Consider the following 140,000-nt stretch of genomic DNA (forward strand, 5'->3'; position numbering starts at 1 on the left):
TGGAGGAGCTAGCCCGTTCAACACCTTAAAAATGAGACAGACATCAAGAAACAACTGGTCCAGTAGTTGATAGCCTATTTCTTGACAATGTTGCAGTAGTGGTGACATATGGGCTTTTTATCAAGAACTTTAAGTGATCTCTTGAAGAGAGACTTAATTGGTTTTAGAGTGCTCTCTGATGTGTGTGCGCGTTAGACCTGTTCAAAAAAAACTTTTTTTTGTAATTTTGAAGCCAATTGCTGTGATTCCCATTCTCCAAGGTGTGAAATGGCCAGACATAAAATTATTTTGATTTTGGACCATGGGAAGACCTGCCTCAAGAGCCATAAAGTTTCAATGTTTATTTTAATCAAAAACGCCTGACATTTGGGCCCATTTTGCCTAATAACTTCACATCCATTTGTCATAGAGCATTGTGGGTGGTGTCACCTGAAAGCTGACAATATTCCCTTTCAGATGATGCCCGATATGCCAGTATCATGCACAGTTATAGCTGAGTTTAAAGCAGAAATGTGTTGAATTTAGGCGAATTTTGGTGGTTTGAGCTCAAACAATACTCAATTGGACCCCAGAAAGGTTTATTCATTCACCAAAGTATAGCGCCAAATTGAAGTCTGAAAGAAAATATATTTCCATTTCATGTATTGTCAGTGACACATCCGGAACTGTCAAAAAACAAAATATAAAGTTATGATCTCTTGCTTACTCTTCCTGTTCTGTCTGAACACAATATTGGCCTAATTGAACCTGATTTTGTTGGTTTGCCCACAAAGAAATGATCAGTCTATAATTTTAATAGTAGGTGTATGGAAACATGGAAACATGGAAACATAGAATATCAAAAATCAAAGTAAAAAGTAACTTAAAAAATATGTATTGATTTCTATTACATTGAGGGAGAACGGCATTTGATCCCCAGACCAGTTGGGCACTTCCAAACAACTCATCATCTGAATTCAAGACACCAGAAAATAGATGATATTTGATAGAAACAGTTAATGAATCAGACACCAAATTCTCCCAGGAGAAGGTACAGGACAAAAGGGTCAGACACTATGAAAATAAAGTTCAATGTCTGCACACTTTGTATACTTAGCACACTTATTATACATGATAATGAAGTTTAAGGTGTGTGTGTGTGTGTGTGTGTGTGTGTGTGTGTGTGTGTGTGTGTGTGTGTGTGTGTGTGTGTGTGTGTGTGTGTGTGTGTGTGTGTGTGTGTGCGCGCGCACACGCGCGCGCGTGCGTGTGTTCTGCTGATCTTCTCTTGAGTTAATCTGTCTTATTATCTGGTAAAAAATAGCTGTTTTGACTGCCATGGCTTCTATCCAGATAGTGGCAGCTGAAACAGTCCATGACTACAATGGCTGAGATCCATTCATCCATGGTTTATTGACAATGCCACACACACACACACACACACACACACACACGCTCACACACACACACACACACACACACACACACACACACACACACACACACACACACACACACACACACACACACACACACACACACACACACACCTTCGGGACATAAGAAAAGACATAAGACAACAGCATACATTTACTGTTACCAGAATGGCAATGACCAAGTCGTAATGTATCACTATAGGCTCTGTGTAATGTAATAGTAGTGTAGTACTATGGTAGTCTTTGGTAAGTAGTAAGGTAATAGTATGGTATGTCTTTTCAACAACTATTACAGCATTCCACTGTGGAAGTGTGGGCATTATGAGGCTACAATAGTCTGGCTTTATGTTTTATGCTTAGTATAAGCCTGATATTTTGACTGTGTTTTGATTGCACCCTAAGACTGAGGTAGATCAGCAGTCGTTTTTATATTTCTTAAGGACACAGCTGTTGGTGCTGTTTACTGAAACACTCTTACTTGTGTTTTTGTCCATTCCAGCCATGTTCAGGTCCACAATCTAACATCACAAACATCTTTTTACAGCCTCTGGCTCTTTACCATGTTTGGACAGTTTTGTGTTTGATTCGTTCACCATTTCTATCAACGGGAGACTTTTTCATTCAGCTGACTATTTTCAGGTGTCTTGAAATCAGATGACAAGTTGATTGGAAGTGCCCAACTGGTCTGTGGAACCAGAACTATTAATGGTTAGGAGGGGATCAAATACCTATCTCCCTCAATGTAATAGAAATAAATTCCTAATATATATTCTTTTAAGCTACTTTCTGGATTTGCTTTTTGATATTCTATCTTTCCATGTTAGAATACACCTACTATTAAAATTATAGACTGATAATTTCTTTGTGGGCAAACCAACAAAATCAGGATCCATTAGGCCAATATTGTGTTCCGACAGCACAGGAAGAGTAAGCAAGAGATCACAACTTTATATATTGTGTTCTGACAGTTCAGGATGTGTCACTGGCAATATATGAAATGTTAGGAAATATATTTTCTTTCAGACTTCAATTTGGCACTATACTTAGGTGAATTAATAAACCTTTCTGGGGTCCAATTGAGTATTTTCAGTTTGTGGAGTATGGCGTGCTCTTATCCAGATAGTTTGTTGGCTTCTTGGGTTTGGGTGCTCTTTAGTCCAAGGTATAGTACTTCCAGGATCAAAAAATGAGAATAAATTCTCTGACTAAGGCACTCCAAATTAAAATGTCTTTATTGATACGACAGGTCCTACATGGACATATTAAAAACAAGGCCCACGCGTAGCGGCATGAGTGCCTTCTTCAGGGCAGTAACACAAAAGAACAGAGTAGTGCATTTGTTAGGGGTGTAGGTAAGGACAGGTGCAGACAACTAGATGATTAGTGCTGAGCTTCTCCAACTGCTGAGCCCGCCTCTCACACAGCTCCCAGCAGTAGAGATCTGTCAATCAAACTGTCAAAACAAACTTTGGGCCCGCCTCTCACTCGGTTCCCAGATAGTAAACATTCACAAAATCAACAAAAGGATACATATTTTACATGTTTACACAATCTACATACATGTACATGAAGTAGCCTATAAATAGATATAAGCTCCATATTTTCTTAAAAGACCATAGAATGCTGAATAAAAAGTTACAGGAAAGGTACATAATCTATTTCTTCATTCAAGCCTGGAAATTCCATTGCTTTTAATTTCCAAATCCAAAATGTTTCTCGTTGCAATAATAACTTGAGTCTATCACCACCACGTATTGATGTTTTTACAATTTCAACCCCTTGAATTTTCAGGCTTGAAGGATCACTGTGGTGTACATCCTTGTAGTGTTTGGCCATAGGGTAATCTTCATTCTGGACTCTAATTGCATACTTGTGTTCATAAAAACGCTCTTTAAGTTTTCTTTTCGTCCTGCCAACATAAAAACATCCACACGGGCATTTCAGACAGTACACCACATATTCAGAATTGCAATTAATAAACCCATTCGTCTTGTATTCTCCCTGTGTTCTCGGGTCATGCAAACTCTTGCTTTGGATAACTCCTCCACAGAGGTTGCAAGAACCACATCTATAAGTTCCTTTTAACTCTGTCTGTAGCCATGTTTTTTGTTTGGGGGCTGGTAGGTAGCTCCTTACAAGTGTATCCTTTATAGATGGTGCTCTCTGGAATACAGTAATGGGTGGATCTGGAAAGACATTTCTTAAAAGTGGATCACTCTGCATCATCTTCCAATTAGATTTGATAATTTGTTTCATTCTTTGGGCACAACTGCTGTATTGTGTGACGAAACAAGGTCTAGAGTTGGTCTTGGCTCGGTCAGTTTTCTTATTTTTCTTTTTTAATAAATCAGACCGAGGTATTGAGCGAGCCTTCACTATGGCATTGTCAATTAACTCGGGAGAATAGCCTCTTGTGCAGAACCTTGATTTCATGTCTTGAGCTTGCTCTTCAAAGTCAGCATCTCTGTCACAAATGCGTCTGAGACGCTGAAACTGGCCAAAGGGAATATTATTTTTGAGACTTTTTGTGTGAAAGCTATCAGCCCTCAGTAGTGTATTTCTGTCACTGCTCTTTCTATATATAGAAGTGTGCAAAACATTGTCATCATCTATGGAAATCAACAAATCCAAGAAACTGATTGATGTTCTTGAGTATTCAATGGACAATTTTATGTTTGGATTCGTAAGATTTAAGTACTGTAACTGTAATAGCTCACTCTCAGTCCCTGACCAAAGCAACAGGATGTCATCGATAAAGCGAGACCAGAACACCAGCTTATCACAGAAAAGATTTTTAGATTGATTAAATATGTATTTTTCTTCCCAATAACCCAAAAACAAATTGGCATAATTTGGCGCAAAACATGCACCCATGGCTGTGCCCTTGAGTTGCCTGTACAAGGAGTCTTGGAAAAGAAACACATTATTGTGTAAAGTCCATTCTGTGAGAAGGAGTAAAAATTGATTAGGTGGCAGAACATCAGACCTGTATGACAAGTAATGTTGGAGAGCTTCAAGCCCCTCCTGGTGGTCAATATTGGTATATAAGGCAGCTACATCAAGAGTCACCATATAGCAATTTGTAACATCTGCAATGTCTCTGAGTTTGCACAGCACATCAGTTGTGTCTTCAATGAAAGACGGCAGATCTCGCACCAAAGGTTTAATGAAATGATCCACAAATTGTGAGCAAGGCTCAGTTAAAGACCCATTGCCTGAAATGATAGGCCTCCCTTCAGGATTCTTCAAATTCTTATGAACCTTTGGGAGCATATAAAAACATGGAAGCTGAGGATTTTCATTCAACAAGAAAGCAAATTCATTTTCTGATATCCAATTCTGGTCTTTAGCTTGGAGCAAAATGTCCTTCAGTTCCTTTTTCATATTTTCAATAGGGTTCCTTCGTAATTGTTCATAATAAGCATTGTTCCCTAGTTGTCTCAAGGCTTCAGTAATGTAGTAACCCTTGTCCAAAACAACAACGGCGCCACCTTTGTCGGCCGGTTTCACAACAATGTCATCATTTTTTGCCAAATCATTGAGTGCATTTCTCTCACTTTTTGAAAGGTTGTTTTTTCGTCTGTTTTGTTTATTTTCCAACATTTTGTCCATATCATGTGAGACCTTTTTAGTGAAGGCAATCAAGGTGGGGTTGGAACACATTGGCATAAATTTGGACTTGGGCTTAAAAAGTCTCTTGGCATCGTGAGTGGAGTCAGAAGTCAAGGGGGGTGTGCTATTCAGGTGTGCATTGTTCTGATGGTACCAAACTTTTAGGTGGAGATTCCTATAGAATCTAAAAAGGTCCACCTTGGTTTTAAAAGCATCAGAGTCACATGTAGGGGCAAAAGTCAAGCCTTTAGATAGTACACTGACTGAGTCTTTTGTTAATGCACATTGAGAGATGTTAATTACCGTGCACTCCTCTGGTTTCTCAGATTCCATGGCCTTGTAGTTTGATCGTCGTCTGCCCCTTCTGGTCTTCTTGTTTCTCCTGATTGTTTTATCCACTGCTTGCCACGGCCACGCCCGCGGCCGCGGCCGCGACCACGCCCCCGGCCACGAGCTGTTGAAAGTGGACGTTCCTCTAAAAAATCCTCGGACAGGGCCCCTTGGGTTGCATCAGATTCTTCTCCACTCGTGCTCAAGTTAAAGGAAACCTTTCGCTGCCGACGTTGTGATGAAGGTTCCCTCCATTTGTAGACGGCCCCTTGGGTTGCATCGGATTCTTCCCCACTCGTGCTCAGGTTAAAGGAAACCTTTCGCTGCCGACGTTGTGATGCATGTTCCCTCCATTTGTAGACGGTGCCTGTCTTGTAGTCTCGTTCATCCCTCTTGAATTTCTTCAACTTGTATTGTTTCAGCTCTTGGGTGAATTTTTCCAGGTTTTCTTTCAGTTGGTTTTCAATGGAGGCAGTTTGTGAAGCATCATTGGCTTGGGACAGTTGCTGTCTCAAATCAGAGATTTCTTCTTGAATGTTCTCTTTTTCTTTTTTTGTTTGTTCAATAATTAGAAGAATGAGGTCGAGGGAGCACTTATTTAAAATGCCCTCCCACTTCTCTTTAAATGCAATATCATCCGTGCCAAAAGATGGAAACTTCTTGATCCGCAGACCCCTAGGGATGCGCCGTTCTCTATAGTAGTCCGACAAGGTGATAATATGCCAATGAAGTCGAATATCCTTCTCCAAGACTATTCTCAAGTCAGTATATAGAGAGTGTAAGTCTTCACTGGATACTTCATGGGAAGAGGGTTCATTTAACAGAGAGTCAGCTACCAAAATGTTACCACTGTCCTCTGTAGAGTATGAAAAAAGGTTTGCTCTCATGGAAGTCATATCTTGTGACGTACCGTTGGTCATCACGAAAAAAGGACACTCACTGTCTTGAGTGGAGCAACTAGCCAAAAAAATGGTCAACCTTGCAATGACCCAGGATACTTTCAGTTTGTGGAGTATGGCGTGCTCTTATCCAGATAGTTTGTTGGCTTCTTGGGTTTGGGTGCTCTTTAGTCCAAGGTATAGTACTTCCAGGATCAAAAAATGAGAATAAATTCTCTGACTAAGGCACTCCAAATTAAAATGTCTTTATTGATACGACAGGTCCTACATGGACATATTAAAAACAAGGCCCACGCGTAGCGGCATGAGTGCCTTCTTCAGGGCAGTAACACAAAAGAACAGAGTAGTGCATTTGTTAGGGGTGTAGGTAAGGACAGGTGCAGACAACTAGATGATTAGTGCTGAGCTTCTCCAACTGCTGAGCCCGCCTCTCACACAGCTCCCAGCAGTAGAGATCTGTCAATCAAACTGTCAAAACAAACTTTGGGCCCGCCTCTCACTCGGTTCCCAGATAGTAAACATTCACAAAATCAACAAAAGGATACATATTTTACATGTTTACACAATCTACATACATGTACATGAAGTAGCCTATAAATAGATATAAGCTCCATACAATTAGAGTCCAGAATGAAGATTACCCTATGGCCAAACACTACAAGGATGTACACCACAGTGATCCTTCAAGCCTGAAAATTCAAGGGGTTGAAATTGTAAAAACATCAATACGTGGTGGTGATAGACTCAAGTTATTATTGCAACGAGAAACATTTTGGATTTGGAAATTAAAAGCAATGGAATTTCCAGGCTTGAATGAAGAAATAGATTATGTACCTTTCCTGTAACTTTTTATTCAGCATTCTATGGTCTTTTAAGAAAATATGGAGCTTATATCTATTTATAGGCTACTTCATGTACATGTATGTAGATTGTGTAAACATGTAAAATATGTATCCTTTTGTTGATTTTGTGAATGTTTACTATCTGGGAACCGAGTGAGAGGCGGGCCCAAAGTTTGTTTTGACAGTTTGATTGACAGATCTCTACTGCTGGGAGCTGTGTGAGAGGCGGGCTCAGCAGTTGGAGAAGCTCAGCACTAATCATCTAGTTGTCTGCACCTGTCCTTACCTACACCCCTAACAAATGCACTACTCTGTTCTTTTGTGTTACTGCCCTGAAGAAGGCACTCATGCCGCTACGCGTGGGCCTTGTTTTTAATATGTCCATGTAGGACCTGTCGTATCAATAAAGACATTTTAATTTGGAGTGCCTTAGTCAGAGAATTTATTCTCATTTTTTGATCCTGGAAGTACTATACCTTGGACTAAAGAGCACCCAAACCCAAGAAGCCAACAAACTATCTGGATAAGAGCACGCCATACTCCACAAACTGAAAGTATCCTGGGTCATTGCAAGGTTGACCATTTTTTTGGCTAGTTGCTCCACTCAAGACAGTGAGTGTCCTTTTTTCGTGATGACCAACGGTACGTCACAAGATATGACTTCCATGAGAGCAAACCTTTTTTCATACTCTACAGAGGACAGTGGTAACATTTTGGTAGCTGACTCTCTGTTAAATGAACCCTCTTCCCATGAAGTATCCAGTGAAGACTTACACTCTCTATATACTGACTTGAGAATAGTCTTGGAGAAGGATATTCGACTTCATTGGCATATTATCACCTTGTCGGACTACTATAGAGAACGGCGCATCCCTAGGGGTCTGCGGATCAAGAAGTTTCCATCTTTTGGCACGGATGATATTGCATTTAAAGAGAAGTGGGAGGGCATTTTAAATAAGTGCTCCCTCGACCTCATTCTTCTAATTATTGAACAAACAAAAAAAGAAAAAGAGAACATTCAAGAAGAAATCTCTGATTTGAGACAGCAACTGTCCCAAGCCAATGATGCTTCACAAACTGCCTCCATTGAAAACCAACTGAAAGAAAACCTGGAAAAATTCACCCAAGAGCTGAAACAATACAAGTTGAAGAAATTCAAGAGGGATGAACGAGACTACAAGACAGGCACCGTCTACAAATGGAGGGAACATGCATCACAACGTCGGCAGCGAAAGGTTTCCTTTAACCTGAGCACGAGTGGGGAAGAATCCGATGCAACCCAAGGGGCCGTCTACAAATGGAGGGAACCTTCATCACAACGTCGGCAGCGAAAGGTTTCCTTTAACTTGAGCACGAGTGGAGAAGAATCTGATGCAACCCAAGGGGCCCTGTCCGAGGATTTTTTAGAGGAACGTCCACTTTCAACAGCTCGTGGCCGGGGGCGTGGTCGCGGCCGCGGCCGCGGGCGTGGCCGTGGCAAGCAGTGGATAAAACAATCAGGAGAAACAAGAAGACCAGAAGGGGCAGACGACGATCAAACTACAAGGCCATGGAATCTGAGAAACCAGAGGAGTGCACGGTAATTAACATCTCTCAATGTGCATTAACAAAAGACTCAGTCAGTGTACTATCTAAAGGCTTGACTTTTGCCCCTACATGTGACTCTGATGCTTTTAAAACCAAGGTGGACCTTTTTAGATTCTATAGGAATCTCCACCTAAAAGTTTGGTACCATCAGAACAATGCACACCTGAATAGCACACCCCCCTTGACTTCTGACTCCACTCACGATGCCAAGAGACTTTTTAAGCCCAAGTCCAAATTTATGCCAATGTGTTCCAACCCCACCTTGATTGCCTTCACTAAAAAGGTCTCACATGATATGGACAAAATGTTGGAAAATAAACAAAACAGACGAAAAAACAACCTTTCAAAAAGTGAGAGAAATGCACTCAATGATTTGGCAAAAAATGATGACATTGTTGTGAAACCGGCCGACAAAGGTGGCGCCGTTGTTGTTTTGGACAAGGGTTACTACATTACTGAAGCCTTGAGACAACTAGGGAACAATGCTTATTATGAACAATTAAGAAGGAACCCTATTGAAAATATGAAAAATGAACTGAAGGACATTTTGCTCCAAGCTAAAGACCAGAATTGGATATCAGAAAATGAATTTGCTTTCTTGTTGAATGAAAATCCTCAGCTTCCATGTTTTTATATGCTCCCAAAGGTTCATAAGAATTTGAAGAATCCTGAAGGGAGGCCTATCATTTCAGGCAATGGGTCTTTAACTGAGCCTTGCTCACAATTTGTGGATCATTTCATTAAACCTTTGGTGCGAGATCTGCCGTCTTTCATTGAAGACACAACTGATGTGCTGTGCAAACTCAGAGACATTGCAGATGTTACAAATTGCTATGGTGACTCTTGATGTAGCTGCCTTATATACCAATATTGACCACCAGGAGGGGCTTGAAGCTCTCCAGCATTACTTGTCATACAGGTCTGATGTTCTGCCACCTAATCAATTTTTACTCCATCTCACAGAATGGACTTTACACAATAATGTGTTTCTTTTCCAAGACTCCTTGTACAGGCAAATCAAGGGCACAGCCATGGGTGCATGTTTTGCGCCAAATTATGCCAATTTGTTTTTGGGTTATTGGGAAGAAAAATACATATTTAATCAATCTAAAAATCTTTTCTGTGATAAGCTGGTGTTCTGGTCTCGCTTTATCGATGACATCCTGTTGCTTTGGTCAGGGACTGAGAGTGAGCTATTACAGTTACAGTACTTAAATCTTACGAATCCAAACATAAAATTGTCCATTGAATACTCAAGAACATCAATCAGTTTCTTGGATTTGTTGATTTCCATAGATGATGACAATGTTTTGCACACTTCTATATATAGAAAGAGCAGTGACAGAAATACACTACTGAGGGCTGATAGCTTTCACACAAAAAGTCTCAAAAATAACATTCCTTTTGGCCAGTTCCAGCGTCTCAGACGCATTTGTGACAGAGATGCTGACTTTGAAGAGCAAGCTCAAGACATGAAATCAAGGTTCTGCACAAGAGGCTATTCTCCCGAGTTAATTGACAATGCCATAGTGAAGGCTCGCTCAATACCTCGGTCTGATTTATTAAAAAAGAAAAATAAGAAAACTGACCGAGCCAAGACCAACTCTAGACCTTGTTTCGTCACACAATACAGCAGTTGTGCCCAAAGAATGAAACAAATTATCAAATCTAATTGGAAGATGATGCAGAGTGATCCACTTTTAAGAAATGTCTTTCCAGATCCACCCATTACTGTATTCCAGAGAGCACCATCTATAAAGGATACACTTGTAAGGAGCTACCTACCAGCCCCCAAACAAAAAACATGGCTACAGACAGAGTTAAAAGGAACTTATAGATGTAGTTCTTGCAACCACTCTGGAGGAGTTATCCAAAGCAAGAGTTTGCATGACCCGAGAACACAGAGAGAATACAAGACGAATGGGTTTATTAATTGCAATTCTGAATATGTGGTGTACTGTCTGAAATGCCCGTGTGGATGTTTTTATGTTGGCAGGACGAAAAGAAAACTTAAAGAGCGTTTTTATGAACACAAGTATGCAATTAGAGTCCAGAATGAAGATTACCCTATGGCCAAACACTACAAGGATGTACACCACAGTGATCCTTCAAGCCTGAAAATTCAAGGGGTTGAAATTGTAAAAACATCAATACGTGGTGGTGATAGACTCAAGTTATTATTGCAACGAGAAACATTTTGGATTTGGAAATTAAAAGCAATGGAATTTCCAGGCTTGAATGAAGAAATAGATTATGTACCTTTCCTGTAACTTTTTATTCAGCATTCTATGGTCTTTTAAGAAAATATGGAGCTTATATCTATTTATAGGCTACTTCATGTACATGTATGTAGATTGTGTAAACATGTAAAATATGTATCCTTTTGTTGATTTTGTGAATGTTTACTATCTGGGAACCGAGTGAGAGGCGGGCCCAAAGTTTGTTTTGACAGTTTGATTGACAGATCTCTACTGCTGGGAGCTGTGTGAGAGGCGGGCTCAGCAGTTGGAGAAGCTCAGCACTAATCATCTAGTTGTCTGCACCTGTCCTTACCTACACCCCTAACAAATGCACTACTCTGTTCTTTTGTGTTACTGCCCTGAAGAAGGCACTCATGCCGCTACGCGTGGGCCTTGTTTTTAATATGTCCATGTAGGACCTGTCGTATCAATAAAGACATTTTAATTTGGAGTGCCTTAGTCAGAGAATTTATTCTCATTTTTTGATCCAATTGTGTATTGTTTGAGCTGAAACCACCAAAATTCGCCTAAATTCAACACATTTCTGCTTTAAAGGCAACTATAACTGCATATTGGGTATCATCTGAAATGAAATTTTGTCAGCTTTCAGGTGACACCACCCACAATGCTCTATGACAAATGGCTGTAAAGTTATTAGGCAAAATGGGGCCAAATGTCAGGCGTTTTAGTTTAAAATAAACATTGAAACTTTATGGCTCTTGAGGCAGGTCTTCCCATGGTCCAAAATCAAAATAATTTTATATCTGGCCATTTCACACCTTGGAGAATGGGAATCACAGCAATTGGCTTCAAAATTTCAAAAAAAGTTTTTTTTGAACAGGTCTAGTGACCATGTTGTGTAGCAGTAAGAAATATGACTAAATAATAGTATATCATTGCATGCATAAAAAGCTTTGCAGTCTCCATGGGTAGAATTCTGATGCCTCCATATAGAAAACTGTGGCCTCCGAACGTTTATCAGGTCATGTGCCCTGTATTGCATGGGTGGGAAACCTATGGCCCTGGGGCCATTTACGGCCCCTGAGGCCTTCTTATCCGGCCCCGATATAATTCGAATGTTATGCAGTTTCTCATGAAATAGCCTACATTTGCAATACAATTCAGTAATATTTTCTGGGGACCTAATGAAGGTGGGGTCTGTTGTGAAGGTGGCCGCCCTCAATATAGGCCTAAAGTGTAGGGGAAAATCCTGGTTTGTGTTCATAGTACGGCCCTTGGAGGACTTCGAAGTGGCTCTTCGAATGAAAAAAGTTCCTCACCCCTGCTCTGTAGAGTATTGGCACAGGCACAAGATTTGCTGAAAATCCATCCACCTGTTCAAAGGTTCTCACACAAAACAATTATCTGTAACAGACAGAGAGACAGACAGACAGACAGACAGACAGACAGACAGACAGATGGATGGATGGATGGATGGATGAACTCATGTACAGCCAGATGACTGTAGAACAATATGCCTCTGCCATGTTCTAAACTTTATGCACCAAGTACAGCTTTTCACACCGAAAAAAAAACAAAAAAAACGCTGATACTACTGCACATCACCATGGAGATCATGTACTGTAATAGTTTATCCAACTCTTCACTGCAGCCCTAAAAAGCCCAGTAATCTCTAACAGGTGCTCTTTCATCTCGACCATGCAGGACAGCACCGTGCCTCTGCCTACACGTTTTACACCTCAGTCTGCTTTCAAGTGCGGTGCTAAAAGGGCCTGTGGCCAGTTCACTGCGATGCGATGCGATGTGAATGACTGCAGCGGGAGTGAAAACGCCGGGTCACGGCCGGCCAGAGTTTCGCTAAGTCACGGCGCAGCTCACCTCAGCAGTTGGCTGCCCGGTCAAACAGTCAGGAGGCCAGGCTGCTGTGTCAGAGTCACGCTGCCAGTGCCAACTCTGTGGCTGAGTGCCAGCCCTGAAGGAGAAGAAGTGCAGGGGCAGGGGCAGGGGCACGGTCGCAGAGAGAAGGAGATTGGGGGAAGTGGTTGAGCTGAGGACATAAATATGAGTCGTTCATAACATCAACTATATGACTTGGGATGCTCACACTAATACTTACACATAGAATTTTATCAAGACCCAATGCTGGGGCAGGGGCATGGCAGCACCAGAGAGAGAGACTGAGAGAAGTAGAAGTGGTTTAGCTGAGAGCAGGGATGGAGTAGTAATGTGCGCTGCTCCACTAGTGGAACACAGTAATAGACACTGAAAAACCTTTACCACCATATACTACACCACTATGACTGTACACAGGGCCTTTAGTAATACATTTTGCCTTGGTCATTGACGAGATTACAAGACTATGAAATTACGAAATTATGATAACATTGTTTTTAACGTGAAACTTTGTTTTTAGTAGACATACTATTCTGGTTGCGTTTCTCAAGTGTCATTGCTCTACAGTTAGCAAGTTAACTATTTGGCAATGGGATAATTGCATTGCAACTAGTGTTGCATCGATACCATTTTTTGTCCCATATGCCGATACCCGATACCTGGCCATGCAGTATCGTCCGATACCGATACCACTCTGTTTGAAATTGTATATATGTACTGTATGAAGAGCTGCATCCTATTTGGATGTAAAATCCTTGTCATCATGGCTTTATCAGGCTGCTGCCTACCTTTGTGAAACAGGAAAAAGACTAATACTGTACAAAGTGAACCCAGTAGAACTTTTTCTACTTTTTAAATACCTCTGACATAAAATAACTAAGTTCAAGGCTGCGTTCAAGTGTCATACAAGTATCGGTAAATGGTATCAGTGCCCTATTTGTTGGTACTTGCCGATACCGATACCACCATTTTAGTGCCGATCTGGGCCTTGGCCGATACTGGTATCGGTATGGGAGCAACACTAATTGCAACCACCAAAGTAGCTAACCTAGTTAGCGTCTACACTTTCCAGAAACACAACCCTGCTTAGCCTGAAAAAAAAATCTATTGCTACTTTCATCTCTGTCCAAATGGCAACTGGCTGATGGCTATATTCTTCTGAATGAAAGCACGAAAGAGACCAGGGCACCAGATAAACAGAGTGAACATGAATCATGAAGCCTATCGGGAGCTACAAGGGGTTGTGATTGTTATTGAACTGTGGTCTGAAGTCATCTGCCTCAAATGTGATCTTATTAGTCATAGGGTGTCCCATATCTGGCAGTGGAATGCGTTTCTATTTGTTAAAAAACAGATTTACTACTATAGCGCTACACTACTGCAAGATTACACACGTGTTATGACTTAGTCATTGGTATTTTAAAAACATATAGGCTAGCAGGGGGATTGAAGAGGTTCAACTAAGACAGATATACAGCTAAGAAAGTAGTGTGGGAATAGAGATGAGTCATTCATAACATCAATTGCGCATGACTTGGGGTCTCACACGTCTCTCTCTCTCTCACACACACACACACACACACACACACACACACACACACACACACACACACACACACACACACACACACACACACACACACACACACACACACACACACACGCCAACTTAAAGGTTCTCATCACATCACGTCAGGCCCCTCCATTGTTCAAATGTACCAGTTCTATAGCAATGGCTGGTTGACTGCTTTTAATCATCACCAGTTTTGAAATATGCAGTATTGGATGTTCAGCTTTGCAGTACAGCTGCTTTGGCCCAGGTGTGTGTGTGTGTGTGTGTGTGTGTGTGTGTGTGTGTGTGTGTGTGTGTGTGTGTGTGTGTGTGTGAAAGTCGCTCTGTTGCCCAATTTTAGTTCTTTACTGCCCTCTATGTGTCAAATGTGAAACTGTGGGATCAGGCGGCAAAACTGAAAAACACACACACACACACACACACACACACACACACACACACACACACACACACACACACACACACACACACACACACACACACACCCTCACCCTCAACCTCACACACACGCGCCCGCATGCACATGCACACACCTGTGGGCCAGCTTGGGGTGTGTGTGTGCGTGCGTGAGCGTGTGCGTGCGTGCGAGCGTGCGTGCGTAGGGGGGGCTCTCCAGCCCTCGAAAATGTCAGCAGTGTCCTGTTCTGGTGGTGCTCTCATCCAACCAGCAATGTAGTACGGATTTAGAGGGGACAAAGCACAGAACAGAATAATCCGCTTCTTAGATGTGTCAAATTGTGAGCTGAGTTTACTGTTGCTCTGACATATTATACTTTGCCACCACTATAGGCCTACATAATGCAGAGACAGTCTCTGGGTAGTTGGGCAAGGAAATAGCAGTGTCGAAATCCATCTGTCTTCTAAACCCTTAACACATGTCAGACTAAAAGTTTACTGACAAGCTACCAAACCAGTTCCTAATTAAATCGACTGTCAGCTGTTGACAGGATAAGTAAACAGGAGCAGCCGCAGCCTTGATCAAGTCCCATTACTACTCTGGCTATGCAAATGCAGTAGTAGACGTTGGTTCATGAACTGCTGTTTCTTTCATCATGGCACAGGCTCTCTTGCAAAAGAAATGGTGTGTCTAAGAAGGCACTGCACTTCACGTCAAGATACATCTTCAGAGAAACTATATTCTGAGATTGAATACGTATTACAACAGCCAATGCAACATGTATGAATCTATATTACTTTCATAAGTATCACTGCGTTTAATCTTTTATGGTTTCACTGATTGAATTTCATGCCCAGGTTTCACTGTGCAAGCAAGCAGGGGCGCCAAAAAAGGGGATGGGGGGGGGGGGGTACAAGCGGGTCATTTGCCCCAGGAAGGGGAGGGGGGAGCAGAATTGGAACCCCTTTACATTGTATATATTGAGAGGGGGAGCCCATTGAGAAAATTTGGGCCCGGACCCAATCACAGCTGTCATCGACCCTGCATGGAAAAATGAATTTTCTGGTCAGGTTTCTGGTAACTTAAAATTATTATACTCTCCAAAATTAAAGCAGGCTACTATTTTCTATTCAGCCCGTATTATCCTCTCCTGACTGCTGACTTAATCGATGTTCATTATCAAGCAGCATAGTGCATGCCCATTTCTCACCATGAATGAAAATAATTGAGGCCAGATGAAAGCAAAGAGACATGTCTCATTTGAGAATGTTATTAAATTCATGAACAGGCTTGTTATAGTAACACCTAATCTTCGTCTGAATCATGCAGACCCTAAGAAGAAAGGACTGCTGCAATGACTTCGCAGTTCGCACTCATTTCGCTGCCATTGCTGCATAGTAAAAAAAAAATGCAGTGTTAATTCAACACGTAGAGAGTTGATTTAATATCTTCTAGAGTGTAACCAGAGTGAAATGTTGAGTTAATACTGCATTTTTTTATTGTGTGGGTGCTACTGCTAATTTTGAGACGACCTTGTCTCCATTTGTTTTTGACATGCCACCCACGTAATATGTTGCATGTATGATGTAAATCTGGCCGTGTGGTGGGTAAATAGAGTCTGTTCCCTCTGGCACAGTCCCTTGAAGCAACACAACCTGGTGGGAAATCAACCCTTACTAATGGTATTACAATCAAATCAACTAGTGGCATTACAATCAGGGCCACTGACAGCATTTACTGGGCTCAGGACAAAGTAATCTAAAAGGGTCCCCCCACTCAATACTTACAATGTAATGAAGACCCAATTACGGGCCCCTTGTCTACCTGGGCCCGGGACAACTGACCCCTTTGTTCCCCCCTGTCGGCTTCCGTGATTACAATAAATAATGTTGTGTTGATTGATTACTTGGAGAGTTTATTTAGCACATTCTGGAGTGTATTTTGTCCCAGAGTATTTCTAAGAGTTGAACTAATATTGCATTTTTACTGTCTGTCTAATTCGCTATGGAGATTGCTCGTCTTGTGAAAACATTACACAGTTGTCCTTTTCATGGTTATCGTGACCTGTAAATGAGTGTGAGTGAATGTATGAACTTGCTCAGAATCTACTTCAAACTGGAGACTAAAGAGTGACAGTTTGCTGTGAGCCCACAGAACACAGCCCCCTAAAGTCAGACCGCCTTGAAACTCAATGTACTGTTGGTTATTTCATTATGTTGCGTTCTTGTTTCATTCTGCTGAGAAAGAATCCTCACACCGTGCCCCCCATGCCTTCAGAAAGTCAAGATTGGAGATGGAGCAGAAGGAGGCTGCTATGGTGCATTGCTGAAAAAAATGCTTGCCAACAAGGCCAGTCTGCAAAACTTACTTAAAGGACCACTTAAGTCAATTTCAATATGCTGTTGTATTGCTCACGCTATCCTAGACTTGTCAGTATCTCGGTTCAGCCCTCGGTTCAGTACCACTGTTTGCTGATGTTGCATAACTTTTTGGATGTCTTTGGGAATAAATAAAAAATGTTTTTTTTGAAATGGAAACAAACAGCTGCCCCCAATACAATCTTGGAAAAGGCTGAAGAAGGAGGGGGAAAAAACTCAGGTACTGACAAGTTCAGGGTAGTGTGAGCATTACAACTGCATGTTGAAATTGACTGAAGTTATCATTTAAGTTTATGTCCTAAAACCTTTCTAAACGAATAAGCCCTTTGGCTCATTTTGTCATAGACATTACTTGCCTGGCTCTCTGGGAGTGTCCATGGCCAACATAGCAGCAGGCCCAGGTTCTGATTGGTTGTTTCCAAGTGATAGGCACCTGCTGTGGACCCGAAGCATGACTGCCAGTCAGGAAACTCTCAGTCTGACATGATCTAAAAACAATGTTATTACAACACTTATAGAGTCAATCTTATACAGTGTATTTTGTCCCAGAGTACCCTTTAAGTGTTGAATTAAAACAGCATTTTTGTGACACAGCCTGATTTATTTCCAAAGAACTGGTCATGTGTGCTCCTGTCTATGCGGGCACAAGTATTCTGTGTCTTAATCTTTCAGTACCTGTGCTAGAAACTGGAGGGCATTGAGCCTGTATAACATTCTGAAACAAATAATGAAATAAACATTTGGAACCTGCGATATCAAACAAGCCTATTGTTCATCACACATACTGTGCATTACAGTAATTAACATTGTTGGCAGACAAAGTTGCTTGAGTAGTTCTGTCCGAGCTCTCTCTCTCCCTCCCTCTCCCTCTCTCTCTCCCTCTCTCTCTCTCTCTCTGTGTGTGTGTGTGTGTGTGTGTGTGTGTGTGTGTGTGTGTGTGTGTGTGTGTGTGTGTGTGTGTGTGTGTGTGTGTGTGTGTGTGTGTGTGTGTGTGTGTGTGAGTGTGTTGGGCTGCGGGCCTATATAAATACAAAAAGAGCTGTGACATTGGGGACATTGCAAATCCACCTCAGCGTAGCGCCAAACCTCTTCCTGGTGTGTAGAAATAAGAGGCCATGTGCGTCTCTTCCTCCTCTCAGTGCAGCCCTCTCCTGTGACCGGACAGACGTGGGTGACACACACACACACACACCCACAAGAGGGCAGAGGGACAAGGGACAAGGGAGAGGCTTCCAGTAACCCTACTGCTGCTGCTGCTGCTACTGCTACTGCCATCTCTTCAGCTACTCCTGCCTCAGCTGCATACAGAGACTGCCTCAACGATTCCATCTTTGTATGGTAAGAGCTAGAACATATTTTCCAAATCAGTGACAGTTTCTATGACATGTATGTCTTTGATGGTGTAGGAAAGGGGTTGTCAGTGTTGGCACCTGGAGTGCTAGATGTTTTTTTAACAGTGACTGAAGAGTAGTAATTGAATCTCTGGTTGTGTAGACTAAAAGTTATGTTTTTGAATAGATAGGCGTACAGTATGCGTGAAGTTTGTGTACAGTACCGTATGTGTGAGGACTGGTGCCTGTAATGCTGTGGAAGGTGTAGAGTCAAACACATGACAGCTTTAATTTACAATGATATGAGGGGAAGCCCAACAGAATAACCAAGAGAGATGGTGTTGAATGTTTTACAACTGTGCACTCAACAGCAAACTTTAGAGAAGGTTGGAGAAGGTTTTCTGAAGAAGTTGTTAAACTATCTTCCAGATCGCCAAAAAGTTCCTTATAGACTTTTTAGTTGTCAAATATTCAGATTCTAAAAGTCCACTCATGATGTCTTTTTTGCTGGCCAATACAAAGAGGATCCTTCAAAAACAGACTGGGTCACACGACTTTTATTTGCACTGGGAATCTTCAGCTCCCTTGCCTCTTCGTTGCCTCCAATTTAGATTCTGCTTAATTCAATAAGCATCCAGCTCGCCCACTAGCATGACTCCCTAGGTCATGTGGCTTTTGGCGACATCTTGGAAAACACAGCCATTCTTTCAGAAGAAGCTAAAATGGATAACGCCTGTGACTTTTGGTTATCCTGATCCCAAGAAACATTAAACCCTACAGTATGTCTGGTCCATGTTGCAGAAATCTATGGGCCATGGTTGCCATTAAGGGTACATTAGGTACAATAAAACTGTAGCTCACAAAGTGTTGTAAAAGTCACAATGGCAAAGTCAGACATATTTATGGCACCTAGACTGGTGCATGAAAATGACTTTTCACCCATCTATGTGCAGGTTTCTACCTCAGTAATCTTGTATTTACCCAGTGCATTATGGAGATTTTATCTCATAAAATCAACTGGTCCAACAAGACTATTTGGCGCTGTAAAAGAAATCGTTTGAACAACACATGTAATCAGGGGAACACTAGCGCTTTTGGCTGCTCAGTTCAGACTGAAACTCTTTCAACAACAGTCACAGTTCCGCCACTAAGACTTGGGGCAATTCAGGGCTTTCCACCAAATTCAATTTCACTTCTATCAAGTCTGACCATCTCACCGTCAGCAAACACATGTTGAAATTCATTACATTCCTTGCATGAACTGGAAGACTAAGAATGGGGAAGTCATTCTACTCATGGCAGAACTACACAAAGGTTGCGGGTTATGGGAGTTGTTTAGGGAGAAGTAAAGCACAATTAGTTGACTTTGTGCAAAGAGGAACTGAAAGCCTACTTAAATGGGCTTCATCATTGTCACTTGTTACTTTCTCACCACATGCTGATGCCCTGTATCAGATCTCTTTGAGGTAAATATTACTCTACATTCTGTGAAGTGATTCTTCCAGCTTTATGTATCAATTGAACATTCAACCTGCTAAATATCGAATTCAGTAATGTATGCAAAATAAAAACACTAAGACACTCATCTCATCTTAGTTTTGCACAACTTTGCACCTTTGCACAACCTTGCATCTTCCTCAAAGAAACTTGAATTGGGTTGTGGGGGACCTGACAGTTCTCTGATGAATGCTAAATGGTCCACGAAGAACCCAACAGTTCTGGGAGGAACCCCAAGTTTCCTTAGAGAACCTTTATCCCCTAGCGACCATCTCTGTCTTTATGGGTTGTTCCACAGGGACAATCAAAGGTTCCTCAAAGAACCTTTGGATTTCTGTGTGATCTGAGGAGCTTTCAAGAGAACCTTGGGTTCTTCCAAGAACCACTTTCTCACATACAGGTTCCTTGGGGAACTTTGAGGCTTCTCCAAGAACTTCAAGGGGTTCCTCTTCAGTGGAAAGCTCAAGATTCTTTCATTTGTGTGTGTGGTGCTTACCTCAGACCTCTGCCATCTTTTCCACTTACAGGTGACTTTGGGCAGGATGTCCCCATGGTGGCTGCTGACCCTGTTGTCCCTGGTCCCCTACACCCTGAGTACAAATGCAGGAGTCAAGGTCAAACTCACACAGAAGGGCCTGGAGTATGGTACGTACCCTACATCAAGGACAAAGGTCAAGGTCATGATTTCTCAGAGGGGGAAATTCACAGATGTGTCCAAGATCAGGTGCTGAAGTAAAAACCCTGTCAGTTTATTTCCAACACAGGTGACTTCCCTTAGTAACTCTATCTGCCCTGAGTACTCATTACAATCAGCCATTCAGATCTGGTGCACAGGAAATTTGCCTGAGTAAAATTTACTCAAATTGAAGAAAATTTTACTCTGCCACAGATAGTATTTGGTCCCTATCTAAAAAGAGTAAAAAATACTCTTTTGAAAGAGTATTTTTTCTAGAGTAAATTCTCCTCCATTTAGAGTAAATATTTTACTCTGCGTGATGCGATTAGACTCAAATTAGAGTGTTTTGAAATTTACTCTTCATACGATATACTCAGTTCAGAGTTAACGTGACTCTATTATGAGTCATTTTAATTTACTCTGACATTTTTTTAACTCTATTGTGAGTTGTTTAATTTAACTCTGACTCTTTTTTTACTCTACATCAAGAGATGTTTATGATCAATTAAAGAGTTAAAAACTAACTCTCTCCAGAGAAACCAATAAAAATCAACAAATTGTACTCCCATGACTTAGTTTATTTTCAGTTTCACATCATTACAAATTCCAAAAAAACTTGTAAAAAATAATAAAATAGTACATTAGTAATATACAATAGTAGCAAAATAGTAGTACAGTAAAATAACAAATAAATGAAAAAAATCTCATTCACAATGGACAAATATACATATATAAATAAAAAATAAACAGTGCAATTACATAAAATAAAGACAAACATTTGAAATAGAGAGAGACAGAGAGAGAGAGAGAGAGAGAGAGAGAGAGAGAGAGAAGGTGTGTGTGTGTGTTCGAGAGCGAGAGAGAGAGAGAAGGTGTGTGTGTATGCTCGAGAGAGAGAGAGAGAGAGAGAGAGAGAGAGAGAGAGAGAAGGTGTGTGTGTGCATGCGTGTGTGTGTGTGTGTGTGTGTGTGTGTGTGGAGTGAGAGAGAGAGAGAGAGAGAGAGAGAGAGAGAGAGAGAGAGAGAGAGAAGAGAGAGATAATAGAGAGAGAGAGAGAGAGAGCGGAGAGAGAGAGAGAGAGAGAGAGAGAGAGATGAAATCAGGATTACATAAAACAATGAGGTACAATAAACAAATCGTCATCAGTACCATATGATGTCAGTACATCAAAATTCCTGTACATTAGAGTCTCAATGTCTAACACAAAAGGGTCTCCAGTGGTATGTGAAACCTTGTATGCATGGGTATGTTCATCTAAACAACGTGTTTTAAGAGCATCATAACCTGCTCATCTTTGATGAGAACATTCTTGATTACATGGAAAACCAGCATGTCATTATCATCAGTTCTCAACACAAACAGCCAACTCTGGTCTGAACATTCTTCCATTGACCTTGGCCCATTTAACTTTCAGAACCGCTGGCCCTAACTGGTACTTCAAGTTTTTCTGCCACCTTACCACCAAACTTCATTTCATTCAAGAGAGACCATTTTTGCCAGGACCCCCCATTTTCAACTCGTTTGGATCAAATGTTTGCCACAAGTAAGCCATCTGGCACTGGTGTTTTTTGGCTAAAGTTTTAGTGATGTTTTTAAAACTTTTCAGCTGTTTTTTAAAAACATTGTGTTTGGCCTCGCATCTCATGCACCATGTATGTAACATGGGCCCAATTTTACGTATACACATGGGATAATGCACCATGAGATGATGCTTAGTAACAACCTTTTGTTAGGATATAAGTCCTTGAACAAACCATGGTGCTCTGAAATCAGGTGCTTCAAATATATGGTGATGCCTTGGGATATAACTGAAGAAAAAGCAATGTTGACTATCTGAAGCAACAAAATAAAAAGGTACCAGTGCTGATCATTGGGATTCACAAGATCTCCAAACATAATTGGAAAGTGACGCAAAAGACACCAGCTCTGACTGGCGTTTAAACCCAAGTCATTGGCATCAGAGATTCTTAGCCCAGGAGGTTTGTTTTTTTGCTCTGTGAAACCATAGTTGAAACTTTGAATTCTTCGTTGTACTTCTGCTAATGTGGTGTAATTATGAATGAGATGCTCAATGAGCAATTTCATCTCATACTGTGCAACGCCCTCTAATATGTCGTGCATAATATCAACCGAGAAGTTTGCACTGGTGTGAAAAATATTGCAAAGAATTCAAAGGGCAAGACCTTTAACTCCCATCACATAAGTTAGCGTGGGGTTGGTCTGCATTTTCTGGCAATGTTCAACATGAAGCTGTTTAGTTCGAAATGATATTTTGGGGATCATCTTCACTGAATACTGTCTGAAAGTCCTCCTTTCCAGTAAGCAAAAACGGCAACAGTACCTAGCACTAAACGTTCCACAAACCCAAATAAAGAATGAAGACCTAGGTTATCACCAGTCACTTGGATAATGGTCCCATAGATGGGATGATCAAATTGAGGAAGCTGAATTCCCTGTGTTTTCAAGTGTTGAGATATCCTTCACAAGGGGTGCTAGTATCTTATCAAACCCGTATGTTTTGATATCTTGGGCATGGAATAACGAAACCAAATGAATATTCAGTAAACTCGAGTTGTACTTGGGCGACACATTTCTCAGGGTAAAATAGATGGCACCAAGTTTGTGAATTCCCCGCTTACTTCCAATTGGATTGGCACATTCCATTTCATCAAAGAATAATTGCAACTGTACAGTGTGCACTTGTTTGGAGAAGAGATCATGTTCCTTAAAGAATGCTCCATCTTGTATGTCATACAGCAAGTTTTCCATTTGTTTGGGGTCTCTAGCCATCATATCATTTATAGCAGGATGCTGGTAAATAGACTTCACCGTCTCGAGAATTGGTATGTACATGAATTTATCCTTGACAATGGTTTGGCCATAGCCTCCACTTGTTCTGATAAAACGTGTAGCAAATCGTGTCCCTAGAACATATTCAACTGGATCAATTTTTCCCCATTTCTCAGAAAAGTATTTCATTCTCTTACTCTCAGTGTTTAAAGGAAGGAAAGGATCCAATGCATTCTCAAAACACTGATCAATTTTAGACTCAACCACACTTTTCATTGGCTCTTGTAAGTCAAGGCTATTTTTTCAACTGCACTTGTTTTAGACGGTCAAGGTCTCCAATTACTTTCTTGTACAGGTACTCACAGTTAAATCAATAGTAGTAACTGGATTGCCAACACGCTTAAGTTCTGCTACAATATTTGCACAATTTTTGGCTATGTGCCTTTCTAGTAGTACAGGCTCAGAAGGTGAACTCTGATCTGGCAAGTCTGTCTCCTCGGATGAAATGAAGTTTGTGAAGGTGAACATTCCCACACCATCAACATTCAAGTTGTCATTTGTACAACACTTACTGAGATGCTTTCCGCAAACCTGAAAAACTATGATATACATGGGAACAGCCTCTATGGCCACATTTTAACTTCAGGCTTTTGCCCCGAACAAAGACCATGAACAAGTTTAAAGTGCCGTATGAGGCTATTAGCATCAGCATGACTCTTCTGACAAATGAAAACAAATCATTTCTGTCTACTGCAGCATTCGTGCTCTAAGCTCAGCTACTCTTGGATTGACTTTGGTAATTTCAACATCTATGTCATAGATGGTTGTTTGCAAGAAAGTGAACACATTTGTGAGCTCATGGCAGTAAGTGGTACCGAAAACATAATGAGCTTTAAAAAAAAAGCTCATCGAATGCAGCCAGTGAATTTGGAGGACTTGCATGGCAAGGCCTGTTTGTCAACAACAATGAAGTAAGATTGGATCATACTTTTCTTTGGTCCAACTGCAAGTAGATATGGCTGGACACTCTGTGTGATGCCCTCCAAATGGCCCTGAATGCTGGCACCAGTCTGTGAAAGGAAACACACAAGAGACCTAATGTCAAGAAAAAACCTGTATAAAGAGGTTTTACACATTACAAAACTAGCCATCATCATTGTATGTGACAAAATAAACTATGGCTTTGGTGAAAGTTGGAAAATAAAAGGTATTATACAAATCAAGTTAGAATTACTACATTCATTAATCCTTTTTCACACAAAGTAAAGACAAAAAGGTACCCTTCAGAAACGGCTTTGAGAAATATAATTGTACTGCATGTATATATTAAAGAAACATGTATGTTTTTTTAATACAGTTTTGCTATTCCTTCATCTATGTCTTGTCAAAAGAAGAACAAGACATTTTGGAGCAGTTTCAATCTAACCATCAGCTTTTATTTGGAATGGGCAGTGTGCATTTTTTGTAGGTTATTTCCAGAATCCATGCTGCCCATTCACAAATGGTACCTTTTTCATGTATACTTACCACCACCATCACTTTTCATGCATGAACTGTCTGCCCTTTTGAATTTCTAGAAACAGATATTTTAGCTGCACATTAAGCAGCACAGTTTCAATGAGCAGCTTAGTTGCAATACCAACTCTCAGCCACACATCCTACACAGTTCACCTTTTAAGGACCCAGTGGTTCTAAACCTTTTTTAGAACAAATGCCCCCAGCCTGCCACACCCCCTTGACCACATCATAAGCCTGCCAATGCGCCCTTTAGTATTAACAAATAAAATATACCAATTGCAACTGAGATTTCCCCCTCCCCCAGCTGTCTCCTTCTCAACACCCTCCGAGGGCTCCAAGGCAAAACTATTTTAGACTGAAAACTCACCTTGATGAATTTCACCACATGATCACAGGCTCGATGAGCGGAAATCTTTCCTGGCCTTTTGCGCCCTGGATTGGAGGGTGGTAGAAGGTGGACCAGCAACAGTATGGACGACATGTCACTGTCCCAACCTGGATTACACAAGACAGACAACATGCACATATAAAACGAATGAAGACCCCAGTTGTCTAAAATGCAATTAGGAAATAACAGTAACTGTGTGTGAACACCAAAAGTGACCTACGAGACATATGCGATGGAAGTCATTATTTCTTGTTTACATGCACATTAAGGAGGACAAGAATAAAAGTAAAAGGATAGTGTGGAGTGGTGGACTTTATCCATTCACCACCAACACATTGACTTGGGTTATTTGTTTGGTAATATTTTTTGACAATTATTTTTTCTGCTGTCATTACGGTTACCTTCTTCAACTTCATACAAGAGCATTCTGGATGAGGTCTTGGAGATCCGCAGTCTGTGTCAGGCCACGGCTCTGTGCAATGACTTTTGGTTTTATGTTGGTGGACCATTTCTCCATCAGCTTTGCAGAGGTTGGGTCACCAAAGAGAAGTGCAAAATCCTGCTCAATCTACAAAACAGAGAGTGGAGAAATCAGTGATGTATAAAATGCAGCTGAAGTATCACTCTGGAATTCACATTTTTAAGAATACTTAAAGACTAACCAGGCCTGGTATGTCCATGAATCTTGGAAAAATGGATAGGATATCAGTGGATTTGTCAGTGTCACGCAGAATCTTCTGGCGATAGACTAGGGTCAACCTCATCTTTTCCTTCACCACCGATTCATCAGCTGTGTGCTTCATCAGAGCAATTGCTTCCTGACACTGGCGTTCATCGCTCAACCAATTGCCTTCCTTGCAAGGATCTCTATCAACAGATGGCCCACCTGAAATAACAGAAAATATACATACAAAATGCACTTACTTATTATTTTCCCAGACATCAAAGTATTCTCAAAACTACAGACGGTGTTTGATTTAAACTACAAGTCCCTGCACTTGATGGCCATATTAGCTATGAGAGATAATCAAATATAACCATAAACTGTGTGCTATTATGTGTTTCAACAATAACTTAAATAAGTCACCTGCTTGTGAAGGTCGTGGACGTTTAACTCGTCCCTCTGATGCTTCTTTTTTAGTTTTCTTCTAGTTTTAATTCTCCAAGCCAAATAGCCACTTCCATCTTCTGCGTTGTAATAATGTTCCTATGACAAATATAACAAATAGACAAAGAGTTCTTACTGTATGTTTTACAAGAGCAAAATAGTTATAAATTCATTGATATTTACACTTCATTAACTCAGGGTTTATACAACCAAATTCTAAAAAAAGACTACAGAGTAAAGCTAATTACATAGCCAAGCTTGCTCCTTGGGTCAGCCAAATAGGGGAAGAGGGAGATGATACCCAGTGCGTAGTCTTCCTTCACATGCCGAGGTGGGCTTGTTCTACAAACACACACACACACACACACACACACACACACACACACACACACACACACACACACACACACACACACACACGATACATATTAGGAGTCATAGCATCATAACCAACCATTTATAATTACTGTACTGTCCTAATCATCAGGGCTCTAAATTAATACCTACCAGACAGCCAAATGCTGGTGAAATTTGGCAGTTTGGCTGACAGAACAGACCAACTTAAAGTCACTTTGACCCATTAGTGAGTGTACGTTCTTGGCTAGTGCAATTAACGCTACCAGACATTTTACCTTTTGAAAAAAGTTAATTTAGGGCCCGGATAATCATCATAATCATCATCAACATTATTATTATTATTTCTTGAAAACCTACCCATGTTCATTTGTCATATGAGCAACCAATATCTTCACCAGGTCACGCCTTCTGCTATCTGACAGGTACTTTGTCCGAGCATATTCATTCATGATCTTGTCCCCTCCTGGGCTTCCTTTTAAGATGTCTTCAACCATCTATTAATGATTGATGTTAAACATAAAACAAATATGAGAAACCGACAAATGACTTTAAAATACACCTGTAGGCCTACATGCAAAACAAAATTAATGAATCTTACTTGGGCAAGACGACGTTCCTCTCCTTGTTTTAATTGTCTTGGGCTAGGGGTCAGTATCACAGTGTCATCAGATCCAGAACTAGCCTCAGCATCAGCAAGGGAGCCTGAGCTAACGGAATCTGTGACACACAATTCAAAAAAAAAAATCACAGTTGTCCTTCAATACAATACAACCTGTATTTATATAGCGCAATATATACATCTAAACTTGTCTCAAAGCGCTTTCAAAATACACATACACTTGTCCACATTTACACACCAGCTCTGGAGGCTGCAGCACAGCACCTGTTGTCTGGGGTTCATGTGAGAAGGTGCATACATACACAAGCAGACACGCACACGCAGACACACGCACACACACACTCTCTGTCTCTCTCTTTCCCACATTCACACACCAGCTGAATACTGCAGCTAGAGGGCAAGAATCAACAGGAAGTACAGACAATTGTGTTGGCGTAAAGTGTAAAACTAAGTTGCATTTACCTTCAGATGTTCCTTCCTCTGGGGTATCAATTTCCAGGACATGAACATCTGGCTGCTTCATCAAGTATGCAAAAGCTTCCTGATCAACCTCGGTCCTTGACTCATCAAAGACTTTAATGTCCATTGTCGGAAGGTCAAATTTCCTGGCAACTTAAGAGGAGAAAGATTCAACGTTTTATTGTCATTATCAAAAAAGGCAACGGAATTGTGTTTGGGGTAGGCTGCAATACTTAAGGTTTTCAAGTTAAAGTGCTCAAGAGGTTAAAAAAAACAAAAACAGGCCCTGATATGAAAGGCAGTAATGTAATAGCCAAATTTAGTCCTAATAAATAAGGCAGTAATGTAGTAATTTAGGCAGAAGGGCCTACTGTTTCTCAACAGTCCTGTAAATTCAAAGTTTACACATGATTTAAACATTACAAGTGTTTATTTCGGTTTTAAACCCTTACCACATTCCAAAAATGACTCGAATGTAAATGTTGTTGGAGAAAACACATATTTCTTCTGATCTTTATATTTCACTCTGACAACGGTGGTGTTTTCCATCCTGTTGGTGGAAAAAAAAACAATGTGTTATAATCTTTCCGCTTTGAGTATCCTTCTGAACACAATGAACTATCGCCAGACTACCTCACAAGTGTAGGGCCTACGGTCGATCAGAACGGGCGCAACGCAAAGCTGAACAGCACCAGAGATTTTTTTGGGACAGCACCACGTGTGCGTCACTCTACTCAGAGTCAAGTACATGTGACCGAAGTGGCCACGCAGCGACAGGTTGAAAAATAGTTCGTGCCTTCTGCAAAACTGCGACAGCCTTCACACAACTTTAGGAATAATCGGTCAGACGGTCACATCAAATGGCACTGCAGGAATATGATTTTTCATCCACTTTTCATCCATTTTTCATTACCACAACAAACCACTTTACTCTCACCAGAGCTACATACATGTGGTCTCCAAACACGGCAACACTAACCTTTTCGAGCTCACAACCAGTTATTTCACATCCAGGGCTTAATTCCACAATTTGATAGACTAGGTCGGACTGCATAAATTGCATTCATGCGATTTTCATCCAGACTAGCCTACTGTGGTTTTCCTAACTTAGCCTTACCACAACGAACCACTTTTTACTCTAACGAGAGTTACATACATGTGGTTTCCAAACACGGCAACGCTAACCGTATCCAGCTCACAGCCAGTTGTTATTTCACACCCAGTGCTAATTCCACAACTTGCTAGGAACCACAGCTCTACAATTCGCCTACATTTAGTCACAATGACGAGCAGATCATTTCGGAGGCGCAATATGTTGTGCCAACGGAAAGCTAGAATTACCAATGTTAGCCGAACACTCACTGCATTGCCTACGGTTTGTTGCGATGCATTTGTACGGTCCATTAAAGGCATAACTTGTTTGTTGTACGTTGTACCGGCAAATTAACTACAACACGACATAAAAACTAAACAGTTTCACGTTCAACACAACTGACAGCTCAATAACATTGGTTCAGTCTCATGTTTTAAAAGAAACAACACCCACTATTCCTAATGGGAAATGGAAAGGGTAGCCTATGCTATGGGGTTTTGTAATAGCCTACATTTTAACGCATATAGATTATGAAAGATTATAAACACACTCACTTTCAAATCCAGCGAATTTCTCCCTCCAGAGAGCTGTTCCGTGACTTCAGCAGCAGTGGTGATAGAAAATGCAATATGGCTGGAAAACGAAACTTAACTTTGCAAGAAGCTCCGCCTATTTCTCATTTACTCTGAAAATTTGCTCCTACTCTTACTCGAAATTTTACTCTATGAACTCGATTCAGAGATAAATATACTCGTTAAGAGGAAATTTGTTGTGACTCTGGGAAAATTACTCAGCTGTTTTTCCTGTGTGGGGTCAAATTTGTGACAATGTTTTTATTTTCTGAACCTGCGATTGTTATTGGGTTTTATTGATGGTAGTGTTGAACCTGACTGATACTCAGTGTTTAAATTGGCTTTTGGGAGGTGGGGGAGCCCTTCACTCGCGGTCAAAATAGCTTTTAAAAAAAAAAAAACAATTTTAACATCGCCCCATCAGGCAAATACATGTATTCTATGAAGTTATTGCCCATAATTAATATCATACATAAATAAATGTATTACTCAGTTATGAGAAAAACAGCAAGGTACCCTCATTCCCTCTTCACTGTATTGGGTTGCTAAAAAATAGGAACAGTTAGACCAGTATCACACCTGATGCATTTATGTAGCCTACTTTTTAATATTCTCTCCTGTCAGTTGGCAACAGTATGCTATTGGACTGTCAGTACAGGGGCAAAAAAGTTTTAATTCTGACCACCATCACTGCACCATCAAGCTACAAAGGTGTAACTTAGACCTGAGACTATTAAGAACTCATATTATTTGATGTGAATAACAATTTGTTTTAAAAGATCATATGCTTGATTTAAATTCTCCTATAATGTCATGGGTTTAGCATGCATTTATTAGCACGTTTTATGCCTAATAAGTAACAAAGGTAAAAGAATAAAAATGCATGCTCAGGCTATGCTGTTCTATTACAGTGCGTGAAAGTGTGCACTGTCACTTTAAATCAGGCGGAGTCTGCAGAGAGTCTTCTCACTCGGACACGTCTTTAATTTACAGATTGCCCCTTTGGCTGACTGATTATATGGGACGTTCTTATTTCAGTAGTATAGTTAGTTCAGCTATCTCGCTCCGTGCATATGTTTTAATTACACTTCAGTCGCATTAAGTAAATGCTTTTTTTGCAAAGCAATAACTTTGGCAAAAGGCGGCAATAGATTGGAACTTGCTGCAGCAATTCTAGCGCGAGAGAGACGGTGCACTGCTCTACACGCAACGCTAGGATGGACACGCAGGAATCCCGTCATTTGCTTACTGTCTAAAAACTTTGAATACGTTCCTGGCATGTTTAAGCCCACATAAAAGTAACCTGCAACCAAATGGCTACACATTCTGAAAGAACAATGGACGGAAATCCCAAACTTGATGTTGATTTTCTCACATTAACAAACTGCTGTTAAAGTAGGCAGACGCCACGCTATTCTGCATGACTGTTTGGTTAACTTTGCCTGAAAGCTAGCCGATATCAAATGAAATGACAGCTTACCTCCGTTTTGTAAAAGGCATTGTATCTAGCCTACTAACTTTGCACATTGAACATGAAAGCATGGAGGACAGGCTTGAAGTAGTGACATACTCGAAGCGGAGTAGTTCTAGCTGTGAGAAAGAGCAAGCGCTCCGGACCGCTCAACTGTTGCAAAGTTGCAACGTTGCTACAAACTGAAATTGTGGTCTCGCAGCGCATGTGCAGAATGCAGATGCATAATAACTGAAATAATGCGGGAGTCCCTTAATCTTATTTCATGTTGCTATCATTGGAAAACTTTCATAAAAATATGATATTTCAAGAAGAGGTGAAAATATATGAACTGTGAATACACTGAGGGTGGGGCAGCAGGAGCGCAGCTCCGTTTGGCTGTCCCTCCGAGGTGAGGAGGCGGAGCTGCGCTCCGAAGGGCTCCGCCCCAATTTAAACCCTGACTGATACTATAAAAATATAACTTTCCACTGATTCTGGTTCTGGGTATCAAAATGTCACTGTAGGCCTACTGCTGTGGCGCTATGATGTTCCTCCCAAAAGGGTCAATTAAAACAAACACTAAAAATAGACACTAAAGCAAGACAGCGTGGCTTGCGAAGTCTTTTGTCAGGCATTTGTCTAAAAAAACTGAAGTAGATAATAAATGTCCGCGACACTGTTAATGCTCCCAGTTGTTTAATGGCACAACATTTCAGACCTCAGTCCTTTTTCAAGCGCAACTTCACGTCGTGCCATTAAACAACTGGGAGTATTAACAGTGTTGCAGACATTTATCATCTACTTCAGTTATTTCATTTCGTCCAGCACCTGTGCCACTGATTCTCTGCCCACTTGTCTAAAAAGCCTGGTGTGGTGTTTCGTTGACAGCTCGACTAGTTGGGATGTCGAAGCTGCAGCAGAAGTTAAAGACCATTAAGGTGCCCGACATCAGTGGGACGGAGAAGGTGGCCCCCATCGGCAAGGTCAAGTACAGCCTCACAGGGTGAGAACCAGTCACTGGCTATTCACTTCATCACATTATTACACCAACACAACTCACACTGTCTCCACAGATACTGTAGGTACAAATGAAGAGCTCTTTTCCAAAATGAGATATATCCATTTTATAGAATGTTGGGAAATTTACATTTTTGTATTGGGCTTTCCATTGAATTGCATTGCAAAATGCATTTTATAGGTTTAAAAAGTATGTTCTGAAAATGCACACATAGATTATAGGACTTCTTAACAGTCAATTCCAATATTAAAATGCAAAAAGTAAAAAAAGGTGGATATAGCATTTTGGAAAAGAACTCTTCATATATCGCTTTACGTTACATTATATTTAGCTGATGCTTTTATCCAGAGCGGCTTGTACTGTAGTTATTTAGGTACAGGGTGTTGGTTGCACTCCCTGGAGCTACTATATGGGGTTGTGTGTGTTTTGCTCAAAGGCACTTCACTTCAGCCATGCATAAAGGTGTGGAGAGACAACACACTTTCTTCTTACTGGTAAGGGATGGGATTTGAACGTGCAACCAGCTGATCCCAAAACCAACTGCATAACTATTGGACCATGGTTACTACTCAAACTTATACAATGTGAACTGTATACTGTATTAGGCCATGGTTGCCAAAATTCGTACACATACTGGCCCTCATTTATCAAACTTGCGTAGAAACCATCGCAGAAATGAGCGCAGATCTTGTCGTACGACGAAGCTCACGTGAGATTTACTAAACATGTGTACCTCTCCAATCTCATCGTAAGAGCGAGCGGCTGTTGATAAATCCAGCGTCTGAACACCGTCGTAATTAGAATAATCACACCTTCTCTAAACTGGCGGGAAGGAGACCGCACCCCTGAGTTTGCGACATGGAGAGACGCAAACCGGCTAAAACATCCACGTTTCTGGTTGATTGACAGCTTGAAATTAGGCTTTACGCGAGGTAGACAACAAAATAACACGTGGAAATAATCAACAGCAGTAGTCAACACTGTTTCGGTTCTCAATATGGAAGGGGTAGAGATTGATTTCCAAATAATGATGGTTAGCCCACAATGAAATGTTTGATTGACTACAGTAGACATAATGAAGATATTTTTTAATGAATATTATTTAAATATATGACAATTAAATATGATTAGGCCTATCTTTTGTAAACGAGACCAAGAAAAGGGTCCTACGTGAAACTGGCCAACAAACAGTGCCCAAACAATTGGTTGGGGAAGGAGAGTTGTACATGTCCAGTGCGCTACATCCTTCTCGCGCTCATGTGCGCCCTGCTTCTCTCCAGCGCTCCAGTCCTTCGACCGGATAGCCCTTTTACCATCTATGGAGTGGACGACTATAAAATGTTATAGGACACACACGTGGTGTAGCCTATATTCGGATAGTAGTTGTGTGCGATCAAACGTTGAAACTCAACCGGGAGATTATTAGGATACTATCTGTAGGTTATTGATTGATGTGCGCATGAACTCCCAGCTGTTAAAAAGAACAGACGTCGGTCATTCATCCCACGACTGAAGGCACATTCCGCGGCTGTAGGCCTATATTGCACAAATATTCACACATCACGTCAAATCACAAATTAGAACTCTCTTGTTCCTATGCCAAATTAACGCAGCGCTCTCAGGAAGGGTGCGCCAATTCAAACAGGTAGACGTTGGCTTATAGCCAAAATATACCATGTAAAAACATTTTGTAATTATGTAAGCCACATATTTATGATAATGAGTTGTTGCGCTACAACTGCTGCTCAAGTTGGTGATCATAGTCATCTCAAGTCCAACTTGAAAACGGCGTACACCGTCTGAGAGCAGTCGTAGGATTTCATCTTTCCTGCGCTTACGATGAGATTTGATAAATACCAACTGGTCGTAGAAAAAGAACGTACGCACGACGTACGTATGATTCTCGTCGTACGCTGCTTTGATAAATGAGGGCCACTGTGTCAACAACTTGGTAAAAAAATCCTAGTTTCATATTCTATTCTTGAATGCTGTCTGTTTCTTTCACAGAATGCAGATCACAAACCTCGGTCTTCCCAAGTCAACGCTGGGGATGGTCCCGGGCACCGGCCTCAGTCTGGCCATTTCAAATGCCTTCATTAGCCTTCACGGCAACTGGAGGGTCCGATACTTACATTTCATGTGAGTGTAAATTACATTTACTAAAATAATTTAACACCGCCAAAACTTGTTAAGGACTTCCCTCCAGCAATCCGATAATTATTTCTATCAATGTGGCATGTGGTGATATCACACGAGACTCACATTTGCTTAAAACGGCAGATCTGAGGGATAAGAAATATGGTTCTTATCAAAAAGACACCGCAGATAATTCCAATTCCACAGAGTTAATGACACGACTTCAAAGGGAAGATAGCCTATAGAAATGCATTCTTATTTGATTGCCCTTAAAAGCTGATTTTACACAGCTGAAGTCTTTGGAGACATATTCCTGGGTTAGGGTTGGTACATGCTGGAATAGTGTAATAGGTCTACTATGTGAAATGATGTGTTATAGAAGGTAACAACATCTTTCACTGCTGTAAATTGTGTTTGAGCTGAGAGACTTAAAGAACAATATATCACCTTAATGCTTCCTGGTGGAATTAAAACATGGAGAACTACGAATGTGAAAAAGGTTGAAAGTCAGAAAGCAGAAGTAGAGGCATTGAGGTATTCTATCCATTATTCAACAGGAACAGGATGTTGAAATTCTGTAGCAGCAGACTCAACTGTGTGTAGACTTATAGAATGCAACTGTCTAGTCCTGCAGGGGCGTCAGCTGACCTAATGCTATACAGGGGCACAGTAGGGCACCGACAGATAATGCAAGCAGGAAAAGCGTGCAAGTAAAAAAAAATGCAGTTATTTATTTTAAAAAGCTTTTAAATTAATTATATTATTGTAAGGACATGTGTGCTATTTTGTGTGCATTCTGTGTAGATTACTCTGTATGTTAAAGTTGAGCTAAATTCCAAGGTGGCATTTTTGAAGCTCATACCGGGGCACAGCAAATCAATACCCGTAAAATAGGTCTAGCAATGCCGCTGACTAGGCGTTCTCAACTGTGTGCACTGAATACAGCAGTCAAAACCACTATACTGTTTATGTCTTTTGTAACATCACAGAAAGGACCACGGCTCCTTCGACCTGTCAGTGACTGGGCTCACCATTGGCACCAGCATTGCCCTGAAGAGTGACGAGACGGGTCGCCCAGCGGTCAACAGCGTCACCTGTAGCTCCAGTGTTGGTAGCGCCAGCATCAAGTTCCACGGCGGAGCAAGGTAACATCACAGCTGGTTAGAAGTTGCCTTTTTAGGCACCTCAAACCAAATCTACCCCAGTGAAGTTAAGACCCTGCCCAATTACAGATAACCAGACTCATATCCAGTTAGGAGACTGTGCATTAGATTTAAGTTAGGCCTACAACTAGCCTAAATGTACACCATCAGGTGGGCTAGGGAATGTAGAATATGTCCATGCTGTGAACTGCTCTGCATAGCAAATAATAATTAGATTAGTGTGTAACTCTTCAGGATGTGATTCAATTAACAGTGCTAGACCTATATTAAGGTACACTCCTTGACTATACTTCTATATTTCTATATACAGTACTATATGCACAGTTTATCCTCCAGGAAGCTGATTTAGTCTCTTACCTGGGTGCTCACTTCGAGCAAGAGAAACATCTAATAGTAGAGCAGTGGAATCATGTGCCTTCATTTCCATCAAAGAATGGAATTCAAGCTTTCCATTATTGTAGTTACCACACATTACATTTTGCATGTACAGTAGGCCCTATTAGTAATACAACACTTTGAGAATGGAGCCATATGTAGCCATATATATACAGTAGTCATTTTAAATTCAACTCACTGAGTGTTGACTTATGAAACACTGCAACATTTACCATGTACTTACTCTTTGGTTAAAGCTGGATTCATCACACATTCTCACACCACATAAAAGGGCACTTAAAATGAGAAGAGCGTTCTTTCGGCCAATTGAAAATGTAATTTCTGCAGCACCATCGATATGAGGGCTGTAATGGATCGGCTTCTCAGCCCAAGGCTCAAGAGTGCTTGATCAAGAAGTCAAGGAGTGTGCCTTTAAAACCCTGCTTTGTTGTAGTGCTACTGGCATATACGAGAACGCAGGCATCACAATAGACATTCACTAAGTGCCTTCCCCATATGTGTCTTGGCTTCTGTGGCTTTCTGTTCAAGCTGGTTGTATAACCTCTTCAGTGCCTACATCGACAAGGCTCTACGCGCCGCCTTGCAGAAGCAGGTAAGACACCCAAACAGGGCAGACCTTTGTGCGGCTATATAAACTCAATCATACTAAACAGATTTTGGCTTTTTTTGGCTTCATCACATGTGCGTGTCAACTCACGGGTGTGAACTAAGAGTTTTCAACTTTCAGATCTGCCCTCTAGTGTCGGATGCCATCTCAGACATGAATCCCCACCTCAAGACTCTGAATGGTAGGAAATATGCAGAAAATACATAAAACATTCATTCAGTCCGTAAATGATGATGTTCTGTTCTCCAAATAGCACATAACTTTTTGGAACAAAGTGTGTGTCTGTCTGTGTGCGGGTGTGTATTATTTTTAAGCATAATCATAAAAAAAACACTGAAATCTATTTACAGGATTTTAAAGAATAGGTAAAAAGCTGCAAATAATGAATTTGGGTTATAGTGCTATAAGAAAATCACTAACGTCAAGGGCTGCACATAAAATGTGATGATAAATCTGTTTTGTTCTTTATCAATACAAGTTCTGGCGCATGTGGACAAGTATGCAGAAATCGAGTATTCAATGGTTGCCTCTCCCATTGTCTCAAAGGCCTATGTGGACTTCAGCCTCAAGGTAAATTCTCTGCTGCTGCTGCTGCTGAAAGGATTGTCCTTCATACAGTATAATACATCACGCCTACACTGTGCAGAAATTCATGAATTAAACAGGCCTGTGCATTGACTCCCGATTGAGCTATTTTAATATTCACTGCACTTTAGAAATGGTCAGAATTTTACATTGTAGTCTATGAATGGCTGAATCAGCAGATAGGCTACATTAATATGGGAAGGAATAAATTAATGAATTAACTGATGGAAAGTGAAAATGATAGAATAAAATAGCTTACATGAATGAATGAAGAATGAATGAATGAATGAAGGCATGGATGGCTGGCTGGATGAATGGAGGGAGGGATTGATGGGCGGATTGATGGGCGGACAGATGGACGATTGAGCGAATGAACAAATTAAAAAATGAGCAAAAGAATGAACGAATGAATGAACAAACAATAAAACAATCAAACAACTCTCTCCTTCGACCCGTCCAGGGTGAGTTCTACAACATCGGGCAGCACAAGGAGCCTCCGTTCTCTCCTCCGGTCTTCGGTCTGCCCCCGCAGATCAACAGCATGCTCTACATCGGAGTCTCCGCCTTCACCGCCAACTCTGCAGCCTTCGTCTACAACAACGCTGGGGCCTTCAACATCTTCATCACAGATGACATGGTGAGTGCCGAGGACTTATACCTGCATGCAGTTGCTAGTGTAGAATAAATAACTTCTACCAAAATATATTGTACACACACTGTGTATTAGAGAATAGTACAGTATTTTTTTTTTAAGTTTTATGTAGATTACGGACTCCATTCAAACATGGTGCAAAAAACAAGATAGTGTTGTAAATGTTACTTTGTAGCAAAATTTTCACAGGAAAACGAATACTTTATCCTACTTCTCCACAGATTCCCCCAAGTTCCCCAATCAGGCTGAACACCAGGACATTTGGAGCTTTCATCCCACAGGTAAGGCCTACCATACTCTCCTCTCCCTGCTCACCAGTCCCACTTAAAGACCTCAGCTGCCCTTGTCAGAGGCATCTATTCAGAAAGTAAAAACCCTGCACTAAATTTAATCCAATCATCTCCAAGTCATCTAGTCTCAATGAGTCCTCAAGTCACCTGTGCTCTCTTTTTCAGGAAGCTAATGTGTCCCTAGGAGGGCCGTGAGCATTACTGTGGATAGGCCAGCTATTTTTAAACGTCGAACAAAAGTGGCAGTGGCCCCTGATTTTTAGATGGTAGAAAGTGCTAGAGCTGTTAGACAGACATGATTTCATAAACGCTCACTGAAAATTATGGATGTGCTACATGCTGCCCTACAGGGGTGCCGCTAAAAAAAAATGGGCCCCATGAAAGATTTGAATTTTGGGCCCCCAAAATGTCAAATTCTGTTATCAGCATCCTTCCAGGAGCCCTGTCAGTGCTATCGGGCCCTCTTTAACACCTGATGGATATGCACTGTAGTAAGCATATGTAGTAAGTAAGTGTCAGTTCCATTTCAATCTCCTAATATTTCCATCCGACCTAGAAGCAGTAAACCGAGATACATTTCAATGTCCCAATAATCGATTCAGATGATGATGATGAGTATGTTGTTGTTGAGGATGATGATGATGATGATGATGATTATGATTATTACTATTATCATAGATCCAGAAGCAGTACCCAGGCATGATGATGAAGTTGCTGGTAAAGACGACCAAGCAGCCCAACATCAGCTTCCAGCTCAACAACGTGACGCTGCAGGCCTCGGGCACAGTCACGGCCTACGCCATCCTGCCCAACACCACCCTCTCACCCCTCTTCATCCTCAACATGGTACGTCTCACTACACACACACAGACTCTCACGTCAGTCATGATTTTGTGATTAGATCAGATAGAAATGGAAATTACCTTCAATAAATAGGGTTCTAAGGGATAAAAGGCTCTAGTTTGACATCTTTGAATTTAACACAATTGACTTTTAAAATTGAACTGATCAGGAATTTAATTGATCAATTGCCATTAATAGGTCCTTATGATACTCAAGAGAAGATGTTGAGAGGTTGTGTATGTTTAAATCTAACAAACAACACTATATATCTACTATCTATCAAACTACACCATCCATCCACACTATCCAACTATCCACTATCTATGTAAACCACACCAGCTGTCTGAAACACATCGCAGTACAAGATGTCTATGTGTATTATATTCAGGCTGAGTGTAGCTTTGACCATGAAGATTGAAAAAAACTGACCTTGAAATGAAACCTCAGATTGATATTTTTAAATACAGGATCATCAAATTATCTGTGCCTGTAAGTAATTTAGTAATTTGCACAGGTATCAATATTCATATATTCACCTGAAGTGTGCATATGCTCACACACTAAAATGCAGATAGGCTGATGATCGCTGGTAATTTCTAAAGCCCCAAAGGGGTCATCCTCCCACTAATGGTCGTTTTCAATGCATTTTAAATGTGGTATGGTATGGTATGGCTGGAGAGGGCAGATAAAATAACGTTTTGCAGGTGTCACATTTTGCATTGCTATTTCTCAACCTTTCCTTAGGAAGCCAGTGTCAGCGCTCACATCTTCGTGACCGGGTTGAAACTAGCTGGCTCCGTCACCCTCAACAGGTGAGCTGATTGCAATTGCATGGGGAAGACTCCCAAAGGGGGGAGAGGGTTATTTCAGTGGCATTGAAGCCCTAAAATATGTAGTGAATATGATATGATATAATTCTTCCTATCTGCCTCTGCCACAGACTGGATATGGGACTGGGAGCCAGCTACGTTGGGCCTTTCCAGGTGAGTTGAAGAGGGACGAAAATACTAATGGATTATACAGAACACATGTGTAGTGCTACATATCTGTTTGGGATATATAGACATAACCGTTGTCAATGCCCTTGTGTGAGTAAAACAGATATTGACAAAAAAGTTCTTTCATTAAATGCATAAAACTGAAAATACCTTAAATTGGAAGCTGTTATTTAAAAGTGTGACGCTCATGAATGTCTTTGTTGTTGTATTTTCCAGGTGAAATCACTCGATAACATTTTCCTGATGGTTCTGAAGGTCGCCGTTCTCCCCAAAATCAATGGTGAGCAAATTGTCTTGTCCAATAACACAGAGGTAGTTTGGCATAAAAAAACAGACCTTTCTGAATGCTCATAGATTACCTCTAATAATCTCCATTTACTTCTTCCCTAAAAAAAGCTATAAAAATTGATTTGCGTCATTGTGTTTATGTCGATTGCTTTCATTTTTTTCCCTTCATGTATTTGAAATAAATACATTCACTCAATTAATGAATGAATGATCTGAATGGTCTCCACAGCTCATCTGCAGCAAGGCTACCCGCTACCCACTATTGGCAAGATGAACCTGGTGAACACTCAACTGCAGGTCTTGAAGGTACAATAAGCCAATCCATCCTCATCCCAACTCACTAGCACACAACGCCATATTGTCATGTAAACTCACTTTCTATATCAACAAATTTGGAAAATGCTTATAATACTGCCAGAGAAATCATGAGGAAAAGGTATACTACAACGTGTGCTAAAATGGTACGTGTAAAAGGTAAAAATTATTATTGTCAGCATTAGCACTAGAACTGATCCAACACGAAAACCTGGAATAAGTACAATGAATCATGTTGCCTTACACAAATACAGTCAGGGCCGGATTAAGATGCCCTGGGGCCCCTAGGCTACAGGTTGCTGTGGGCCCTGCGGAAGGCAAATTTTCCAGCAAATTTACATAGTGACAGTGTCATAATTAAGAGCAAGGAATTAAGGATAACATGACTACCAACTGTACTCAAGATGACAGATACATTTTTCACTATTGCATCGAGTCACAATTCTGCCATTTTTCACTTTTGACCAGTCAGGGCCCCCCTGGCAGGTGGGGGCCCCTAGGCTACAGCCATATCTAGCCTGTGCATTAATCCGACCCTGCATATAGTGCTGTGCTATATGAAGTGCTGACTCCCAATAATGTCTTTTCCCTTCCAGGATTACATGCTGATTGGAACAGATGTTCAGTTCAGAGGCTGAGTCAGGCCTTCTGCTCCACCCATCAAGCTACTAGTCCAGTGGTTCTCCTAGTAGGGGCTCAGGGACCCCTGGGGGTCCGCAGAACATTGCTGTGGAAAGGTTTGTTATTATGAATGCAATCAGGGCTGTAAATGACCTTTTTTAATTTTTTTTATGTTTTTTTTCTTCCAGTCAAACTGAAATTTCACCAGCATTTGGCCGGTGTTAATTTAGAGTCCTGAATGCAATACACAAAAATGGTAGAGTGCGATTTGGCAGAACTCTCATATTTCGCTGACATTTGTGGTGCGATTCAGAGGATCTTTAAAATTCTGCTCCATTTGGGGTCCCTGGACAAAAAGAGTTTGAGAAACCCTGCACTAGTGCACCACCCATCACCCCCCTGCCTATCCCAACCTCCCAATTCAGCAGTGTTATCGATGCCATTAATAACTGCCAAAGAGACTGAATCAAGTCTGTGCACACCTCAGTGCTCTTTTTTATATAAAAGCAAACATACACCTTTTTACTGTACATTTCTTTGTTTTTGCTGTAGTAGGCTCCACGCCTTCAATGTTGAAGAACTACAATAAATACATTGGAGTTTTTAACCACTCCTACTCTAGAGTCTTCTTTTTTAAAAGTAGCAATCAGCTCCTTGCCCCTCACGATGACAGAAGATGGCAGGGCTGGCCTGGGACCAAAACACGGCCCCTCAAAGCTCCATATACTTAGTCCTCAGTGGCTCAGTGCACTATTAAGGACGCATCGGTGGGCTGACCCATTTATACTGTAGGTCAGTCTCTATGGAAAAACAAACAAACAAACAACCCCCCCCCCCCCCAAAAAAAAAAAAAAAAACACAGAACAAAAATCAGCCCCTGAGGACTGTTGGGCCACCAGGAAAATGCCCAGATTAAAATAGCCCTTAAAAGATGATGTGTCTCAACCGGTGGTGGTGAGCAAGTGTGGTGAGTCATTGGGATGCTCCATGGTAGAGAGCTGCTGCTGCTGCTGCTCCTGCTGCTGCTGTTCCAGGGTATTGGTGATTAAATCAGGAGAGTGGGTATCAGCCTGAGTCAGTGTGGTGCAACACAGAGGATAGCCCCTCATACTCTGGGAGTTGGCTGAGGTTATCTGGGGGGGAAAAAAACAAGAAAATGGGATGAGATATAATGATAATGAACTTCAGCAAACATTACAAAATTACAGCAAATCAGCAATATATACCACGGTAACAAACAGAAATATTACAGCACTATTGGCCAGTCTTTTTCACTGTGCTGATAAGACTGGAAAGCAGGTGTATTCTCATATCATTGATCCAATGGATATAACTTTTTTTTAGCATATCAACATATACCATTTTACTGTATCTAATTAATGCAACAGGGATATTTAAATAACGTGCAGCCAAAGTCTTCATGTGTACCTTGACGAGTACGTAGTCTCCTGGCCTGATGGTCTGGGTGTGGGAGGGAGTTTGGTGAAGTGAGGTCACGTCCTGTTTGGGGAAGATCACCTTCACGTTGCCATCACTCCTGCCAGAGAGCTCCTGGGAAGACCTCTTGCTCTCCTGACACACCAGAGAGTGGAGCAGGTGAAACAATCTCCAAGCATTAACCCGCTTTTCAGCGGTATATGGGGTGAAAATGTGTTTTGATATGTCGCTTCATGAAACACCACACAGCTCAAGAGTCAACAAGAGTGTCAAGTATAGCGTGACAACCAAACAGTCACATGTCAAAGGGATTTTCCAAGAAGGAGGTGTAGTCACCAGCTTTGCAGTGTGCTGTGGCGACACTGAGGGGAGAAAGTATTAGGAGAGTCCTATATATTCATGAGCTAAGTACTATACAAACATACAAGACCATTCTAATGAGAGGTGAACTACTTCACTGTGTTAATAATATTATAACATCCATAACATAATCCATAACATATACATAATAATATCCATAACATCCACAGCATCTAGCGAGGCGCCTGCTAGCATGTTCCGCTACCCAACGCACCACAGTTTCCCCACCAGTCCACTCATTCACTCAGCACAAACTTTCAGCATCAGTCCACTCACCAGTCCACTGCACACACCAGCTCCGCCTCCATCCATCTACAGCGAAAGCGCTTACGCTGGGAGAGCGCATCTTTTCTGTCATATTCAACTGTCAATCAAACCCTCATGCAGTTTGCGATCGATATTGTTTGTTATTTTTGCCATTTAGTTCTTTCTTTGTATTTTTTTTTAATGGTATTATGACATGTCATTGGTGGGGGTGTAAAGTAGGCTATATGTATTTTGATATTGTTTTGGCCAATTTTAATTCTGTAAATCCCAGAAAGGGGCGCAAAATCTTTGCAAAAAATGAGAAAATGCCGCCACAAAATCAGACATTTTGACCGCAAAAATCACAAAATCCCAGTGCAAAATCCTGGAGGGACTGTAATATGCTACATTTTGTGAACACCATGTATAGACAAAATGCACCCATGCCATACCATGTTCCTTTAACACAGTGGTCAGGAACCTATGTTTCGAGGGACGTTTGCGGCCCTTGAGGCCATTTTATAGCTAATCTACCACCTAATACGTTTTCACAGCTCTGTAACACCTTTTTGCAGCCAATGCAGTGATTGTTCAAACGTAACACATCAGCTTGCTACAAATGACTCCCCAACAAATTTTATTACAGTAACAATTTAAAATGCTCTTTTATCACAAACTATCAGTACAAACTACTGTCTAAACTAGCCAAGAGTAGAATACACACTGCATCACCTCTTGATCTCAGCTCTCCCTCAGCCCCCGCCGGAGAACGGTTGTTAAAGAATTATAAAATAATATTACGTTTTCACAAAAAAAAACAAAAAAAACTGTTTCCCGGCCTTTTACTTTCTTCTTAATTTTTTTTCCACACTCACACCGTTAGAAGGACATCATATTGGTCTGTTCTGCCGTGCAGAATGTATAAATGGGCTCAGTTGGGGAGATGGGGCTCAGTAGGTCAGGGCACTGTACCATTACACTGGCTGTGTAGAAGTGTAAACCCAAATATTAGGAGGCAGCTTCCAATTGTCACTGACGTCATGGCCAGATACCTGAGCCTATTGTTTTGGCTTTAAGTTGTAACTCCCATAGAACTACCAACATGTTCCATCCCGCTGAGTTGGTCACGCATGCCCAGCAAGGGGCAGCAGAGTGCTGGACAAACACAAGCAAGGAGCCGGAGCCTGAGCCTGACTACAGTGATGCTGTAGTGTGGCTGCAAGTCAAGCTACTTCCACACATCTTTTCCTCTGGCCTATGGCTTTGTGATGAGAGGTTTGACGTCATCGATGAGCTACGTTTTCATTTAATGCCTTCCAGAACCATATCAGATAAGAAGTTATTTTCTCGTTTGCAATATGGATATTGGATGGGAAGAAAGCCCCCCAAAAGCTGCTCTGTGCTGCTTGACAATGGTAACTTAATTGTATTCTCCACAAAGGAGGGCCAACACATAGGCACAGGGTGTTAGACTGTAGCCCAGAGGGAAGGATAGGAGGAGCTAGAATGATTTGCAGCCTAGGGCCCCAGTGTTGCTGTTGCTGTGCTCGGCTGTGTGTCTGTGTCAGGGTGTAGTACTCACTCCCTCCACCAGGACCAGCTGTGTGCTGCCAATCAGGCTGCTGTTGACGGCGGCTGCCTCCTCTCGGAACACGGCGATGAGCTCCTGCAGCCTCCGCTGCTTCACCTGTGCGGGCACGTCGTCCGGGAGCCGGTGGTACGCGTGGGTCTTCTGCATGAGCCAGAGACAGTGAATCAATGAGCGTGAGGAGGGGCGGGAGGGAGGTTTTACAGAGGGAATTTTAACACACAGATTTTGAGTTGAGTTGGATTAGTTCCCAATTTCAGTTTTTCTATGAAAAAATTCTCATGTGACACATAACTGGAATGGTCTCAATGAAGGCCTGCATAGGGACAGTTAACCCTCTGGAGCAGGGCTCCAGACTAACTTTTTGCACTGGTTGCACTGGTGCGCCTAAAATTTTTTTTTAGGTGCACCAGCACAAAATTTAGGTGCACCCACATGTTTTTACCTAGGCCCACACACACGCACCTCAGCTTTAATTTAAAAAAATATATATATATAATAACAGTAATAATAATAGTAGGCCTATAATAATAATTATTATTATCATTATTATTATTTTAAAAGACCTGGAGCCTTCCTTGTGCTATAGGCTATCCAAATGTGCTCCTTAGAAGACATGACAGTAGGCCTACCTAACTAGGTCTACCACATCTTGGCTGTAGGCTAAGCTTTAATTTTCTGCAATAAGACTACACACACGACACAAGCACAGGGTTCCACATTGCCTATTCATTCCAATATGAAGATAGATAGAAAGTTAGTTAGGCTATATAGTTAGTTAGACAGATAGATAGATAGATTTCAGACCCAGTTAAAAATGCATGGTTTTTCAAATTATTAAGTTAGACACTAATAGCCTATGTTTACAGTGGAATCCGAGGTAAATTGGGTTTTGTATTTCCCGATTTTTGAGCGCTCTGCATGATGATTGTGGACGGTATCAAGCGCTATACAAACACGACAGCACAATTCCGTGCGCTCTCTCTCGGTGCCTGAACGATGCCTTGCCGACAGATAGGCAGTAATACTAGGTTATGTAGTCGCTATAAAAAAAACTTTCACAGAAGTTCCGAGAGATAGCGTGTCACCTGTTGTTTGGCCAGCTCTGCCCGCACAGCAACGGGCCATTCTCCGCGCACCCGTCTGCGTTTATGTTGTGGCCAATTGTGTTTGTGTGGCTATGTTTAAAACATCCTCAAGCCATTTCGTTTTTCCAGGGATTGTAACACTCTCGTCTGTTTCAACAGACGTTGAGAACACTAACTCGCTAGCAGCACATGTGAACTCGCTCGGATACCGGTAGTTTAGCAACTTCGAAGTCGAACATTCTATTCTGAAACGTCGCCACCAGGCTGCCTGTCAGCGAGAGGGAGAAAAGTTCAGCGGAGTTGAAGGAATGACCGCATTGACGCGTTTTATTTTGAGATGAGTCACTACTGCAGACTGGCTAATAATTGTATGCCCATTAAAATGGGTGTTTAGCATTGCCTATTCATTTTGTTCTACTGATGGCTGGTCGCACCGGTGCGCCTAAAAATATGTTTTAGGCGCACTACTGAAAAAAATGGGCGCATGTGCGACCAAATTGGTCGCACTCTGGAGCCCTGCTCTGGAGTCATCACAAGCACCCTCTCCGCACACCAATTCAAAGAGAAACAACCATGTCTATGGAACCATGGTCAGCCCTGATGAAGACAAAGCGGTACAGCACAAGAGTTGGTCTTAAGCAAGCTATGACATATGTACGCCCTCTTTACCCAATGACCATGTTAGAATGGAGTGTTGGGACGACTGAGAAGGATGATTATGCACATCCAAGGTCAAGTAAGTAAGTAAGTAAGTAAGTAAGCAAGTATGCCCTTTATTATCTCACAATGTGGAAATTCAAGTGCTGCAGCAGTAACTTGCATACATCACATAAGGTGCAGGACAAAGACCGATTCAGTTTTGGAGTGAGAGGTCCGCCCATTTGAAATCCTGCAATACAGTAGTGGCGTTTCCAAGCGGTGGTTGTTGCACCACTCTTGACATCCACTACTAAAAGAGGTCAATGGCCCATGTAGTGTATGTGTGGTGCACGCCCCATACTGTACTCCTTACTGTACTGTACTGTACCTTCCTCATGCTGTAGGCGAAGAGGAAGCCCACGTTGTATCTGACGGCCCTGAGCAGGGACAGGCTCTCCTGATGGTCCTCCTCCGTCTCACCACAGAAACCCGCAATGAAGTCACTACTCAAGCTCACATCTGAGCCGCACGCACGCATGCACGCACGCACGCACGCACGCACACACACAAACAAAAGGGTGTCCTTCATACGCTCACTGGTACTTAAAGAAACGTCTGTCTATGAACAGTGGCTCAGACAAAAAATCATGATGAAAAGTTTAAGTACACTTTGCAAAAAAAAAACAAAAAAAAAACAGAGACACTATTGTGTTTTAGAATGAACAACATCAAAAAAAGGACAACAAAAACCCCAATTCAGTAGAGCTGCTTTTATGAGTATACTTTTCAAATGATAAACAGCTTCAAGCAAAATGTATAAAAGACTTCATAATGAATATCAGGCTGACACAGACAACAGTAAAGGTGCAAAATACTCACCTGGAATAATGCTGCGAACGTTGCCCACAAGTTCCAGATAGGCTTCCCTGGTGTATCTGCAATTAAGAGATAGTAGCAATAAAAACTAGACTGCATTTCCACAGAGAACATGCTATTAGTATGCTTGTTGCTAATGCACATACAGACAAACGCATGCACGCACACACGAGAGAGAGAGAGAGAGAGAGAGAGAGAGAGAGAGAGAGAGAGAGAGAGAGAGAGAGAGAGAGAGCTGTGTGTGTGTGTGTATGTGTGTACTTATGCTCATGTGGATGTTGCTGGCATTTCAGCCATGGATGGCAAGGTAGGAGGAGGTTAGGGTGGGATTCAAACCTACAACCCTCTGACAGACCAACTCCCTTTAGGCCACTGCCAATGAATGTATACAGTGGCCACATCAGCACATCAGGCCATGGTTGCCCAGGTGACATCAGAGTTCTAAGGTTCTATAAAGCTGCGTGTGTACCGCATGTTGTTATCAGTGCTGCCCTTTCTTTTGATTCAACATCGTTTCTAGGATATAGCACCCAGTTATACGTAGCATGCATGCGAGTTAAACTTGTTGTAGGATCTTTGTACAATCTAGTCTACGGAATGAGGAAGAGGGAAGAGCAAAGTGGAAGATCAAGAGATGGATGGATGGATGGATGGGTGGATGGATGGATGGATGAATTAATGGATGGATATGGATAGATGGATGGATGGATGGATGGATGGATGGATGGGTGGATGGATGGGTGGATGAATGGATGGATGAATGAAAAAGTTTTCTGACCCGCGGCGCATGGCCTGGAGAATGCGGCTGCTTCCGCTCTGTGCCGGAAGGTGGATCTGCTTGCAGATGTTGGGTCTCTCCTGGATCAGATGCAACACCTGCAACACACATTCACATGCAACACCCTTCAGAGTAGCTTGGCATGGACACACGTAAAGACCTGGGTTGCCCTTCTCGAAAGCGTAGTTGCTAACTATGGAAGCTACTTTGTTGGTCGCAGTGCAATTTCCCATTGGCAACTACCCACGTTGCTAACTGCTAACAACTACGCTTTCGCGAAATGCACCCCTGAACAGTAGGAAAGTTCAGAAACCCGGTGGAACAGTTCAGAACCTTGGCTGTTTTTTTCTATGTTCAGTGTGTTCCATGCTGAACTACAGCATGTTGTCCAGTCAAATATTCTCTGTACTGTGTTGACACAATGACACTATTTCCTACATTCCTTTTGTCATGCATCGTTACCAACTTCAGTACAAAATAACTATCACTGGAATTCACAACTTTGTGCCTAACATGAAGAACAAGACGTTCCCATTTTCTGTACCTGAGTCTCTGCACAAGTATGCGTTTGTGTGATGATTAATTAAAGACCATTAATTTACAATGACGACAAGTTTTAGAGCATGATTCTTCACTTGTTAGCAGGCCCGTGTTTCCCCGAGGCAGCAGAGAAGTAGCGTGTACATCCTGGACTAATAATGAGATCCCTAAGGCGATATGAGATCCCTGATGCAACCTCCTCCTTGGTTAACCTGACCTGCCTAGTGATGGCCAAACTAACCAAACCCAAAGTCTGGGAGGTCTTTTCAGTTTGTAAATGTAGCAGGAGCACACCGTATATTACCTGATCGTTTCTGCTGCACCTCAAGTCATTATAGGCACATATACACAAAGGTTTATACACATAGGTTTATACCAGGCTTGTACGAAATTCAAAATTGAAAGAATTTCAATTCAAAGTAATGCGGTGGTGGTGTTCTATGTACTTTCAATGGGTGGTGTAGCTTAAATTCAAAGAAATTCAAGGTAATGACACCACCTAGTGTTTGTATTATGGCATTGTGAATGGAAACTCTTTCCATTCGGAATTTCGTACAAGCCTGGTTTATACACATACACTTAAGGTTTTCCATGGGGAGATCATTTCAGTTTGTCCATGGAGTGCGGCAGCCGGCAGAGCTGGTGTGTGAATGTGGGAAAGTGTGTGTGTGTGCGTGTTAGTGTGTGTGTGTTTTGTGCACCTTCTCACATGAACCTTGGACAATTGGCACCGTACGAAAGTCTCCAGAGCTGGTGTATGAATGTGGGAATGTGTATACAGTATGTGTGTGTGAAAGCGCTTTGAGACAACTTTAGTTGTGATATTGCGCTGTATAAATACAGGTTGTATTGTACGTCATCAGATCTTTTCTGCTGTGCCTCAAGCCATAGGTGTAAGCCAAAGTTTCCCTATATGACTCGTCTTGAGGTACCGGGTCATTGCTAACATCATTTCACGGACAAACAATAAATGGAATTGGGATGCAACTGTGTTATATGGACTGGAGGGTTGGACAGCTCTCAGACCTCGTCTGGAAAGTCCTTTGGGTGTGGAGAGGTGAAGCGGATCCTCATGTTGGGGTCGATGAGAGACACCTGGTCCAGAAGGTCGGCGAAACGCAGGCCACCCTGCCGGGTCCGGTACACGGTGCTGAAGCCACGGCTGAGCTGCGTCGAACCGGAGCCACAGAACTGCTGCTCCGACGTGTCACGGTAGCTGTTCACGTTCTGTCCAAGCAGAGTAACCTCCCGGACACCCTGGTTACAAAAGAACAGACAGACAATGACAGTGTTGCTGTTACTCAACATCTGATTTCTCTTTCCCGTCCAATATTAACTTTTACAGACCAACATGCTTTATTTTGATGGGAGCACCTGAAACATACATTACATTAGAGATTGGACCGCTTGCTAAAATAATCTTTTTTTTTCCCTTCACGAATGTTAAATGCTGGATTATCACTCGAGTGAGTTTATGTGTAATCACAGTGGTGGTTTGGAAAAAGTGAGCCTGTTATATAATATAAATAAAATAAATTTCTAATCAACTTAACTATAATGCAATTATAAGGGCCTGGCTCTCCACACCCTTTCAATTAAACCAACCCTTGCAATCAATAAAAACCTTTCCCAAAACATTGTTAGCAAGGGACATTTCCTGAGAGACACGGCACAATATGATCTCTGTGTATACCATACTTTAACAGTTGTTACACATAATTGTCAAGCATTAATGTAATCTGCAATGGACTGGATGAACGGGAGTAAGTTACAGCATCTTCATGCTCATTTTGTTTTCATTTTCTGGGCTGCAGCAAGTCACCATCAAGTTACAAAAGGTGATAATGACAAATCATTTTTTTCTTAACAACAAAATAAGTATTCATATGGATTAGACTAGTGACCCACTGATCCCAACCACACATTATTTTGTCATGACATCAGGTACTGTAAATTGAGCTGTGAGTATATGTTTACAACTGTATGTGTGTGTGTCCCACCTGTTCTGACAGAAGACAAACTTCTTCCAAAATGGAGGCCACGGGTCTGCTGCGCTCTCGGCCCCGGGTGAAGGGCACGATGCAGTAGCTGCACATGTTGTCACATCCCCTCATAATGGACCTAAACCAAGAGACACCAGTCGAGAAGGAAGCATTCTGGTTACCATGGATATCCACCAGGAATTCAGTATGCCGTGTTGGTTCTGAATTCTGAAAAAAATGTGTCTTCCTTGTGTTCAGAGACACAAAAGAGAATTTTCGATGCTACACCTAGAAGCGAGTCACTGTTTGATGTGGATCTTCCAACAGCATTATGAGGAGAGGAACCTTTGATCTCGTGTTTCTGTTTCTGGGTATTCTTCCGCAACCTCTGTGGATCTGCCAACCAAGTACACTGCACACTATAACTAGCATTTAAAAAAAGATGTGCTTACTGAACGAAACCGACAACAACAAAGCTGCACAAGGTTAAGAGGCTGATCATTAGATTTGTATCTCCTTTTTATAATGTGTCTAGTCAAGAGCCATGAGCAGCATTACGTTTTTCCACACCCCATGTAATAATTCACATTTAAAAAAAAAAAATTTAAAAGGAAAATAAATGAAGTGGCGGCAAATCAAACAAATATTTTAGCCACCGAGGAGTACTGGGGAGAAGTATTCGCCCGACACGCTATTGATGCAAAGAAGCTTTCAAGATCATCCACGTTTCCGTTTTCTTGTTTTATTCACTCATCTTTCTTCAGGGTAAACTTCAGAGTTCCATCCATGACATAGTTAAAATCCAGACATTTGAAGTAGGGCTGCACAATATATCAAAAATGTATCGCTATTGCAATATCATGGCTTGCAATACACGTATCGCAAAAGTTGTGCACGTATCGCAAAAAGAAAAAAAAAATTGACAGCAAATTTGGTGAAAAGGTTAAAAAAATGTATTAAAAATGTTGACTTTTTCAGTTGGTGCTGTGTAATAGCGATGTTTTTTTCTAATAAAAATAATGTTGGAAATAAAACATTGCGCTCAGTTGTTTTATACATGATAAAGTGTAGAATGGCAAGTAGAGAGGGGAACGAAGCAACGAAGCCAGGTGTGCAAACGTGCAGGAAAAGTGCCAATGCACTGTTCAAAGTAAGCTTAAAGTGTGCACAGAGTAGCATGGTCAAGGAGCGGTTCTTAAGCATAAAACCAAGCGGTGTAGTGTGGTCAAGGAGCGGTTCTAAGCATAAAACCAAGCAGTGTAGCGTGGTCAAGGAGCGGTTCTAAGCATAAAACCAAGCGGTGTAGCGTGGTCAGCGGTTATAAACATATAAAGTGCGGTCAACAAATAGTGGGCTCTCCCCAGATACCCACACTATCTACTACTTAGCTGCCATATCCCCAGCGCCAGGTGATATACAAAAACTAATCACCACGTGACCCAATCTACGCACGTCACCACCACCTCAGCATGTCAATCACATTCTTTAACTAAAATCGTAATAATTCCGGCCCCTAATAATTACGACTCACAGAAATAATTACATATTCAATAATACAAACTCTATGCATGCATATCACATCATACATCCTTAATGCGGCAACACTCAAAGGGTCCAGGAAGACATTTCCTTCGCCTTTTAATTTTCTTTCTTTTTCTTGTGTTAATGTGCATGTGTGCATGTATGCGTGTTTATTTTTTTTCTCAGCACAGGTCAAAGGGGTCAGTCATAGGTCAGAGGTTACCAGCACTTTGCCTAGATATGATGTCGGTCATGTCAACTGGCCAGTGCGTTTAATGTAAGATGTCAAGGTCACGTTATGTGTGGTCAAAGGTCAGGAGCCTGCCTAAGAAGGCGTAACTGTTACAGCCCGGCAGGCAAGGCTGGTCGGGGCCTCGACCTAGACCCGGTGCACCAGCCCTCTCATCTGTCCGCAACCATAAATAAATAAGTAGAAATACGATTTTTTTCGGTTGGCTTTTGAAAACACCCAAGGTCACTTATCGTGGTATCTGTGTAGGAGTGTGTGTGTGTTTGTGTGAGGCCTCCAGGAAAATAATAATAATAATAATACTCATTATTACTACCCCCGTGATCCAAACCTGTACCACTCACACAAAGGCGCTGTGTCCTTGCTGGGTGTGATGCACGGGCATGACGTCAGCGTAGGTCTCCTCCAGGGAGAGGAGCACGTTGCTGGCCTGCTGCCCCCCGCGGGCCAGGGCCAAGAGGCGGGGGAGGTCCCTGTAGGCATCCGGCCCCGCCACCACATCCAGCAGCTTCTCCCGCTCCAGCAGCTCCGACTTCAGACGCTCCGCCATGCAACCTACAGGAAACGCCAGACACAACCACGGCCACTAATCTGTTAGTAAATGGAACGACAAACATCCTGACAGCGCACACATCCTTAGGCTCCGCCATGCAACCGCCAAGATCATCAAGACCATCACTGGTCTGTTAATAACCATAACAACAGCTATAGTCTATTCTGACATCCTGTCGCTCCACCATTTAAATTCTACAGGGAAACCAGACACATGATGTTTCATTGGATGGAATAATTCACAGATTGCATGATATATTCTCTCTCTCTCTCTCTCTCTCTCTCTCTCTCTCTCTCTCTCTCTCTCTCTCTCTCTCTCTCTCTCTCTCTCTCTCTCTCTCTCTCTCTCTCTCTCTCTCTCTCTCTCTCTGAAATGGCTTCTCGTTACAAACAGAAATGACAGCAATTCAGAAATTCATCAACATCACATATTCTGCTTTACCGAGAAGCCCAATCTTCATCGGGCCTTGAACTTTTGGCCTCCTCTTCTTGAGAGCGGTGAGCTGTTTGAGTCTGTTCCATACAGTCTGCTCGGCCTTCTCTCTATAAATAGACATTTTTATTATAAATGAATAATCCAAGGACATCCAACAGGAACAGCATTGTGCAAAAATATATTATTGTGTAAATGCGATGAAATGTGAACAAAACTATTTGAGGTCCTTTGAATCGTGTCAAGTCAAGTCAGCTTTTACTGTCAGTTTCTTCATATGCACATCATGTCATATAAGGAAATTGAAATTAAATGTCTCTCTCTATACCATGAAACAAGGTAGACATACACAGGACTGACATTTACAAACTGACATCAAAGTGCAAGACAGGACAAGAAACAGTGATGGACAAATACAGTAAAGTGAAGAGATGGAGAAATAAATAATAGCTGAACATTTAACATTGGTGAGTGACAGTAATGAACCAGTGATGAACCAGTAATAAAAAGTGTGAATCTGCATCTTTACCTGACTGAACAGGTGACTAGGAGAACAACATCTGCCTGGCAAAACAAATGTTGAAAGAAATTATGTGAGGGGGAAAAACCCAGTTCTCTGTATGGTTTCAACACTTGGTTAGTTGTAGAATTACCTCAGATAATTCTCTGACTCGTAGATATCCATTCTTTTGTAAAATTGACCATGCAATTTCAGTGTCGTTGACGTTCATCTGGCATCCATACGTTTCGAAAAACACTGCGGACAATGCAAGGGGTGAGCTATAGGGTTTTGAAGTAGCTTGTAGGCTATTGATAGTGTATTATAACAAATAAGTAAAAAAAAATAATTCCAGGATAGACCTACCTTTTCTTGAATCCCCAGAAGCTGTGTCCTCGGGAAGATACGCGTGTATGTGGTCGGATTCGTATTTGACATTATTATTAGACTTGACATTTGCAGACACATCTTTGATGAAGTCCTGAAAACCAGGACCAGTCGCCAATTTTGTCTTGAACAATTGCTCTTTCTCCTTGTTACTGCTGGGTGATGTTTTCACTGAGCAATAGCGTTGTGTTATTGACAGTGCACACAGGTTTTGCTGGACGAACAACTTTGGTAATCTAAACATGCTGCTTTGTTTATATGCTACACACACTGAAATGTTATTTAAATCGACTGCATTTTGTATTTTTATTGGCCGACTATTTCACCCAACATGAACATGTGTTGTTGGTGGCAGTTCATTCAATGCAGAAGCATGGCAGCCATATAGCTATGTTGGACAGTTTCCCGTGCATCGTCTGATAAATTAATTTATATCAGACCTCTTAAATAAAAGAGAGGCATGGTCATGTTGCATTGGTTACTTGCCAAATATAAGAAAATCTCGTTAACTTCAGTAAGCACAGCCTCCGTATTTCCATCGGTCACCCTTCAAAACTTGTTTAGTTCCGCCAGTTAAATGACTCCCCCCAAGTACAATAGACATTCCTATTAAGGTTCCTACTGTCCTGGAGAGAGCACCTCCCAATCAATCAATGTCACACCTATTGTGTAGTATAATGTATATTCATTTAAATTATTTCTAAAATATAGAAAAATACCCCACAAAGAAAACTGAAGACACCAGGCTGCAAAGAGAGAGAGAGAGAGAGAGAGAGAGAGAGAGAGAGAGAGAGAGAGAGAGAGAGAGAGAGAGAGAGAGAGAGAGAGAGAGAGAGAGAGATAGCAACAGTTTGGATATTGAAAGTGTACTCTTTAGACTGTATATGTGATGTCACAAGTCTTCTCATACGCAGGCTCCTATAAAGAAGAGGCGGTGGTGGAGGTGTGGTTGAGATGAGTCTAGTCCACACAAAACTAATTTCCCTTCCCTCCCAGCAACTGTGAGTGTGACCACACAAGCGTGCGTATCTGAGGAGGCTCTGAAGATGGTCAGCAGTGCCAGAACAGACCACGAATGAAAGGTGCCTGCTCTTCCCCACTTTATTTTCTCAGTCAAGAGTGTTGGAGACACAGCTATATTCAGGTACAGTGCATTTCACATTATGGGGACATTATTTGGGGTTCAACTGCTAACTAATTATAGTCTTGCTGTTGGCTTATGCAGTTGTTTGTTTAATTTGTGTGTAAACACAATTTAACTGGTGCTGGTCACTTCTATTGGTTTTCATTTGAATTCATTTGGACAGGATACTCCCCCTCCACCATGAACATGTATTAAGTGTATGTATATGTGTATGTAGAATGTTTTTTTTTCATGTGCGATTGAAACCATTTAAATGGCAGGGGAAATGCTTCACAATTTGCTGTATGACAGAAATTGTTTATAAAAAACAATTTGTGGTAGCATGCTGCTTGGCTTTTCAAAGGCTCCCAGAGTTAGAGCATTTTTCATTTAGTGGTCCTTTGCAGTACTGGCTGGACAAGACAAGTGGGAAAACCATGGGCTCAGCAGTTTCTGTAATGTAATTTTGACCCTGTCATTCCTTTCCGGTTTCCCCCTCCAGTGTTGTCCAAAAATGATGGAAAGAACTGCACTACTGGCTATCTACTGTCTGCTGATGCCTATATCTGCTTCGCCTCTGTATCCATCATTGAAGTAAGTCATAAGGAGAAGTAATGGTTCTGTTCCTCTGATGCCTGAGTCATCCAGTAGTAGTCTATCATCAAACACGGAGATAACTATGACAGGAAATGATATTGTTCAGATATAAAATAACCTGTGTAAAGTACTTAAACTTTACTACTTGTTGGAATATTGTGTACACACAAATTGATTGTTGGCTTTGGTTCACAAATGATCATAAAGAATTCAAGACACCTACAACCAAAAAAGTCAAAACCAATTCTTACTCGTATAAAGTAGTTGGTAATTGCGAGATTGAAAGTTTTATTTGCATGAATATTTGTATAAATAAAAAAGGTATGTGGTAGAGATCCTATCAAAATCCTATCCTGACAACTGTGAGAAAAACCTTGGATGAATTAGAATAAGGATGAATTAAGATCAATTTGGTGCATCACAAGTGTCATGCAGATTAATGGAATGTCATATGACACCCACTAAATATCTCTGTTTGGTGAGTACTGGGAAAGTCAACAAACTGAAAAAACATATATATATATATTTAGATCTAGAACATGCACACTTTAAACAGACTTTATACAGTCAGGGAATCGTTTGACTTGTGTCAATGTAGTGTGGCACACCTCCATCTGTCAAATACAGCCAAGGCTGAATAATGACAAAGAATTCGTCACATTAAATAGCAGCAACTCACTATGAGTGTCATGACATAACAAACAAATAGATAGGAGAAAAAGGTGTGATCGAGTAAAAAAAAATAAAGAAATAACACACCAAATGAGAAGCTGGAGCAGAGGCATGGGAGATGGCCTTGGGTATTATAAAAAGTCCAAGGTCACACGAGCTGTCATTGGCTGCGCTTCATGAATGCTGTGTGGCCACAGGTCAACAAGGCTATTGTAAGATATGAGTCAAGGTGCCCATTCAAAATAGTACACGTTGATAATGTGTTTCAGATTTTTGAGCGTAAAGGACATCATTGTGAATTCATGAAAGATGTTAGCACTAGGCTTAGAGGAGGTTTTTTTTTTAAATCCAGGAAAGATGTTAAAACTAGTAAAAAAAAAAAAAAAAAAAAAGAATGTGACATTTAACAAGGTTGGACTTAATTCATTTCCAATATACATAGGCCTGTGTTTTGTTATGGATAATAGTATAATAATAATTGTATAATAGAGTATACCACAAGAAGATTCTATAGGGAAAAACCTGTATTTGAAACTAAATGTGTGTCTCGACCTGCAGGTTTGGACAGAGGGCCACATCTATCTTACTGAGCTCCACAGTAGAACATCCACTGCAGCTCCCAAACACTGACTACAGCTCCTCTCAGACACGGGAATCCATGTTCAGGTCAGTCTACACATTTCCTTTAAATGTATAATTTTCCTGTATAAAAATGTATAACTTTAATAAATTATATAAGCCTAAACAAAAATGCATGTGCCTATATTTATATTTTTTTCAAATAATTGCACTTATGGTTGCATGCTTCATCAGACTTAATAACCATTAATGTGTAATTAATAATCAATTATAGCCTATGTATTATGTTTATTATAATGTCTTAGATAATATTATCCTAAATCAATGACAATTCAATTACAGAGCTGGAAGACATGCTGATGCCATCTTCACAAATAGCTACAGGAAGGTATTGGGTCAGATCTCAGCCAGGAAGCTTCTACAGTCCGTCATGGGTAAGAGAATTGGGTAAGTGCAGCACTGTAGCTTACAGGAGTCTGTGGTGGTTTAATACACCATTCATTCATGCATTCATTCATTCAATACACTACTCATTAAGGAAAACACAAAACTATATTTTCCTCACTGAACTTCCTTTTTTCACCATCAAGCAGGCAGGACACAGAGCAGCACTTTGAGAAACGGCAGTCAGATATTCAAGAGGCACCCTTCAAACAGCAACTCAGTGCCACCCAGAAAGAGGAGAGGCAACCGGACACTCATAGGCTCAGGTACGTCACACTTCACCCACCCTCTGAGGTTAAACTTGTATGTTTTTTTTTTATTAATTCAAAAATACTACACTGCCAGACATTTGTTTATCATTACAAATTAATCAGCTACACGATTAACAACCAATACTGCTCTGGTATGGTGGTTAGAGACCCATACTGACCGGAACTAATGTGCTTTTGCTTCATTCCATGCAGGAATTTCCGGGTCCCATGGTCTTGAGGGAAGCAGCCACTTCAGTTCTCTCCATAGCTATAAACACAGAACATCAACTGATCTACACTGTCCAACACAGATTGAACGGCTATTCTTTTGTATGCACTTCAAAGACTTGTGCTGAATGTATAAATATTGCACTGAATAAATACTATATACTAAACAAATACAAGTTTATGTCTATTTTTTAGGACTTACAGCAACATTACATTAAGCAGAACACAAAACACATGAATTACCTTTCCAACAAAAACTCAAAAAAAGACGAGCCAAAAAATTAACCCCACATCCTTTTATTTTTTAATTACAAAACATTGTCTGCCATTCTACCTGTTGCATGTTGTGGAGTTGTGTGGACAGAACTTTTATCATTTTACGAGAGAGCAGATTCCTTGGCCTGTTTGTAACGGACACATTGAACATACATCTGAAAAGGCCTTGTTTTTCAGAAATAGACCTAAAAATGCAGGCAGACACTCATCCACTGATTCAGTAGATTGTGACATGAACACTCTCAGACATAAACACACACATCTCACTCATTACGGACAACAGCGCCTCTTCCCTAACATTCAAGATGAATTGACACCTGTTCAAATATCCTTTTTTAGTGAAAAATAAAAAAACAAACAAACAAAGAAAACAACAAATCAACAATGTATTCATCCACTGACATTATTTTACAGGCTTTAGTGGAAAACGATATGGCCAAACCACATTTGTATACACACACGTTTTAGTCAAGAAACTTCTCTCAGTGTACAGTGCATTCAGTTGCTAAAAATGGGAATATTTCTGACGGCATTTTTTTTTTTTTAAAGAAGGAAACCAAATTGAAAAGGCCTGGTTCAAATCATTTGAAAACTCAACCAAAGTTGGACACTGGTGCCTCACAAATATGCGTCACGTCTTGATTCGGCCTATGATTGGCTGCCAAACACGGTATTGTTTGAATGTCATTTAAATAGAAACTGCCAATAAATTCAAGGATTCTTGTCTTCTGTAGAAGGGTCCTCTTATAATTTGCTTTCAACTCTGAAAAAGATAGAAAGGGGGTATATCAGTGAAGAAAGCACCAATGCAAACACTATTCAGCTTTTGCATACAAAACCTATACTTGCAAGGAGGCACACAGGCATTTACTAATGGGCTATGTGCGGAAAACAGAAAAACAAACAACCAACAACAACAACAAAAAACAACCACAAAAACGAAAGATGGTCTACTCAACCAAACATAACTTGTCCATCACAACTTATATCCCCATGTGAATTCCAGAATGAAACTGAATGAAAAAATACCATGCATGTTTTTCTTCATATCTGGAGGTGTGATGGTGCGACATGGACAAAAAAGCCTCAAAATGTCCGCAAATAACAGCACAGAAGTGCCAGTTGACGTTCATTGGTGCCATGCAAACTCAAGGCTGTGTAACACTGCCTCCACACAACACCACGATTAGGATGGCAAGGCCACGGGAGAGTAGAGAGAGGAATGAATGGGAGGCAGATGGATTGTCCAAGCCAAGGCTGTAGCTACAAACTCACACCAAAAACCTTGCAACGTACGCAATGGCACACAACCGACTCAAAACGCTAGGAAATGCCAGGCCATGCAGTTTGACACTGAGTATCTGAGGAGCAGAGGTGGTAAGGTAAGGCAGGGTGAGGTGAGGTGAGGTAGGGTGAATTGAGGAAGGGACAGGCAGAGCCAAGCCTTACTTATGCCTGGAAGACAGGGCTTTGATATTAGGCCGTTTTACCGCAGGCTCCTATACTTTGCCAACCTACTACTTTGCTCAGCAGCAATCCTGAAAGAGGAGAAGGACGACAGACCATACACAGAGAAACAGAAAAAGAGAAAGAGAAAAGAGAGAGAGGAGTGGATAGGTGGTTTAAGGGAGCAACTGGTACAAGGTGAGACAGGCAAAGATGGCACTGGTCAGACTGGAAAGGAAGAGAACAGTACCCAGTTATAGAATAGATCCCCACCACAAGGCCCCAATTACAGGAGCAGCAATACACAAAGTTGGCTTAACTGGATGTGTTCACTTTGCAAGGGAAAGCAAAGGTCAACCAAGCTGCTAAACGACACGAAGCGTCATTTCTACTTCCCCAGCCAACCCATTAGTGTAGTGCTTGAGTAAAACCCCTGGGAATGACCGGGTTGAGATGGAGAAAGAGATAGGGGTTTCACAGGGCAAGCTCTTCACTACGAGACCTGGTGGTCACCCAAATGTCCCCAGGGATGGGGTTAAGGACCCATGAGTCAGCGCTAGCCCCAATAAAATGATCTGAAGTGGGACAAGTGGACCCCACAGGGGGGTGGACGTGCAATGGAGGCAGGGCTGGAGTAATTGTTCACTTGCAGGAAACTATAAAACTGTGATGGAGAAGCTAATGGAGAAGTTTTGAGTTCATGACGAGTTTCAGCCATTATTCTAACTTGTAGAAGAAAACACTGTCCCTACGTGACCGTCATGGTGAAACAACTGATTAATAAAAAATAAATGGATAACACTGTGTCCATGCGGATGGATTGCACCAATACCAGGTCAATAACTTCATGGGGAAATAAGTTTAACACGACTTGACCAGTGCTTTTGGCTGTTGAAATATGTGGATTATGGAGTGAGAGGAATACCTTTTAACTGCTTTCTGGGCCAGCATACGGTTTCCTGCGAGGAATGTGAGACTGCCAATAATGGCCAGGTACTTAAGGGTCTGGAACATGTTGAGGTGTGTCCAGTACACATACATCAGGCCAAGCATGGCTGCAAAAAAAAAGAAAACAAGCACACATCATTTCAGAAACAACCTGAAGATAGATAGATGACCAGGGGGTATTCCAAGAACATGGTTGAATGAGAAACCTGGCTAAGCTAACCTAAAAGAAGTGGTAAACCTAACAGATGGCCTGCAGGCATAATTTAGTAATGAAAATGAGGACCGCATGCTCTTCTATTAGATGATTTACCACATCTCAAGGCTAACAGGCAAACTGGTTTTCTACTGAACCAGCTTCTTGGAATACCCCCCAGGTTACATCCCATCAAGTCCCTGTTACTGTTCTTCTCTACACCTTGAAAGTATGTTATTGTGGAGTGGAGTTGTGCATTTGGATTAGTATTACATATGTACAATAGAGGCATCTGTATTACATGATGCTCTTACAAGTAGTAGATACATGTGAAAGGTAAGATACAGAAATGTCCCGATCACCATTTTGTAATCAAATTGAGGGGGGGAAAAAACTGACTTCAAATGCACAAGGAAAGAATAGCGAGCGCTCTACAGTCTTTTCTCCAGGTTGAAGAGGTGCATGTGGTTATTCCTTTTAGGGCTTGACAGAATTTTGAACTATATCCAAAGCACTCTCCTTTGAGTCAAGGTAGTTGAAGTATTTTAAAACCCTTTATTTTATATCGGGGTAAGCATGGTAAAAAGGCCGACCGGTTTCAGCCGTCTGGCCTTCATCTGGGTTTTTACCATGTTTACCCCGATGCAAAATAAAGGGTTTTTAAATAATTCAACTACCTTGACTCAAAGGAGAGTGCTTTGGATATAGTTCAAAAGTCTGTCAAGCCCTAAAATTTGTAATTTTGCACACAACACACAATGAAGGAAGCACAACCCTGCGTGTAACAAAATACATGCATTAATCCGTTTGTCTTGTTCAAGTAAAGGGAATAAAATATGTGGAAAACACATGGAAAATACATGAAAAATGGGAAATGGGAAATCTGGACTCACCTGCATGGCCCAGATGGAAAAGTATTGTGCTGGGAGAGAGGCTGAGGTTGGCAACGTTAGCTCCCAGTTTAAACCACTGGCAGACGAGGACAGCACATGGAAACAGAGAGGATAGGAGAGGAGAGGCGAGAGGATTACATAAGGAAGAGTGCCACACAGTCATGAGGCTGATGAGCAGATTGAGTATCAATAACATTTTGGAGTTCGTCTGCTTTATTTTTTTCATCTCTTTTGTTAAGCTGCCAGGCTCATAGCAACAGGACTTAGTCTGAATATGACCATGAATAGCCCAAAACACTCCACAACACAAAAGACCTACTTAGCCAGTGTAGTTTCATTACATGTTGGCACAATATCCAAATAAATAAATAACCATGTTTAAACACAGAAGTGGGCTGAAAACATCGGTCTTCCTCGCTAAACAAGAGGCATGAAATACAGGGCTATGTTTCATTTGTCCACTGTAAAGGGCTATTTAAAAACAGAAAGTCGTGAAACAAAAAGGCCTTGAACAAAGTCAGAGAATCTCTTTTTCTGCTCAACATTGTGTCATAAAACTTTGTGCAGAGACATGGTTCTGACATTCTCTCCCTTTATTCAACGCATCTTTTTATTTAGCACCTGACTGTTGAAGTGAATGTGCGTGCACCTGACTGCTGAAGTGAATGTGCGTGCACACCCTCACGCTACTTACCAGGATGAGCAGTAAGAGGAATGGAGAGAGCACGAGGGCTGTGAAGGTGTTGGACACCACCGTGGGGGGCCTCTTCTCTGGCTCACGGAACAAGTGCTGAACAACAACAAAACACAAGATGAAGAAAAATTCACACGCTTGCTCAACAGCATTTAGTAAGTTGATGGGTGTGCCCTACTGACATTGCATTCTTAAGTGGGGACAAAAGACATACAACTTATGACTGTGGTACAGGGGCATTCAAGCATGTAAACAGTCATATTAAGAATTTGATATCCATTCATGTGCACTTTTTTTTTAACTACACAGGCCTATGTAGGAAGAGAACTGGTGTGGAATTTTCCAGAAGTTGTACTTGTACCTTACGGCTGAATGAATGTATGCATTCGTTATATGCTTACTAATATGCTGCAATTACGTGTATGATGTTCTGTGTATTGTGTATTATGCATCTATCTGTGCTGCTTGACACCTTAATCCCCCCCCTCCCGAATTAATAAATGGCACTCTACTCTACCTGGATCTCTGGCTTGGGGATGTAGAGGGTTTTGGGCTGGACGGCAACAGGGGCCTCTTCCTCCAGGAACCTCAGCACAACATCCGCCTGGAGACAAGAGGGAACACTTGCTTAGTACACCATTAAAAGTAATGAACACTATAGGGGGGAAAAAAACAATTCAAATACATAAATATTTTAAAGAACAAAACATTTCGCTTTTGGCTTGCAGTTCAGTCACGTACCAGGTTCCAGAGGATAGGGTTCTGCAGGGTGGCGTCTCCCACCATCAGGTACAGGGCATAGGTGCCTGACATGGAGTCGAACTCAGACTTCCTCTCGGCCGTGTCCAGCTCAAACTTGTAGACGTTCTTGGTGTCGGGCTCGGCCACAAACACCACCTCCTGGCCTGTCTTCTGGTTGTGCAGCCTCACAAAGACCTGGAGGGACAGAGAAAAATTGTGAGGAAAACCAACCATTTAATGAATAAAATGTATTAATGAGTCATTGAACACTGCAAGTCAACAAATCAACTTATTTATGTAATGAAATAAAACATTCAAATGTGAAGAGATTTGACAGCTTTCAATTTCTAACAATTAAACTCTGATAAAGTTGCCATTACCCCTGCCCTTAGGCTAGCAAGCATTTAAATTAAAATTCATACAAAATGACATCCAGCATACAGAATTTCTGTCCTTAGTTTTTACATTATATTCCAACCAATGATGGCCAGACAGTAATCATTATACAACACTTCCCACGTCATGCACCACGATTGTGCTCTCAGTGTCAAGCTCAAGGATGCCAACCTGATGAGGGGTGAGCTCAACCCCAGTGTTCACATCCACCAGCTGGAAGGACATGGCAAAGTTCTGGTGGCTGTCGGCGATGAAGGAGTTCTTAGCCTTGCTGGGATAGTCCACCCTGAAAGGACACAGTCCCAGCACACGTCAGCACTGAGAAGCCATTTGGAATGCACTGTATAATCCACCACTCACATGCAACATTGTCCTACTGACATCCAAAATTACCCAAATTGACTGGAAGCAGTCAATTTCTGCTGTGCAGAAATACATGAATATGTATGAATATTTTCAAGAGGAATAAATAAATGAATGAAAAAAAACAGAAAAGATACAGCCTCATGGATGACAGAAGAAAGGTTGATCACACTGGTGGAGGATGAGCATCGTATGACTAGCTGTAGATTACATTTTGTACTGCGCTCAACTCATCCAAAGTAAACACCATCTGGGTGCTCTAACCTTAAAGGTGCATTGTATAGCAGGGCTATTCAATTAGAACTTCAGTTGGGCCACATTTCTAAACTAAAAAGTTCAGTTGGGCCGCACATTTTCAGCCATCACTAACACATGGCAAAGACACGTTTTAAGCACTTTAAACATATTGTTCTAACTTTAAACTTAACAACATTTAATTTTTAATGTACAAGATGTGTTATAGACTACAGCAATATCCAAACTGCAATATTATGCTAGAGCTGGGGGCTACATGTAGGCCGTGTCTGGGTCGCATGTGGCCCTCGGGCCTCCAATTGAATAGGCCTGCTGTATAGGATGGCGGCCAGAGTAGGTATTTCAACTATGCTGTTCATTGAAACCGTGCTGTCCACTGCAAATTTTGATCTTTTCATGAATATTTACCAAATATTGACCTAATATGTACTGGTATGACCAAAGTAAAGTAGGTTTTGCAGCTAAAAATGTCTGGAAATTCCAAATGGCGGACACTGGAGAAGATCACCCATTTTATTGCCCCTCAGACGTCTCGGACAGGCAATAAGAAAGGCTACACAACAAGGGGAGCTGTCCTGTTGTCATTATTTCAGTAGCTGTAAGCTTAGATTACAAGGGACTTTACTTGAATCCTCACCTAGTGGTCTTGGTGCCGATGCTCTGGTCCTTGTCCACCACAGACAGGTCCATGTTAGTGATGGCAACCTCCGTAGACACCTTCACTTTCAGCTGAAAAGATGAGGAGGCACATTTAATAAGGATACCAAAGACAGCCATGATTGCATACTTATGAATGAAAATGGCTATAATGAATGACATTGTAGAAAAGGAAAAAAAAGAGAAAAACCTAGGTTACGTATAAGTGATGTTAAGTATTTTGACCTTGGCCTCAAATTATTTTTTATTGTCCATCCAGGGACCTTTGCTGACTTTTGTGGCACAGAAAAATGCCTGTTGTCCTGCGCGATTAACATACCCCTTGACAAGATCTGTCAAGCCATTCATTGAGTTAAATCGCTAGCTCTGAGAACAAAGACAGCTTTAGAGTAGCGAGTGATGCACCAAATGGACGGTTACAGCAATTACCGGTAAGCTCCAAAGACGCACAATGACTGCATACTAAACAATTACTCCTGGGCATGACCGGTAACAATGGAGAGTCACAGAGGTTCAAAAAGGGTTCACATATTGTGCTCAAAAATGAAGCAAGTCAGGCCCTGCGATGGCCAATCGGTAGGGCACTGATCTGCCATGCAGTCGACCCGGGTTCGATTCCCGCCCCGGGTCCTTTGCTAACCCCTCCTCATCTCTCTCCCCATTCGCTTCCTGTCCACCTCTCAAACTGTCCTATCGTCAATAAAGTCGCAAAAGGTCAAAAAAAAAATATATATATATATATTTTAAATGAAGCAAGTCAGAGACATCAAGGCCCACCAACCTCCACGTGGTTTGCAATCAGCCTGCTGTCTCCAGTCACAGCCACAGCGAACTGGTAGTAACCGCTGGCCGGCTGACTGTCCATGAAATTCAGCTCAAAGACGCCACTGCGAGACAGAAATATGCAGAATTTAAAACCAAAAACTACAAAAAAAATTACAGAACGTTAAATGCTTCAAAATGTATATCCTCATTACTTATTTTTCTGGGAAAACACAACAAGGGAGTGTTATATAACAGGCTGCACACGCTTGTACATATGAATTCATACTAAAGATTGCCATAAATAAGCCCAAAATTCAGACACTGGTGGGCAGATTCTATAGGGAAGACTCACTCTTGCAGTGCGAAGGGGGCCTTGTTCAGAATTACGCTCTTGGAGGCCACAGAGCTGGCGGTCTCCACCAGCACGTTGGCAGATGCCAGGGGCTGGCACAGCACGTCAGTCACCAGGAGCTGGAACAAAGGACACCACATCAATGACTTATTCAGAACTACACCTTCGTGATGTTTAATATATGCAAGTCCAATGATAAAGTAGGTAAGTATTTATTTATAAAGCACATTTAAATCAGTGCAAAACCGACCAAAGTGCTGTACAGTGACTGGCTAGAATGAAAATAGATAAATAAAAGTAAATAAAGCATATTAGCAGCACTAAAGACACATCACTGGGAAAAGTTCAGAGGGTTAGAAGAGTTTTTTTTCATCCGTATAACTTTCATGTAAAGTTGATTCTGCATGAAGTTCAAAACTAGGGGTAGGATTTCAAAGTGTCCCATCTGTCATGTGCAATGCTTGGAGATGAATTACAGACAGTATATTGTCTTGGCAAGGCAAAGCACGTTCATTAGTATATTTCATATAGAATTGAATATGCTTTGGGCAGTGCAATGTGCTGTCTAACAGTAGGACAGACATGGACAGTAAAGCAGAAAAGATCCTTCATGATCACGTGAACGGGCTAGCGGCTGCTTACCTTCAGGGTTGGCTGGCTGTGGGACACGGTGGCAGGCCCCTGGGGGGTGACGATCACGGGCACGTGGAAGCGGTTGTTGGAGAGGGCAGCGGCTGCAGAGGCCACACTGAAGGCCTCCGACAGAGAGTCCCAGGACTTCTTGCTGAAGATAGAGTTCACCAGCTGGATGACTTGGTCCTATGACAAAAGGAATTACACAGCAGGACAGTGTTAGCAGGTGATACACTTGGCAATTCTCGACCTGTATGCTACACATGTATTGTACACTTAATCATGTGCCTTCATAACTATGGTTGTGTTGAGTAGTGTATAATGTAGTGTATTAGTGTATAATGGATGTAATGCAATGTAGTCCATGCCTCAATACTCAATTACTCAACACGCCATGAAGTATTGACCATGGCCATGTGTAATGATGTTGAATACAAAAATCAATCACAGTTAGCATATAACTTTGAAAACCAACAATAGTCACAACAAAGTTCATATGAAGAAACTGGACTTGACTTGAGTACCTCTTTGAGTGGGGGCTCCATATCCATGTGGTCAGACAGGGCGTAGGCTGAGCTGACGAACAGAGCAGTGGCCTCCAGACCCTCCTCAAATTGCAGGAACAGCCCACCCAGGTCATCCAGATGCGCAGCCAAGTCCTGAACAACAACACAACACCCCACTGGATCAAATACTTGCAGAGCCTTGCTTTCTTTTCATACCTGATATACCCATTTGTGCTTTTACTGAGGATAGTTAAGATTGCAGGGCAGAGGAGCAAGATTGCAGGGCAGAGGAGCAAGAGGTAGAGAGGTGGGGTAAGGATGATCCAGGCCGGACTCAAAACTGGGTCCCCATGGACAAGTAGACCTTAGAGGCCTTAGAGCAGGGGTCCCCAAACTTTTTTCTCTGGGGGCCACATTATCGTTCCTGACTGTGATCAGGGGCCAGATCAATCATGTGGGCTTTAATACTAGGCCACTGCCTGTTATAGCCATAATTTCTAGCACAAAATAGTTCACCATTACAAGTGATTTGCAAAAGAAGTGAGTACTTCACATGTTTTTTCTATTTGAAATACCACAGGTATTCCTTTTAATTTCTGATAACCATGTAAAAATAGCAAGGAAAGGTTAGAAACATTTGGGGCCTCAGCCTCATCTATAAAACTTTGCGGAAGAAATGCGCCGAAAGATGGCGCACGCACGAAACGCAGGATGTGCGTGCGCAAGAAAATATTCAGATTTATAAAGCATGGCGCACGCACGTTCCACGTCGATTTCCCTTTATAAATCCCAACTGACTCTGAAGTTACGGCAAATGTGCGCACCTGTGGACACACCCATAATTATCTATGAATATTCAGTGAAACGCCCAAAATGAATATTTATATCTGTGGACGGCGTGCGGAAAGCAGACGAGATAGCCTATTTACCACATGTGGAGCAAACAGTTTTATTAGATAGGCCTAGAGAACGTTGGGCAAAGTGGAGCGGTTAAGTTTGGGAAGTCGTACAAAAATAATCCCTCGAATTGCAGCATGTGGATGGTTATGTTCGCAAAAATCACGCTATACCAGAAGTAAAAAATAAATAAAATAAGGATGGTATGGACATGAACCTGCCAAGTCATGGACATGTAGTATTAATTGAGTTGTGAACAAAGGGAAAAAATAGCAGCGTCAAGGAAACATCTCACATTTCCCCATGTGAAATTCACCGGTAGAAAATCTATTCGCTGTCTCATCGCACCTCATATGCACCGGGTTTAAACTTTTTTCAACAATTGCCGTTGGTCACTGCGCGCAGCTGTCTGCTTTCAGTTCAAAGCGACGCCCCAACTGTCGATCGACATATCCACAGACAGCATGACATATGGGCATTTTCCAGTCTGTATTTATTAAGTGTATTATAAACGTGCATTATCAGTGTATAAGGCCAGCTGTCAAATGCACACCTCTGCTTCTTTGATGACGAATAACCGCATGGAAAAGAAATGATATGCAACAAGACAAACGAAGCTGTCCTGTCCATTTAGGCACTTGGCTGTATGCTTGCCTGTATTGCTGAGAAAATCAACCATTACAGATGCACTTGGGACTCGAGCAGATGATTCTGCAACTGGCTTAAATGTTGACGTAATTCCTTGCAGACTCGGAACACTTTATAGCCTACCGATACGATTATAGCCTGATACTGGAAAGGTCCGTGGTTATTGTTAATAAAATGCAGGCCTAAGGTATTTCCAAATGTAACGTAGGCCTATCCTAAACGTAACATTTGAAACGTCTATTACTTCCTTACAAAACATGCATGTGGCTATGGATAGGCCAGGTAGGCCTACTTATTATTTTCCACCATTACCAAACAACAAACAACCGCGTTTTCGTTGCAAACTGGATTACTAGTGTTAAAGTGGCTATCGTGACACGTGACCTTTGATTTTTTTTCTTCAACCAATTTCGGGTCGTTCTTCCAGCTACCTCCCGAGGTCGCGCTTTCCGCGTTTGGTCTTTTGTTTAGTGCCTACGCATGGGTCAAACTTTGCGTGGAGCTGCGCATGTTTACCGCCAAGTTCTTTTTCTATAAATACCAAACCTTGCGGTGAAGTTGGCGTGCGCAGTCTTTTGTGCGTACGCACCCGTTATAAATGAGGCCCTCGGTGATTTACAGTTTATGAGTGATACAATAGAAATGGTAGGCCTGTTTATATTACAGTGAGATGAGAAACTATCAAGACAAGATAGGATTGCTTCTTTGGGGCAGTTCAAATGGTGAGGAGCAGAGAGGTGGCGGGCCAGTCAAAGGGGCATGGCAGGCCGCATCCGGCCCCCGGGCCTTAGTTTGGGGACCCCTGCCTTAGAGTCTAGTGTTCTGAAAGGCTCTCCATGTGTGCTTTAATTTTTATGTCCATTATTTTGTCAAACAGGCAATATAAGTAGTATGGATCTTCGGGTCATATACACATGTTGCACATAGACTACCGTACCTTCGATCCCATTCACAGAGATCCCTTATAGACCTTCGATCCCATTCACTTTTAAAGTTAAGGTCTGTGGTTAACACTAATTTATACTGAGATGAGGCATTCCATGCAGATTAACATAATTAACTCAGACAAGCTGAGGCTTGAAAGATACCAAATAATCTCTATGCTACTGTAAGACGATGGCCGCTTATCTGTGCTGCTCATAAGCGCCATCTGCAGGTCTCAGCACGCAGCTTCAGGTGTTCACACTCACCTCGATCTCCTCCAGGATGGGGCCAAGCTCTGCCTGCTGGGACAGGCGAGCAGCAGTCTGGAGGGCATTGATGATGCTAAACCCACCAACACAGAGAGAGAGAGAGAGAGAGAGAGAGAGAGAGAGAGAGAGAGAGAGAGAGAGAGAGAGAGAGAGAGAGAGAGAGAGAGAGAGAGAGAGACAGACAGCGAGAGACAGCGAGAGAGAGAGAGAGAGAGAGACATTACTTAGAAAATGTACTCAAACAACTCATGATGTAAAGCAGACAGCATTGTCTCTTCAATGTTAAAAAGTTTACTAACAAGATGTAACAATTAACCAACTGCCCACTTCAATCAGCAAGACATGCATTTATGTCCCAACACCACAGATTTTCTCTCTTTACAACTACACCGATTCGACTCAGCATGTCATTCAATATCCAAGCAAACTACCTACGTACCTTTTCAATAAACATCAAATTTCAACAGAAGTTGCTTTCAGTATTTTTCCCTTAGAAATTATGTGCGTGATGCCAATGGGTCCAACTCAATGTCTAACATCCGGTCCGCACCTTTTGCTTGTGGCCACATGTGACATTGACAAGATAAGTTTTATCCGATATCAAAATATAAAAAGCACCATTCAAATGTAATTTTCACATTTTTAATCGTGATGTTGAAAGTGGGAAAAGAATTCCCCAAAAGTCATTGTGCCTAGGCTGACGGTGGGGTAACTTTATTTATTTCTCCACAGAGACGGGGTGTCAGCAAAGCGGCTACAAGCAAAAGGAGCAGACGTAAGGTTAGATATCGAAAGGGACACATTGTGTCATGAAACTCACGAGAGGACGCCTTCTTCCTTCCTGATGTGTGCGGAGAGGGCGCTGACCACCTCCTGGGAGGCCAGAGGGAGACCCAGGGCGCTCAAGGCCCCCACGGCCTGCTGGATCTGGGAGACAGTGGAGTCTTCGCTCACCGCCGCCAGGAGGAGGTCGCGCGTCTCGTTTGACACTGGGATCTGGGACAAAAACACACATCAGTGTTAACGTTACACCAGAAATGATTGATGAGGTACAGGTGATTCATAGTAAGAGTCTTCCAGGATCCATATGACGTAAGGTTCTAAGCTGAAATCCTATGGCTGCCATGTCCCTTTAGGAGAGTGAATGGAGTTCAAGGAAAAGCCATGCCCATTTAGGAGACCAGACCTGATTCCAATTTGTTGCATCGTTGATGTGGGCTACGACTTATTTTGGTCAACCATATTGAAAATCTTTGGTTACACAAGTTGCCCAGATGAGAAAACTTTTGACCTTTTCAGGATGGCAGAGAAAAAAATTAATTGTGTAGACACCAGAAATATTGTGAATGGCAGGGTATCATTGCATTCTACAATGCTGAAATGCACAAGCCCACCAAATATGAATCACAAGTTGGTTAGGCACTACGTTTGGCAGTTCTAAACATGCACACTAACAACCTAAACACATTTTCTCTAAAATAATCTGCAAAATGTTAGGATAAACCTCGGCTCTGTTGCATTTTGTGTCACAAGGAGAACAAAATAACTTGAAAACAACACCTTCGTAATTTACACTTTTAAAGTGGAAACTGGCATAATCTTTCCCATAGCATGTGAATGCACCATGACAGGTCCTCAAACCTGTCTGACAGAAGAGCACTCGGAATGTTTTCAAGCAACAAAAAGACATCCAGTTGCACACACCTAAACTCTTTTGATACATGCATGGTTTAGGAATAGCTGGGTCATTTGAAGAAAATGGACAGACATGGTAATGCAAATAGGATTTACCTCACATCCTGACAGTGCTTGGCTGGCCTCAGCAGCATAGAATAGAGACTCAATATTTGTTGGATCCAAATTTGACTTCAGGAATTGACATGCCTCCTGTAGACAAATTGAGTACAATCAACATGTTGAAAATACACTACCATCACTATATCAGTCAGTCATCTTGCAGACAGTGCATTTTTATCGCCATATTTCATAACGCAAACTGCACTGCATCACGGCTTCTGCTAGTGCTTACTTACATCTGAATCTGCAACAGTAACTCCCAGCTTGCTGAGGCCCATGATGGAGAAGTATGCAGACTGCAGGTCCGTGAAGGGCTGGCCCAAACGGGCTTCCAGTCTCGCCACATCGGATGCCGTGAGGTGATGAGACGGTGTCAACGCTTGAGCGCTGACAGCCAGCGCAAGGAGCACTACGCAAAGTAACCCTGGAAGTCACACAAGGAAGTACATCGTTAAGTCACGACAGTGCTTCTCACAATCCAGTCAGTAGAACAGTTTTACGTTAATCATTCACATTATGGAGTCGTGGGCACTTATCTTTGAAAGTGAAAAAGTAAAACAACTTCTATTAAAACAGCACAAATGCAACAGTAAGGATCACTCGTTTCACACGGATAGCTAATAAGCTAGTATGGATCTGCTTAGCTGCAGTGCATGCACAAGTCTGACATTTCTGCAGATCTGTTAAGCTATCGTGCAATTGAAACACAAATAATTGAAGCCCATTATGTAAACCGATAAGGTAGAAAGTTGCCTAGAAAGGCTGCTTGTTTTAAATCTCATTCAATACAACGCGTAGCCTAACTAGCCTATTTGGTTAGCTACACAATGCTGCCTCAATCATAATGGATGGGTACCTGCTCGAGCCATTGGCCGACTTGCAAAAAATGAATTAAATGAGAAACGCTGCGCCTCTAATTTACCTGGCATATTTTCGTTACAACTTTACGAAGAACATGGTATGTTGCAAACATAGGACAGTGTGTTGGACAACTTGTAAATCGTTCATGAACAAACCAAAGAAATCTCACTTACTGGGTTGCGCCATGTCGCCGAATGCAGCGTCACCAAAACCTCGGCGAATAGTTCCGGGACCTGTTTGGGTTGTACCATGTTGTATGTATGGGTAAGACTGTTAAACGTGTTTCTTCCATGAATGCTGCAAAGTAGGTCTTATCAAATTAGATGCAAATGCTAGTAGTTATGCCATTGTACTACAAACTAACGTTTTTTTTTCTGTGAAATTGCAACATTAATCTTCATAACTCGTTATGTCAATCACACTGATCACCTACCAGGCAGGATGGTCGTATAATCCTAAATATCTGTTCAATAGATTTGTATTCCTCTTATATTTGGGTGTTGTCCTAGATACAATGCATGGGACAGATACTAGACATTCTGTATAGCAAATATATTTCCAAAGGAATAGATTGCAGCAAATTGTACAAAAATACAACAAAACGTCTTGCAGTGGGCGTGGAGGTGGTTTGAAGGCATTGTGTCCGTTTCTCATTGGTCTTTTCCTGCCGGCATCCAACTGCACCCGCCCCCGTTTATGATTTTGTCATTCGATGGAATGTCATGATTTGGTCTACAAGAAAACCAGCGATGCAGTCATAAAATAAATGTAAAAGTCAATCATATATATTTTCTGAATTGCATTTATTTAATGTTTGCATACAAACAACTTACAAAAATTGAGATCAATAATTACTTCTAGACCTACATTTAAATTAAGTGTACAGTTGACGCTGTAACATTTCTCCTTTTTTTAATAAGACATGTCACTAACAATATTCTGAACAATCAACCTGATCTTAACATAGAAAAATACAGGTCTGTTTGTGCTTCTGGTCCTATTCAATTACATGCTCTATACAAAATTATCCATAAATGGGTTCACTGAAAGACCTCAGTCCTATTGTTGATTCTATTGCTTTCAGAATACAGTCTATGTAAACACTTTAACTCTTGCCAAAGCTTCTCATTTCCATTGATTTGTAATGGTTTTAAAACTCCCAATCTCCCAAGTAGACCAAACACCATAGTTTATTGCTGGGAGGCGGTTATTTCAGGTTTGGTAGGGTCACCAAAATCATACGAAATAAAACTGCAAGATTAGATGCAGCAGATGGATTGATTTTGACCTGAACTGTGTATTTCTATAATGGCCACAGATGAAGACATGTTTAACACACACTGGAGATGTAATCAACATGGTCACACTGTTGTTGATGGGGGCAAAAAGTCAAAACATCAAATTTGGACTGCTGACAACAGAGAAGCCAAGATCACATACAGTACCACTTATCCATCCATGCCCATGAAAAACTGATTCATCTAACAAATCACATTCCGATTACTTTTTACACAATAGCGAAACATTTGCGGAAGAGCAAAAAATAAAAGCACAGAATGGGGCGAGACAAGAGGAGACATGACACAAGGCAGTGACCCTCGTCTCAGGACAGGATGAGTGCACGGTTGGTTGGGTGAGATTTTAAGGAGCGCATAAACCGCCTGGCTTTCTGAGTCAGGAGGAGCTGGTCTTTGGTCCGGCCGCACACAACTTCTTCCCATTCCTGTGACATCTAGAAGTGAAAAGGACAAAAGCTGTGTAAAACATCAGGGCAGTCGAATTTAACACAGGAACCAACCTAATGCAAGTCCCTGAGCACGTCCAGTCTATTTATGGATTTGCCACTGTTAAGTATTACTGATAAAAAAGGAATCTAACTAAATAACATGTTCACGTCTGACTGGAGTATATTCCAAGAACACGGTTGATAAACCTGCCAAAGGTCATGTCCACAGAGCAACAGATTTGAGTGAATACGATTAAGTTTGTATCGGTTCACCTTTGCGTCCACATAGCACCTGTGTTTTCGTTATCCCAAAACGATATTTTTTGGTGTTACACCCAATGATGGGCAGTAGTGTCGCTACATTTTCGAGTTGCTTGGGTGTAAAGTAATTTCTTTTTTAATCAAGTATCTAACTTCCCTGTTGCTATGCTAGTCTGTAATCAAGTAGCACATAGTGTCAACAAAGCTACAAATTCTTGGACATGACTGAGATAAATGGGTTTTCTCTGCATAACACTGTATGATTTTGAAACAAAACGATGAGTAAAACTGAATACTTCCATTCACAACCTCCATGCATATCTATATCAAAATAATGTATGCATGCGATAACTGCCAACCAAACAAGCAACACACAGGAGAGGAAGTAAGTTAGTCGAAAAGCAATACACCATCATCGCCAAAACATTTTCTTGAGCAATCTGACCATACACATGGCTGACTATTCGTCTTCATTTCCATTAACATTTTCATGCACGACCATGGTAGTTTAGCTCACCAGCACTACAAATTACAAGTAGCTTGCCCAACACCACCTAGGCGAGGAGCAGATGCCTACAAAACTACACGCCTTACTTCTATTCGTCTTACAGCACATATAGAAGTGTGACATGTGTATTGCATCGTTTTCAGCAAGCGTTTCATTGCCATAAGAATGCAATATTTCTATTGATCTGTTGCCACTGTGGACAAGATATTTTAACTGGTGAAAAAAAAAACCTTGTTGCGTGGACATGGCCCACGTTAATTGACAGGAAGTGGTAAACCTGCTAATAGGTCAGTTATCATTTAGTTCCGAAAATGAGGACTACAGGAGGCTCTTTTATCACGTGTGGGATTCCCGAACTTATACTTGAACTTAGAAATGTGCTAAAATATACGAACATCTCAGACCACATGTGCGAGTGAAAGATATGCAGATCACGTGTTGAAACAGCCAATGCACGACAGACAAATACCGATGTTTTTGCCCCCCTAGCTCTTAAATTAGATGATTTACCACCACCTCAAGGTTAAACCCTCCACTGGTTCCCTCCAAAATGTGTGCATGCTCACACATGCACACAAGTACGCAATATTTTGAAGATATGAGGAAGAAAGCTGCTCACTGGTAGAGGTTCGCACTGTGATCCTGATCCACTTTCACACGGGCCGAGGATGAAGCCTTGGTCCAGAACGTTCTCCTCTTTTATACAGGAAAACGAGGAGGAGTTGAAGGACGAAGAGAGGGACGTCTCAGCCTGTAAGAACAACAATGCACAAGGGGTCAGAGGGTTGAAGTGATGATCCCCCACGTCAAATAACATTTCTCTGTACATTTGCTTTTTTGGGGCATTTTAATCAGACAGGACAGTGAAGCAAAGACAGGAAGTGAGTTGGGAGAGAGATGGGGAAGGGCCGGGAATGGAACCCGGGTCGACCGCGTAGTGGACGAGTGCCCTACCATATCAGCCACGGTAGGGCCTCTCTGAACATTTCACGTGTACATTTGAACAGCAATGGAAACCAAGGGCAGACTGTTCACAGGGGTAAAGGGGGGCTTGTAAAAGCACTCATGCACACAAACCTTAGGGCTCAGTTTCGGCATGACCTTGCCAGGCAGGAGTCTTGACTCATTGCAGTCAATCACGTCCAGTGCTAGTGACTTCCGCACTTTCTTCACTGGAGGTCGTTGCTGTTGGAAATAAGAGACAGGATTTTTTAAGTGAGCCCACAAAGGCGAATATTACGTTGGCAAGATGATGATGATGATGATGTGAAACGTGTGCTACTCTATGCATTTCCATTAAAAGTACAGCTCAATTGAAATTCACAATAGAAAACAATAGCCTAGTAAACTAGCCCCACCCGCAAGCGGACAAAATTATTTTTGCCTGTGAGTGGGTCTAGCCTCGGACAATGCCCCAGGCCCTGAAACTGGCTGGCTAATCACAACGCAGCAGATGTTTTGAATCTTTGGATGCAAAGCGGACAGGGTTTTGAGGGAGTGACGACAAAGCATTGGCCAATAAGCACAGACACCATTTGAAAAACAACAGGTTGTCTTCCGATGTATCATTGATCAGGGCCAGACTAAATATTCACATTTAATCTTACATTTAGTTTGGCTCGTCAGGCTAGGAAAACAATATATCTGCAAAGAATAAGGTTTGGTTTCCATTCGTATGTGTGTGTGTGACTGAGTTCCTCTCGGTCAGCAAATGCAATGAGTTTGCATCCTTTTTCAAAGGTAAGATTGAAAAAATACGTACAAACATACTCACACATGTGCAACCGACCCAAGATTCGGACCAACTTGTTACGGTGAAGTTAAATCCTAACCTCATGAGAAATTTTAATTTAGTTGATGTGGACATTCTTAATAGAACGGTACAAAGTCTTAGCTCCTCTACATCTGACTTAGATATTCTACCAACAGCCTTCTTCAAATCCATCTTACACCTAATATCACCAGATGTACTTCAGATCATCAACACCTCACTACAAACAGGCATATTCCCAGGCTGTCTGAAAGAAGCAGTTGTGAAACCCTTACTGAAAAAGAACAACCTGGATGCACTGGTACTAAACAACTATAGGCCCATATCCAATCTACCATTTATGGGTAAAATAATAGAGAAAATTGTTTTTAACCAATTAACTGCCTTTTTAATGTCTAATAGCTATTTTGATAAGTTTCAATCTGGTTTCCGTGCCTACCACAGCACTGAAACAGCTCTTATCAAAGTTATGAATGACATAAGATTGAATTCTGATGCTGGCAAATCATCCGTCTTGGTACTTCTTGATTTGAGTGCTGCTTTCGACACAGTTAATCATTCTATACTACTACATAGACTGGAACACTGGGTTGGCTTTACGGGCATAGTGATCGACTGGTTAAAATCGTACTTACAACAAAGAAGTTTTTTTGTCGCCATTGGAAGACATACTTCATCACCAATGTCTCTGGATTGTGGGGTCCCCCAGGGCTCCATTCTGGGACCACTACTGTTCAATCTGTATATGTTGCCACTGGGACACATTATCGAGAATAACTCCATAAATTACCATAGCTATGCGGATGATACCCAGCTCTACTTATCTATGTCCCCCAATAACTACACCCCCCTTGAATCACTCGATCATTGCATGGACCAAATTAACAAATGGATGTCTCACAATTTCCTCCAGCTGAACGTAGATGAAACAGAAGTAATTATATTTGGGGAAAAAAGAGGAGAGACAAAAGATTGCTACTATCCTTGAAACGAAGGGACTGAAACCAAGGGAAACAGTTAAAAATCTTGGGGTCCTCATTGACAGTGACCTAAATTTCAACAGTCACATGAAAGCTATTACTAAGTCTGCATTTTATCACATAAAAAAACGTCTCTAAATTTAGGGGCCTGATGTCTAAACATGATCTGGAGAAGCTAATACATGCCTTCATTTCTAGTAAAGTCGATTACTGTAACAGTCTGTTTACTGACCTCCCAAATAAGACCATTAAACAGCTTCAACTGGTACAAAATGCAGCTGCAAGGGTTCTTACAAAGACAAGGAAGTTTGACCACATTACTCCAATTTTAAGATCGCTGCATTGGCTCCCAGTAAGCTACAGAATTGATTTTAAGGCAATGCTACTTGTATTTAAATCATTAAATGGAATGGGACCCACATATCTACTGGATATGTTTCAGCTGTATGCACCGACCAGGTCACTAAGGTCAACGGAGAAGAATTTGCTGGTGATTCCAAAAGTCAAAACAAAATGTGGAGAGGCAGCCTTTAGCTTCTATGCTTCAAAGCTTTGGAACCAGCTTCCAGATGACGTAAAAAATGCACCCACTATTGATAGCTTTAAATCTAGACTCAAGACAAAGCTGTTCTCAGATGCTTTCTTAAATTATTGAATTTGAATGAAAAGACGGTAAAATAAGAGAAGTAAATAAGTAAAATAAGAATTGTTTTTCAAGGTTTTATGTTTATTTATGTTTTATTTTATTATTATTTTTACCTTATGTTTTAAATGTTTTTTTTTACTCTAATTCATTTCCCTGTTTTCCTTTCATTTACATTTGTTAACTTTGTGAAGCACATTGAGTTGCACCTGTGTATGAAATGCGCTATATAAATAAACTTGCCTTGCCTTGTAGTCGTGGCATTAGTATGTGTGTGTGTGTAGTCGTGGCACCAGACTGTAAATCCACTTGCCAGTACTTACTGATTGTTTACGTCGCTGTTCCGGGGGAGGAGTGTCTTCTAACATCAGTTCAATTCCCGCCTCGTTACGAAGTACCTCCTTCAGATCCTCCTCAAGATTCGGTGTAGCAGGCTTAAAAATAGAAGAACAGGCAACACGTTCATTTGTTTAAGTTCTATTTTAGCAGACGTTTCATCTCATTCATCATCTTATCATGTAAATGGAAATGTGTGGCTACATACCAGCGGGCGCAGGGGGCCGTATTTCTCCATGGCGTTTTTAAAGGGAGTTGGAGTGCGTGGCTGGGCATCCAAATCGGATGATTTGTGATTTGGAGTAATGAATCTACGGAGAAAGTAAAATTAATATTCCATGTCAAAAAAAATCAACTGCATCAGAAAGTAACAATGGTTATAAAATGTATGTATTTTGATATTGGTATCTGATTTATGCTCCATTCATTTGTAAGCAAATTATTTAAGACTTCTATACATTTGGAAATGTGGACATCTTCAGTGAAAAAGTTAGCTCACATGTTTTTACTGCATAATGGTTAACACACATTACTTTTATGCTTTATGCTTTGACAAAGTGTCACTGTGGCACATGGTTTCTGGTGTTGGAACACCTACACAGAGTTCTCCTTCTGGATGAGTGGAGTCTTGTCTCGGTGCAGGGGTGTGGTGACTATGGCTTTCTGGGTGCACACAGGGGTGGAGGTCAGAGAGGGGTTCTCCAGCTCATACGTGTCCTGTTTGGTCCACATGTTTAAGAACTGCAAAAGAGGGAAAGAACAGATGATGCAACCTTCTGAGACCCCCAGGTCATGTGACCATGCGGCATGCAGTGCCCTCATAGAGGTAGAAAATAACACTAGAGAGGACCCCGCCCCCCTGTTTACGGCAATCTGTAGCGGCCATTATCTGTAGGTAGATCAGAGAAATGGAAATTAATGGAGAACGAGGCTCACCTCTGTCAAAAATGGCTTAATCATGAGAAAATCCATCAACACACTATAGAAAGTCCATCAACACACTATAGAAGGACAATAGTTGAAGTGTGTTGCTAACTATGATCATAAAATATATTATTTGATTTTAAATGTATTTTATCGACTCATATGATTTAAGTAGATATTTAGCCTGACATTTCAAATCTGGTCTTTGATTAAAGTGTTACTTCATATTTACACAGTTTTAGTTAATTTCTTGACAGGGGTGGGCGTGTTCTCCATTGACTTGCATTGCCTGAAAGTACCTACACTACCTACGGAAGTTGGGAAGCTCCAGCTGCCATTTCCCAGTGCTGTCGCAAATGGCTGTGTCCTCTCTAGTGTTATTTTCTACCTCTATGAGTGCCCTTCATCCAATGTCACATGGTACAGTCACATGATAGCTTGACTTGCTTGCAGTAAAATACACAGTGGTACTTTTTGGTGAACTCCGGAATATCCAATCACTGGTTGTTTTACGTCCTAGCAAGGCCAGGATCCTTGACTTTGAGATACAGCCAGTGCCTACGCTTAACCACTCTGCAAAAAGTATATAGGTACAGTATACATGCGTATAAAAATTACATTGTCCTTGTGCAAAGTGACAGTGAAAGACAATACTTGTACACCCAAAGATGCTTGTTGTGCCACAGAAGTGCAACAAGATCACAGAAGAGTATAAACAGATGAACAGGCCTTCCTTACATTACCATTTGCACCATGCACGGACAACTTACTTCACCAGGTAGAGGGCTGAGCTCATTGTACCATAAAAGTGCAATAGCAAGAGCATAACATACACAAGAGCATAACTCGGCCATTTTTAAAATAGCTGTTGGCATGCTTGGACTACTCATTTCAATGGGTAATGTACTAAACGCATTTATCAATAATAATAAAAAAAAATGTACAGGAACGTAAGAAACTGAGATTCAATAGCTTTGCTGACAGGAAATGACCATGCTGGGCTGAGTCGAGCGGTAGTACCTGCGAGGGCGAGAAGGGGAGGATCTTGACGGGGGTGCTCTTGGGCGTCATGGAGTCGTTGGCGTCCGGGGAGCCGGCCACGCGGCGGCGGTTGTGGCGTGCTAGGATGGAGGGTGGCGTGCCCCCCGCCCGGGGGGAGATGGGGATCAGCTCTCCAGCACGGCTGCCTTTGCTCAGCTCCTGCAGGGCGTTGCCCTCCAGCCGGAACAGCAGCCGCTCGGGGCCCTGACTGGAGCCGGAGCCGGAGGTTGAGGTGGGGTTTGTGGTGGGGGGCGTGGGGGTGGTGGGGCTCTGGCTCTCCTCCTCCGGGAGGTCAAACGTTACGTCTGAGAGGTTACACCAGCTCTCCATGTCCTGGTGGAAAGAGAGACAAAGAGTACATCAGTAGAGTACACATACATGTCCATCCGTATCCCTCTTCTTCAGTTACTTCCCCCAGCATCTTCCCCACATCTCAAGGCATGAAAAGGTGTAAGAAGGATGTAGGAGAGAGGCAAAATGCCACAGTAGTGGGCCTGCACGAGGTGCATGGTTCCATCCTCCCTCCATTCATTCATTCCATCTTCGTTTCCTCCACAGGAGGAGGGGTGAGAACGGAGGAATTAAGGATGCGAGAGGACGGAGGAATTATGTAGCGGTGCAAGTACAGTGAGTTGGGGCAGAGAACGAGTAAACAAAGCCAGGTGGGTTAGGGCACACAGACATAGAAAAAAGCAACTTTTAAGGAAAGAAGCCTGAGGGTTGAAATCAATACGGTTTAGAAAGGGGGCCATATTCACACATTTATTTGTGTTGGATTTTCTAAAATATTATGGATACAATCCCCCTCCCACCATCTTGGATATGCAGCAAATGTGTCCCTGTAAGCCTTAGGTCGCTAAAATTGTGTACATTTAAAACATGGTCAAAGATTGAAATAGAGGACCATAATTCATACACAATCTAAAAAAAGTTGGCAAGCAGACAGTTTGGGATATAATTAGTGACGACACAAAAGAAAGTCATGTGGGCACCAAGGTGGGTACAACATGTGCCCACTGGGTTTGGTAATGTATTTGTTTTGCCGCTATGGCCACCAAGATGCTGGTGACAAAATAAGCCTGGTGCCATACTGGGTGTGGCACCATGCCACAGTCTGGGACAGGTCTACTGTGGCCCAGGCATCCGTAAGGTAGCACTACTATGACATTACACAGTAAGGTTACAAAGGTATGGGTAGTCAACTTCCACTCTGAAAAATCTTTGACGATTGTTAGATGTCTTTTACAGTCAGTTTAGTGCAGAGGGGCTTCTTTAGAGATGCTTGCAACCTCTGGCTTTAGTGGACAATGGCTTAGAGTAGGAATCCTTCAAGAAAACGTAGCCTAGAGATTTCATCATTCTAACACAACACAAACAGTGAGGGACCAGTTGGACATTTCCTTGCATAGGTCAAGATCATCATCATCATCATCTCCTTACCCCCTCCATCATCTCCATGACCTCCTTCAGAGCAGGCCCAGAGGATGGCGATAGGAAGCCAGAGCTGTCCACCACCCAGGAGCAAGTGCTCGACTCCCCGCCGCTGTCCAACTCCCTCTTGGGGGTCTGCACTCCTCTTCGACACGGTGGTGATGGCGACGACGACTCTGGCTTGGGAGATGTTACTTCAATTGCTGGACAAGACACATCCTATAGAGGGCACCAAATACATGCACAATGAGATCACTTTCCCCGACTGTTAGATCAATTTTCTTTGTAACGTCTTTGGTAACTGGCCATTTAGCTAATGAGCTGAATCATTTCAATGCATATTTCCAAAGTAAGTCAATACCTGAGGCACGCCCTCCATCTTGACAATATCCATATCGTCAAAGGACAGCTCCACCTTTAAGACCCATACACAGACAAAGTCAGATCCATGATGTTGCAGGTTTACAACTAAACTATTATATAAAATTCCCTTTTACTTCATTAGAACAGGTTCTCATAGAAGTACAAAACTCAAAGCAAGGCCGAACAGACTACAGCACATACACTACAAGTCTCCAAAATCAAGCTATTGTGTGAATTAGACATATGTCAAACATTTGTTCATGTTCTATTAGGGCTGCACAATTAATACAAAAATAATCAAAATCGTGATAAAATAGTGAAATCGAACTCATGATTTTAATCGTGATTTAATCGTGGAAATAGTGACCTTCTTTTTAGAGCGTCCTTGAAGCCAGAACATACTGACAGGCTGGTGTTTCTGGCCAGAAATGTGTCCACTTAAGTTTCATGCTATTGCCTTTAAATAATTATTATAATTCATTTTATTTTGCTCATCCCGTATATAATTCATTCTTGGTTATATTTCATCTTGTTATAATTTCCAAAAAAATGTGCAAAAATCAATAATCGTGATTAATAATCGTGATTATGATTTTGACCAAAATAATCGTGATTATGATTTTTTCCATAATCGTGCAGCCCTATGTTCTATCCATGCTTACCGCCTGGTCGCTGCAGTGATGAGCAATGATGTCCTCCTGCTTAGGATGGTGAGCAACTTTCAATGTGGGCTCCACACCAACATAGAAGCCCAAATCCACCTTGCGCTTAATCGTGGAGTTCCAATGGTTCTTCACAGCATTGTCCGTCCTACAGCAGAATGGGAAGCATAGGTGAAGAGAGTGCACACAAGTGTGTTTTGTGATCCTTATGAAACAGCATCACAAAAATGAAACAGCATCACATAAAACCGGGAGACCGATTAATAACAGCTTGGTTATAGGCTATAGCCAAAACACTGTTGTTAAATGCAACTGAAGAGTTTAATTGCAAAAAGGTGTATCCATCATTTTCTACTTTTGCAGTTTATTATTGAAAATGACTGTTCAGAGGTCCTATCACCTTGTGTGAATTCTTGCCATTCAAATATTTTGAGAATATGCCTTTTCAACCTCCTATATATAAAATGCTTTTTGCAATGCAATGCAATGGAATGCCCAATGCAAAAATGTCAATTTCCCAACATTCTACGAAATGGAGATACACCGTTTTGCAAATAAACTCATCAACTCTACATCAAGCAAACAAACCACATAATCACAGGTCACAATGAAGTGTAGAGCTACACATGTGAATTGCCACACTTGCATGAGATTTTTCATTCCAAAATATTAATTCTACATAAAATAGAAACATGAAGCACTTTCATTTAATTTCGATTAAAGGTCTGGGGCCAGAAAGCATTTCGATTGGAAAGTGGATAGGATACATGTTGGGTCCATGTTGTTGCCTCTTGCATCATTGCATAGCAACAGGCATGCATGGAATGACCAGAATATTTTTTTTAAATCAGAATTAACATATGCATGATAGAGGAATACAGTTTCCTGAAATAAACAACAGAATAAACACCACTTCATTCAGAATAAAGTTTAATTCCCGAATAACTTTAATTCTAAAATTAGAGGCATATACATGGTATTTTCACTCAAGGCAGAAAGTTTTATTCAGAATTAAATTTCCCATGCACACAAGGACCAATTTCTGAATTAAGCCTGGTCTTAGACATCCCTTTTAGAAAACATGCTTAACTACAGGATTAGGCTTAATCTGTGTCCAAAAAAACAAGCCATATGGGGGTGGGGACACGCCTACCTAAAATCCATGCAAAAAATCTAGCCACAATATAGCCAAGCTGGCCTGACACTTTTGGTTGCATTTTTTTTGGTTCTTTTAATAGTGTTTGAAATGCTGTCAAAGACATTTCAGCTTTTGCAAAGTGTACAGATCCTAATGCCAAAACTATATTGTGTGCATTGTCTTTTCTTGACAGCAAGGGGAACAGGTAATGTCAATCAGCTCATCACACGACTGGATATACCATTACAATAAGCTGAAGGATAATATCAAAACATTGATATTCATAAAAACAGATGTCAATCATGATCTCATAATAACATCTCATTGACTGTCAGGGCCAGCATGCTGACCAGCATGCTGTGTTTCGACACCACTAAATATATACTTTTTTTTGTCCACAGAATTCTTCCATTGTCCCACTGCCAGGCAGGCTCAACTCTACTTCCATGTCATGGTTCTCCTACCTTCCAGGGAGCAGTTTGGCGATCTCAGCCCAGCGGTTCCCCAGCACGCAGTGAGCCTTGTAGATGATGAGGTCCTCCTCGGACGTCCAGGAAGACTTCTTCACGTCCGGGTTCAGATGGTTGTGCCAACGCTCCCGACACTGTTTGCCCAGGCGGCCCTTCAGGTGCTTGGCCACCATGGCCCACTGTTTGTTGCCATACTTCTTCACCAGTGCAATAACCTGGAAAAGGCACGAGGTTGGATTATACTAGCGCTATGGCATTTTATCAGACAAATCCATTAATGTCCATGTACACATCACAGTCTCGAGTTACTGTACACGTTGCAGGAATTTGCTTCCATAATAGACGATTTTTAAAAGCAACCCTTGTGCTGTTATACTAATACAAATATGAAGTCCGTAGAACAAAGGGATAACAAGTACAGTACTCCACGCTCCTAGTGACAATCCGCTGCAACCAGAGTAGGACCAGCCATGAATAAAGATGAATCTGTCGCCACACAGATGTCTTCTTTAGTTATTTACAGTGCATTAGACTGACGTTTCGACAAAACGTCTTGGTCAGAATTCAAATGCACAGTAAATAATAAAGAAATAACGAAAGAAGACATGGTGTGGCGACAGATTTCTTCCCTTTTATACAAATATGAAGTCCCTTTTGAATAAATCTGAGCCTGCAAAATCACTACAAACCATGCAGACATTGAGATCTGACAATCAACTGGTATGAAGTACCAGCCAGTCACCAATAATGAACAACTCACCTTCTCATCTTCCTCTTTTGTCCAGGGACCTTTCACCAGATCAGGGTCAAGAACTTTAAACCAGCGGTGTTGGCACTGGGGCTCGGAGCGATTCTGACAACGTGAAGGAAATAAGATTAGTCATGGACTTACTAAACTCTGGGTACATGTCACAGATCACATGCGGCATCGCTTACTCACCGGTAAATAACTGGCAACGCGTTTCCAATCATTTGGTCCCAACTTCTGCACCAAAGTTCGTAGGTTGTCATCCTGCAAAAACAAATTTAGTTTGAATGTGCAACATTGGGAGTGCACAAACAGACATCACTACATTTTAATTACGGGGGGATATCCCATTTAATGATGAACAAAGAAATGTTACCTCTTCCTGGGTCCATTTCACCTTGAATTTCCCATAGTCTCTGGACTCAGCCACGTCTGAATCCGTGTCCTGACACATCCCTTCTTCGCCATCGTCACTACAGGGACACAAACAAAGCAGGAATGTGTTTGCAAATGGCTCGAGTGCTAGGGCGAGGTGCACTTCAAACACGTTCACACACCAAACATCACAACAAAGTGTGAAGGTGTGAAGGGCAGACTGACACCAAACGTGTAGCTTGCTGAAGCCTTGTTTGTGGCAATAATAGCACTACTTACTTGGGCAATCCATGCAATGACATGAGTACAGTGGTGATGAGATACACTGAAAAGGAAATGGTTGATATACTTTGCGCATTACACTGCATCACAGTGCATTTCTGAATTCCAATGACTTTAACCATCATTACATAACATCGAAACTGACCCATTGCCCACATGCTATTCTAATCCCCGTTCTCCAAATCAGATAGTCTTTATCCCAATTTACAACAGGACTGACCTGTTAATCACCTACCCAGTGATATTAGCCAACTAGTCATCTAACCCAAGTTAGCCAACTTCACACTATCGCTATTTTGCTAATGCAATAGCTGGTTGACTGCTTCCAAATTACTACTATTCAATACAACGACAATGTGTATCGCATGATTTCAACATAATGAAACCATGTATCTTAGAGCTAGTAATCCCTTCGGAAAGAATCACTGTTGCGTGTTGTTTTAACCTAATATAGGCTGAGATTGCAATGTTTGTTAACATTGTGTGTTTGGGCGCTTTGCTAAGCTGCAAGCTACCTTTGTCTTTCTGAACAGCACTACATAAATTCACTACTGCATTCATGCCAATCAATTGATAATTGTACTATTTATTAGAGTGCTCAGCTGGGGAAGAAATATCTAATGAATAAAAACAATGTACTTCTTGTAACTTACCCGCGCGACCACCAAGACATTTCCCCGCTGTTTTTCCCAGTCCAAATACCACAAAATAGCGATCGAATGCCAAGTATCACATCCAACATGCAGTTTCGTAATGTTTATTGCATTGCCGTGCAAAGAAATGACTGCAAATGCAACAAAATCACTTAGATAGGAAAGCGCCACAAAAGGATAACATTGCTGTCTCCGCGCTCAAGTTCTTATCTCGCGCTTCTTTTTCTCGCAGTCGCAAGCGTTCCCGGGAGTGACGCAAAGAACTGCGCACGCAACACTACAACGCCCAATGAATGAAGTTATACATTCTCACGCTTTGTAAATCTAGATTCAAGATTCTAAATCAAGTCATAACATTGGCAATGGTACATGAGACTGACAGTCTGTAGTACAATTAACTATGCCGATGTTCTTAGGTCAAAACTCCAAGACACATGTTATGTTATGGTAAACAGGGTGCGATTTGTACATAGGCTATCCTCCTTCTGGTTCTTCAACAAAGCGCACACTGATGGTAAAACGCTTAACAGAATGTGTTAGTACTAGTTATTGTGTGAACCAGAGCAAATCCTCAAGAGCAAATTAGCAATCAATGGCCTATTCAACTTTATAAACACTTGCACATTCACAACCAATGCTTGGTAGGATTTTGTGTTTGAGTTTTGTCCGTCTCCATTCTGATGTCAATGCCCTTTCCCCAGATGGTGTCGCTGTTTCACAGCTCCCTGGTCAATGACTAGGCCTATAAATGCACCCACCTAGAACCAATTACCTTGATTTCTTACTCAAACCATGGCATCAGCTCAAGCCAGCACAGGTAAGAACTTCAGTACGAACCTGCATATTAAATGTTACTTAAAAACCCAATATATATGTAGACCCTAATGTATGATTCTAATAGATTTGTGCACAGTTTACCTTGTCTGTTCAGCCATCCATTTTTTTGTAATAACAATCACTTCTCTGTCCCCCCCCCGCCCAGATCTCAGCAAGATCTCAGAGGGCATGTCCCTTTCAGATCTGGACGTTTGCTTTTGTCTTCCGCAAAGTTCCTCTGTCTCTGCCCTGGAGAGCTCGGCCAACACAATACAATTCCCCAAGGACATTCTGGTGGACTTCTCCAACCTGAGCCACTCTACCCTCAATCTTGAATGGCTTCCCACCTCGCCCATTGTGTTGTCCCCAACAGTGGAGCCACAGCAATGTTCCTCCTTCCCCCAAACGCACACCCTTGGGCTCCCCATATCTTTGGCTGGAAAGTCGACTTCAGTAGCAGCACCCCTTCAGAAAGTGCTCAAGACCCCGGTTTTGACCAGCTCGCCAAACCTCTCCGGTCTGGACCTGAGTGCCAACAACGCACCCTGGGAGCTCTCACAAATCAGACCCTTGTTGGAGACCTCCAGAGTTCAGCTGGAGTGGACTGAGCTTGACCTGACTGCGAGCCCAAGGAACAAATCTGCAGCGACTGCCATGGCCGAGATCTCATCCCTGGTGTGTACAGCCACGTCACCACAACCGGCTGCCACCAGCCAGTCTGATGGCCAGAGATCCTGGAAGGAGACTCTTCCGCTGGGGAGCGGACAGGAGGGCACGCAAAGTCTGGATTAATGGAAGGCAGTGATTCCTGTGAAAAGCTGATGCCTCAAAGGTATTTAACTTTTCAACACCAACAAGTAACTACTGAATTTGGCACAATACATTTCGTGCCAGTAACATAAAATGTGCCAATGTGTGTAACTGGACTTCTAAAATGTTCCGTTTTCCCCCCTGACTGGGAATGTGAACTTTTCTGTACATATTTTTAAGGAGGAAAAAAAAAACTTTAATAAAGCTTGAATTTATATAAATTTGTAGCAAACGTTTATTTGTGTACATTTATACAAACTGTATTTAAATATGACATTGAAAGCGTAGCAAACATATTATCAAAAGTTAGAGTAGAGGTCCTGACAGACAGCATGCATTTGCTGTAGTCATGGTTTTGTTAAATCCATTTAGAATGTACATGAAGGGGAAAAAAACTGTCTCACAATATATACAGGTTTTGTCATCCTTCAGCCAAGCATAAGAAGCTGGCTGAATGCAGCTGCTTTTAGTGTAGTTTCAGTATACCAGTACACATCACCACAGCAAGGGTCCCACATGGTTTCCAGATGGCCCCAGACATCAGAGTGGTGAAAATCTCACATCTTCTGTAGCATCAATGTCATGGTCCTTTAAAAAGAAGGCAAAGGAAAAAGTGCTGTAACCCAATTTGCATCAAACCATTTACTGTTTGCATGTGTGCATTAGATCAGTGGTTCTTAACCTGGGGTGCGGGCACCCTCTGGGGGTGCGCCACAAATTTTAGGGGGTGCACGGAATTTTGTTTTTGAGGTTGTGACAAACTCATTATAATTAGGCCAAATGAAGCGCAAATTTGCCATATTTTGATCCCCATTTATTGTAATTAAGGTATTGATTAATGGCTCAAGCAAAAAGTATTGCAATTAATCACTTAGATACGTTTTTAGTGCATATACACTTGTAAAAGTTTGCTTTGGGGGTGCGCGGCTTGCCATTGGCACAGCGAAGGGGGTGCGCTAAGAAAAAAAGGTTAAGAACCACTGCATTAGATAAAAATTTTCACGAAAGCTGGTATTTGGTGTTTGTCAAGTGAGTGAATTGAGGTTAAAGTAACTGCTACTGTGACAAACGGTGAGTATTTGTGCAATTTGCCATTTCTTAGGTTCATCCTGACATTTCACCTGAAAGACGAATATCTCAACCTTTTTTGACTAGTACCTCACTTACCTGATTGAGTTTCTTAAACTCCACCACTTGGAAGAAAATGTGCTCAAGGATGTGCTTTGCATCCCTGTGATCCTTGTCCAGCTTCCCGGTCACACCAAGAATGTCTCCACACTTGCGCACGTAAAACTCCAGATCATCATCTGTGCCTGAAAAATGAACAAGATGAAGGTTTCTGATTAGTTTAATGACAAACAGGCAAAAGCAGTTTTGCATTTTTTCCAAATTCAGGAGTGCTGGAAACCACTAGTGTAATGTAGCTTTACGACCTGTTAAAGGGGTATGCCACTATTTTGGGGCTTAATACAGTTAAAATCGTTGGCTGGGGTTTATAAAGGTGGTAAAGTGTCTTATTTTTCATGTAAGCCGGTGTCTTGCTTTAAGACAAGTTAAAAGAGGAAATATGTCGCTAAGCTAGTGAAAGTCAATGTATCCATGTAGCATGCTTTGATTTTAATGATTTTAACTGTATTAAGCCCCAAAATAGTGGCATACCCCTTTAACAAGACTTACATTTGTTTGAGAGCTGAGCCAGTCGAACTTTCTCAGAAGAAAACGTCTCGTCAAGGTCAAAAAGGTCAAGCATGGGGGGTGGAAGGTCCCTGAAGGCAGGCTGAAAGACCTACAAACAGAAGATAACACTGTGGGTTACTTACTTGCGTTAAATACTGTAGTTCTAACCGTGCAAACACTGAATGTGACGAGCTGCGACAGAAGTAATTGTTTTTGTTTAGAGGAGCTGGTGAAGAGACAAAAGCAATTTAGGCGTCAAGTGGCGATTTGAGCGACATTTTGTAATTGAATTTCAGCAAATATTATGGTAATGAGCTATGATTCGGTTTGCCGACAACTGCCACAGCCAATTGGAATGTCGAAATGCTTGCATTCTGCCATTAATGGTCATAATCTGTCATTTCTATCAACAGTTCAGTGAGACTTTGTAGCTTTTGGGTGCATTACAATATGCAACCTTGTGTCCTGCACTTGTGCTTGTGTCCTCACGTTTTGCTGATGCCCCGCCTCTGTGGAGAAAACAATTAAGTTTCCCCACTGTCAGCCTAGCCACAACACTTTTTGGGGGATTATTCTTCATTCACCATCCAGTTTGCAAATGAGAAAAGGACTTTACAATTGAGCTTTTGCAAGATATTGAAATATAATGCTGTTGTCAGTGTTTCCTTCTGGATTAATAAATGTTAATCTACTCATCATGACCCATTACTTCCTGGTACGAGGCCACAAGCACAAGTGGAGGACGCAAGGTCTCATATTGGAATGTACCCTTTGCCTGTTCTGGTGTGTCTGTTCTGGTAAATCTCCATTTGTTTTCGATGGAAAGCAATAGTCTAACGCCGATGGTTTGCAAAAGCACTGTAGCATTGAATATGATTTTTGGAGTGATTTTCAAAAAGAACCTTTATAGTTGAAGTAGACTTACAGCTGGTTGTAAAGCTGGTAGGGGTGTTTCAAACTGAGGCTGGATCAGCTGGAGTTGTTCATGTTTCACATTTAGCTGTTTGTATGAGCTGAAAGGACAGACAAAGGTTCCATGTTCACATATCCACTGATTCAAAAACATGCAGAATGGTGCTCAACACAAAAAATGGATTAGCGGTCCAACTTGAATTTAATTGGCCCGGCCGTTTTTACCAGATCCATGGTCTCTGACCAATCAATATTTCAGTTATGCAGATGGAGAATATAGGTCGATACAACATAAAATATTTACCAGGAGTTCAAATACAGTACATTTAACTGTGTTGACCCATATTAAAGCAATTATTCATGATTTGCACAATGACCATGTATGTTACAGTTTCCCATGACAATTACTGGTGTACATGATTTTTTTAGTTGCAGTGTATATAAAATATCTAGGGACAACTGTGTTAATACCCCTATAAGAAGATTATTTAAAAAAATAATAATTAAAGTCATGTAGATTCCCCATAGTTACACTAAGGACAACCACAAGGCAACTTAACGTCATTGGAGTCCAATCTGTGTTTACACTGTCATTCAGTAGTCATTTTAAAAAGGAACCGGTCCAACAGAAACAGATGGACATGAATAGGCTATGGAGGGCTTTCTCGTCCCCCTTACTGGGGAGCGTCCTTAAAACCGGCTCAAACCTGATAACGCGGGGCAGGGTGTCTGTTGACAGCTTCATCAGTGACATGTCGAAGAGAGACGTAAAGTCACGTGGGTTCTCGTCCCCCTCCTGAAGGCATACCCGTAGTCTCTCCGAGAGGCATCCTGTGTCCGGTAACATGGTGTAGTCTGTGATCTGGGCAAAGCAAAAACAATGTATACACCAACATATATAGAACGAAGGTGCTTGGAGGAGACTAAAAATAGAAACTGCCTACATCAGCAACACCACCCCCATTTTCACTCACTTCCGGGTCCTCTGCATCTATCTGGTTAAGCTGAATGCCGTCAGTCATCAGCCACTGGAGCACAACGTCCTGTAGTACAAAGAATCAAGAATCAAAATGGTGTTCTCAGGATTTACAATAATAAAAATAAAAATGCACTCAGAGTGCAGACCTCCGCCAAGGAAGCAGTTTGATAGAACATTTGACTGTTACACCAAGTATTTCTGCCTTTTGTGGAGTTAGAAACTTGAATGTAAAGATTCACCCAATCTCACAATACTGAAGAATCTTTTTTTATAAAGTCCTGGTTCCAGACAGTGATCCAGATCACCATCAAAATAGAATCACTTGTTCCTTTGGTCATTTCCAACTCTAGTTTCATCCAAACCCATTCAGAACTTTTTTTTAGTTATTCTGCAGACAAACAGACAAACCAACGTGACCGAAAACACAACCTCCTTGGCAGAGGTAAAAAGAAGTGGTGCTTCTGTGAACTGGAATTGCTCACCATTATTTTACTGTTTTCCTCTTTGTCAAGGTACTGGTCACTGAACATGTGACAGGACCCCAAAACTGCCAGCTTCCCTCCATCCTTTAAAATAGCGAGAGAGAGAGAGAGAGAGAGAGAGAGAGAGAGAGAGAGAGAGAGAGAGAGAGAGAGAGAAGATGGTAGGTGTCCCATTTCATCATGAAGATCATGACATGTCTTTCTGACACTTTTAACCAAAGCCAGTGGTTCTTAACCTGGGGTGCGGGCACCACCTGGGGGGTGATTCCAGGCCAGAGATTCCAGGAGGTCCACAGAATTTTGTCTCTGTGTTGAGGTTGTGACCAAAATTAAGCTTGGGAACATTGTAATTAGGCCAAATCAAAATCCAAATTAAAACACGTTTTGGTCACCATTTAAAGTCATTAAAGTACTGATTAGCGTCTCAAGCAAGAATCATTGTAATTCATCTCTTAAATCATTTTTAGTGCATATACATGTGTCTTGGGCACAGGTAAGGTAAGGGGGTGTTTTCTGAGAAAAAGGTTAAGAACCACTGTTCTAATGGTGCATTCTTTTGAAACTCGATTGTCGGAAACTCCGGCTTCCGCCTCGGAAAAGTGCAAAAGAATGGGTACTCAAATCGGGGTTGCGAAACACAAACTCGGAGCGCTTCTGTGTACTCCGAGTTTGTTTAACATTAGTGTTTTCGGACGTTTGTATTGTCCCCAGCTGTTTCAATAGAACGCATTTACAACGGTTGTCGGGAGAACAACCTCGGATCTACCGACGGCCGAGTTTCAAAAGAATGAGCCATATGTGACTTAGGGTTATCCAAGTACAGGGCAGTAGTTACAGTCCCGCTATTAAAGTTGGGCCAGGTGCCTTGCCAAGAGTGTAAGATATCAGCCACATTATTCCTACTGACATGGGCTCTGCAACAATTCTTCTGTAATCAGCAGGCCATAGTTGCCCCATGCAGATCAGCTCAGCAAATCTCCTGTTACCTTAGCTCTGTAGAAGGCCAGTACAGGTCTGTTGAGTGGGAAGCACACAGAGCCGGTAGACAGCACAGCCACAGCCGGTTTCATGACACTCAGAGTGGCACCATAGGGATATACGAAGGTCAGTGCCCTGTGAACGACACACAAACTTGTCTCAATACTATACAACAAACCGTATCGCTTCCGATAACAAAACCAGTGATATGTTCATTTATGAACATTATATAAGCTACAGAGATACACTACATTTACACATCCACAATGGAAAGGACACAATGTGTAGTAAACAGAACTGGATAACAATTTGGAGAGGAGTGCCAGAAGAAGTGGCAGCTAAAATAAAATTGAGCAAGGCTGACAAATTAATATGGCTATCGATCTCTCTTGGTTGACTGGGGTGGGAAAGACAAAGGATGAGTACATGTATTTGGGGTGATTATGTATAAAAACTCACTGAGCGTTGTTTCCAGAACTTTCGTCATCGATGATGCCCGTAACCGTTTTCCCAGCAGCTCGACTGATCTCTCTAGAAAAAAAAAGATAATCAAATAGAAAATAAGAGAAATGCACATCTCTGTCTAAGAAACATGTTGTAATTTTGCTCATGCTCTGAATGATGGTGCTGTGGTGGCTGCAGGAAATGAGTAAATAATAAATGCACAAACCTGTTGAGAACACCATTGGAAACTAATGCCTCCTTGGGGTGGAAATATTTATAATAAACATTCCTCACCACAGCATCTATAATAGTATTTAAAGAAATACAGTCAGTGTGAGACAATAGTTTGTGAACAAGATGGTCACCAAATACATTGTGCATAATACAGTCAAGAAATGAATGGTCTCTGTTTTTTTTTTCAATAACTTATGAGTGTAAAAGCAGCTTTGTTTTTAAAAGCATAGCCTACATAAAAATTACAGCGTAATTCTTGACACTGACCATTGTTCACCATGATTCCAAGCTCCTCCAGGAAAAAGTTGATGTTGGTGTCGTATCTTGTTTCTCCTCCTTCTCCCAACATCACGAGCATGTTTCCACCCCCATCCAGGTAATGTTTAAGGACTTCAAGCTACATACAGATAAGTGAAAATGAGTAAACACCTTGTGATAGGCAAATGTTGTATGACAAAATAGCATATCAATGCGTACATAGGCCCCCTTACCTCAGAACTAGTGAACTTTTCTCTTGGCCCAGCTGTGATCCATAGCTTACTGCCCATCAGTTTCTCCTGAGTCAGCTCATCTTTTATGCTGTCAGGTGAATAAAATGATGGCACCGTTAACTGGACATGTACATTCCTTTCTCGTGTGGTAAAGTCAATAGTATATCAAAAGTTACCTCAGAATTTTCCATTGCACCCTGAGCCTCTTCTGTAGAGACTTGTACCCTGTATTAGCGGTGAACAGTTCTCTCTTCGATGCATTGAAGACAACTGTGTTACGCTGGTCTTTATCCATTCCCTGTCGTTCTTCTGAAGATGACCATATGCTACGGAGAACATGTACATTTTTTTTACATTACGGAAAAGTCGATTTCAAGGCAAACACACAACATTGGATTGTGCGGGCCTACTGTAGATAATGCTAGGTGGCGCAGCAAAGTTACCATAGTTAATCGCATTAAACTACAAGTGACATATATAAAAGCCAATGTTACACATGTTCGGGAATACCACACATCAATCTGTTCAATCCACATGTCAACTTTTATCCAAGAAACGTTACCCCCATAGCATCGTTAGCACGTTTGTTTATTATAGCTAATTTGGATGTTCTCTGAAACAATCCTTTTTCAAGTACATTTACCAGCCGCACTCGGGTTTTATAATTGTGTTCTTGTTCCTGAATCGCACTAACTTCGCCATAAGAAAACACACTTACCCATTAAAATTAAGATAGAAATGTCTACTGCAACATCGCTCTTCTTGTTGTCTATCCAAGAGGATTGTGGGTAAAATCTAGAATCCACAACAGTTACCAAGGCCGCTTCTTCTTAGCAACCACCACAGTACAGGCAGAGGGGGGCGGATCAAATCACTGTGCCTGACATATGGGTGGGGAACCTTTTTCATTCAAAGGGACATTTCAAAATCATCCAAGGGTCATAAAAGTCCTCCAAAGGCCATACTATGAACACAAACCAGGATTTCCCCCTGCACTTTGGGCCTATAGTGAAGACGGCCACCTTTACAAAAGACCTCACCATCTCTAAGTCCCATGAAATAACTTATTATAGCCTATTTGCAAATTAAATTTCTAAGATTCTTTTACAAATCATGTCATGTTTCATGTGAAGCTGAGCTGAATAGCATTAAAATTATAACAGGGGGCTAAGATGTCAAGGGCCGTAAAGGGCCCTCGAGTAGGCTATAGGTTCCCCGGTAGGTGACCTTTCAGAAATGAAAATATGGCACACTTGATTGTCGCGGGGGTCTACTCTGGGGGACCTCCCCCAGAAAAAAAATATATATTTTTTTAGGATGAAATTTCCTGCATTTTAACCAAATTGTGGCCCGTTTCAGCGCCTTAGCTACTCATGAAAATAAGGAACTTTAAGGAAAAACGAGGATTAAGAAAAAGTAAGGGACTTAACTTCCAAATAAGCGTAAGGGACGATTCTGTATTTCAAGGGATGGGTGGCACTATTCCCCGGCCACCACTATCACCCCTGCCCTAGACCATTGACTTGACTAGAGAGGTCATGTCATCGATCTGTGGTGCATGACAGTTTTTGCCAAAATAAATTCTTTCTACAAAATACTGCTCATTTTCTCAGTGAAATAAAAAATATTTTGTATCATCAATTATTTTATTTCACATGTCATTCTCAGAGTCAGACTCAAAAAGCTTATTTACAATCAAAAAAGATGGGCCTACAGGAGAAATAGTAGCCTACTCAAACTGAGAACAGACAAACACTAATGATACCTATGTGGCATCTGACGTGGCATGTAATTTATTGATTGTCAACAAAGTAGAATTAAGCACTTTATTATCAGGCTATCCAACTGAAAGCTATAAGCATAAATGGAGCAGACTTGATGAATACCAACCTTACTGAGGCTAGGCATGAATAATTTACAATGTAGGCCTAGACCTATTAAAAGCACCCTCTGTTTAACTGAAAGTAGGTTGGCGTGGTAGGTCGGTGTAAAGGCCGGATAAAGTCAAATACAAGATTGTACATTACAGAATAAGAGCTATTTAGACATATATACAGTATTATTTAGTCTTAGAGATAATCTTCTGTGGAAACGTATGAGAATCCATTGAATGCATTGGCGCTGCTGGTAGCCAGGCTTGAGGCGAACTCTGGCGTGCAGCCCACAGATCCGGACACCATCTCATTGGTGAACTCTGGGTCGATATGCTGCATGTCTGCTGGACCTCTCTGGGTAACGAAGAAAACATTAAAAACATTAAAGAAAACAATGGCAGAAGAAGACAAAACATAACTTGTGTTTTGAAGGATTTTTGCTTATGCTCACCACATTAGGGTTAAATGGAGGCTGGACTTTTCTGTGGTACAGGTCATCCCAGTTTATGCAAGTGAAAAATGCATGGCTCTTCACTTCCAGCTTTAAAAAACAAATAAACAATAAAAAACATATTAACAGCACTGTATTTCAATGGCATTCATTAGGTGCTCACTTAATTCAAAATGCGTGTAGGTCCAGTGTCTGAGCAGATTTGAAAAACCAAGAAAACACACACACACACACACACCTCTCTATTTCTCTCTATTTCTCTCTCTCTCTCTCTCTCTCTCTCTCTCTCTCTCTCTCTCTCTCTCTCTCTCTCTCTCTCTCTCTCACACACACACACACACACACACACACACACACACACACTCACAAAGTCAGCAATGGCACCAATGCGGCGTTGTGGCTCTTTCTCCAGCAGGCCCTGTAGCAGGTCACAAAGCACAGTGCTCCCTCCCGACAGGCTCAGAGGGCGGTGGAGGATGCCATCATACATCTGTGCCACATCACTGCTGTAGAAAGGGGGCTGCAGTAACAGTAGTGGTACAAGGAATAGACGCATTACATAGCGGGACAAAGGAATATGATACAAATGAAATATGTTGAAGTTCCAATGTGGTCTGCAATAATATACAAAGACATTTGAATGCAACAAACATATTTTATTTGGTCCAGGAAGACAGATGCTGAGGCACTCAAGGTTGCAATTTTTTTACTTTTTTATTTGGCTACAATGCCTACGCGTTTCGGCCCTTATGGCCTTCTTCAGGGCGTAAGGATACTTCCTGGACCAAGTTTTAGAGCCCCTACACTGATGAGAACCAAGGCACTTGGGTTCTCCTTATGTAACGGCAATATATTGTCAATTTGCATAGATCATTAACTACCGGTAAATACGGTATAACTACAGTATAGGGAGTTGCGTCATTCAGCCAAAACATTGGCATACAGTAAAAACCTTTAGAAGAGAGTCATACCAATCCATAGACCATCTCGTACAAGACGGCTCCCAGGCCCCACCAATCTACTGTTCTGTCGTACGGCTGCTTCTTCAACACCTCTGGTGCCAAGTACTGTTTCAAAAGGGGTTGAAGAAAAATAAAATAACATTATTTTTTCCCCTCCCTGACTATTACCCGTGTTACATGTGTCTTGAAATATCCATGTCCATGTGGGGATTACAGTGCCCTCCATAATTATTGGCACCCCTGGTTGAGATGTGTTAAAAGCCTTAAAATAAATTCAGTGTTTATTGCAGAAGAATACTGTCACACTGAAAATTGTAGGAAAATGTAGCCTTCAACTCAAATGAATTGTAAGAAAATAAAAAAATCCCTGACTAAAAAATAATTATTTTTCATTAAATCACCTGTTCCACAATTATTGGCACCCTTAACAATTCCCAGGAAATAAATATAATTGAAGCATTTCTGTCATTTCTACAGTAGTTTACAAAGTTTACCAGAGTATGTAGGAACATTTAATTAGTAATTCATCACTTCCTGTTTCCCTGGGGTATAAATATGACGTGACACAGAGGCCATTTCTCTTATCCACTCTTAAACATGGGAAAGACAAAGGAACACAGCATACAAGTGAGGCAGATGTGCGTCGACCTTCACAGGTCAGGCAGAGGCTATAAGAAGATTACCACTCAACTGCAGCTGCCCATATCCACTGTGGAGGAATAATTAAGAAGTTAAAAACAACTGGAACAGTGGTAAACAAGCCTGGACGAGGACCCAAGTTTATTTTGCCACCACACACAGTGAGGAGGATGGTAAGAGAAATCAAAAGATCTCCAAAGCTCACTGTTACAGAATTACAACAAATGGTAGCATCCTGGGGTCACAAAGTCTCCAAACCAACCATCAGGCGCTGTCTACACGCCAACAAGCTGTTTGTGAGTGAGGAAAGGTTTTCTCCGTGCATGCCTCCCAATCATAAACGCAAGCGTCTGGAGTTCGCCAAACGGTATTGGGGCTTCAACTGGGACCGTGTGCTTTGTTCAGATGAGACCAAGATTGAGCTTTTTGGCAACAAACACTCTAAGTGGGTCTGGCGTACCACGAAAGATGCGCATGCTGAAAAGCACCTCATACCCACTGTGAAGTATGGGGGTGGGTCAGTGATGCTGTGGGGCTGTTTCGCTTCCAAAGGCCCTGGGAACCTTGTTAGGGTGCATGGCATCATGAATGCTTTGAAATACCAGGACATTTTAAATCAAAATCTGTTGCCCTCTGCCCGAAAGCTGAAGCTGGGTCGTCACTGGGTCTTTCAGCAAGACAATGACCCTAAACATATGGCCAAATCTACACAGAAATGGTTCACCAGACACAAAATCATGCTCCTCCCATGGCCATCTCAGTCCCCTGACCTCAACCCCATTGAGAACCTGTGGGGTGAGCTGAAGAGGAGAGTACAGAGGAGAGGACCCAGGTCTCTGGATGATTTAGAGAGATTCTGCAAAGAGGAATGGCTGAAGATCCCTCTTTCTGTCTTTTCCCATCTTGTGAAACATTATAGGAGAAGATTAGGTGCTGTTTTGTTGGCAAAAGGGGGTTGTACAAAATATTAACACCAGGGGTGCTAATAATTGTGACACACATTATTTGATGTCAAATAATTATTTCTTTATGTGGGATTTTTTCCCCACTGAATAAATGCACTTGTATTGAAGGTTGGATTTTTCTCTTTTTTCCATTAAGGTCCCATATTATTTAGAAAAAAAATAAAATAATTGGAAGCTAAAAAACACATCTTAACCAGGGGTGCCAATAATTATGGAGGGCACTGTATGTGTATTTATGTAAGATACTTGACACCTTAATTTCCCCCCAGGATCAATAAAGTTACTCTACTCTACTCTACTCTACTCTACTCTACTCTACTCTACTCTACTCTACTCTACGGCTTTCGTCTGAAACACATCTGTGTAACCTGGACATGGCACATTAATTGCTTTAATAAAGAGAGCAAACAAGAGAGTGCTGTCTTTTGTCCACCCTATCTGCTGACTTTTATTGGACACGCACCCAAGGGCAATAACAACTATTCCAGAGTTTCAGTAATCCTTCGATTGAAACTTAAATTTTAAAGTCCATTAAGACCCGTTTTTGAGTTCGAAGTCTGGTCTCTCTGTCACTTTGAAGAATAAGATACAAAGTATATTACAAACTATAATAACTTCATTATAACTTCATTTTCTTGACTCAGTCCCTCCGGAATGGTCTATTAATTCTAACTTCTAATTACATCCATTATTACAATTCTGACTGAAGCAGCCGGTGGCGTTGACTTACCTCTGGGGTTCCACAGAAGGTGGATGTGGTGGCGTCTGTGTCTATTCCTTCTTTACACAGCCCAAAGTCCGTCAGTACCACGTGGCCCTGTTAAAATACAGGATTATTAGGGCAAAAAACACCACAGACATTGAGTTTATTTGCAAAACACAGCCCAACTATTTGTTGATCGTCAATGAAACTGATTCTGCATGTTGTTCATCAGTGTAGTCCTACCTCAAAGTCTAATAATATATTTTCGGGCTTGAGGTCTCTGAGAAAGTCAAGGAGAAAAAAAAAGAAGACATGCGTGAGACACAGTACCATCACAGAGGTCACTATTGTCCAGACACACAGGGCCGTCTGGGGAGGTGATCTTGGGAACACCAGAGTAAGAAGAGGAGCAGTGTTGTGTTTACTATGAGTGACTTGTTAACATTGTTGGGGTGGTGTGAATGACCCATCAACAGCAAGAGCTGACCTGTAAACAATGTTGAGGGAGTGTAAATAGCCAATAGCACTGGCCACCTCCGCCGTGTAAAAACGCGCTCTGGGCTCCCCGAAGGTCTGCTCCTTCTGAAGGTGATAAAAAAGCTGCCAAACGGGAAAAAAAGACACAGGGGCACCCTGATCATAATGGTGACTTTCTGCAACTGTCAAATGTCTTAAGATTCTCATTCACCCAGGTCATGTTATCAGAGACTTTAGCAGTAATAGGAATTCTTTTTTGAGCTTGAAGAAGTTCCTTCAAGCTCACCGAAATGCAGTCCAGTAGCTTACAGCTTAACTCTTTGGACTTTCTGAAATTGTTACAAAGGTCCAGAAAACAGTGAGCTCTGCCCTACTGTCCTTGTAAGAGCACTACCAGGGCTGGACTGGCCCATCTGGCATAGTGGGCAATTCCCGGGAGTCTGTTCTGTGCTGCTAATGATGAGGGGGCCCCATTAAACCAAAAGTGCCCGGCCCCATTTCTCCCCCAGCTCAGCCCTGAGCACTACCACCCGATTTCAGCAATCCTTTGCTTTCTCAACTCCTTACCTCTCCTCCATTGACATAGTCCAGGACGAAGTAGAGCTTCTCTGGCGTTTGGAATGAGTAGTGGAGGCCCACGAGGAAGGGATGTGACAGACTCTTCAGCAGGACATTCCTCTCTGCCATGATATTCCTTTGCTGAAAGTCAATTTAGAACAAGAAAATATTTGATTAAAAAATGTTCTCAGTTGATGAAACTATCGTTCATCAAAATGCAATTTAATGAGACATACAATATATATATATATATATATATGGATACATATACTGTACACACACAGATATATATATACTATATATATATATATATATATATATATATGGATAATTGTTTTTTTTTAGTTGGTTACTTGACACCTGTTTCACCAACAATCTTTATTAAACTCAGTTTAGAAAATAAATATATGTATCAAAGGGTTGGCAATTGATAGAGCCATGAAGTCGTGTCGCATGTCAAAATGTAATCTTGTGAGGCACACCGTATCATAGTGTAGATAATAATAATACAGGTTACAGGTTACTTGAAAAGTATTTCTCCAACCTCTTTCTTCTTCAGTATAACTTTCTTTTGCAGGACTTTGACAGCGTAGAACTTGTTGTCAATCTTGGCTTTGGCAAGCAGCACCTTCAGAATAATCAACGACGACAATAAATGAGAATAAGTTCAGCTGCATTGCTAAACATAACTTTACAACTAGGCTTTTGTGAGCAGCCTACCTTCCCAAATGTGCCCTTTCCAATCACGGCCAAAAAGTCAAAGTCAGTGGGTTTGGCACTACGAATGAGAGAAAATCACACAAAACATGACATGCATTTATTATTTTTTTGTGTTGTAAGGAATACTGCTTCACTGCAACTCTTTCTGGTGTGATAATTGATGGCAGACAAATGTAACATTTCATCCAAGTCATCCAATATTTGAAATCTCATTTGAGAAAATAGTTTTCATTTTTCTTGACGGTGATTAACACAGCTCTATTCAAAGCAGCATAAATACAGTAGCCGCGTATTACTACCAGCAGGCTCTCCACTGTGTGTTTCAAGCATTTAGAAAATTATCATAACAAAAAAAGTGCTATTTCTTCTACCCTGTGTCCACTCAAGGGCTTATAAGAACACTCATGTTGATAACAGAAACAAGACTTGTTGTGATGTCCTGTCCTTGCTTCCTATATGGTGGACTGAATGTGTTGCAGACAATACCAAAACAGAGACATCACTCTGGTATCACTGAGTAGGGCAATACTGCTAACTTTAACAATGTGTCTCAAATTTTGAAATATATATTAACTCACAACTAAAGTATGTTTATATGTCTATATGTTATAGAATTCTCATTTTTGCTACCAAAGCACTCATACATAGGTCATTGACTTTTTTTCATACTAGCATATTTTAGGGTGGTACAATTGCTTGTACATTCTAATTATGAATTATGAATTTATGTACATGATACAAGAGTGCAATATCTGTGATTGTACAATCTGACATTTGCTACTTTAAACAAAAAAGTCAATGACTCCCACAAGTTTTGAGAGGGTTTTTTTTTTACATTTAAAATCTTGGTGTGGGTTCAAAAGCACTGTCTTGTTCAACAGACAAATCATGCACAGTAGGCTACTCACTGTGGATTGTGCGAGGGGCCCAAGTTAACTTCATTTGAGGAAGATGAATGCATCTGTTGAGACAGAAAGCAAAATTTATGTAAATGTCAAATTCAAATGATTGTATTTCTCAAATCAAACGGCCTTCTGTTGCAAATGCAATGGAGGAACCAAAAACACTTTACTTACCACATTACAGTGGGCCATTTATATAGCTTTCTGTTGCTTGTATCTCTAGCAGCTGCTTTACGTCTGGGCTCTAGGACAATAAAGTGTATCGTCAACACATTTCAAACAGCACATGAAAACAGCAGACCAGCATGTAGGCAGTCATAATAATGAGGGTGGTGTACTTTGAACGCACGCATGGAGACAAACCTGAACATAAATGAAGTGAACTGACAAAAATCAAAATATCACATCAGGTCAGGGAAGCAGGGGTGGGGGGGGGGGGGGGGTGTTCAGTTACCCAGTGCCTAACGAGAGATGGGGCCTAGAATTGGGTGCCCATTACATTATAGTGTATGTATGCTATTGGTTGGGGGGCCCATTCAGATGACATTGAATGTAATGTCAGGAAAGGAGCCTGCATTTGTCGGCGGTAATAGTTTTTAATCATTTTCAATAGCATGTCCAAGGCATGTTTAGTTGCAGTGTGACTAGCAGCAGGCAACATGTCATTTAAATGAACTGTATAGTATAGGCCTATACAGAAGTAGCCACAGTACACAAGCCCCAACAAAAGTAGAATATCCACAAAAGTAGTGATAGATACAGACAGATACATCACCATGAAAAATGAGGGAAACAGTTTATCCAGTTACTCTTACTATACGCACCCAGAATAAATGTTTGGAGCTGAGCCCATCCACCACTGATTTGTCGGCAGTAATGACAGAAAGCAAGGGAAAACTGCATCAAGAGTTAAATGAAGAGAGAGGGAAGATGTGGCAGTAACAGACTTGCTATTATCTGGGGCCTACTGTTGACACCCACAGGTGAGCTGTGTGTTTGGCTCAACAAAGAATCACGCATGGCAGAACACAAGGTGTCACGATGGGGAAACATAATTAAATACAAGGAAATACACACAAGGAAAAGTGGTGTCAACTTGGCAGCAATCCACTTACCATACAGTAACCCTAACCTCCATGTTGTATTCGCCACAAAAGAGCTGTTGCCCATTGCCCAGATATTCTGCTGTTACCTACATTTCTGGAGGTTCCTTCCAATCATCACATTTTGCTTTTTATGTGATTGCGAAAATAAGACTGAAGGACATACTACTCACCTTTTGTGGCAGGTGCGTTTCCTAGTGAGTTTTTCAGATGAGACACTAGCAGTTCCACAGCAGTTTCATCCACTGTTAGATGTCTGTCCAAGCCTTATGCGAGTGTGGAGGTCATAAAGAAATAATGTGGCTTTTGAAACCGACTGCTTGGCATCAAAAGCATCCAGGGATGTCCGTGTCATCACAAGACTTGGACCTGATGAAATGACTTCAACATGTGCCCGTCCAGTCCCTTTGCTCACTTGCCCTGGAGGACACACAAACTCCGCCTCTAACAGAATACCCAAGTGTCATAATGAACACAAAGAACTTCCAATTATTCATATTTGTGTAACCACTAAATGAATGTCGTATATGTATCAAAACGTAAAAAAAATCCACCAGGACAAAAATGTAACAATTTGGCATGGATAAGGGTGTTTAAAAGGCCTATTATAACATTGGAAGTAGTCATTCATTGGTAAGCCACAGTGACACCTGTTGGAAAAAAATAGCACTACAGGACGTGGTGCACAGTGAAATAATGTTTATTCCAGCTTAAATATTTCCAAAAACGCAAACCAAAAACGCAAACCAAAGGAACAAAACATTCACTGCAAAACCTCTCACATTTCCGTTTCAAGGACACAGCAATTGACATTCAGAAAAAATACTGTCACCATAGACATAAGATTATAGCTAGAGATCTCCTTCAACAAAAAAGTAAATACACGTGATCTCTAAAAAACAAGGAAAACAGAGCTACCTTGCTTTCGTTGCGCTTTACGTGACAGGGGAAGATTTTATCACTGGTTCTCCGAGGCCCCAACTGAACATACAAGACATACAATGGAACACTGATGAAATATTACAATAACAAATTGGCAAAGTGAGAAGAAAAACTTTGCCTGGAAGGAGAAAGTTTAAAGGGTAACATGTAAACTAAACAGCCAAACAAGTAGTATCTCACGCTGCTCCAATGTATTGACCCATAAACACTAAACAAGCCTTTCATTCAAAGTAAACAAATACCTGATCCAAAATCAAACCAATCTGCAATTTTTAATTTTCATAAAATGATCAAAACACCATGATTATGTGCATATGGCAATGAAGAGTTTTACAGCATCTTTTACCATGAGGGGTAAAAGCGTACTGCATACAACCAGCAAATACCTGAATACCTTCTGAGACATATTCCAGAAAGGTGGTTTAGTTACCAACGCTGCTAAGGTAAACTTCTAATAGAAGACACTTGCAGGTTTATCCATCAATCAAAACAAAGTCACAGGCGTCTTCTATTAGCAGAGTTACAACTTGCTCAGTGTGAGGTGGCTTACATATGTAGTGGACACATCCTGATGCATACACGTGCCGCTAGGCTACGCCTCACTATGCTTGATGTCCACTGAATTTTCGATACTCGCTTTGCGTTATTATGCATCTTCACTGCGTCTCGCACGTTAACATGTTCTACACATGCTTAGCTCGCAATTATGCAACGTCGACTATGTAAGCACCCTTAACACACTGGCGTAAGTGACTAACCCCTCCTGGAATAGCCTACTGCCCTATGGAGCGCGCACTGGATTTTTTAATCATCTGACTCAGACCTGGAGCGGGAGTGGGAGCAAGAACCTGATGGTGACTGTGAGCCAGAGTGCTTGGCTGGTGAGTCGTGGAGACTGTCTCGTGGGGAGGGGGAGCGGGAGGCCGATTTGGCTCTCTCCTCGTCTCCGTTCTCCACGGGGGATGCAGAGTGGCTACGAGACTTCTTGTCCAGCGACTTCTCCTTGGAGCGACCCTGGTGGGAATCCTGCTGCTCCGACTTGGGTTTGGAGCGGGACTTGGAACGGGACTTGCGGGCGTCGGAGCGCGAGCGGGATTTGTCGGAGCGGGAACGAGACTTCCCGGTCTGGGATCGGGACTTGCTGGCGGCGGGAGACTTGGAGCGGGATTTTCTCTTGGACTTGGAGTGCCTCTTGCTCTGGGATCTGGACCTGCAGAGAACAAAGGAACAGATTACCAAAAAGGAGAGAAGGGAATGTTTCATTGGGTCACTTGTCCCAGTTCAGTAACTACATGAACGGATTACTGAGGCCATTCCTTGGTTGACACTCGCCTTATGCTTGGCATATATTGGCAGAATGCACAGACATTTGTTTATTTCCCTGTCGACTAATACATGAGGGGAGACAAAAATGAAGAGGGACCCTCAGCTCTCGTACACAAAGGACATGGCATCATTATCATGTCAAAAGGTCCTCACCTGGAGCGTGATCTGGAGTTGCTACGAGAGCTCTTGCTTCTGCGGCTTCTGCTCCGGGAGCGTCTACGGCTGCGAGACCTGACAGAGAGATGCAGAGAGATGCAGAGAGAGAGAGAGAGAGAGAGAGAGAGAGAGAGAGAGAGAGAGAGAGAGAGAGAGAGAGAGAGAGAGAGAGAGTCAGTCAACTTGAGTAACATTACAAACAAGACTTCTATTCTCAGGGACTTTCAAAAAATATATCCCTATACTCACAACAGGTTAGAGTACAGTGTTATTCAGTGAGTTATCAGTGAGTTTGAAGTAACTTCCTGAAGTAACAGTAATGTACAGCCGTTGCAGCATGTTGTTGCATGTTACCTGGACCTGCTTCTGGAGTCGGAGCGTCGCCGGCGCGGCCGGTCCTCCACCAGCCGGATCTTGCGGCCGTTGATGTCAGTGCCGTCGAGCTTGTCCAGGGCGCGCTTCATGTCCGAGTGGGAGCGGAACTCGATCACGCCCTCGTTGGTGCGCTCCTTATGGGCGTCCGCGTATGTCACCTCTCCAGCTTGACGCATGAAGTCCTGTCACATCACAGGAAGAGGTTCAGCTCATGTCTGTCATAGCTCGTGTTGCTTTTGGAATGTCCTTACAAGGACTCTAACTGGAACTGAATTCTGTTTTGTTCAAGCCATTCCTTCACTTATTTCCACTGGTACTTATTTATTCAATTGTTCTTCTCTGTGCTGTACACGATTATGACCACAATTCAGTTTCCTTCAACATGTGACTGCATTGCAGATGAGTTTCAAGTTCTAAAGAGTAGTCCAGTTGCTTACAACTCCAACATTTTGGGGTCCAAAGTTAGGTTGGCCATCACTGGCCCAGTGAAGCAGTGGATTCATTACTGTTATGGAGCAAGGCGGAACCACAATCATCTGCCTAGAGTCAGGTTAATGTGGGTTAATGCTAATGTTAATGTTAATGTGGGTTAATGTTAATGTCCTGCATTGTACATACCTTCAGGTCCTGCCAGCTGCAGCGACTGGACAGGTTCTCTACGATGAGGCGGTACTCTGTGCGGACGGGAGGCCCATACTTGTCTCTCCCAGTGCGGCTCCTGCTGCTGCTGCTGCTGCTGTAACCGCTGCCTTTAAACAACAACCCAGACACAGAGTATAAGAGGAGGCACATGGAGCCGAGATCCCTGATTGTGTCATTTGTGGTCACCAAAGAGGAAATCAGCATAGGACATAAAGGAACACTTAAGTGAAAGGCCACTTTCTTTTTGCTCGTCTCACCAGTTTCATCATGGCAGAATACTTTTTTGTTAAGACCATGGTTATCCCAACATGGTGGACTTGATTGAAGTTATAAAGTTGTTTTAAGTGCCTCTGCATAAACTTTTCAAGGAACTTCTTGTATTGTCTGAATTTTGCTCACATGCCATATCACATTTGTTGATTTATGCCCAACTGTCAGGGCAGGGCGGGAGTTTCTGTATCCTCTCCCACCTCATAATTGCTACAGACTTTAAATAAAAAGATTAAGATAAAATGATACTGCCAACATACAAAAAAGGGAAAAAGGAAGAAAAAAACACACAAATAAAGAAGTCTTACATGAGAACCACTGTCAATTGCTTTTTAAGCAAAGCAATCTAACACGGAGGACATTTTTTGTTTGTTTGTTTTTCTTTTCTTTTGGCTTTAACCACCTCTCCAATAAATATTTTTTTCGCTTTTCAACATAAAAACCAATGGGTTTCCTCACCATCACCCTGGACTATTGGCAAAAGGCTGCTGTCATCATCATGGCTTGCTGTTAGGTCAGCCAAGGGTCATTCATAGTGGGGGGGTCATAGGTCACACACACATTGTAAAGGTGAAAGCCAAGGCCAAACGGGACAGGCAGTCATCTTAGCATCAATGGCCTCGGACTCGCAACAGGCCGCAACAGGACTCTCTTTCAAACCGAAACATCAAGGGCTCTGTTAAATGTTGAATTCAAATGGTGTTATAGAAATATACGCATATGCACATATAGTTCATTCATGGATAACATTGCCCCCTGTTTTACACTGCAGCTGGGCTTCCAACAGGAGGCATGCTTTTGGTTTGGGTTCCACTGAAACTCATCTCTGAAACAATTTGTGCCTACTAGAGTGTGGAGTTCAGTGGAGAAGCCGCACCAGCTGCAATGTAAACCACAGCAAATATGAACCCCCCAGTCTCCATCAATGCCCCAGTTCTTCACATTTGAGGATTGAGGTCTTCTAAAGCCGTACAGAACATGAGACAAAAGCATACTGTAGCACACAGTTCAAAGACCAATCAATTCAGGATTCCACATTAATCACTTAAAAAGGCAGGAAGCTGACATCTATAAAATGCAAAATCATTGTAACTCAAATAATCTTTTCGTCTTGATGATACTGATCCTGTACAAGCCAAACAACAGAAAAGGATGATTAGTTCTGCTGAACGCCATATCACCTGTCATTGCAGGGAAATAGAAATAAGTGTTAAAAAGTGGAGTGTGGTTGGAAGAGGTACTCACTGCGCCCACCACCAAAGTAACCCCCACCACCATATCCATCGCGGTCGCGCCGGGGGCCCCGGGCGTGCTCCACGATCACCCGCTCCCCACACAGCTCCTTCCCATTCAGCTCGTACACAGCGTCATCAGCATCACGGTTGTCCTCGAACTCCACAAAGCCATATCTGAAAAACAATGTTAAAAACACACAAACAAATGAAGGGTTTATTTGCAAAACGGTGTATCTTCATTTTTTGACTTTTGCATTTTATTATTGAAAATGGCTGTCCAGAGGTCATATCACCTATGTGTGAATTCTTACCATTCAAATATTTTGAGAACATACTTTTTTAACCTATATGAAATGCATTTTGCAATGCAATTCAATGGAATTCCCATACAAAAAAGTTAATTTCCCAACATTCCTCAAAATGGAGATACACCTTTTTGCAAATAAACCCTTCAAATAGAAACAAGTACATGGTAAACCCGGTAAGACATGGCCCTTGTTATAAATTATCTGTTACCAGAGTGGCAATGACCACTACAGGCCCTGTGTACTGTCATGGTAGTGTAGGACTACTATGGTAGTTACGTTTTTTTCAGTGACTAATACAGTGTTCCACTGATGGATCAGGGGCTATCGGTGAACATATTTCAGCTATAATTTCAATTGTCATCTCAAACTTCATGGGATGCCATGCAGTGGGGTGGGCTATTCACTAATATTTCAACTACAAACATGTAAGAATCAAATCAAATTTAAATGTAATACTATTAAGAATTGATTGAGTAAAAATGTAAGATTAGACCTAAAGAGTCATCTTCACGTTAAAAAAAGGTTGCGATACTATCTACTACAATATAGTAACATTTGTCTCTGAATGCATGGAACTACCCCAAGAATTATCTTTCTATACCCAAGCCACAGAGGGTGCCTGTCATTATTATGGTTGTGTAACATTTTTCGTGATTGCTGTTTTGAACATGCACAGGAGTAGTCAACTCCAAAGTTACTATTGGATTGCCCACACCCCAGATCTAAAATAATCCCAATAGGTTATAGAGCGGTCTCTGCAACTTTGTAACAACTTCATTTGGAATTGGCGCAAGGTGAGAGATCTCTGGTTCTGCCCCAGCACTCTGGAGTCCCGAAACTGGAGACCTCTTGGTGTAACGTTAAAGGGGACACGGTGACAGTTAACATGATTGAAGTCAACATCAGCGGTTGCAGGGCAAACTATCTGCGAATGTGTATGTAACATAGGCGCTTCGTGTCCGCCATCTTGTGCTAAACCAAATGTAGAATCGTTAACAAAGCAACCATAGCGCTAGAAACCGTTTGTAATACAGTATATCCGTACAAGTCAAAACTGTTCAGGGTCCGACTAAATTCACAAACAGCGTAGGACAGTCGAAGGCTAGCTTCCTTCTGGTGTTTCTAATGAGACATGACAGTGCTAACCACCAGCCATGTAAGCTCTGGTTACGTAGCTTACAAACGTACCCGTTTTTAAGGTCAATTTCCAAAAGTTTCCCATAGCCACTGAAAAACCTTTGGATATCCTTTTCCCGAACATGATAACTCAATCTGCCGACATAGACGCGCGGCATGTCTTAAAAAGTGGAAGGAAAATGCCAGACACTTCCGAAACACTAGGGACACACAGGTTTGTGCGTAAAGTGCCAGTGGCGCCTGCGTAAGGGCATGCGTGCGCGTGCCACTTGACGTTCGAAGTTTAGAATCTAGCCTATTTATTTGTAACAAAGGTACAGTGCAGCATATCCCTAGCATTTAGAACAAAATGCAAAACATACAAGTTTATAGCCAAAAGACTTTTGTCCCTTGACATATTTGATGGGCCTTAAAAGAAATAAAAAAAAAACAAGTAGTGTTGTGAAGGACTAGAGACTGTTCACATTACCAGGTAGCCTCCTGCTGGCCATCCGTGCGTCCTGCGCGTGCAACCCTTGTGGCTACACTTGTGCAGTTAATTGGAGTGCGAGTCAGAGGGTTGTATGCGCAGACCAGTGGATGAGGAGGCAGACATTTGAAAGGAACCCCTTCGGTTCTGTGGACTGTTTGTGCCGTTTGTGTGTTCAGAAACCGTAAGTGTTGGCATTTCTTGTTTGTGTAGGACTTAGTTAAATGTTCGTTTGTAGAATGTCATTATTAATAACCGCATATTTGCCGACAGTTGCGTTCATAGCGTGCACCGCGTGTCCCGCGCTACCGCGGTTAAGTTAACTTATAATGTGTAACTTTCCCTGCTGTGTTAGACGGAGATTATGTTCCTAATTTGATAATATGTTGTCTATAACGGTGTAACATATGAGTGTAATAACGTGTATGTCTAGATTTAAGTGGAGATTTGGTCATTTCATGTAGTGGTGCTTGGTTAGCTATTTTCCATGTGTGTCAGTGTATGATTAGCCATGCTGCTTAGCCATTAATATTGTAGTCACCATGCTTATGTTTCTAAGTGGCACTGTTGCATTTGTTTTACTTGTAGAAACCACAACCTTTATCATCACAACACAACACGACTAAAGTAACATCCACAACTCTAATGTCACAACTTCAGTAATACAACTCTCAACTGTGAACTTCACCATTCTTTCAATAAATACTCTGGACCTGTACATCATTGTCTGCATTTTAATCAGATGCCCCACGGTGGCTCCTACAGATAAACTTACTAGGATCAACGATCAAAACATATGGTGCCGAAACCCGGGAAGAGAAGTTGCCGTGTAAATTAGTCCATGATGTACACCAATCAACCCAGCCATCCAGCAGATGTTAGGCCAAGGCGTGAGAGGAGGCCACCAGCGTGGTTCAATGACTACGATGTTGAACATCCAAATTATGGTCAGTATCCTCCTCCATCCCCCAGAGTAGCTGGAGTCCAAGACAGAGGCGCGGAGAGGGCAGCCGAGACGGACCCTCTTGCTCTCTACTTACCCACACAGCAGTCTGATTATGCCGGTGCCGCCTCAAGAAGTCCAAACCGACCTGGGCTATTCAGACCACTGTACCAGAGCACTCCAGCTTACCCTGCTGCAGCAGCCCCAGAGGCCACATCTGCAATATTGGATGCGCTTAGGCAGCTGCAAGAGGATAACCAGAAGCTACATCACACAGTTATTCAGATGCAGCAACAAATAAACACCAGAGCTTCAGAATTCGAAATGCTGCCACCCCCTCCTCCTCCACCTGCTGTGGACCACTCTGTTCATCTTCAACCATACGACACGCTGCCTCCTCCTCCTCCCCCACCTGCTGTGGACCACTCTGCTCCCCCTCAACCATTCTTAAGAAATATAAGCTTAACATTACCACCTCCACCACCGTTACAGGCGCAGTACTCCGGTGCACAAGATGGCGCGCTTAAAGAGGAAAAGACAGAGGTGCCTCTCTTACCTCCATCACAGCCTCCTGCCGAGCCCAATGGTGCTATGAAAGAGGAACCACACTTCCCCCCTCCGCCCCCACATCGAGTTGTTGGGCCTGCTCAGCCCACGCACCCCTCAAGGAACTACAGTAATGTGGTAGAGGAGCTCACAGAGCACATGCGGAGTATGGGAATGCCACCACAGCACCGACGACCTGTCACGCCAGAATACTGTGAGCCAGACCCAGGTTCTGAATGGGATGCAGTCAGTAATGCGCCATCACACACAGGACAACCTATGCCTTCAGGTCAAGCCCAGCACCCCAGAGAAAACCAGCAAGAGCGGGTGTACCGTGGACCGAAGCCTAAGATCCCCCAATTCACGAAACCTGACCCCAGAGAGTTCAATAGGCTGAAGACTGCACTGGATAACCTATTGCCTGATGATGCAACAGAGCGATTTAAATATCAAATATTGGTGGATCATTTGAAATTTGAAGAAGCTCTGCTAATTGCAGATTCCTATACCAACTCCAAGAGGCCATATTCAGACACTATGACATCCCTCACTGACCACTATGGACAGCCTCACCAATTAGCCCTGCGACATATCGCTGAAATGATGGATGCTGCCAATATCCGCGCTAATGATACTAGTGCGTTCAAGAGGTTTGCACTTCGCGTCCGGGCTTTACATGGGATGCTTGACCAGTTAGGTGAGAGTGGTCAGATCGAGATGCAGTGTGGCTCTCACGTGACAAGATTGCTGCTGAAGCTGCCACAAGACCTGAGAGCACAGTTCAAGCGCTACCTGTACCCTAAGAATATCCGCATTCCCACCCTGCACCATTTCGCTGAGTGGTTAGATTTCGAGCTGAAAATGCAGGAAACGGTGTTCGAGACACTCAGTGTGATTGGGGCTGCTGACGACTCTAAGAAGGAGAAGCGAAGGGAGCCAAAGTCCAACCGTGCCACCAGTGTTCTCCATGGGGCCGAACAGCAAGTCAGTGCAGCTGTGAGTGAGAAACCCCCGGCACCCAGCAGCAAGCAAGGTGAGAGACAGGCCTACTGTTCTTACTGTTCGAATGATCAGCATTACCTGAGTCAGTGCTCCAACTTCAGCCAGCTGACCACTGAACAGAAGAGGAGTTGGATAACAACAAACAGGAAGTGCTGGCGATGTGGGCGTGCCCACCAAGCTTCACAGTGTCGCCTCAAGACCACCTGCAAGAAGTGTAAAGGGAGGCATCTGGAGATTCTGCATGATGTCAATGCTAGGCCACCCTCTGATGAGAGCAGCAATGCAATCACTAAGCCTAGTGATGTGTTCTACCTCGATCGACGGTCAGGTGGCAGTCCGGTGATGCTGAAGGTGAGCAAAGTAATCCTGCGCAATGGAAAGGAAAGCATGGAGGCATACGCCATATTGGACGATGGCTCTGAGCGCACGATTCTACTCGCTACAGCTGCGCGAACACTGAAGCTGCGCGGCATACCAGAAGGCCTAGCCCTGAGAACAGTGCGCCAGGAAGTGAAAGTCATACAGGGCCATTCAGTATCCTTCTCCATATCCCCTGTCTGTCAGCCAAACAAAGTATTCCGGATACGTGGAGCCTTCACAGCAGAGCCATTAGGCCTAGCAGAGCATTCTTACCCTGTGAAGGCACTGCAACAGAAGTACAGACACCTCAAAGGGCTGCCTATCGAAGACCTCAAACGGGTCCACCCAGTCATCCTGATAGGGTCAGACTACCCTGAGCTAATCACCCCCATCGAGCCTGTACGACTAGGTCCCTCTGGTGGACCAGCTGCAGTGAACACCAAGCTTGGGTGGACATTGCAGGGGCCAACCAGGTTAGTTCAGCAGCAGCTCAAGTCAAGCCATTGTTTCCATGTGTCCACCCTTTCACCCTCCACTGAGCTGTTCCAGAATGTTGAAAGGCTTTGGCAATTAGACGTTCTACCATACAGGAGCGAGAAGCTTGTGACTCGGTCACGTCAGGATAAGGAGGCCATTGCCCTGCTGGAGCAGAAAACTGTGCGAGTTCACGTGGAGGGGACACAGCGCTATGCCACACCGCTGCTGAGAGTCAACAATATGCCCAAGCTGCAAGCTCAAAAGGAGGCAGTTATCCCCCTACTGCGTAACACAGAGCGTCGCTTGGCAAAGGACCCAAAGCGGGCAGCTGCCTACCGCGAGGAGATAGAGAAGCTGGAACAAGCAGGGTACATCGTGAAGGTCAAGGAAGAAGAGCTGAGTAAGGATGGTGAGTCATGGTTCATTCCTCACCATATGGTAGCTCACAATGGGAAGAACCGCAATTGCTCCTTTTCCCATAATGGAGCCAATCTGAATGACCTGCTTCTCCCTGGCCCAACCTTGACTTCCAGCCTGCTCGGTGTGCTCCTGAGATTTCGTGAGCATTCCATCGCTATCAGTAGCGATATAAAGGGAATGTTCCACCAGGTGAGGTTGCTACCCCAAGACAAAGCACTGCTCCGGTTCCTGTGGAGGGACTTGCAGAAAGACACCCCCCTCAGCATCTACGAATGGCAGGTTCTTCCATTTGGGACTACGTGTAGCCCGTGCTGCGCCACATTTGCACTGCTGAAACAGGTGAGTGACCACAGCCAGCCTGAGGAAGACGTCCGTGTAGCTGTGGAAAGATGTTTCTACGTGGACAACTGCCTCCGAAGCGTGCAAACTGTGGACGAAGCTAAGTCACTGGTGGACAAACTGCAGTCCCTCCTGGCAAAGAGAGGATTCCAGCTGCGCCAGTGGGCAAGTAACACCCCTGAGACCATCAGCCACCTTCCCAAGGACCTAAGGTCAGAAAGCAACGAGTTGTGGCTGAACGACACCGAGACTGATCCTCAGGAGCTAGCACTGGGCCTACGATGGTTCTGCCACTCGGACACCCTCGGCTATAAATGTCGTCTGCTGAGCCACGAAGCACCAACCATGAGGAACATCTATCGGGTGCTAGCTAGCCTCTACGACCCGCTGGGTTTCATCATTCCCTTCACCACAAGGGCTAAAGTCTTAGTCCAGTGCCTGTGGAGCAAAGCAAGGGACTGGGATGACCCAGCGTTGCCTGAAGACGCCCTGCTGATGTGGACAGAGTGGCAGGAAGAATTACAGCGACTGCCTCAAATATCCCTGCCCCGCTGCTATGCGAGTCCTCAGATGGACAGAGAGGCTTGCACCAGAACAGTTCACATCTTCTGTGATGCCTCTGAGCGTGCCTATGGCGCCGTTGCTTACCTACGCACTGAGGGTCCAGATGGACATGTGGAGATGTCGTTCCTCACTGCACGTTCCAGAGTAGCTCCCAAGAAGCAACAGTCCATGCCACGCTTGGAGCTTTGTGCAGCGCTGACAGGAGCCCAAGTAGCCACTCTGCTCCGAAGGGAGCTCACCTTGCCTCTCCATGATGTCACCCTTTGGTCAGACTCCACAACTGTCCTGACCTGGATCCAGTCGGAGTCTTGCAGGTTTAAAGTGTTCGTTGGCACAAGAGTGGCTGAGATCCAAGAACTGACAAGTGAATGCTCTTGGCGCTATGTCGATTCCAGCAACAACCCTGCAGATGACATCACTCGTGGCAAGACCTTGATGGAAATAGCGGAGGATGGCCGATGGAAGGATGGACCACCATTCCTGTCACAGTCGCCTGAGTATTGGCCCACAAAGCCTTCAGCAGCTGTAACAGACGACGAAGCAGAGACACGGAAAACGATGTTCTGTAGTCTGGTCACCACCACTGCGCCTCCAACCCTCCCTGACCTAGAAAAGTTCTCGTCATTCAGAGATCTGATCCATGCGGTTGCACTTTCTCGTCATGGGGCGGCCGCAGGTCAAAGCAGTCCAACAGCAGAGGACTATAGGGCAATAGAGATGGAAATGCTCCAACGAGCACAGCAGGACAGCTTTGGAGAAGAGTACGCCCTCCTGTCTGCTGGTAAGCCCTTGACATCTACCAATCGGCTGCTCACACTTGCTCCAGAGTTGGACCAGGCTACTGGACTCATAAGAGTTGGAGGCCGTCTTCGTCGCAGCCAAGACCTGGAACCAGACACGGTCCATCCAGTGGTGCTAGATCCAGCACATAAGATCACAAGACTAATTGTGCATGACGTGGATGAAGACCTAAGGCACCCAGGTACAGAGCGCCTCTTTGCTGAGCTCAGGAGGAGATTCTGGATATTACACGGCCGCGAGGCTGTTAAACGGCATCAACAGTTCTGTCCAGAATGCAAGCGGTGGAGAGCTCAGCCCAAAGTCCCCCTCATGTCAGACCTCCCTGAAGCCAGACTGCGCTTGTTCAAGCCCCCCTTTTACTCCACAGGAGTTGACTGTTTCGGGCCGTTCACAATCAAAGTTGGACGGCGCTCAGAGAAAAGGTGGGGAATACTGTTCAAATGTTTGACAACAAAGGCAGTCCACATTGATGTTCTGACAAGTATGGACTCTGACGCATTTCTGATGGCCTTGCGTCGATTCATCGCCAGAAGAGGAAAGCCATCAGAAATTCTATCAGATCAGGGCACAAATTTCAAGGGCGGAGATCGAGAGCTTCGTGAAGCCTTCCAAGCATTGCATCCTGACCTGAAAGAGCAGTTGTCACAGCACCAGATCAGCTTCAAGTTCAACCCCCCCAGTGCACCTCACTTCGGTGGCATTTGGGAGAGAGAAATAAGATCAGTTAAAGCTGCCCTGTACGCCACTGTGCAACCACACGCCATACCAGAGGAGGTGTTGCGCACTGTCTTGATTGAAGTGGAGGGAATCCTAAATTCCAAGCCCCTTGGATATGTGTCTAGTGATGTGGCGGACACAGACCCTGTAACCCCAAACTTGTTGCTGATGGGGCGGCTAGACCCGTCCCTGCCCCAAGCCGTTTATGAGGAGTCGGAGCTCCTTAGCAGGAAGAGATGGAAGCACTCTCAAATCCTTGCTGATCAGTTCTGGGCGCATTTCATTCGCCACTACCTCCCAACACTTCAGACCCGGGCTAAGTGGCATAAGGAAACGCCAGCTCATCAGCCTGGAGACATCGTCCTGGTGGTAGACCCCCTGCTGCCCAGGGCCCTCTGGCCTGTGGGCCGGATCACCAAGGTGCTCCCTGGAACCGATGGCCGCATCCGGACAGCAGAGATCAGCGTCAAGGACAGGCACTACATCAGGCCGGTGGCCCGACTCATCCCACTGCCTGCCGTTCCAGACCTGGACTCCATCCCCGTCCCTTCGCGTCCTTCAGATGAGGACAAACTGGACCAGTAACCAGTTTGGGGGCGGCTGTTGTGAAGGACTAGAGACTGTTCACATTACCAGGTAGCCTCCTGCTGGCCATCCGTGCGTCCTGCGCGTGCAACCCTTGTGGCTACACTTGTGCAGTTAATTGGAGTGCGAGTCAGAGGGTTGTATGCGCAGACCAGTGGATGAGGAGGCAGACATTTGAAAGGAACCCCTTCGGTTCTGTGGACTGTTTGTGCCGTTTGTGTGTTCAGAAACCGTAAGTGTTGGCATTTCTTGTTTGTGTAGGACTTAGTTAAATGTTCGTTTGTAGAATGTCATTATTAATAACCGCATATTTGCCGACAGTTGCGTTCATAGCGTGCACCGCGTGTCCCGCGCTACCGCGGTTAAGTTAACTTATAATGTGTAACTTTCCCTGCTGTGTTAGACGGAGATTATGTTCCTAATTTGATAATATGTTGTCTATAACGGTGAAACCAGTGGCGGAACAATTGCACACAGGGCCCCAGGGCAAGGCACTTATAGGGCCCCTTATACCGCTTGCCAAGCTCACAATAGGGCCCCCACCACCAATACGGGAGGGCCCTGGGCCCAGGGGCAAGTGCCCTGCTCGCCCCCCCTATAGCTCCGCCCCTGGGTGTAACATATCATTGTAATAACGTGTATGTCTAGATTTAAGTGGAGATTTGGTCATTTCATGTAGTGGTGCTTGGTTAGCTATTTTCCATGTGTGTCAGTGTATGATTAGCCATGCTGCTTAGCCATTAATATTGTAGTCACCATGCTTATGTTTCTAAGTGGCACTGTTGCATTTGTTTTACTTGTAGAAACCACAACCTTTATCATCACAACACAACACGACTAAAGTAACATCCACAACTCTAATGTCACAACTTCAGTAATACAACTCTCAACTGTGAACTTCACCATTCTTTCAATAAATACTCTGGACCTGTACATCATTGTCTGCATTTTAATCAGATGCCCCACGGTGGCTCCTACAGATAAACTTACTAGGATCAACGATCAAAACAATAGGCTATCGCACACATTTGTAAAATTAAAAAGCCAAAGATATTGCACACATTTCAAAATGGCCTAAATAATATAAAAATACAAAATACAAATCCAAAATAAAATGCCCAAATAAGTTAAGAACAACTGAATTATGAATTATTAGAATTATGTTGACAGTGTTGGTTATCCAGTAGCCATAATTTTACCATTACTTCATTTTAAATTCTCAAATTTTTCTGGGAATTGTGTGTTGTGTGTGAGCGGCTCTGTAAGAGAAAACATCCTGACGTGCTCTTCCTAAATGGGACAGAGCAATCACCCCTGGAACTGCTCTGGTAGCTCTGTTTGTGCTTTTTGTGATGAATGTCTGTAAAGGAAGAGGGGGGTCAGGGGCCAGGCCATTACACATTTTGAAAAGTAAAACTGAAATCTAACAATTTATGTTTTTTCAGTATTTTTCCACATCAGCCATGAATGACCCTGCCTCCTTTAAAGCCCCATGAAGGTTAGCACTATTACATCTCTACAGATTGTCTTAATTGTCTTAACCCGGTTTTTGAAACTGAGTCACACAAAGTCCTCATAAGCACTATTTCAGCTACTATTTAGTGTGTGTTGAATGAAGACAGGGTTTGCTTTTGTTGCATATGATTTATTTTGAACGAATAGGGCGTTAAATGTTATGGAAAACCACATATTTCATTGTGTGTGTGTGTGTGTGTGTGTGTGTGTGTGTGTGTGTGTGTGTGTGTGTGTGTGTGTGTGTGTGTGTGTGAATGTAATTCATCAGCATGTTTTTTAACTGCCAATTGGAGTCTGGTCAAACGCAATTGCAATCTGCAATCTTCTGTGCTAACACTTGTTAGCCCTACATAGATTTTTGTCAATAAAGTACACTTTGAATCTTTTGTCCAGAAAATGGTTCTACCTTGTCTTTTCTGCATGCTAATTCTAAATCTGGTTGGTCCATTCATAACAAAGGGTCAACGAAAACAATTTTGAATAGTCAGTGTAGATTATAGAATTTCATTGCCGGGAAGTACACTCACTCAATGTTCAGGAAAGTTACAAATTAAAAAAAATGGTCAGAGAAACTCTAGTCAAGGTGTGGCAAAGTTAATCAGGGAAAGTCATGGAAGTTCATCTGTAGGAGACAGGCAAGTTCATCAGAGGAGGTGAGGGAAGTTCATCTATCCCCTGTCTGTAATCAGAAATATGTCAGAGAAGTTCATCAGGGAAAGTCAGCAAAGTTTACATGGGTGGGTGACAGCTTAATCAGGAGAGTTCAGGGAAGTTTACAGGAGACAGACGTTCACAGTCTACACAGGACAAAAAACTGATCATTTCAGGGAAGGAGGTCAACAAAGTTTACATGGAGAGGCAGCTTTATCAGGAGAAGTCAGGGAAGTTCATCTGCATGGTTGACGAATTTAGTTCTGAAGTTAGGTTGGGTTTATTAGCAGGGGGGAGTTTTGTTGGTCAATCATACTCACATGTTTGTAGATCAACAACTGAAACAGATTACATATTGACCAATTGAATGGCCTTCCACATACTGTATGTGCATGCTTTGGCCTAAAGTCTGAGAGCAAGGTGTTCATTTGTTGAAATTAGTTTTTAACCACATTTTATTCTTTCTTAAACCTGTAATCATAGTACTGTCATGTACTAGCCTATAAAGAGACATTGTAGTTTACACTTTATCACGCTATATCCAAAACAACTTACATGAGAGGACATTGACAGACATACTGTATGCGTAGGAATAGAGTGTGGCAATCATACAATAATAAAATCATTCTAGTGGCCTATTTGAAAAAAAGGCAGCTTACCAAAAGAAAGGTTTACACTTTAGACAGTCACTCTAGAAGACACAGACACAGAAGTTTAAAGGGATCGGGGAATAAACAGGCCGTTGATTTGGTGAAAGTGGTTTGGGGGTCAGGGAAGTTTACAGAGTCGGGAAAGTGCATTGGGACAAACAAGGTCATTCAGTCAGAGAGAGGGTCAGGAAAGTTTGCTGCCACCTATCAGCAAATCACCAACTGAAGCATAGCCGTACAATAACCATTACCACAGTGATCAATGCCCCGACCAGAGATAAGGCCCTGTATGACCACCCTTATCTCTTTTCAGCTGTGTGTGTGTACCATTCAAGGCAATCAAGCCTTCAATGTTACTATACTGTTCCTGTCATGACACATTTTCTATTCATCTAAAACTATTTTTCTGTATAAAGTGAAAAATGCGTATAGGGTCTGTTTTGATAGCATTGATTATTATTATGATAATGTAATTGAAGTTTAGGTATGAAATTAAACTGCAAATAGAAAACATTGTGTGTTTGCTCGTCACACTTAGGTGTCTGGCCAGTCCATTTATACAAAACCAGGAAAATAAATGAAGTTAATGATTAGAGATGCACCGGATCCAAGACCGGTTCTGGTTCCGGCAGAATAATAGGGTTTTTGACAGAGTCCGGGTCCGGCAGGATCTTAAGCAGTGGATCGGGTATCCGGTAGGATCCTAAAAATCAGGATCTGGTGTATCTTTAGTTTTTACATAGCGTAAGCTTTTCATTCAGTCTTTCACAACCCCAATAGCTGCGTGGAGTGAAAGCCCTTTGGAAGCGGACGTTGCAGGCAGAGTGGCAGTAAGCCAATGAGTTTAAAAAAATTGGGCCAACGTAATAAAAAGGGCCCACGTGTGCGAGTAGGCTATTGAGCTCGAAAGTGACGTCACTTCCCCCGATTTCATGGGACCTCAACGGCGTTTTTAGCCGAAAATCGTAGCATGTAATCCAATGGCGGTATTAAAATGGCATTACGATCCCCTTCGAGTTGTGCCACGAGCTCCATATATGTTGTTTCTGATATTTTTGCTTAATTTTTCGTATGAACCCCCAAACTTTTTAGAAAGCTGTGTTTCTTCACATTTTTCATGCCGACGTCCTCGGAACTAAACATTGATACGTCTGCATGAATAATCTTTATCTAGCCTCTTAAATAGCATATTTGTAGCCCAGCGCATATCATGACTGTGATCAGAAGATATTTAATCGCCACCATGTTGTTAGATGGTCAGCTAAGGTCCCGTGAAACGCGGAACTAAGGGGCGGGACTTTCGAGCTCTATGTGTTTCAAACCTTTAGTAGGATCCGGTATCCGGTTCCAGTTCCGGCAGGATCTTAAGCAGTGGATCCGGTATCCGGCAGGATCCTAAAAATCAGGATCCGGTGCATATGATTCACGCACAGACCAAAAGTAGGATATGGTAGGCCTATATTTAAAAAAAAACAGTCCAGACAATATTTCAGAGTACAAAACATTAGAGGCGTAAACTCTGTGGACAACATAGAATACGTAATCAAGCAAGAAATTACACATTACAAGAATGAATAGCTATACATGGGAAAGGGTATCAGATGTGTGGAAGACCAGCAAGCCCATGGTATGAAGGAACAAACAAGTATAGAACAGGAGAATGCATAGCTTCAAAAAAAGTACATCCTACAAATGGTAACATGAAAGCATGCACTCATGATGAGGTCTGAAGTCGAGATGGCAAAAGGACGTCTGTTGATCTATTCCACCATAAGCAGACGATTTAAGCAGACGATTGCATGTGAAATGCCCTCTACATTATGAGTAAACCCCATTAACTGCACTTTTACACCAAGCATGATACATATGTAGGCCTACAACACCTACAACACCATCAAGCCACAATTATTCAATTCACACAAAATAACTCACTACAAGGATTTGCGTTGCCATATGTATGAAAACAGATGTCATTAATACTCATGCCAGTGGATATTTTATGCAATCGAAAAATGTATAGGTCTGATGCAGAGCACAAAAGAATAGAGTAGGCTACTGTATCTTGATGCTGCCACAGAATCATTCCTAAAGATGTAATCATTTGTAAATCGTTGTCCCAGAACCATAGGTTATGTTTTCTGTTATGCTCCGGATTTGGATTAGGCTTAAAGGTACACTGTGTAAGATTTTTAGTTGTTTATTTTCAGAATTCATGCTACCCATTCAGTAATGTTACCTTTGCCATGATTACTTGCCACCACCATCAAATTCTAAGTATTCATTATGACTGGAAAAATTGCACTTTTCATACATGAAAAAGGGGATCTTCTCCGGGGTCCGCCATTTTGAATTTCCAGAAATAGCCATTTGTAGCTGCAAAAATGACTGTAGGCCTACTTGGGCCATATTAGAAAATATCAGTTTATTACTTAGTAAACTTTCATGAAAAAATCAAATTTGGCAATAGGCAACCCAGTTTCAATGAACAGCATAGTTGCAGTACCTTTTTTGACCATTTCCTGCACAGTGTACCTTTAAGTTATAACTTTTGAAAGAGAAAGTTCGTTGACAGGAGAACCGTGTGAAGGAGAGTGGCTTTAACACAGGATGTGTGCCAAAATGTCAGACTATCTAACCTCTATTTTAGGCTAAATAATTCAGTCAAGCAGAACTGACTAAATGTTGAAATTAAATATTTAACACTCCTTTAAGGTACAGGCATTTCCAAAAAAAGCGTTCTTTGCTGCCATAGGGGATTTCAGGTGCTGAATGAAGTTGGACACATACCATTCATGTAAGGGAATATCTCCATTTATTTTATTTTTTAAAGTAACAAAAACAATCCAAAAACACATTTTCTCCACTCATTCTTATTTACAGTTTACATACAAGGCATCTATTGTCAACATAAAACTTCACTCCGTTCAGCATTTTATCAATTCAATATACTAAAGGAAACCTTTATTTTAAATCCATCCACTAATCAGCAGGATATTTCAGAGCTGTGGACGAGACTAATGAACAACATCATTTTACAAAAAGGGAGGTACAACATATTCCTTGAAGAATCACCATAGTCTTTTCACTGTTCATATATACTGTACATTATCATACCCTTACTGAACTGCATATGTTGTTTAAAAGTGCTTGTATTGGACACAATAAAATGAATTGGACACATTAAAATAAAACACAAAATGTAGTTTCTACAATACAATAAAAACAAAGTATATAACGTAATAACATTTAGTATTGTAGAAAAATCTATGCAATCAACAATGTGAACAATCTGTACAATCTGTACAATCTATAAGTGTAATTCAAGTCCTTCCAGGTCATCATTTTCTCCTCAGCTTCACAATCATCTTGTAGGGCTTTGGGGCTTGTGTGACCCCAAACACGGGGGTGAAGTCCGGCTCCCCGGCCCCCTCTGGCCAGATGAACTGGAATCGGTGCATCAGGGTTGTGAGGATGAGGTAGAGCTCCATGCGGGCTAGTCCTTCCCCTAGACACGTCCGGGGGCCTGGTGTAGAACAAGGCATGGGGTAAGTACTAATGTAGGATGGTTTAGTCTTTTAAGACATGGCCTCTGTCATAAATTAGCTAGCACCGAAATGGCAATGACTAATTGTAATCTAATATTAAAGGCACTCTTGTCATAGTAGCCTACGTACAGTATAGTTAAGTCCATTACAGCATTCCATTGGCAGAATGAGAACCACTTAGCTGCATGTCACTGTAACTGTATAGCAGTACACAACAAAAGCATATACTGTATTTGGTGTGTGGAAAGTAATGTAAACTTCATTGCAGTGTTATAGAAGTGTAACAAGACAGATACATATCAAGATACATATCACCAAGAAATCTGAATGCAGATGTGGTGACTCCGGTATTGCATTGTGCCTTGTGAGCATTTCCGTCTCTAATCGTCTACTGTCAGCTTACCTATTGAGAAGGGCATGAAGGCCGGAGGCTTGACGAACTCTCCCTGCTCATTCAGGAAGTTTTCAGGGTGGAAACCGTGGGGATGCTTCCACTGCTTTTCCTCAACCAGTGCAGATGTAAGGTTCTGGATGACAAGCGTCCCCTACAGACCATGAGAGAGAGTCCCATTAGCAATTGCCCACAACTGAAGTTACAAAAAATACTGATCTCTACCAAGAGCAAGCTAAGTAAATACTAACAACAGCCAATGAGAGAGACGGCTAGTCAACAGTGGTGTAATGTAGCTTTAAAAGGGCAAGCTTAAAGCAGTAGCTAAGAGAATGGGGTGAACGTATGGCATATATGATAAAGAGTAAATGTCAAAGGGATTTATTTGAAGTCATTACAATGTTCATATCCAGTTGACCTCCTGACCTTGGGAATGTGGTATCCTGTCAGCTCCGTGTCCCTGGTTGTGCAGTGGTACACACTGAGTGGAAGTGTGCTGGCTGCTCGCTGGGATTCGTGGATGAAGGCCTGCACAAACGGCATACGGTATCTATCCTCAAAGCTGACTGCCTCTTTCCCATCCAGAACCGAGTCAATCTCCTGCTGGCATCTCTCTATAGGGACCAAACAGACCACAGATGTCACTTGGAGGAACAAAACTTGAGGTCATTTACAGCCTGGTCTGGTCTTATCATACCCTCGCACTAATTCTGTGCAGAGGGTCTGGAACAGCTCGGTTGAGAATTGATTACTGGTGGGAGGGGCGAATTCTGAAGAATTTTGAAATCTGCACCTGATTTTACCCAATCGTTAACATTTGGTCATGACATGTAATCTGCTCATATGTAATGAATCATCGTTCTGCCCCCTAACCCTCCTCTGTCCTCTGTACGCTGCATCAGTCATGTTGTCTGGGTAGTCTTGTTCATAGAACAAAACCCGAACCAGATGAAACAAGGAGGGAAATGTGAATTGAGCGGAAGGTTACGGATGGCTAGCCTGGTTCTGGTAGCTTCGGCGCCCCATGGCGGAGCAGAGCTACACACACTACCGTCTGGTACACATGGCAATGGCAGGGCCAGGTTATGCAATTTACAGAATATGAGATGGTTATGGGACTCACCCTGCATGTCTGGGTAGGCCATGAGGTAGAGCACTGCAGCACGGATGGTGTTTGACGTGGTGTCGGTTCCGGCGAAGAGGAGGTCAAGCAGCATAGTTAACAGATTATCTTCGTCAAATGGAGCGCAGTCTTCACCTCTCTGGTGGCAGGGAGGAAAAGGAGAAGCAGTAAGCAGCATATCTCTGGCATACTTGAATCTAGAGCGGTGAACCACTTGCAAACATTTTCTTTACATCAGAAACGTGTTGTTGACATCTGTGTCCACAAGCAACAATTTCCCAAAACATGTATACATAGTGCACACCATTGAGGGTCAAAAGAGGAGGCGTGTACAAGGCTCAAGTTAAAAATATACAGTATATTGTGGCCGAAAAATTAACAAAAGAAGTAACTAGGACAAAACTGGAGCTACTGGAGACATTGAGAATGGACTAGGTAGGTCCGAAACATCTGCAGCTGCAGAACGTCTGTAGCTCTACTTTTGTCCTAATGACTTATTTTGTTAACTTTTTGGCCACAATATACATTTTTAACTTGAGCCTTGTGTGCGCCTCATCTTTCTTGACTTTCTTAGTATCGCTACTTTTGGTGAGCAGTCGCACTAAGCAACACACGGTTTTGAGTCTTTTGAGTCCTTTTTGTTTTTTCTTTCACACCACTGAGGGGACATTCACTCCTGTGATATTAATTGAAGATGTGAACAAGAATAGTTGATGCAAGCTACATAGTTTTTTTTTGTTTTTTTAATGCACCAAATAGGGACATATGGACTCACCCTGTCCATCTCATCCAGGTAGCCGTCTATGATATCTCTGGGCTCATTGGGAGTTCTCGAGAGTCTGTGCTCATTCACAATCTCCAACACATTCATCTTGACAGTGCGGTAATCCCTCAGAGGATTTTGGAAAGGCAGGGGTAGGCTTCTCAACAGTGGAATAGTATCATATATCTGTACAAAGAACAAGGACATCAAAATATTACAGATCCAAGATAACGTCACTGTGGCACACTGATGTAAATACAAAATCTCCAGGCAACAAAGCTTTCCAGTACACATATAATGCAATGCAATAATACAGTATAATGCTGCTTTGGACTGAGGTTGAAAGGAGAAGGTTATCTTACCATCCCCCATGGTCCATTGGCAATCTTGGAGTTATCTGACATAATTTTGATCTGGGCCTGGAAGAACTCGTGATCATATTCATATCGAGCTCCGTACATGATGGAGCAAATGATGTCACAGGACGCGTTGTGAAACAAAGTCTGAGGATCAATCAACTCCCCTGCGGATAGAACAGAAAAGGCCTGCCATCACATTTATGAAAATATAATGTTTTTTTTTCAGGCACACAGGAAAAGCGAGAAGGCACTCTGCAGTAACGCACCATTACACCCTGACAGTTTAACTGTACGCAACTGGATTTCTTTGATCTTGAATACATTTCTATTCCCAGGAGCTTCTTCACTTCTAGTTGATGTGGGGTGTATCCTTCTCTAGACCCCTCATTCACCACTTGGCAGAAGTGGTGTGACAAATGTGTGAGAGACCCTACATCAACTTGAACTGAAGACGCACCTTGGAATGAAGATTAAAATGTCTTTAAGCTCAGAGTGCTTTGATAATTGATGTGAGGGGAGAGCCAGGCTAAAATCATCAAAAGGCCACAAATGCCTTGTATGCCATATGGGCAACACAGCAAAACTGACATAATATGAGGATGAAAGAGGCATCTAGAGTATGATGATCTCTACAGGCATCAACAGTATGTTGCATCTACAGTACCATGCTGAATAAGCTACGATTATTACCTGCATATTACAATTTAGAATAACGTACTCTACTGTATAACACACTATTGTGGAAAAAATGTCAACATCCAGATATAGCAAGAAGTTAGCGGCTGTACAACATTGTAAACAAAGGCTTAGATTGAATAAACAATGGAAGATACAATTCTGCTGTTACCTGCATGTTTTTCCAGGTGGTCACAGACGTAGGAGACCTCCCCCAGGACCCTCTCCTCCATCGACTGCTTGCCCAGCCCAAAGTTCCTCAAGCTCATCAGAGCAAAGCGACGGTGCTCTTTCCAGCTTGGACCATGTGGAGCCATGATAATACCTGAGGAGACGAGAAGGGTTTCTCATTTACATTTTATTTAATTTTATAGAATTTTTGTTATGACTGTGGTCTTGTATGAAATAAAAAAAATACAGACAGCCTTCAAATCACAAAGTAGTTCTCTTTGATAATGTGCTGCTACATTTTGTAATTTCTTTCCTATTTCTAGTATACTGCTTTGAGACATGTAAACAAAAAAGACTTAATGGAGTCAATGGAATTTTGCAGTTCAGTTCAATTTTATTTACAGTTTCCTGACTTATCCTAGTCCATCACAAACCCTGTTTACATATTTTGGCTGTACCTTTTCCTCGAGTGAGGTCACTGAGAAGTAGTCCCGATGGTCTCCCGGCAAAATCGACTGCTTTGGTCACCAGAGCTTCTTTCATGGCCTCGAAGCCAGTAATGATCACAGCTGGTCTGCTGCCAAAGTAAATACTGAACACCTTCCCATATCGATCAGACAGCTGCAAAACAAAAGTCAAATGGTTTTTTTTTCAAATAAATTAATTGATGTTTTTTACTATTTAAAATAAAATACTCTATATATCACACTATTGTGGAAATGTCAACATCCAGATAAAGACAGAAGTTAGTAATTGTCAGTACAACACTGTAAACAAAGGCTTAGATTGAATAAACAGTAGCATGTGCTGTTTCAGTGGAAGCTGTTTCAATGGAAGATACAATTCTGTTGAACATAGGCCTACTTTTAGCTACTCTACAAGTTTAACTCAACTCAAGTCAATATTGGTCTACATACCCTACATCCATCTATGTACACCCTAAACATCCTTCAGATTATCCAAGTATGAAAAATGTAGGCCTACCTTATTTAAATCTATAATGGGATTCTCCAGATTCAGCTGAAGCAGATTGCCAAACACAGGTAGGGGTTGTGGTCCTGGGGGAAAGTTCTTGGGTCGGTGTGTGCGCATGAAGAAGAGCAGGAGGCAGAAGCACACCCACAGGAGAACAAAAGACAACACCATGGTGACTGTTGCAGTCCTGGAGCCTCCTCTGCCTTTTATATGAGATCATGTCACCTAGCGACCTGGTCCAGCCTATTGCCTTCCCCCTTATCTGGTATTGCTCAACAGTTATTTGTTAACCACATTATGTTTTTGTTGGAACTGGACTGTCGGTATGCGTCCCAACAGAGATAACCCATCCACCTTTAAAGCAATTTACAGTCATGAAGGTGTTTGGGGTCCTTCAATAGGATGTTAATAGTTTTACACTTGTCTTTCGAGGAAGGATAAGATTACTCAATGTGTTTTTTAAAAGAAACTAATGGTGGATCATCAAACTTGGACCTGAACTTGAATTTGATCAAACCTGCGAACCCACAAACGTGCGAAAAATGTTGAGGATAGTGAAATGCTTTTTCATGTCACTATGCTGAAAAAAAGACCAGGTCAATCACGAGTAATAAAACAAATTTATTCTGATACTGTCTCACACAGTACAATTATTGACTATTATATACCAAAACATTATTATTCTGCAAAATAGTTGGCTATTTTTATAAAAATGTATATAGAAATCTACAAAATCACCAAATACATCAAAACATATTCACTAACCCTGCAATAATAAGACACTGTGCAAGTTTCTCTAGCAAAAGGACCCAAAATGTAATAGCTTTTTACATTTTGGTCACTCAAAAATACCTGTGGAAAATATATTACTCTACACTCTTAACAGTTCTCCCTTTGTTTAAAGAAAAGTTTAGGCATTTTATCTAACACTCTGTACTCCTTCCAAAACATTATATCAGTGTGCATACTCCCCTGGTGCTGAACATTATTGAATGTCTTGGTGGTATAAGCTGTTCTAACCATTTGTAAGTGCTATTCATCCAAGCTCTATCAGTGTTCATTAAAATAGACATGTCTGTCCAGCAAAAAAGGCCATTCATCATTCAAAAATACATTACAAAGTCCCTCACCCCTTGTGTGCAAGATTAACTCACACAGTCGTTAACCCTCCTTTCACAGTGAAGTCCTGCTGACATTTAGTATATTGGTACAGCGTACCAATAGCATAGATTTTTTTTCCTGAATAGTTATACCTTATATTCCCTGACATCCACAAGTAATAAAGAAAGGCTTTTATTGAACCCATTGAAATATCCTTCTTTAAAAATGGCAACATTATAACACCATAAGTGGGGTTTGTGTAGGGGTACACCAGAAAAACACCCTTTTGCATTCATTCATCCAGAGCTAATTTCCTAATGGAATAATATCTCTAATGGTGGCACCTTTTCCTCATCAGTTGTTAGTACACTTTCTCAGGTGACAGAAGGCCAGGGTTTAGTTCATGTGCAAAGAATGGAGACGAACATCTTGTCTACTGTAGGCCTTGAGCTCCAGGGCTGAGCTAGAGTTTACTGCCCTGGGGGACCATCCTCAACAACCCCTCCTGGGCAATGGAAACAGCCAGCACCCCGTCCCGACGCCACAGCCGGCCATGGACCAAGCCCCTGGTGTGTCCTGTCAAAACATACATATAAACATATGCAAACACATCACATACATGGCCACATACACATTCTTTGTGTGTGTGTGTGTGTGTGTGTGTGTGTGTGTGTGTGTGTGTGTGTGTGTGTGTGTGTGTGTGTGTGTGTGTGTGTGTGTGTGTGTGTGTGTGTGTGCACGCGTGCGTGTGTGTGTTTTAACTTTTTGCACCTGTTCAGTGCTTATTTGACCAATCTCAAGTTGTTTACTGAGTGTCAAAGGGGAAAAGCCATGGATTTTGTGAAATTGGTCAGCATCATAACATGGTAAAAATATTTTCATGCAGATATTTTGAAGTGCAGATAAAAAAAACACGTCATGTGAATAAAAATAAAAACTCCATTGTGATATATGATAGATCAGCCTTTAAATGCTGGGACTCCTCACGTTGACCCTCCACTTTTTACACTCCAAATGATTTGATTTTTTTTCAAATGATGGTTACCATGAAGTTATTGCAGCGTCACATGACCGTTTTCTCCCAAACGCAATCACTGCACAAGTTTAACTGATAACAACAGAGAAGTGTGCACAACCTGTTGGACAGATCTGTTAAAAAAACAAGCCCCCACCACCAATCATATTATACTTACTATAATATTATACTTACTATTACATATTATACTTATAATATTATTACATATAACCAGATGATTTAGATTGCCTTTTCATATTGGATTGATATATGAGAAATGTTTAAAAGCAACTGAGAAAAAGGCTGTTATCAGCAGAGTTCACCAAAGTTCTAGTGCTGCTCTTTTACTGTGGCTCCACCCCCACCGCCTGCCCTAGTTGTGTGACTCCACATCACTGCCCTCCCGGCCGGTTTCTACTTCCTACCCTGTTTATCATGTCAACTTATCCTTATCTGTTATCTACCGTACACGTTTCACCCATTTGATACAGGTATGAATATGACCAGCAGAGCTATAAATATGATCCAGCATGTTATATCACAAACTGGCAGCACATTGTGTAGAGAAGATTAATTGTTTGCCCCACTGAATCTCAAAGGAGCTACTATCGATTACCAGAGGCTCATGTGAGAGATCCACACACCTGAAACAAAAAGAAAAAAAGAAAAAAAAAGAAATTGGAGCCTATTGTTGAGGACTTTGTTTTTGATGTTTCAGTTGATTTTGCTAAGTCCTGCACTATCTGAGACGGATGTGTGTGTTTGTTTTTAGTTCAACATAGATCCACACACCTGCCCATGTGCTCTCAATCTCGTACAGCATCCATTCGTCTGCGCGGAAGGAGTTGTGGAACCACATGGCGTGGTCGAGCGAGGCAGAGAAGAGGGGTTTGAAGTCGGCGTAGGACAGCACAGCGGTGCCCAGCAGGGAGAAGTCGGATAGGTACGCCGCCACGCAACAGTGCTGCCTAATATCCACGTCGCCTGGGAAAGGAAAAGAGGACAGCGTCAGTCATAGGGAGTTATGCTCTATATACAAGATTTTAGAGGTGGACAAAGTTGTGTGAGAAAGTCTTGCATGTTCTGAATTTCTGTCTGTGACCTCTCATCATTACAATTACATTACATTACATTACACTTAGCAAACGCTTGTAGTCAATGCTGCTTTCCATTATTTCAGTACAGGGTATTGGTTACAGTCCCTGAATCAATGTGGGGTTAGATGTCAAGGGCTCTTCAGCTGTGAAATAAACTCATTTTACACCTCCCCTTGAATGAAACAATTGGCGCATGTTCTTTCAGTCATTCTACTTGGAATGGTGACATTATTTCTAGTTCCAAGCAAGCAATTATCATTAAATCAATTAAAATGAGTACCGCTATAATCAATTCAATTGTGCTATATGCTAGCTTGGAGGTAAATTTGCATTGCTGTACTTAGAGAAAGGCTGGGAGGACACGAGAATGGTACAACTCAATCATTTAACTCAAGGGGAGGTGAAGAATGAGTATACTTTCAGACATGGAAGAATATAACTTCAAGTACTGTACCACATATTGACACCTTAGCCTATACAGAAGGACATACCAATATGGCCTTTTGCCCGCACCCAGAGGAGTTTCCTTGGTTGGATGGCCACGCTTCTGCTGAATGCCGGCATATTGACAGGTTTGACCTCCAACGGCACCTCAGGAGTCACCACTCGATCAAGGGCTTCTCTGTCCCTCTCTGGCAAGTGGTGATCACTGTTTGAATGAAAAAAAAACACACACAGACAACACAAAAATCACCTCTGTCAAACAAGGAGCACAACACAGCCATCGGCTTATGCTTCCTCTGACATACATATTTATCCCTGCATTTAAAATGGTAAATGTGTGTTATAAGAATTCATGGTATGGCTGTATCTAGGCAGTATAAGTGATATTTGAAACATTTTTCTGTTTTATGACGAGCTAACTTTGCAGGCTATTTAACTGTGTTACACGCTGTTCTCATGCTGGAGACTGGTGACGACAAATTGTAATGTTAATGGCACCACATGAATTAATAATAAAACTCATCTGAACTTAAAATTGAAATAGTGGTGAGGGAATAAAGATCTCTACTGTCAGAAAAGCTCATTTTCTTCTGGGTGCAATAATCCTGCTGGCAGAAGTGATGTGAGTCCCCCTTAACATATTTCTGACATTTGAATGGGAATAACATGCAGGAGACCTATTGAAATATAGGTTCCGCTAAGGAACAATGCTTACTGTAACAGCTAAACATTAAGCCTATGTCATACATGTGATAATAAAGTGTAATGAGAGTAACTTGGCTATTCTTATGACTAAGTTTACAGTGTTTGGACGCGACAGGCTTCTAAAAAAGGTTCTGCACGCACGCACGCACGCACGCACGCACGCACGCACACACACACACACACACACACACACACACACAGTATACTTAAGTAGCCTATACTGGTCATGGGTCTTCATATTAGCACACAGGTACAAGTTTAATTACACAATCAACGTTTTGCGTTCCTCTTAAAGGCATGGGCTCTGTTATAATTGTGCTGGTACCAGAATGGTAATGACTAAGTCATAATGTATTAGTAAAGGCTGTGTTTTCTAATGTTCTAGTGGTGTAGCACTATATGGTATAGTGAAGTCTTTTAAATGAAAATGTCAGCGATGATCACCCATGATTAAATGACTAATCAATTTTCTCCCAGATACCAGATGCTATAACAGCAGAATCAGAGGAAGACTGCAATGATGCCGAAGCGTGTAAAGGAAAATGCTTTGTTTACAGGAAAATGCTTCTGCTCCCATATGTAATCAAGGTCATCCTGTACATTCTGCAACTCAGGCCTCGAACTTACAACCTTCCAGTCAACGCTACAGTTCACCATGGGCGACACAGTGCGATACCACTGAGCTAAATGTCCAGATCAGTAGCGCAGCACTACCGTATCTGTAAGAGGCTCAGGGAGACTTTTACTATGGAGGTTTTACTAACGTTCTACTGCCAAACTCTGCTAGCTGGCATCCGTTACACATGAAATATACATCTTATAATGTAAAACGATAAACTGGCCTAATCTATGATTTGATACCACTGGTGGCATAATGAGGCTAACTTCCAGCCCATGCCATGACGAGTACTTTCAGTCAAATTCAGGAAAAGAAATCTGAAGGCCCTCTTGCTATATCCATCACAAATGTGGGCCTAGACATCTAGATGTACCCTAATGGCAATTCCGCATCCAACTAGTATAGTGGCTAAGGTCTACAATAACCAAAGAACACATTTGACCACCAGCTGACGACTGACTTTGCAAACTGGTTGACGAGCTCCTCCATGGTGCGGAGGTCCTCTGGCGGGGGCACAGTGGGCATGGTGACCTGGTGGGCTAGCGGGCTGGGCTGGTGGGCATGGAAGGAGGCCTGGCACATCAGGATGGGCTTGCCGTGCTGCACGGCCTTCACCGAGCGCAGCGAGAAGCTGCGGCCGTCTCTGGTCCGCTCCACGTGGTACTCCACTGGCACGGTGGGGTCGCCTGTGTTGTCGATGGAGGAAGATCATCATTATCATTCTGTGACATGATCATGACATACCTGGTGTGTGTGTGTGTGCGCGCACGTGTGCGTGCATGCCTCACTGTGTACGTGTATGTGTGTTTGTGTGAGTGTGCGCATGTGTGTGTGTGTGTGCGTGTGTCTTTGTGTGTCTGTCTGTCTCTGTGTGTGTCCCTCTGTCCCTCTCTCTATCTGTGGTACGTCTCTCTCTCTCTCTCTCTCTCTCTCTCTCTCTCTCTCTCTCTCTCTCTCTCTCTCTCTCTCTCTCTCTCTGTATGTGGGTGTGTGTGTGTGTACCTCAGAGGCATTTCCGCATCCACTTACCGGGGGTTATGAAGTAACAGTGGAGGGAGTGGATGGACAGCTGATCCGGAACACAGTTTGCAGCCGCCCTCAACGTTTGACACATCATCTCGCCTCCAAACATACGCTGAGTGTTGGGTATCCAATAACTGTTGCCTCTAGATGAATAGATGAACAAGAACAAAACAAAATCTCAACAATGGGATTTTATATTGTGTTGTAAGTTACTGCATTTTACCTGCAATGTATGCTGTTTATGGAAATATGATATGTAGGTCTGCTGTATAGGCTACTCTTTTCTGGGTGGTATGTATAGGCCACACAGTAGGTCAACTGCTATAGCACTGGACACATGGTATTGGCATTGCTACAAGGAATGCCTAATGGTGCTACAGACACAACTCTTGTCACAATGCATCACCAATAAGGGTTGTGTTGAGCTACCCGCTATACAAAAGCACAGTATGAAGTTGCCTGTTATCATCATTAGTAGCCTAACTTGACAATGAATGCCAACTAACGGTAATGTAACACCTGTAGAGATCCGTGTCCAGTTTCTCAAGGTTGAGAACGTTAGTGACCATCACACTGCTCTCCTCCGGCGTGCTGCATCTAGGCACACGTGGGGCTGCTGTGCCGTTACAAGGTTCGCTCCCCAGCGTATTACTATTTTCTACATTTTTCTTAACATATTTCAGTTGTTCCGACTGCCTGTCCATCTCCGCCATCTTCAGTCCGCTGGGTGGTAATGCGATTAGCCGCGTACTACGTCATATGAATAGGCGCCGTTGTACTGTATTGTTTCCCATCCCGGTCCCCACATTCCCAATTACGCACCCTGCGCGCGCAGCATGCTGCCGGAGCCGCAGCAAATTAGTCGTGTGACCTACAAACAATTATCGAGTTTCCTGGTGTCAACTGAACACATTTCACGTCCGATATTTTTCATTGGAATGTTATCATTGAAGCAAAAGGTTAAACCCGCACGGAACGTATATGAACATGTTTTCTGATTAAATACTATTTAATTGTTTGATGAATATTCATTGAGTGCGCATTAGGCTATGCACATTACAGGATCAGAGAGTGTAGATCAGATTAAGAATAAACTGTTAATGCGTGAAGACTGCTAGACTATATGCAACATGAAAGGTCTCCATCTGAATCCTACAACACAACATATTTAATGGGGGCGCATCTGTTGTAGGGTAGTTCCCCTCGCCAAAGGCATAGCTCTGTTTACAACCACACTCGCCATTTTATGTGTACTTGTTGTAATGATACTTCTTAGCCACACGAAGGCAGCTTTGCACAACATACCCGAAAGAAATGGATGAGCACCCACAGACCGTAACCTACATACTGTCACCACTCACCCTCATCAGTACCACCATCATCACTGGAATGGAGGGAAAACCTGTCGATTTGATTTCATCAGCATCAGTAAGCTTTTTTTTGGTCACGCATTCACATACATGTCCGTAGTAGCCCAGTGGATTACGAAAATGCACGTGATGTTTGACTACAATCGCTATGCGTACTTTTTACTTATTGACTGTGAAATTCTGTAAACGAATCGTATCAGTCATAGTGCGCGTTTACAGACATTCACACACGCGCTCGCTCTCGCGCTCACACGGACGCTCTCAGGATTCCCCCCACCCCTAGAAAAAAGTCTCTGATATTAGGGACTGCAGTTGTTGAACCACATTACACGCTTCCGTTGCTGGCTCCCGACTTCATCCAGCTCTGTGCTCCAGCATCATTTCACAAAATTTCTCCTTCCGACCATCACCATGGCTACATCGGATGGAATTGATGACAGCGTCGTGCCGCGAGGGAGATCTCAAAGTGACCCGAGCATCCTTACAGAGGCTCGCCTGGTTTATGCCACCAGTACAGGTAAGACCTAACCCATGTGTCATGATTCACGTCTCAATTAAGAGTGCATGTACTCAGCAAATCACGCGCAAAAGACATGTATGGCGTCGGGTGCGAGAGGGGTGGTCTGTGTTGACCGTGAAGACAAAAAGACCATAGTAATCGTGCAAAGTCCGGGATTAGGCTGCGTTACTATGTGCACATGATCTAGAATTACGAATGTCGCATGACACGCTGCTGGTTGTATACACACTGACAGTGTTGATGTTCTCTGCTGGTCTCCCCTTCTACATGTGTGAGCTGGACATTAGTCAAACAGTGCAGCCCTTGTCATTTAGTCAAGAGGATGGATCTCACCTTCTCTCACTTGATATGAAGCATAATGTCAGAAGTCAAGGCAGGGATATGATGAGGTATGATTGAAGAATAGCCAGCACAGTCATATTTTTCTGGTAGCAAACTGGTACATCCCCCATTCCCCACACATGCTGCACGTGTGACTTTCCTACACCTTGCACATTGCAGTCACATTGAACTACAGGTGATGCAGCAAACCCCCGAAAACCCTGCAAAAACAACTGATGGAAATCTGCAGTCTCACTGTTGTTGTATAGTTTGTGCTTAAACAGTCGGCATCTGCTAGCCTTTCACCCAAATGGACAGATGACATGTTTATGGTTGAAATGACATTCTGGCAGCGAGCATTGCGTATGCTATGTTTCAGTTTAAAAAAAAATTGAGGCAAGCCAAATGTGCTCGTGCTGCCATGCTGTATCTGAAAACGACCTCCTTCTTCATCTGAGTGGATGGCAGAGGAACGAGAGAGAGAGAGAGAGAGAGAGAGAGAGAGAGAGAGAGAGAGAGAGAGAGAGAGAGAGAGAGAACAGCTTGTGTCATGTGTCCCCTACACTTGCAGAGGCCATGGGTAGAGAAGGCAGGAGCGAGGGAGGGATATAGGCAGCAGGACAGGAGGAAGTCCAGATTGTCCCCAATCATCATCAGAAGCTTATTTTTGTGCGCCCACGGGGAGGTGTGGTGCTGGAGGAGGTGATAAGTGGAGACCGCTGGCCCTTGTAATTCCCCATGTCCACTGCTGAAGAGTCATCTTGTGTCCTGTCCTGTGCTGCCCTGTCTCCTGTCCCCATTAGGAGCACTTAGACAAGTGAGTGACTGATCCCTTTCATCTCCGAGTTTGGGGGCCGAGCGTCAGGAAGGGTGACCGGCGGTGGCGACAGCACTGCTTGTGTATCTGCCAGTTGCCATGACTACCCAGAGGGGTAGCTCGAGCCAGGCTGTCTGGCATGGCATCCTCCCATCGGCGTCAGGGAGAAGAGAGAGGGATAGATAGATAGCTACAGCAGGGAAGCCCATGGGGATGGGGTGGGCTATGGGGGGCAAAGGGTTCAGTTGGCCTGGCCCATGGTGGAGCGGGGCTCAGAATCAGTTCCATTGTACAGCTGTGCTGAACTGTGGCGGCGGTGGGCTTCCAGATGATTTTGTCCTGGGCCTAGGTGAAGCCGTGAAAGGCCCTGAGCTACTGTACGCTAGCCTGATTATCATCGACGGTCAAATCTCTTCGAGACTTGGTCTGACCAAGAGCATAACAGTTAACATTTCCCATACGGCATGGTTGACCCGCCTCCCTTGGTTTGCTTATGGTTGTTTGCTTACCCACAAAGTGGGAGGAGTTCCCGTATTTTCAGGAACTCAGAAAGTACTTGCATTGCTCTTGACCTGACTAGTTGCAACGCTGAAAGTGTTGCGTCACTAGGAGGGCACAGCCTGGCTAACTGTATGCTATCCCAAGACGCCCTGAAGACAGTCGGTGTGGATGCTGGGCAGGCAGAGGCAGGAAGGCAGGCAGCACATGATTGTATCTGATAAGTCTTAATGAAGATAACCTCACCGGAGTCAATGAGGAGACTCTGGCCTCAGCAGGCAGGCAAGTCCTGATTTAGTTACATTCCGTGTGGGCTACCACAGCACACAGGCCCGTACACACACACACACACACACACACACGAGCGCGCGCACACACACGTGCGCACACACACACACGCACACACGCGCGCGTGCACACACACGCGCACACACACGCACACGCACATGCACACACACGCATACACACATACACACTCAGCAGAGAACGACAAACACACATACACACACACACACACACACAAGAGTGAGAACGAGACACGAAGCACGCACACCTAGAGAGAGAGAGACAGAGAGAGAGAGAGAGAGAGAGAGAGAGAGAGAGAGAGAGAGAGAGAGAGAGGAGAGTGCTCATTTGGAATTCAAAACAGGCAGCCTTTCAGATTTCATTTAATGTAGGTGATAATGGGCTGCTTCTTTACGCGTACGTCTCCCTGGGACACTCCCCCAGACAGACTGCCCTTCAGCATCCCCCCCCCCCCTATGCTGTCCCAATATTGCAGCAGTGTTAAGTGATTAGCCGCGAATCCAAGGCTAAATGTGCGACAGCTGCCCGTGTTCAAACAGACAGCTTTTAGCAGGGTTCAATCACTTATTCTCTACGTTAGTGTTTCTCAACAGGGGCAGTACAGCCCCCCAGGGGACGTTGGGGAGCCCTAGGGGGGCATTGAGAAGGATACAGTTGAGAGGGGGCGGTGCTTTGTCATTGGGGGCATTAGTCCATTTAAACTTTTTAATAGTAAGGGAGGCTTTGGCAGGCTCATGATGAGGTCAAAGGGGCGTTTGTTCAAAAACGGTTAAGAACCACTGCTCTATGTACTTAGCTGTCGTGTGACTGAGGAGAGGTCTTTCAGACGTAAACACTGCTGAGGGGTAAAGCGAACTGTGTTTTGTTGCTGTTATTGTTGGTCCCTTGAACGCCTATTGGGATCAGGATTAGTTGTAAAGCTTCTCGAAATAACATGGAGCATTACCCGCAGCAATGACTTGTTTCCTTCTGCAATGATACATGGGTTGTCATGGTTGTGGCAGAAACACACACACACAGCACACGCACGCACGCACACACACACACACACACACACACAACCATGCACACATAGTACTGTATACACACACAGACGCACACACGTACACACACACACACACACAATCATGCACACATACACACAGACGCACACATGTGAATGTCCATGCACACGCACACATGCACGCACACACACACCTGCCTGTTGAGAAAATGTACTGAAACTTGTTCAGGTGGCGTGACTGGAGAAAACAATGCAGAATAATTGTTCATTCTGAAGGAACCAGTGCAGTGCAGAGGACACTGCTGCTGCAAGTACTGTATGCTCTGTGTGTTCTTCAGTAAGTTCAGCCAAAGGCCTTCGTCCTTCTGCAGATTTACATCAACACATCTAAAATGTAGAAAAACAGAAATGAGAAATGAGGCCTCTAGCAGAGGAGATGATATCTTCAATAAAAGCAGAAAGAAGGATGTATCAGAAGAGGCTCTGCTGGAGGTCTGCCTTTTTTTAAAAACTTATTTTGAAGGGTGATGTGACATTTTCATGTTTTTGAAGTGTATCTTCAAGTAGAGGTTAAAGGAGTTCAGGTGTCAAATCTGTGCTCTCTGACAAAACTCTCTGAGATTTGTTATTGTTTTTTGTACTTTTTAAGGACTATTGGCCCTTTATTTGACAGGACATTAAGAGATCAGAGAGAGATGGGGCAAGGTTGGGAAAGGATCAAGGCTGTATTTTTAACCAAAGGCTACATAGCCCATA

General features: G+C 42.4%; 11 protein-coding genes across 17 annotated transcripts; 3 read left to right on the forward strand and 8 right to left on the reverse strand.

Annotated features, from left to right (window-relative positions):
• The first annotated feature begins 18,254 nt into the window (after window positions 1-18,254).
• LOC134462636 (bactericidal permeability-increasing protein-like) lies at window positions 18,255-41,726 on the forward strand. 2 transcript variants are annotated; one of them, XM_063215752.1, is made up of 16 exons: window positions 18,255-18,465; window positions 20,483-20,600; window positions 31,877-31,991; window positions 34,014-34,145; window positions 35,132-35,287; window positions 36,230-36,293; window positions 36,429-36,489; window positions 36,787-36,878; window positions 37,354-37,530; window positions 37,767-37,826; window positions 38,514-38,681; window positions 39,423-39,490; window positions 39,619-39,661; window positions 39,893-39,956; window positions 40,194-40,270; window positions 40,876-41,726. In XM_063215752.1, exons 1-16 carry the CDS (start codon window positions 18,463-18,465, stop codon window positions 40,915-40,917), a joined length of 1,440 nt encoding a protein of 479 aa, XP_063071822.1. In that variant the 5' UTR covers window positions 18,255-18,462; the 3' UTR covers window positions 40,918-41,726. The 2 variants fall into 2 exon arrangements, with proteins under 2 accessions (XP_063071822.1, XP_063071823.1); XM_063215753.1 differs by having other exon boundaries at window positions 36,251-36,293.
• Window positions 41,727-41,768: 42 nt separating this feature from the next.
• Window positions 41,769-54,636, reverse strand: cdk5rap1 (CDK5 regulatory subunit associated protein 1). Its single transcript, XM_063215754.1, has 13 exons — window positions 54,056-54,636; window positions 53,844-53,947; window positions 53,720-53,754; window positions 53,200-53,300; window positions 52,550-52,760; window positions 50,453-50,573; window positions 49,479-49,709; window positions 47,913-48,010; window positions 47,138-47,193; window positions 46,647-46,777; window positions 44,526-44,675; window positions 42,329-42,472; window positions 41,769-42,033 (listed from the first exon to the last, which is right to left on the reverse strand). Exons 1-13 carry the CDS (start codon window positions 54,318-54,320, stop codon window positions 41,842-41,844), a joined length of 1,839 nt encoding a protein of 612 aa, XP_063071824.1. The 5' UTR covers window positions 54,321-54,636; the 3' UTR covers window positions 41,769-41,841.
• Window positions 54,637-55,036: 400 nt separating this feature from the next.
• Window positions 55,037-58,789, forward strand: ghrh (growth hormone releasing hormone). 5 transcript variants are annotated; one of them, XM_063215761.1, is made up of 6 exons: window positions 55,037-55,220; window positions 55,702-55,793; window positions 57,027-57,134; window positions 57,390-57,494; window positions 57,638-57,757; window positions 57,956-58,789. In XM_063215761.1, exons 1-6 carry the CDS (start codon window positions 55,152-55,154, stop codon window positions 57,978-57,980), a joined length of 519 nt encoding a protein of 172 aa, XP_063071831.1. In that variant the 5' UTR covers window positions 55,037-55,151; the 3' UTR covers window positions 57,981-58,789. The 5 variants fall into 5 exon arrangements, with proteins under 5 accessions (XP_063071831.1, XP_063071832.1, XP_063071828.1 ...); XM_063215762.1 differs by having other exon boundaries at window positions 57,641-57,757; XM_063215758.1 differs by having other exon boundaries at window positions 57,390-57,481.
• Window positions 58,266-72,739, reverse strand: rpn2 (ribophorin II). 2 transcript variants are annotated; one of them, XM_063215755.1, is made up of 17 exons: window positions 72,658-72,739; window positions 71,860-72,047; window positions 71,618-71,713; window positions 70,647-70,822; window positions 69,824-69,899; window positions 67,107-67,241; window positions 66,592-66,768; window positions 65,950-66,068; window positions 65,614-65,719; window positions 64,813-64,904; window positions 63,729-63,843; window positions 63,162-63,356; window positions 62,938-63,024; window positions 62,421-62,516; window positions 61,727-61,802; window positions 60,618-60,747; window positions 58,266-59,009 (listed from the first exon to the last, which is right to left on the reverse strand). In XM_063215755.1, exons 1-17 carry the CDS (start codon window positions 72,668-72,670, stop codon window positions 58,991-58,993), a joined length of 1,896 nt encoding a protein of 631 aa, XP_063071825.1. In that variant the 5' UTR covers window positions 72,671-72,739; the 3' UTR covers window positions 58,266-58,990. The 2 variants fall into 2 exon arrangements, with proteins under 2 accessions (XP_063071825.1, XP_063071827.1); XM_063215757.1 differs by lacking the exon at window positions 72,658-72,739 and adding an exon at window positions 72,546-72,631.
• Window positions 72,740-73,268: 529 nt separating this feature from the next.
• Window positions 73,269-87,134, reverse strand: mybl2b (v-myb avian myeloblastosis viral oncogene homolog-like 2b). The gene is made up of 15 exons (XM_063215763.1): window positions 86,797-87,134; window positions 85,863-85,959; window positions 85,679-85,750; window positions 85,499-85,591; window positions 84,733-84,953; window positions 83,131-83,278; window positions 82,467-82,520; window positions 82,115-82,324; window positions 80,654-81,007; window positions 79,308-79,450; window positions 78,918-79,020; window positions 78,697-78,807; window positions 76,057-76,164; window positions 75,599-75,730; window positions 73,269-74,216 (listed from the first exon to the last, which is right to left on the reverse strand). Exons 1-15 carry the CDS (start codon window positions 86,883-86,885, stop codon window positions 74,088-74,090), a joined length of 2,064 nt encoding a protein of 687 aa, XP_063071833.1. The 5' UTR covers window positions 86,886-87,134; the 3' UTR covers window positions 73,269-74,087.
• A 365-nt stretch (window positions 87,135-87,499) lies between these two features.
• On the forward strand, window positions 87,500-88,643 carry LOC134462643 (uncharacterized). Its single transcript, XM_063215765.1, has 2 exons — window positions 87,500-87,613; window positions 87,779-88,643. Exons 1-2 carry the CDS (start codon window positions 87,589-87,591, stop codon window positions 88,402-88,404), a joined length of 651 nt encoding a protein of 216 aa, XP_063071835.1. The 5' UTR covers window positions 87,500-87,588; the 3' UTR covers window positions 88,405-88,643.
• On the reverse strand, window positions 88,504-95,451 carry ift52 (intraflagellar transport 52 homolog (Chlamydomonas)). The gene is made up of 14 exons (XM_063215764.1): window positions 95,338-95,451; window positions 94,796-94,945; window positions 94,620-94,707; window positions 94,396-94,525; window positions 94,121-94,196; window positions 93,910-93,981; window positions 93,459-93,585; window positions 92,473-92,556; window positions 91,986-92,054; window positions 91,719-91,873; window positions 91,025-91,112; window positions 90,100-90,208; window positions 89,590-89,735; window positions 88,504-89,010 (listed from the first exon to the last, which is right to left on the reverse strand). Exons 2-14 carry the CDS (start codon window positions 94,912-94,914, stop codon window positions 88,963-88,965), a joined length of 1,311 nt encoding a protein of 436 aa, XP_063071834.1. The 5' UTR covers window positions 94,915-94,945; window positions 95,338-95,451; the 3' UTR covers window positions 88,504-88,962.
• Window positions 95,452-96,309: 858 nt separating this feature from the next.
• Window positions 96,310-104,556, reverse strand: LOC134462646 (serine/threonine-protein kinase Sgk2-like). Its single transcript, XM_063215770.1, has 13 exons — window positions 104,147-104,556; window positions 103,045-103,114; window positions 102,877-102,929; window positions 101,969-102,026; window positions 101,793-101,876; window positions 101,258-101,389; window positions 100,701-100,813; window positions 100,457-100,493; window positions 100,241-100,327; window positions 97,916-98,011; window positions 97,312-97,464; window positions 96,945-97,034; window positions 96,310-96,847 (listed from the first exon to the last, which is right to left on the reverse strand). Exons 2-13 carry the CDS (start codon window positions 103,060-103,062, stop codon window positions 96,689-96,691), a joined length of 1,080 nt encoding a protein of 359 aa, XP_063071840.1. The 5' UTR covers window positions 103,063-103,114; window positions 104,147-104,556; the 3' UTR covers window positions 96,310-96,688.
• A 99-nt stretch (window positions 104,557-104,655) lies between these two features.
• srsf6b (serine and arginine rich splicing factor 6b) lies at window positions 104,656-110,596 on the reverse strand. The gene is made up of 6 exons (XM_063215769.1): window positions 110,416-110,596; window positions 108,930-109,093; window positions 107,391-107,521; window positions 106,752-106,954; window positions 106,395-106,472; window positions 104,656-106,125 (listed from the first exon to the last, which is right to left on the reverse strand). Exons 1-6 carry the CDS (start codon window positions 110,520-110,522, stop codon window positions 105,720-105,722), a joined length of 1,089 nt encoding a protein of 362 aa, XP_063071839.1. The 5' UTR covers window positions 110,523-110,596; the 3' UTR covers window positions 104,656-105,719.
• Window positions 110,597-123,198: 12,602 nt separating this feature from the next.
• LOC134462648 (cytochrome P450 2F2-like) lies at window positions 123,199-128,579 on the reverse strand. The gene is made up of 9 exons (XM_063215772.1): window positions 128,415-128,579; window positions 127,889-128,051; window positions 127,432-127,584; window positions 126,588-126,748; window positions 126,238-126,411; window positions 125,463-125,601; window positions 124,766-124,953; window positions 124,352-124,493; window positions 123,199-123,926 (listed from the first exon to the last, which is right to left on the reverse strand). Exons 1-9 carry the CDS (start codon window positions 128,574-128,576, stop codon window positions 123,742-123,744), a joined length of 1,467 nt encoding a protein of 488 aa, XP_063071842.1. The 5' UTR covers window positions 128,577-128,579; the 3' UTR covers window positions 123,199-123,741.
• Window positions 128,580-129,013: 434 nt separating this feature from the next.
• Window positions 129,014-135,122, reverse strand: acot8 (acyl-CoA thioesterase 8). The gene is made up of 6 exons (XM_063216670.1): window positions 134,929-135,122; window positions 134,416-134,552; window positions 133,847-134,072; window positions 132,110-132,267; window positions 131,314-131,505; window positions 129,014-130,082 (listed from the first exon to the last, which is right to left on the reverse strand). Exons 1-6 carry the CDS (start codon window positions 135,120-135,122, stop codon window positions 129,970-129,972), a joined length of 1,020 nt encoding a protein of 339 aa, XP_063072740.1. The 3' UTR covers window positions 129,014-129,969.
• Window positions 135,123-140,000: the final 4,878 nt, after the last annotated feature.

Source organism: Engraulis encrasicolus, chromosome 14 (assembly GCF_034702125.1).
Source record: "Engraulis encrasicolus isolate BLACKSEA-1 chromosome 14, IST_EnEncr_1.0, whole genome shotgun sequence".
NCBI lineage: Eukaryota > Metazoa > Chordata > Actinopteri > Clupeiformes > Engraulidae > Engraulis > Engraulis encrasicolus.

Bases quoted from the DNA above. Each gene is read 5' to 3' on its own strand.
- LOC134462636 (XM_063215752.1), top strand. The intron at 20,601-31,876 runs GTACGTACCCTA...TTTCGTTGACAG, and splicing joins ACAGAAGGGCCTGGAGTATG to CTCGACTAGTTGGGATGTCG. The intron at 31,992-34,013 runs GTGAGAACCAGT...TTTCTTTCACAG, and splicing joins GTCAAGTACAGCCTCACAGG to AATGCAGATCACAAACCTCG.
- cdk5rap1 (XM_063215754.1), bottom strand. From the start codon at position 54,320: ATGTTTAGATTACCAAAGTTGTTCGTCCAGCAAAACCTGTGTGCACTG. The intron at 52,761-53,199 runs GTAAAGCAGAAT...CGTTTCCTGTAG, and splicing joins GATGAAGATTGGGCTTCTCG to GTTGCATGGCGGAGCGTCTG. The intron at 50,574-52,549 runs GTGAGTGGTACA...CTCTTGGTTTAG, and splicing joins CAAGGACACAGCGCCTTTGT to GTCCATTATGAGGGGATGTG.
- ghrh (XM_063215758.1), top strand. From the start codon at position 55,152: ATGAAAGGTGCCTGCTCTTCCCCACTTTATTTTCTCAGTCAAGAGTGT. The intron at 57,135-57,389 runs GTCAGTCTACAC...ATTCAATTACAG, and splicing joins ACACGGGAATCCATGTTCAG to AGCTGGAAGACATGCTGATG. The intron at 57,758-57,955 runs GTACGTCACACT...CATTCCATGCAG, and splicing joins CCGGACACTCATAGGCTCAG to GAATTTCCGGGTCCCATGGT.
- rpn2 (XM_063215755.1), bottom strand. The intron at 64,905-65,613 runs GTTGGTGGGCCT...TCATCTTTTCAG, and splicing joins TGATTGCAAACCACGTGGAG to CTGAAAGTGAAGGTGTCTAC. The intron at 63,025-63,161 runs GTACGTGACTGA...TCTTGTCTCCAG, and splicing joins ACCCTATCCTCTGGAACCTG to GCGGATGTTGTGCTGAGGTT.
- mybl2b (XM_063215763.1), bottom strand. From the start codon at position 86,885: ATGTTGGATGTGATACTTGGCATTCGATCGCTATTTTGTGGTATTTGG. The intron at 85,960-86,796 runs GTAAGTTACAAG...GTGTCCCTGTAG, and splicing joins ATGTCTTGGTGGTCGCGCGG to TGACGATGGCGAAGAAGGGA. The intron at 79,451-80,653 runs GTACTACCGCTC...CCTCTTTTGCAG, and splicing joins TCCCCTTCTCGCCCTCGCAG to TTCTTAAACATGTGGACCAA.
- LOC134462643 (XM_063215765.1), top strand. From the start codon at position 87,589: ATGGCATCAGCTCAAGCCAGCACAG. The intron at 87,614-87,778 runs GTAAGAACTTCA...CCCCCCGCCCAG, and splicing joins ATCAGCTCAAGCCAGCACAG to ATCTCAGCAAGATCTCAGAG.
- ift52 (XM_063215764.1), bottom strand. From the start codon at position 94,914: ATGGATAAAGACCAGCGTAACACAGTTGTCTTCAATGCATCGAAGAGA. The intron at 93,586-93,909 runs GTGAGTTTTTAT...TGTCGTTCACAG, and splicing joins AGTTCTGGAAACAACGCTCA to GGCACTGACCTTCGTATATC. The intron at 91,874-91,985 runs GTGAGTGAAAAT...TGCTTTGCCCAG, and splicing joins TAGATGCAGAGGACCCGGAA to ATCACAGACTACACCATGTT.
- LOC134462646 (XM_063215770.1), bottom strand. The intron at 100,328-100,456 runs GTAGGACTACAC...GTATTTTAACAG, and splicing joins ATATATTATTAGACTTTGAG to GGCCACGTGGTACTGACGGA. The intron at 98,012-100,240 runs GTAAGTCAACGC...CTTTTGAAACAG, and splicing joins CCTTCTGTGGAACCCCAGAG to TACTTGGCACCAGAGGTGTT.
- srsf6b (XM_063215769.1), bottom strand. From the start codon at position 110,522: ATGCCGCGCGTCTATGTCGGCAGATTGAGTTATCATGTTCGGGAAAAG. The intron at 109,094-110,415 runs GTACGTTTGTAA...ATTGTTTTTCAG, and splicing joins GAAATTGACCTTAAAAACGG to ATATGGCTTTGTGGAGTTCG. The intron at 106,126-106,394 runs GTGAGGACCTTT...TGTTCTCTGCAG, and splicing joins AACTCCAGATCACGCTCCAG to GTCCAGATCCCAGAGCAAGA.
- LOC134462648 (XM_063215772.1), bottom strand. From the start codon at position 128,576: ATGGTGTTGTCTTTTGTTCTCCTGTGGGTGTGCTTCTGCCTCCTGCTC. The intron at 128,052-128,414 runs GTAGGCCTACAT...TTTGTTTTGCAG, and splicing joins CCATTATAGATTTAAATAAG to CTGTCTGATCGATATGGGAA. The intron at 126,749-127,431 runs GTAACAGCAGAA...TTCTATCCGCAG, and splicing joins CCACCTGGAAAAACATGCAG to GGGAGTTGATTGATCCTCAG.
- acot8 (XM_063216670.1), bottom strand. From the start codon at position 135,122: ATGGCGGAGATGGACAGGCAGTCGGAACAACTGAAATATGTTAAGAAA. The intron at 134,553-134,928 runs GTGTTACATTAC...CTATTCATCTAG, and splicing joins CTGGACACGGATCTCTACAG to AGGCAACAGTTATTGGATAC. The intron at 134,073-134,415 runs GTAAGTGGATGC...TCGACAACACAG, and splicing joins CTGTTACTTCATAACCCCCG to GCGACCCCACCGTGCCAGTG.